The 144,179-nt window shown below is 43.7% G+C and overlaps 2 protein-coding genes and 1 long non-coding RNA gene across 9 annotated transcripts; 1 reads left to right on the forward strand and 2 right to left on the reverse strand.

Moving 5' to 3' along the window:
• Positions 1–4,057: 4,057 nt before the first annotated feature.
• LOC138795555 (uncharacterized) lies at positions 4,058–18,405 on the reverse strand. Of its 4 annotated transcripts, XR_011363626.1 has the most exons (5): positions 18,112–18,164; positions 13,808–13,980; positions 7,793–7,951; positions 7,460–7,685; positions 4,058–4,238 (listed from the first exon to the last, which is right to left on the reverse strand). It is a non-coding gene; the product is annotated as an uncharacterized lncRNA (long non-coding RNA). The 4 variants fall into 4 exon arrangements; XR_011363623.1 differs by lacking the exon at positions 4,058–4,238 and having other exon boundaries at positions 6,875–7,685; XR_011363624.1 differs by lacking the exon at positions 4,058–4,238 and having other exon boundaries at positions 6,875–7,685; positions 18,054–18,125.
• On the forward strand, positions 7,604–109,768 carry ARMC2 (armadillo repeat containing 2). Of its 4 annotated transcripts, none has more exons than XM_069974812.1 (18): positions 7,604–7,713; positions 31,085–31,313; positions 37,273–37,345; positions 41,519–41,687; positions 44,679–44,850; positions 54,721–54,785; positions 59,987–60,088; positions 73,533–73,708; positions 76,238–76,340; positions 87,502–87,725; positions 90,816–90,961; positions 92,286–92,385; positions 100,216–100,534; positions 102,491–102,613; positions 103,667–103,780; positions 106,017–106,149; positions 108,695–108,855; positions 109,061–109,768. In XM_069974812.1, exons 2-18 carry the CDS (start codon positions 31,105–31,107, stop codon positions 109,213–109,215), a joined length of 2,544 nt encoding a protein of 847 aa, XP_069830913.1. In that variant the 5' UTR covers positions 7,604–7,713; positions 31,085–31,104; the 3' UTR covers positions 109,216–109,768. The 4 variants fall into 4 exon arrangements, with proteins under 4 accessions (XP_069830913.1, XP_069830912.1, XP_069830910.1 ...); XM_069974811.1 differs by lacking the exon at positions 7,604–7,713 and adding an exon at positions 13,236–13,258; XM_069974809.1 differs by lacking the exon at positions 7,604–7,713 and adding an exon at positions 18,210–18,287.
• Positions 109,769–116,696: 6,928 nt separating this feature from the next.
• Positions 116,697–124,900, reverse strand: SESN1 (sestrin 1). The gene is made up of 10 exons (XM_069974813.1): positions 124,679–124,900; positions 123,368–123,433; positions 122,496–122,696; positions 122,001–122,183; positions 121,675–121,911; positions 120,063–120,210; positions 119,825–119,937; positions 119,242–119,432; positions 118,979–119,123; positions 116,697–117,726 (listed from the first exon to the last, which is right to left on the reverse strand). Exons 1-10 carry the CDS (start codon positions 124,760–124,762, stop codon positions 117,640–117,642), a joined length of 1,455 nt encoding a protein of 484 aa, XP_069830914.1. The 5' UTR covers positions 124,763–124,900; the 3' UTR covers positions 116,697–117,639.
• Positions 124,901–144,179: the final 19,279 nt, after the last annotated feature.

A 144,179-nucleotide genomic window follows, 5' to 3' on the forward strand; every position in this document is an offset into this window, starting at 1 on the left:
GTCAGCTTATCAGCCAGAAGCCTTTGAACTCTGTGCTGCTCCTCTCCGGGTGCCTAGAAAAGCTGGATTCAGACTTGGGAAACTTCTCCCAGTTGTTCAGGACTGGATCCAGATTTTCAAAGCACCTGGAGAGCAGCAGCACAGTTCAAAAGCTGATTCACTTAGTTATTACTGTAAATTTGCTCATCTCTTGTATGTAGCATCTGTACAGATAGCTGCATTGCATCCCCACTTAGCCCCTAAGGGCCAGACTGATCTCGCATTTCCACCAGAAAGGTAGGGGGGTAAGGGGCTCATACTTGCCATAGAAGTCTTCTTTCTTCACCAGACCTGGCACACTGAGCTTGATTTGTGCCAGACTCTGGCTCCACAAATGTCCGCTCAGCCGTCAGCAGCTGAGATGGGACACGGCTGCAGCCACTTATTGGCTGAGCAGAGATCCCTGCGCTGTCAGCTCAGCCAATCAGTGGCTGCAGCCAGGTCCTGTCTAAGCCACTGATTGGCTGATTCATTAAAAAACCCCAGGACACCAGAAGGCTTAGCACAATATTTATAACCTGCTTTTGCAAAAAAAAAAATTCCACCTGTCCATACATTGTTTTATTTTCACTCAAAAGTACGTCCATATTGTACTTTTATTTTACTGTGTGAATTTACAGTTGCCTAAAGTGCAATTATCTAGGATTCTAAAGCTATATTCTCATGCTGCATAAACTCTCAACTACAGCTATTTTACAGTACAATCCACAAGTATTACAAGTAGTACTCACAGCAGATTTTACCACTAAATATTGAAAGGATAATCTGTACTAAAAACCTTTTGGTAAAAAAAAAAAAATCTACATCATGGTGTTATTTCGTAATCATAAAAATGTATTACAATCTGCAACTGGCACAGATCAGCAAACCCACCTAGTTTACCCAAAAATGTGTGACTTTTTGCCAATCTGCGCTTTGCTTACCCAGTGGGCAGGTCAACTCCCTTACTCCAAATTTGCTACAATTTATCTCTGCCAGCAGGTACAGGCTATGTTCACACATAGCTGTTTTTTGCATAAAACAGCTGCGTTTTTGTGCCAAAATGAGGGCCATGAAAAGAAATTTGCGTATATCTCAGAGGCTGCCTCAGGAGCACTTAGATTTATCAAGTCATGTGCCTCTGATAAGTCTGGCATGACATGGGCAAGGTATTTTTTAAAGACCATTGTATGAAATACCAGTCCTAGAACTAAATTACCCCCCTAAAGTGTATGTCAAGTAATGTTGAAAAAAAAAAAAAAGACAAAAAAAAAGACGAAAGACTCCTTAAGGGCATGGTCACGGGTTGAGACATGTGGTCTGTGCCTTTACCTGTTTGATTTTTTAATTATTATTTATTTACATTGGCAAGTTCAGGATTTCATCCCAGTAAAGGGAAATCTCTCCTGTTGTCCGTGTACTAGGTTCTAATTTAATTTCTGCAAGAGAATATGCACATGAACACAGAACATTATGGGTGCCTTTACAGAGAGATTTATCTGACTGATTTTTGAAGCCAAAGCCAGGAACAGACTATAAACAGAGGACAGGTCATAAAGGAAATTTTGTATAAATACTCATTTCCATCAATACATAAAACCATTGTACAAAATACCTCATTATAAACATTCATCATGGTCGATTCTTAATATTGACAAGTAGGGATGGTCCGAAACTGGCGAGGTTCGGATTCGTATGAACCCGAACGCTCGGCATTCGATTCCCGATGTTTGCCCGCTCCGTGCAGCGGGTGGATACAGCGGGAGGACCGCCTGGAAAACTGGGATACAGCCTATGGCTATGGCTGTATCCGTTTTCCAGGCGGTTCTCCCGCTGTATCCACCCTCTCCACGGAGCGGGCAGACAGCGGGAATCATTGCCGAGAGTTCGGGTTCGTACTCGGTTCGCACCATCCCTATTGACAAGCTATCCCTCCCCCACCCCCCCACCTGCAAACATGGCAGAGAACAAAAAAAAAGCCCAGTTAATCCTCAGAGACTCGCATTTTAGGCCCTAGATCACTTTCCATTTCCCCCAAACTTTCTTATGACGACAAAGAGCTTTTCTTGAAGGGCGAGATGCAATATATTCATAGCGTTTAACTTTTTCCACTAAGTTAATCCATTCTTTCAGCTGAGAGGGATCTTCATTCATCCAATGCCTCACAATCAATACCTTTAACACAGCCAAACACCTTTATCAATAGCGTACCATTCTCACCATCATCCATAATTCCCCCCAAAACCATTTCAACTACCATTCAGACATTGTTCCATATAAGATGCTATTAACCCCCAGAAATCATTTACTCCTGGGCATTCCCAAATTAAATGTGCAAGATTGACCCTTTCCACCCCACATTTCTTACAACATATATTCTTGTCACCCTGAATTCTAGACAGAGATTTAGGTGTATAATAGAGCCAGTAAAGGAGCTTCAAAAAAGATGATCCCATGGGACATACTACTGGAACCTCTGCCCACATTCATAATACAGTTTCCAGGTTTCATCTGTAAATTGTCCAAACGCCTTCTCCCACCAAGCTCTTGCTAAGTAAGGCATTTTTGCCTCCATTATGTTATCTATAGACTTTAGATAGAAGTTTCCTTTTATCCCCACCTTCTAGACACTATCACCTCGTGTGAACTAATCCGAAATTTATATTTATCTTGGGTGCATGTACAACTTGTATATACCAATACTTGTGATTTTCATTTAGTGCATATTGAGCCTTTAAGGCTTCAAAAGAGACCAATTTCCCTTCATTAAATAAATGTCATACTTGGGTGATACCCCTCATTTTTCAAAATCTAGCAATCTCTTCTCTAAAGAATTCTTTAAACTCTATATTCCCCCAGATCGATGTGCAAGACAAACTGCTTTTAATCTCACATAATTTCTTAATCCTATTCCAAATCTTTACATAAAAGTGTGTAAAAGAAAAAATGGCCATTCCGCCCTCTATAACCCTCCCAGATTCAAGTGTTTCAAACACATTGCTACCTTCCCCAACGTGCCGCAATAAAATAGAGCCCGAAGTCGGGCAAGGACATACCCCCCCCCCACCCTCTGTCTTAGTCAGTGCCCGATATTTTATTTCTCCTCTTTTTTAAATCCGTTCCTGGCTTTGGCACAGATAAGTCTCTGTGTGTAAAGGGACCCTAATACAGCCATGTGAAAGAAGCCCTAACTCTCTCTATTGCTATGTTTACACACAGTATTTCCGTTGGTCTTTGGGTCAATGTTTTTTTAACCAAAACCGAGAGTCCATTATAATTGTTTTTAATTGTTTTTGAGTGAACATAGCCTCTATGTGTTTTTTTTATTCAGAGTGACTATTTTACACAGACCTATACATATTTCAGTATGTTTTGCTTACCTCCTGAGCTCCGGCTCTCACCCTCCCACTCCCTGTGAGCAGTAGACGGTCTCTTACTGACCCTAATTCACAGTTGTGCAGCAAGAAGACTATATACAGATATTCTTGTAGCGTGTCCAAGGGGAAGCAGCTCAGATTGTTAACAGCAATTTCTACCACCGAGATCTCAACCTTTCATTAACCCTGACTGTGCTTTCATATCCAGCAGGTACAGAGATTTTCCTTTCTAGTGGGTTGAATGTTATGTTTCTTACTTCTATTATATTTGCTATCAATTTTTATTGCTGTTTGACTATATCTATTGTCTATGTCTGTTTTTTATTTTTTTCACATAAATCACTGCCCTTTATTTGGTTTATCTTTGTGGATTACTGTGAGCTATACCAATGAGTTCAACTCAATTATCAGATCATTAAACCCTAAATTAACAAATTGAATGTTATTCTGATCTATTATTTTTTGCATTAGCTTCAAAAAGCTTCTTTGTATGGATGCCAGGATAATAATATGCGTACAATCATATGATACAATCACATAGAAAAAAAGAGCAATAAAAGACAGCTTGGTGGGCTACAACACTTTTTACTGAACCCAACTTAAAGGCCTCAAGTTGACAGTACATAATAACATTTGCTTATCATAATTGGATTCGTATCTGTGCAAAACATGTTAACCCTGACAAATGCAATGGTAGCTTAACAAATCTGTCTAAATCAAAATGAACCTGTTTCTCAGAGACACGGCTCTAATTTTGAGGTTAAAATACATCCATATTTTCAATATAATAATTCCTGATAATTCCTTAAAGTCAATGGGATATTGTCCAGCAGTGCGCACACCCTAAGGAATAAGGACCAAAACAGATTTAGTATACTTATACTTATTTAGCGTTTACTTTACTGTGTGTGAACTCAGCCTGAATCTAATAATGTGCTATATTAAACTCTTACAATGTATGCAAAGACTGACTTTTTTCGGATTTTTAATGTAGTACATTTTAAATTCAAAATACGACTGCATTTTATGTCTTTTTAACTATTTTGCAGAATATGAGCATAATCAATAGTGCACCTTCTGTGTAATAATGGTATTGGCACAGACTAAGACCATGTTCCCTCAATGGCAATATGTAATAATGGCCATTACTTGGCCCCAGAATGACGGTCATCTTAAAAGATGACCATCATTTGGACAAAATAGAACCGGTGTGTTAACATAGCTTAAGGCTGTATATACACACAATCCTGCAGTGTTTTTTTTTTATTTTTTATTACTGAAACGATGCAGTACCACAACAGTACTGCAAAAAAAACTGCAATGTTTTAACATAGTCTATCTTAAGTTTAAGTTTAAAAGTGTTTGATAAATACCTGGCAATAGTTAAAGGGGTAATCCAAGAGTTAAAATTAGGTGTCGTACATACTGCTATCACGGCTGATGCCAATGATTGGCGGTAGTGCAGAACGTAGTACATGGTTTGCAATTAAGCTGCATTCACTTCAATAGAACTGAGTTCCAAAACTCAACCCAAACTGGAGACAAGAGTGATCCTTTCTTTGGAAAAAAGTGGCCATGTTTTTGTAGCACGGGATAACCCCATTAACACATTTAATGGTGCACCCTAGATGTCTCCATTATAATTTTCTAATTGTGAAGATTCTGCATTACCAAGTGCATAATAATGCATATACCACTGGGTTTCATATCAAACATATGTTGATGGCCTATCTCACTATGTTCAAGACCTTTTACTCTCCATTTCTGCAAATGTTTGCATATATTAGGCACACACTGTATATGAATTAAATAAATACAGTTAAAAATTCAACCCAAAATAAAACTGTATTCAATACTTGTGATCTCTATCACTGTTTGTACATGATAAATTACCCTACATAATGTCATATGAAGATGTAAGGCACTTACTCTTAAGTAAAAGTAGAGGTTTAATGTAGTCAGCACAGTACTGGAGTTCCCAGAATGCGATCTTGCTTTGCAAAATCGCACATTACAAGTGGGATTCAAAAGATAATCTCAGTGTTTACTTAGTATGGATGCTGATAAATCAGTTACACTAATATAGCAATAGCTGCTGCAATTCAAAGTTCTCTCCGTAATTGAACCCTTGGAGTTCAGTGTTTCTTCCATTTAGCTGCATGTGTTCATTTATATTTATCCTGCAATTAAATCTATCACTTACCTCATGTTCCCTAATAGTGAGAAATGGCCACTATGTATAGGCAAACAGTTACCTTTTCATAGAGCCTGCTAATTTCTTTGTGATGTAAAAATGCACAAAATCTACCAGTTTGCTTGATTTTTTTTTCTTCATTTTTTTTCTAGACAAAAAACAGCAAAACTGGATCTTGCTGGATCCACGCAAAATATGAAAATCATTGTATCTGTTGTCCAATCAGTTTGAATCACTTCAAAAGAGTGGGAAAATAATGCTAATGCAAACCAGTCCTTACATATTTCGACATGTTTTGTAATAAATATACTTGCAAGAAAGCAATATAAGGCTATGTTCCCACTATGGGATTTTATCAGATAAAGGGCCATCTATTGATAATGACGTCTGCCAATAATGATCATTATTTGCGCCCGTCATTATACACAGATGGCACCATTTGCCGTTAAATGACGGCATGTTCTCGTAGTGGGAACATACTCCTAGGGTTAAAAATCAAAGTAAAAAAAAAACCAAAACAGAATATATAATGTCTTTTCCGATTTTTTTTAATTAAGTGTCCAATCTTTGGATTTTCTACATTTCCATGCAATTATTTATTGATGGATATGTTTTTGCACGTCATATTTCACAAGGATTACTCCTTCCTATGTAAGGCTAGGTTCACAATGCGTTTTGCCATCCACTTCACTGTTTCCCCTACATTTAATTTTAATGTACAGAAAAACACGCTCAACCACGTTTTGTGTATGTAAAAAAACAAACAAACCTGATCCTTTTCAAACTTTTTCCGATAGGAAAGGATTCTGCAGTATGGCATATAGCGTCATCCATTTTTTCACCTATATCCTTTTCATTTCCCTTTAGGCTATGTTCCTACACTTTATAAACAACGTTTGTTCTCCACGAATTATGATAATTAATTCTGGCCGTAGGTAGCGTCAATCAATGGCCGTTCATGCAGAACGGACATTGTTTATACAGCGTGGGAACATAGACTTAATGTGTAAGTTAAATGGACAGTGGTCTGAACCCAAACTTACAATTGAAGTCTGGTTCAGGTTCTTAATTCTACGTGTATCTGGTGATGAAGATTGTCTGTCTGAATCCCGGACTCCTGTGTACTGCCAATTATTTCTCTTCCTCTTTTTAAATTTTATATCCGAATTTAAAATGTGCAGTGCTGAATAATATGTTGGTGCTGTATAAATAAAAAGATAGAGGAAAAACATCGGCATTTTAATGATCCTTTTTTTGTAATGTATTAATGTACACACTTCCTCGTTCCTGGTTACCCAACTCATATATTTGTTTTCATAGCACTAATCATATACAGTACAGTATATTATCAGAAATAGCAAGGCTTTGACAAGTGCAACTTAAAAGTCCCACCTCTAGTACAGAACAACTGCAGTAACTTTTGTCATGTCTCAACATATGCACAATACTGTGGTATATAATACCTCTTATATGAATTTAAAAAAAAACCCATCATAATGGAAATTAAAGGCCACTTTAATATGTGTGACACTCCAGATGTTAAGGTAGTACGGTGAAATAATTTGTGATAATTTCATTTAATGTAAAGAGATCGGTATCAGAATGGGATAGAACACATGATACAACAGCAGTCTGTGTAATGAGTAGCCTTTTCCACATGCGGTAAGGACACAGTTAAACAAGCATGAAGACGTTTTATTTGAACTGAACTTAAATATAATTTGTTCTGAACGTTTTGTTTTGGATTAATCACGCAGAGATCTGTCTTCTCTACGCATAGCAGAGTTGAAAAACAGATTTTCCTATTCTTCTGTGACATCAGCACAAAAAGCAAATTCACAGCTCTACAATAAAAAGCTCTGACACATACCACAGACCTTCAATAGCTCTCTGTATTTCCCTCCCTTAGTGACAGCAAAGCCATTGGTCTGTGTCTGATTTGAGGCCTCTGCTGTTACTGGCTGGGAAGGAATGGCTTAACTAAGTTGATAGGTAGGGAGCAGCTGACGTGATGACCGATTGGGTGCTGTGTATCCAGGAGAAGCATGTTATGTATAGCTATTTAAATCTCTGCCAAATGATGCAAGCAGTGCTGTCTGTTTCCAAAAAAAAAGTAGAAAAAAGGTTAGTAATAATACAAACAAAGAGTGAAATCTTGTCATACTGAATTATTCAAGTGGTGAACATAAGTAACCAAGCATACCTCTTTTAGTGACCCAGATAATGCAGTACAGCTACAATAATCTTCTCCTACTGAAATTACCCTCACATGACATGACCTCTGTGGTTACAGGACAGCTTCTACATATTCAGGTAGTATGTGTGCCCACCACATCTCCAGATTTTTCACTGGTAGCACACACTGAAGAAAAATGATATACTATAGCTGCAGATTACACATTCCATACAATTACATACTGATTAGCATTTTTTCATCACATTGAGGCAAACAAGATGAGAGGACTAAACTAAGAAGTCAGTATTTATTCTGGACATGATTTATTATTATTGTTACTGTTTTCTTAACTGCTTAATTGCTTAGTATTCTACACCTGAGGCTGTGTTCACATATGCAGTAACGCAATGAAAATGCAATGTGAATGCATCATGTAACTGCAGTAATGGATCCTTTCACTGCATCACTTCATTGCAGTAATTATTCATGTAATTGCCGTCTTTCATTGCGTTAATGCAACGTGTGCAAACATACCCAAACAGACCTATTTAATGCACGTCTAATTAGTGTTAATTAGTGCTATTTTGTCACCAATTCGCAATTTGGCTGGTTAAATAGAAATATTTTTGCCGTGATTTCAATGGAATTGCGGCAAAAATATTGATATTTTATTGAGAATTGCGCACTTTGTGGCTAAATATTGCTAACTAAATGTGCATTAAATGCTATGTGTATATATAGTCTTATTGCATTACTTCGTTGCAATAATTATGTAACTGGCATCCAGCCTTCTTTCACTGAGTTAATGCCATGAAACTCCAATGTGTGTGAACATACCCTTAAGGCATGTTCGTGTAAGTTGGCGTTTCATTGCTTTAACACAAGGAAGGGCGGCTTGACGACAATGAAATGATCAATTACTGCAATTACATGATCAATTACTGCAATTACATGATGCATTCACATTGCAATTTTATTACACTACTGCATGTGTGAACACAGCTTTACTGACAGATAAGGCCAGCATTACATTGAGGCTTTCTGTAGCATCGCTGATTGATTTTAAAGGGAACCTGTCACCCCCGTGCCGGGGTGACAGTCTCCTGACCCCCCACTACAGCCCCCTATACTCACCTGATCCCGCCGGGTCCCGCTTCAGGATCCGGTCGGGTCACGGAGATATCAGCCACTGCAGCCCGGCGCGCACGCTGAGAGATGAGTCCAACGCTCATAGAGATTGATGGAGCGCTGGACTCTCCTGTCATTCTCTATGAGTGTTGGACTCATCTCTCAGCGCGCGCGCCGGGCTGCAGCGGCGGATATCTCCTTGACCCGACCGGATCCAGAGGCGGGACCCGGCGGGATCAGTATAGGGGGCTGTAGCGGGGGGTCGGGAGCCTGTCACCCCGACACGGGGGGTGACAGGTTCCCTTTAACTATTAAGGTACAGCTACAGTCCAAAGTAATACACTAAGTTGTATGCAACCTTGTGGGCAGCAAAAGCCACTCAATAAGCCCATATGGTTGTATTGCAACACTTACGCTAAGGGCCGTATTAGACAACCAAACCCGCGGGGTAAGCATGCTGGCCTAGGCTCAATAATTTTGCAGGCAGGGCTGCACAGACATCGTTAGCAATGTCCATGCAGCCCTTGCCTTAAAAGGGATTGGTATAAAAAAAAATAATAATAATAATGTTGTTATGCCTACCTCTCTAGGCTCCTGCAGTGTCTCTAGGTCCCCCGTTGACCGCAGCCAACACTTTCACAGCCAACACTTCTACAGACTAACCCATCCCGGTAGTGATGGCCCGCTCAGCCAATCACCGACCGAGACGGAACAGTGCCATGGCTAGTGATGGGCTCAGTGGGGTGTCATTGCAAAGACAGGTTCATCTGCGGAAGTGGTAGTGGCAATGGCTGCAGTCAGTGGGGAACCCAGAGACACAGTCATCAAGGGAGTGCGGAGAGGCGGGCATTACATATTTATTATTTTCTACACACTGCCCCAGATTACAAACCTCTTCTCAACCCATGATGTAAGGATACATCATGGTGCCAAACTGGGACCGCGGCTATTAGCCGATGCGGGCCAATCACTATGTCTGCCATGCCATGCCTAATTAACCATTTAAATGCTGCTGTCGAAATGGATTTAAGACCCCTTACCTGGTGGTCTAGTGACCAGATCGCCTACCCCTCCCCCCCCAGTCCGATTGCTTCTGGCTGGGTCTCAGTGATGCTATGACGCAGATCCCAGATTGGCAATCCTTTACTATGGGCACCAGTAGCCCATAGTATTTGAGCACTGATCTCAGGGATCAATGCAGTACACATGTACTGTATTGATCTCTATGTGAAATCAGTGGCAATCCCCCAGGGGAACTTCAAGTTACAGATTTTTTTTTTTATAGGTTTTTCATTAATAAATAAATCCCACTTCATAATAAAAGTTTAAATCACCTTCCTTTTCCTATTTTATAAATAAAAATAAATAAACATATTTTATATGACCACGTGTGGAATTGCACGAACTCTTAAAGGACAACTCCCACGAAATTTTTTTTGGGCTTATTTAACACACATTACAAAGTTATATAACTTTGTAATGTGGTTAAATACCCGGTCTGGCCCCCTTCCCCCACGGAAGTTAAAGAATGTATACATTACCTATTACGGTCTTCACGGTCCTCTTCTCCCAGGCGGCATCTGGTGACGACGACGTCAGAGCCGGGGGTCTTCTTCCTCCTCGGCGTCTTCATTGAAAGTGAATGGGAGAGAAAAGGCTGCTGGGGCACATGCACACCAGCAGCCTTTTCATTGGCTGGAGCGCATCACATGGCTTTCAGCTTGCTCAGCCCTGATTGTCTGAGCTTGCTGGAAGCCATGTGATGCGTTCCAGCCAATGAAAAGGGTGCGGGTGCGCAAGCGCACTGGCAGCCTTTTCTCTCCCATGGACCCGGAAGTAAGAGACATCGCTGGACGGCGGACGCAGGTGATGGTGAGGCGGACAGCGGGCGAATGGAGTGGCGATCGTCACCGGCGGGATGGTGAGTATGGTGTCTGTGTGTGTCTGTGTTTTTTTTTTGGGGGGGGGAGGGTCTGCCGGAGTTGTCCTTAGCATTCCTGATCACTCACAGTATATGGCACATCAAATCAAAAATTGTAATACAACGTCTTCAAAAAGTTGCATATACGCAAGCCAGCTACCGATAGAACAGATAGACACATAAATTTGTGGATTATTTAAGAAGTCGAGTTCAAGGTAGGAAACAAATAGGGGTAATATATCACCAATTAATTCGGGAGAGAGGAGGGCAAAACTTGCACAGAAATGGGAAGATACATGATATGCTATCTAAATTCCATAAAACTACACATAAGACATTACATTCCAATGTGTATATACAATTATACTATTATATACAGATAAACAGCGACCAAGACTTAGGCCCTCATACAGGTAACATATTATCCCGGCAGCTGCTGGGTTAAGTGGGAAGGGGCTGCATTCTTGCAGCGGAATGAAAAATCTGCTGCGAGAATGTAATGCCATAGAAAATGACAGCACCTAGTATCTCAACGGACTTTGCATTGCACTATGGTACGTGTCAAACTGGCCTAAGGATGTTTTCCTATTTTCTTTTGAGAGCTGAAAAGAAAACACATTAGGCTATGTTCACACAACTTCTTTTTTTGCCCATATTGCCATTTTTTATGACACTTTATTCAATTTATTTTCTGAATATATATGCTCAAAAATCACCAATATGCAAAAAAAAATAAAAGAAAAAAGCCTCACTAGCCAGATATTCCTCCGGGAAGGACCCAACCAAGGGTTGGCTCCTGCAGGGAAACCACCAAGACCACCATATTAAGAGGCCCTATAAGTCAATGTAATGACAAGGGAAAAACCCAAGGCAGGTATGCATCCACAGGCAGCTGTTTCGGGGTGTTGCCCCTCATCAGTATGGAGCAGGATTCGGACTAGGTGGGATCAATGCCTAGTAGAGCCATAAAAAAAACAGATCACTGATCTCAGGGAGACCAGCCAAAGATAACACTGCCGGCTGCTGGTTAAAGTGCTCAATGCATTGAAATCCTAGGTGCATTGCTCCCTGGGAAACATGAATATGCAAAAAAGAGCCCGTTTTGCATATTCATGTTTCCTAGGGACCAATGCACGGTGGAACGCACCGGCGCTCCACAGATGTGATGATGAGTGCGATCATGTGACTGGTCATGTGATCGCAGGATACAAAAGGGTGGAGCGCACAGTGGAACGCATCGGCGCTCCACGTGCGTAATTACGCATGCGATCATGTGACGAGTCATGTGGCTGGAACCGGAAACTCAATCAAGGCACCAGCCGGCGGCTGATGATTGGCGAGAGGCATTTAAGGAGCACTGTCCAGGCGGCACACAGGTATTCTCAACACCCCGCGGTATACCACTGCAGCCCCAATGGAGGCCGGACACCAGCTCTAAGGGGAAGGAGTAAGAGGCTCGGTTGAGCCATCTATTGCTTTATCACATTTTTCTCCTTAGTTTATAACTATGAATATCTAATATTTGTTTGCTGATCGGGCAAAATTGAGTATTTAGTGCACCTACGTCATAAAATTTTTTTTTGATGAGACGGGCAGTTATCGTTGCATTTCTTGTCTATGGTATATGATTGTGGGATTTAGTCCAGTCTCTGTTTGCTGATCGGGTAAGCAGAGCACTAAGTGCACCTACGTCACAGTTTTCAGTGAGAACTGTATCCATAGATTTATGCTTTCTCTGATTATGTTATGTGACTGTTAATTTGAGGATCAATGCACTTTAACCCCTGATGATCCGTGGATACACACCACGGTGAAACGCGTTGGGTATGGGTATTTAATATACTTTTTGTGTGTAACGATATTGAAATTGGTCATCTAGTGTCAGTTGGTATCTGACTGCTACTTTCCTTAACATCAATTTGTAAATTATAACTATTTTGTGGGTGTTTGTCGCCTAAAATACATGTGGATCGGATGATCCAGGCGACGGTAATCTAGTAGTCACCGTTAAGGTGCGATTTGGAAGTTAATATGGTTTATGTGGCGTTTTTAGCATTTTAGCCGAATAAATAAATGTGAAGTTTTAGAAGTGTGATACGCCTCTGTGATTTAGTTTTTGAGTTATACGTATCCAAGGCCTGTGGTTGGTGGCAATTCACTAACTTTTTCTGTGATAGGGGTACCTAGGATTTCACTGCAGATCAGTGATCTTATGATTTTGAAATTTGATATTTTTTTTTGTTTACAGAGTAGAATCACTAAAATGTTAAAATCTCAGATCATATAATCAACACAGACAACACTTCTCCTAATTATTTTTATATGTGCAGGCACCAGGAGCGTCTCACAGCCAGAACACAGTAAACAGCAACTGATATTACTGGGAGGGGCTAGAGATGACAAAGCAGGCATGGTGCAGAGTGGCACCAATGATAAAGTTAAAGGTAGGTGGACTGTCCTTAAAAATGATTTCAGGGACTTAGGCAGGAAGCTTAAGACTAGGGCCTCCAAGGTGATATTTTCCGAAATATTACCTGTACCACGAGCCACACCTGAGAGACAGCGGGAGATTAGGGAGGTAAATAAGTGGCTTAAAAGATGATGTATTGCAGGAATTAAGTACTGTATTGGACAGACAAAGGTTGTAATAAAAAAAAAAAATACGATAAATAGATTTTTTTCAAAATAAAAGACCAAATAATTTATTTTTAGTTTTACGGCTTATTTAATGGAATAATTAAGTCTGTCATTGCAAAGTACAAATAGTGTAACAAAAAATAGGGGCTCATGTGGGTCTGTATGTGAAAAATTACAAGTGTTATGGCCTTTTAAACACGAGGAAGAAAAACCTAAAGTGCAAAAATGAAAATTGGCCCAGTTCTTAAGGTGTATTGTCACCCCTTTTTTCACATTAAGAAGACGGCAGGATGAGTTAGGCAGATTGTGGAGAAGAACGACATGTGTGGTGTTTAGCATGCATGCAGTGAACTTACTGAAATCCTCCTTCAGTTCCTTCTGATCAGGCCAGTTCTGATGACAGAGGGGATGGGGCCTAGGCATCCAAGTCGGCCCTTTCTGATATTGTCATGGAGGGGGTGGGGCATGGGTGATTAGGTCATGAAGGGGTGGGCACTGCGATGAAGCCCCACCCAGATGGCACTGTGCACTAACGATAACATGCATTTTAGAGCGGAGAAACTACCAAGAAAGCCTTTATACAGTAAGATATAAAATCCCCAGAATATAAGCTTAAAGGGAAACTATCAGGTTAGACGACTCTAACCTGCTCATAGCCCCCTAGGCGCCGAGGTTAAAGATATGTCTCTTACCTTACCATCCTTGGCAGTGTTCCTGTGCAGTTAGCCGTTTACTCCTCAGTCTAGTAAGACACTGTTATGTTTATTCTTAGAGTGGAGTGCAGAGGCGTGCGTGGCATCGCACTGACACACTGAGGCAGGTGGGATTCCGAGCGGAGTCTGCACGAAATTCCGACACTTTTACTCAATGTGAACGTACCCTTAGAATGGTGCTGAGAACTCCTTATATTGAAAGGGGGGGTTACAATATCACTTTGAAGGAGTAGGTAAGCAAAAAAAAAATTCTTGAAATAAACTGTGCCAGAGATTTGTAATTTACTTCTATTAAAAAAAATCTCTAGTCTTTCAGTACTATTAGCTGCTGCATGTCCCGCAGGAAGTGGTTTTATTTCCAGTCTGGAGAGCAGAAGGGATTTGCTGCTGCTCTGGGTAGTTTCTGTCATGGAAAGGGGTGGCAGCAGAGAGCACTGTTTCAGGTTGGGTTCACATTGAGGAATTCTCGCGGATTTTCAGGCAGATTCCGCGTCAAAATGCGCGCAAAATGAACATGTTCATTCTTTGAGCGGAGAGTGGCGGCAGTGGACGAGTGTCATGCATTTAAAGTGATTATAACTAACTAAAGTGAGTATAACTGATTATAGCTTGTCCAGTCAGCTGTCAGTACTGATACTCCTTCCCCTATAACTGTCAGCCCCTGGTGTCATTCCCTTGCCTGTGATAGCACCTTGTGCCTTGACCTAGCATTTTTCTGACCGTGTGTTAGAGTTATTCTGACCTTTGGATTTTGTGACCCCGACCTTGCTTTTTGGATTTTAATTCTGTACCTCGCTGCCCGATTGTTGCCAACCCAGACTGCTGACCATTCTGTTATTGTGCGAGTTTGTCTTGTCTTTGTTTTGTGTTACACTGACTACAACATAGGGAACGTCGCCCAGTTGTCCGCAGTAAGCTTTAGTACTGTTGTGGCAAGTAGGTAGGGCCAGCTGGGGCAGGTGCCAGTGTTAGGTCTGCACTTGTCTGTTGTCTTCTCAGACCCCTTCCTGACAGGCACCTTCTATATTCACCCCTCCCTGGCCACAGACTAAAAGTACTGCTAGCCCGGAGTACCCCTTTAAACTGTTCAGGGACACCTAAAACTGTAGCTTCCCAGGATACCAGAAAAGCTCAGTCCTACTCTCACAAGTATAAGTGACTCACATGTGATGTCTTCTGTATAGTCATTCCCTACTTGAAGTGAATTTGCCGTCCCCTGACAGCCTACTGAGCTGGCGGAACTGCTGGATAGATATCAATGAAAGCATTCAGAACAGACCTTTGTTGCCTGTCTGTAGTTTTTATTTTAATATAAAAAACAACTTTATTCAGGCCATGAAAAGTGTTAGGGAGGCAGGGCCTATTGTTTCTTGGGCCCTAGTACTCCTTTGGCTCACTCTGCTGTATGCCTGTCCATTTGCACATCAGTAATGCACACTGATCCCAGGAAATGATAGGCCCCACCTCCTTGACCTTTTTCATGGTCCATATAAGGGTGCGGATTCAAAGCAAATCTGCAGCTTCAAAACTATGACATCAAATCTGCTGCAGATCCTAGACGTGTGAATGCACCCTAAAGGTTTTTTAACCCCTTAACGACCCATGATGTTCTGAACCCCCGCGATCCCAGGTGCTATGTGAAGCCCAGGACCGCGGCTATTAGCAGGCACAGCCGATTGCTGCGCCCGCTAATAAGGACATTTTAATGCAGCTGTCAGACATGACAGCTGCATTTAAAAGACATGCAGAGCGCCATCCCTGGTGTCTAGCGGCGGGATCTCCCCTCCGTGATATGATCACGGAGGTGAGATCCCTTCTTCTACTGACGTTGATTCTGGCTCGGCAATCCATGCATCTGATCTGCTGCAGACCAGAGCAATACAGCACCAATCTGATGAATCAGTGCTATATAATGCATACTACACTGATCTCTATGGGAGATCAGTGTAGTTGTATTAAAAGGCTCCCAGGGGGACTTCTTATTAACCTCTTAAGGACATATGACGTACCCGTACGTCATATGTCCTCATTAGCACTTCAAAGCGGGGCCGTACGGCGACCCCGCTTTGAAGCGCCGCGGTCCCGGGTGCCGCGTGTAGCCCGGGACCGCCGCTATAAGCGGGCACGGTCTGATCGCCGTGCCCGCTAATTAGCTAATCGGAGGCAGCTGTCAAAGTTGACAGCTGCCTCCAATTACTGGAGGCAACCTTTCCCTGGGGTCTAGTGGGGGAGATGTGGGTTTCTAGGTGGAAAAATGCAAGTGCTATGGCCTTTTAAACACAAGGGGGAAAAACCGCAAACGCAAAAACGAAAATGGGCCTCGTCCTTATAGGGTTAATGTGTATGTTAAAAAAAAGTTGTTTTATAAATAAAAAATCTGAAAGTCTAAATCACCCCCCTTTCCCCCCCCCAAAAAAAAACATATTTGGCATAGCCGCATGCGTAATTGTCTGAACTATTAAATTATATAAAATTCCTGATCTCGCACAGTAAACGGCATAAGTGCAAAAAAATGCCAAAGTGCAAAATTGCACATTTTTGGTCGCATCAAATGCAGAAAAAATGTAATAAAAAGTGATCAAAAAGTCAAATATATGAAATCAAGGTACTAAGAGAAAGTACACATCATGGCGCAAAAAATTACACCTCACAGAGATTAAAGGATAAAAGCGTTATAATGATGGTAATAGAGCAATTTTAAGGAAGATTTCGTTTTTTTTAAAGATTTTAATTTTTTAAAAGCAGTGAGATACAATATAAGTTATGCAAGTTAAATATTACTGTAATCATCTGGAAAAATCTAGAGGAACATGAACTTACGTGCGATGCTGATCAGCACTCAGCGGCGATAGGGTGAGGAAAATAAAAAAATAAAAAAATGGAAAAAAAAATTGGGGAAAAAAAAAACAAAAAACTTTCTACAGCCCTATAGTTACTGATAAGTGTATTATATACACTTATCAGCCGCTAGCGGGCAGTAGAACGAAAATTCCGAAAAAAGACGAAGTTTGAAGCCGAGGGGAGCCGAAGATCTCCGAAGCGGAACGACGGAAAAAGCCGAAGACGCCGGAGGAAGAGATTACGCCGCGGACCCAGAAGAAGCGATCGGGACGCTGTATCAGGTGAGTATGGGTCAATACCTGCTGGGGACATGTCAGCTACCTAGCTGAGGTGTCCCCAGCAGGTATTTAACCCTTTCTTTGGGCATTTATATCGCCGTGATCGGCCGGTCGGTCCCGGCCGGCTGATCACGGCGATCGGGACGTGGCCGTGGCCACCATTACTTTTAACAGTAATGGCGGTCGGTGCCGTCTCGAAAGCTGAAGATCGCTGCTAATGGCTGATCTGAATTGATCAGCCAATAGCAGCGATCGTCAGCACGGGGGGGGGGGGGGGGGGGGGGGGTTAACCACCCCCTGTGCCGACAAGCTATGATGGCCTGCTATACATTATAGCAGGCCATCTTCCCCGATCGCTGCGTGTGTACACGCAGCGATTGGGGAAACCGTGGGCGTAAACGTACGCCCGTTTGCATTAAGGCACAGGTTTTGGGGGCGTACATTTACGCCCACGGTCGTTAAGGGGTTAAGCGATCTTAAAAACGATCGCAATAACGGTTTTTCGAATAATTTTTCTACGTCTAAACCGATTGTTATAAAAACAAAATCGTTGCCTCAAAATCGTTAAACGATCGATTGGCTGAATTATCGCTCTGTGTATAAAGACCATTAGAGTCGTCTAACCTAATAGTTCCCTTTTAATCTCTAGACAAATTGCTAACACCTGTCTATGTACGCTCTATGGGGGTAGTTCTTTGCCCCCAATGTATATAGGCGCAGTGTGTACTCCTCTACACAACAGAGGGACTTACTAAACGCCTTTCACATACAATTCACGTCATGAGGTAACCCGGCGTCATCTCACACAGAACCTGAGCCGCCTCACACCTGATATCGCCGCCTCACACCTCAGCGAAATGATCTCAACAGGTAACAACAACAGAGCAGACTCCGCCCCCTCCCTCCGGCCAGAGCGCAGGCGCAGTGCTGCCCTGCCCGGTACACACGGCGGCAGCATAACTCACTCTTTCGTTGGCTGTCCTACACGGAGCCGCAGGGACCGGGTGAGTTTTCTCCCTATTGTAATCGTTCGGTTGTATCACCGGTTGCACATGGACAGGGGTTGCTGCTTTTATAACTTGATGACTGGTTGTAGTTATCAGAGTGGATAGTGAGCGGGAGGAAGTGTTCGTTACCATGGTGACCGGTCACGCCGCTCACAGTTGCTAGGCTGAGTGCACGGCGCATTACTCATTGATGTTCGTGCGCGACCGGCGGATTGTGATCGGGAATGTCACTGAAACCGGCGCCCTGCACAAATAGCAGGAGGGTTTTTTTTTATCATTGAATTTTTTTTTATTGGTATTTCAAAAACAGCGTGTGGAGAATGGGTGTGTAGACTGTATAGACAGCATCCATAGGACTTAATGGGAGTTGTTTGCAGGTGAAATTGCTGTGGAATATATGTGGATTTTGTGACCATTCAGCTTCCACGAGGCTGAAGTTGGTTTCTTATTCGGCAGTTTCTTATTCAGAGGATTTTTCTTTTTCCTGTTTTAGCTATTATTCTTACAGAAAATGAATAATATTCATACCCTACCGTAAGTGAGGGGCCCTGAGAGGACTGGTGATAAAAATGGCAAAAAAGATCCCACGGTTGGCATAAAAATGGGCATGAAAGTAAAACCACAAAATTATTATTTAAAAATAAAATTGACTTTGGGCCACGGATCTCACACTGATAATACACAGAGAGGGATGCCCCGCATCATACCCAAGAGAGTCCAGCCTGGCCCAAAGTGGTTCTGGGTATAAAAACTGGCATCAAAGTGGGCACATAGCCATATTTCATGATTTGAATAAGTAACAGCTATTTTCAAAGGGTTAAATGAGTTTGGGCCACTGATCTCACATTGATATTACACAGAGAGGGATGCCCCGCATCACAACCAAGAGAGTCCAGCCTGGCCCAAAGTGGTTCCGGGTATAAAAACTGGCATCAAAGTGGGCACATAGCCATTTTTCATGATTTGAATAAGTAACAGCTATTTTCAAAGGGTTAAATGAGTTTGGGCGACTGATCTCACATTGATATTACACAGAGAGGGATGCCCCGCATCACATCCAAGAGAGTCCAGCCTGGCCCAAAGTGGTTCCGGGTATAAAAACTGGCATCAAAGTGGGCAGATTGGCATTTTTTCCTAATTTGAATAAGTAACAGCTGTTTTCAAAGGGTTAAATGAGTTTGGGCCACTGATCTCACACTGATAATACACAGAGAGGGATGCCCCGCATCATACCCAAGAGAGTCCAGCCTGGCCCAAAGTGGTTCTGGGTATAAAAACTGGCATCAAAGTGGGCACAGAGCCATTTTTCATGATTTGAATAAGTAACAGCTATTTTCAAAGGGTTAAATGAGTTTGGGCCACTGATCTCACACTACGTACACACAGATAGGCATGCCCCGCATTACATCCAAGAGAGTCCAGCCTGGCCCAAAGTGGTTCTGGGTATAAAAACTGGCATCAAAGTGGGCACATAGCCATTTTTCATGATTTGAATAAGTAACAGCTGTTTTCAAAGGGTTAAATGAGTTTGGGCCACTGATCTCACACTGATAATACACAGAGAGGGATGCCCCGCATCACAACCAAGAGAGTCCAGCCTGGCCCAAAGTGGTTCTGGGTATAAAAACTGGCATCAAAGTGGGCACATAGCCATTTTTCATGATTTGAATAAGTAACAGCTATTTTCAAAGGGTTAAATGAGTTTGGGCCACTGATCTTACACTACGTACACACAGATAGGCATGCCCCGCATCACATCCAAGAGAGTCCAGCCTGGCCCAAAGTGGTTCTGGGTATAAAAACTGGCATCAAAGTGGGCAGATTGGAATTTTTTCCTAATTTGAATAAGTAACAGCTGTTTTCAAAGAGTTAAATGAGTTTGGGCCACTGATCTCACACTGATTATACACAGAGAGGGATTCCCCGCATCACATCCAAGAGAGTCCAGCCTGGCCCAAAGTGGTTCTGGGTATAAAAACTGGCATCAAAGTGGGCACATAGCCATTTTTCATGATTTGAATAAGTAACAGCTATTTTCAAAGGGTTAAATGAGTTTGGGCCACTGATCTCACACTGATAATACACAGAGAGGGATGCCCCGCATCACATCCAACAGAGTCCAGCCTGGCCCAAAGTGGTTCTGGGTATTTTGTGAATAAATGTTTAGCGCCGCACTATCCCTTTAAGCAAACAGGGCTAAAGTACTCAGGAGGCATTTGTCAGCATAACAGGATCCCAGAATTAGCTGTCCCATCTCGTCTTATTAAACATTTCTCGGCTAACCCTGAATACATTTCTATAATAACAATACCTGCAGCAATGTTTTCTGCTGACAGGTCTGCTTTAGGGTATGTTAGGCCTCATTCACACATCCATAGTTCAGCCAGTGAATACGGACCTGTAATGGTGGACCGCACTATGAATGTGCAGTAACAGTGCTACGCAGTTTACGGAGCACTATGTAGAAGGCAATGATTCGTGCCGCAAATGCAAGTCCGCACTATAATCTATCCTTTATTTTTTTGTAGCGCCGGACGTGGACCTGAACACTTGTACAGATGTGTGAACAGGGCCATAGAAATATATTTGTCCTATTTGTTGCCTGCAATGTTAGGGTCCCCTTGTAGCCATATAGGACCCCTTTGTAGCCAGTAAGACCGCCCTTGTAGCCAGCAGAACCTGATTACGGGAGCATTGATGTCCCTGTACCCAGTGGGATTAGCAGATGCATGCTGCAATACTAATGATCGCACTGCGCACGTGTAGGAAGGCCATTCTGGGTACGAGAGATGGCTTTGCCCCCAAGTGCTGACGTCACCATACCCAAGAAGATGAAAGGAAGTAGGACATCACTGTAAGAAAGGTTGCATCATGTGACTGGACCAGCAATCTCCGAGTAAAGCCAACAAGGAATATATAAGTTCTTTAGTTAAGGGTTAATTTTCGTTCTTTTTTTTTTTCAATTTTTCCAGGATAACCCTTTAGGCTATGTTTAAACAAAGTAAAAATAAGGGCAAATAATGACCATTATTAAAGGGGAAATGTCAGCCAGTTAGATTAATCTAAACTGCTGATAGCTCCTTATTGCACCAAAGACACCATGGATAAAGGTGTGTTTTACCTTAATCCTCATTACCGTTTCAGTAAAGTTTGGCATTTGCTCCAAAGTCTGGTAAGGACCCACAGGGCATCCCTCTCTGTGTATTATCAGTGTGAGATCAGTGGCCCAAACTCATTTAAGCCTTTGAAAACACCTGTTACTTATTCAAAATAGGACAAAAATGCCAATCTGCCCACTTTGATGCCAGTTTTTATACCCAGAACCACTTTGGGCCAGGCTGGACTCTGTTGGATGTGATGTGGGGCATCCCTCTCTGTGTATTATCAGTGTGAGATCAGTGGCCCAAACTCATTTAACCCTTTGAAAACACCTGTTACTTATTCAAAATAGGACAAAAATGCCAATCTGCCCACTTTGATGCCAGTTTTTATACCCAGAACCACTTTGGGCCAGGCTGGACTCTGTTGGATGTGATGTGGGGCATCCCTCTCTGTGTATTATCAGTGTGAGATCAGTGGCCCAAACTCATTTAACCCTTTGAAAACACCTGTTACTTATTCAAAATAGGACAAAAATGCCCATCTGCCCACTTTGATGCCAGTTTTTATACCCAGAACCACTTTGGGCCAGGCTGGACTCTCTTGGATCTGATGCGGGGCATGCCTATCTGTGTGTACGTAGTGTAAGATCAGTGGCCCAAACTCATTTAACCCTTTGAAAACAGCTGTTACTTATTCAAATCATGAAAAATGCCTATGTGCCCACTTTGATGCCAGTTTTTATACCCAGAACCACTTTGGGCCAGGCTGCACTCTGTTGGATGTGATGCGGGGGATCCCTCTCTGTGTATTATCAGTGTGAGATCAGTGGCCCAAACTCATTTAACCCTTTGAAAACAGCTGTTACTTATTCAAATTAGGAAAAAATGCCAATCTGCCCACTTTGATGCCAGTTTTTATACCCAGAACCACTTTGGGCCAGGCTGGACTCTCTTGGATGTGATGCGGGGGATCCCTCTCTGTGTATTATCAGTGTGAGATCAGTGGCCCAAACTCATTTAACCCTTTGAAAACACCTGTTACTTATTCAAATTAGGAAAAAATGCCCATCTGCCCACTTTGATGCCAGTTTTTATACCCAGAACCACTTTGGGCCAGGCTGGACTCTCTTGGATCTGATGCGGGGCATGCCTATCTGTGTGTACGTAGTGTGAGATCAGTGGCCCAAACTCATTTAACCCTTTGAAAACACCTGTTACTTATTCAAATTAGGAAAAAATGCCAATCTGCCCGCTTTGATGCCAGTTTTTATACCCAGAACCACTTTGGGCCAGGCTGGACTCTCTTGGATGTGATGCGGGGGATCCCTCTCTGTGTATTATCAGTGTGAGATCAGTGGCCCAAACTCATTTAACCCTTTGAAAACACCTGTTACTTATTCAAAATAGGACAAAAATGCCCATCTGCCCACTTTGATGCCAGTTTTTATACCCAGAACCACTTTGGGCCAGGCTGGACTCTCTTGGATCTGATGCGGGGCATGCCTATCTGTGTGTACGTAGTGTGAGATCAGTGGCCCAAACTCATTTAACCCTTTGAAAACACCTGTTACTTATTCAAATTAGGAAAAAATGCCAATCTGCCCGCTTTGATGCCAGTTTTTATACCCAGAACCACTTTGGGCCAGGCTGGACTCTCTTGGATGTAATGCGGGGCATGCCTATCTGTGTGTACCTAGTGTGAGATCAGTGGCCCAAACTCATTTAACCCTTTGAAAATAGCTGTTACTTATTCAAATCATGAAAAATGGCTCTGTGCCCACTTTGATGCCAGTTTTTATACCCAGAACCACTTTGGGCCAGGCTGGACTCTCTTGGGTATGATGCGGGGCATCCCTCTCTGTGTATTATCAGTGTGAGATCAGTGGCCCAAACTCATTTAACCCTTTGAAAACAGCTGTTACTTATTCAAATTAGGAAAAAATGCCAATCTGCCCACTTTGATGCCAGTTTTTATACCAAAAACCACTTTGGACCAGGCTGGACTCTCTTGGATCTGATGCGGGGCATCCCTCTCTGTGCAATATCAATGTGAGATCCGTGGCCCAAACTCATTTAACCCTTTGAAAACAGCTGTTACTTATTCAAATTAGGAAAAAATGCCAATCTGCCCACTTTGATGCCAGTTTTTATACCCAGAACCACTTTGGGCCAGGCTGGAGTCTCTTGGATGTGATGCCGGGCATCCCTCTCTGTGTATTATCAGTGTGAGATCAGTGGCCCAAACTCATTTAACCCTTTGAAAATAGCTGTTACTTATTCAAATCATGAAAAATGGCTATGTGCCCACTTTGATGCCAGTTTTTATACCCAGAACCACTTTGGGCCAGGCTGGACTCTCTTGGTTGTGATGCGGGGCATCCCTCTCTGTGTATTATCAGTGTGAGATCAGTGGCCCAAACTCATTTAACCCTTTGAAAACAGCTGTTACTTATTCAAATTAGGAAAAAATGCCAATCTGCCCACTTTGATGCCAGTTTTTATACCCAGAACCACTTTGGGCCAGGCTGGACTCTCTTGGATGTGATGCGGGGGATCCCTCTCTGTGTATTATCAGTGTGAGATCAGTGGTCCAAACTCATTTAACCCTTTGAAAATAGCTGTTACTTATTCAAATCATGAAAAATGGCTATGTGCCCACTTTGATGCCAGTTTTTATACCCAGAACCACTTTGGGCCAGGCTGGACTCTCTTGGTTGTGATGCGGGGCATCCCTCTCTGTGTATTATCAGTGTGAGATCAGTGGCCCAAACTCATTTAACCCTTTGAAAACAGCTGTTACTTATTCAAATGAGGAAAAAATGCCAATCTGCCCACTTTGATGCCAGTTTTTATACCCAGAACCACTTTGGGCCAGGCTGGACTCTCTTGGGTATGATGCGGGGGATCCCTCTCTGTGTATTATCAGTGTGAGATCCGTGGCCCAAACTCATTTAACCCTTTGAAAACAGCTGTTACTTATTCAAATTAGGAAAAAATGCCAATCTGCCCACTTTGATGCCAGTTTTTATACCCAGAACCACTTTGGGCCAGGCTGGACTCTCTTGGATGTGATGCGGGGGATCCCTCTCTGTGTATTATCAGTGTGAGATCAGTGGCCCAAACTCATTTAACCCTTTGAAAATAGCTGTTACTTATTCAAATCATGAAAAATGGCTATGTGCCCACTTTGATGCCAGTTTTTCTACCCAGAACCACTTTGGGCCAGGCTGGACTCTGTTGGATGTGATGCGGGGCATCCCTCTCTGTGTATTATCAGTGTGAGATCAGTGGCCCAAACTCATTTAACCCTTTGAAAATACCTGTTACTTATTCAAATTGGGAAAAATGCCAATCTGCCCACTTTGATGCCAGTTTTTATACCCAGAACCACTTTGGGCCAGGCTGGACTCTCTTGGATGTGATGCGGGGCATGCCTATCTGTGTGTACGTAGTGTGAGATCAGTGGCCCAAACTCACTGAACCCTTTGAAAATAGCTGTTACTTATTCAAATCATGAAAAATGGCTATGTGCCCACTTTGATGCCAGTTTTTATACCCAGAACCACTTTGGGCCAGGCTGGACTCTCTTGGGTGTGATGCCGGGCATCCCTCTCTGTGTATTATCAGTGTGAGATCAGTGGCCCAAAGTCAATTTTATTTTTAAATAATAATTTTGTGGTTTTACTTTCATGCCCATTTTTATGCCAACCGTGGGGTCTTTTTTGCCATTTTTATCACCAGTCCTCTCAGGGCCCCTCACTTACGGTAGGGTATGAATATTATTCATTTTCTGTAAGAATAATAGCTAAAACAGGAAAAAGAAAAATCCTCTGAATAAGAAACTGCCGAATAAGAAACCAACTTCAGCCCCGAATAAGAAACTGGCCGAATAAGAAACCAACTTCAGCCTCGTTCAGCTTCCAACTCCACAATGTGAACAGGGCCAGAGGCCTCATTCACACGTACTCGGTATATGCGGATCTGCAGATACTGAATGCTTTGTAACCCATTAATTCCTATGGGGCAATTCACACGTCCTCTTATTTTTGTGAATCCGTATTCTGCAATGTGAAAAAACGACTTGTAATGCAGGATGCAATTGCATTTCGGACACTCCACTTAAAGTCTATGGGGGCCTCTGCATTTTGTAGAGACTTCTTTAGCACTCCACAAAACCAGCCGCAATTTCATTCTGGAATTCTGTGACGTCACCATTTAAAGGGAATCTGTCACCCTGGGCAGCCCTCCCGAACCCACCCCACCCCTGGACAGGGTCCCGCATACATACCTGCTCCTGTGTGTCCCGCTACCGCCGCGGAGATCTGGTCGTCGGCTCATCTATGCACTAAATATGTAAATGAGCGGAGATGAGTCCGTGCAAATAGGAAATCACTGCCCCAGTGATTGCTCAGCGTAAAATTTATCCTTGAGAATGTACTGACGTGTGATCGCAGCCTACATAGATCACGAATGCTACGGAACACAAAGCTGCTGGTCGGAATCTGGGATTCCCGGCATCATATATCAACATAACACCAGGAGAGCCAACCCACAGTTCCTGGTGGCAACTCACAGCTTCACCCTTTAAAGTGACTGTACCAACAGGCCCAGGCAGAAGCACTGGAGGCGGGACGACCCACCCTTAGTGGGAAGAAACTCCAGCCCCTCCATGACGTGACTCCATTAGAATCAATGGAATTCTATCATAGAGGGGCTAGGGTTTCCTTCCACTAAGGGTGGGTCGGCCCGCCTCCAGTGCTTCAGCCTGGGCCTGGTGGTACAGTCACTTTAAGCTCCATAGTGGAACCAGGGGCGGTCTTGGTATTTCTGGGGCCCCAAGGGTAGTTATGTCTGAGGGCCCCCCCCCCCTCAACACGCACTCAATAATAGACCGCTGTGTGCTGCCCCCAGTAGTTTATACCCCTTGTGCGCAGCCGCCAGTTGTATATACCCCTTGTGCGCTTCCCCTCAGTAGTATATACCCCTTGTGTGCTTCCCCCAGTAGTGTATAGACGCCTGTGTGTTCCCCTAGTTATATATAGCCCCCCCTGTGTGCTCCCCCAAAAGTTTATAGATGCCCTATGTGCTATCCCAGTTGTATATAAACCCTGTGTGTGCTGCCCCCAGTTACATATACCCCCTGTGTGCTCCCCCACTAGTATATAGACCCCCTGTGTGCTCCCCCACTTGTATATAGCTCCCCTGTGTGCTCCCTCAGTGGTATATAGACCTCCTGTTTGCTCCCCCACTTGGATATAGACCTCCTGTGTGCTCCCCCACTTGGATATAGACCTCCTGTGTGTTCCCCCACTTGGATAAAGACTCCTGTGGTCTCCTCCAGTAGTATATAAACCCCCTGTGTGGTTCTTCCAGTGGTATATAGACCCCCTGTGTGCTCCACCAATATTATATAGATCCCTGTGTGCTCCCCCAGTAGTATATAGACCACTGTGTGCTCCCCCAGTTATATATAGACCCCCTGTGTGCTCCCCGTTATATATAGACCCCCTGTGTGCCGCCCCTAGTAGAATATAGACCCTCTGTGTGCCCACTAGTAGTATATAGACCCTCTGTGTGTTCCCCCAGTAGTATATAGACCCCTGTGTGCCCCACCAGTAGTATATAGACCTCTGTGTGCTCCTCCAGTAGTATATAGACCCCCTGTGTGCTGCCCCAGTAGTATATAGACCCCTGTGTGCCCCCCAGTTATATGTAGACCCCCTGTGTGCTGCCTCAGCAGTATATAGAACCCCTGTGTGCCCCACCAGTAGCATATAGACTCCTGTGTGTTCCCCCAGTAGTATATAGACCCCTTGTGTGCCCCACCAGTAGTATATAGACCCCTGTGTGCCCCACCAGTAGTATATAGACCCCTGTGTGCTACCCCAGTAGTATATAGACCCCCTGTGTGCTACCCCAGTAGTATATAGACCCCCTGTGTGCTCCCCCCACAATAGTATATAGTCCCCCTGTGTGCTCCCCCCACAATAGTATATAGTCCCCCTGTGTGCTCCCCCAGTAGTATATAGACCCCATTCTGCTGCCCAAGTAGTATATAGACCCCCTGTGCGCTGACCCAAGTAGTATATAGACCCCTCTGTGAAGCCCCAGTAGTCTATAGCCCCCCTGTGTACTCCCCCAGTTATATATAGCCCCCTGTGTCTTCCCCGTTATATAGCCCCACTGTGTGCTCCCCCCATTTATATAGACCCCCACTGTGCGCTGCCCCAGTTACACAGGTCCCTGTGTGCTCCCCCTCCCATATGGTATATAACACAATAAAACAAACACTCACCTGGGTCCGGGCGTCTTCTCTTCACTCTTGTGGCCGCAAGGGTTTTCCCTGCGTTCACAAGAGGCCGCACTCCCCTTGTCCTGGCGCCGATGCTCCAGTGATGTCACTGGAGCACCGACACCACAAGGACAGAGCGGCCACTTGTGACCGCAAGGAAAACACTTCCTGTGGCCACAAGATTGACTGACAGGAAGGGAGCCAATGGCTCCCGCCCTGTCAGTGCTGCTGCATGTAACTGTGAGCGCTCATTACGAGTGCTCATAGTTACAGTTAAGATCACAGCAGTGAGCTGGGCAGCGGCCCTGTCTTGCGGTCTTGAGCACAAGAAAAGAGCGGGGCGTGGGGGACCCCTGGATGTTGGGGGCCCCAAGCGATTGCTTGGGGTGCTTTGTGCCAAAGACCGCTACTGAGTGGAACCAAATGCCAAATATGTTAATAACTAGGACAATTTTCAGTTTTTGCAATTTCCCTTTTTTTCCTCCTTGATATAACTTTTATTTTTCTATATATAGAGCTTGTTGCATGACAAAATATACTTTGAAATGACACCCTTTATTTTTATTATAAAATGAACTGCAAGGCTGACCCCTATAACTTTTTCTATTTTTGTGCTGTGATCTGTGATTTTTTTTCTTAAATTCTTTTATTTTGTTGGTCCAATTTTGATCTATAGGCCACTTTTTGCTATTTTTTTTATTAGATTTTATCAGTTCTAGTATTTTTTTTAATCTAGCATCATATTTTAATAGCTCAAAAAACAATTTCCCAAATTTTAACCAATCACAGCTCTTTTTTTCCCCCCTCAAATTGCTCTGGTAACATAAAAGATGATCTGTTATTGGTTGCTATGGAAAAATCAGGGGTGATTGGTATAAGTTCTTTTTTTTGCATAAGGGTGCGTTCACACGTACAGGATCCGCAGCAGATTTGATGCTGCAGATATTAATATAACTAAATAACTAAACTCAGCATCAAACCTGCGCCATCAAATCTGCTGCAGATCCTGTACATGTGAACCCACCCTAAGAGGATTTATGGATTCTTGGAGTCTTCAAGGTTGTCATTCCAATACCCTACACTACTGGAATGGTCTATTATATTTTTATTACTATATCTGTTTTGTTTAAAATATGCTGACTGTGTGGGAATTGCTACTTTATAAGATATAAGTGAGATATAGTTTGGGTTTAGGGTATATTCACACGGACGGGCTCGCAGCGAGATTCTCGCTGCGAGGCCGGCAGGTCCTGGCAGTTCCCATACACTACATACTTGCTGCGGTCTAAACGACCGCAGCAAGTATGTAATTATACCCCTTCTGCTCCCCCGCTGTAAGCATACTTTACCTGTCCTTGTTGCACGGGTCCGGCGTCCTGCTCTCCTGTCCGGCCAATCAGTGTGTTGCCCAGCCGCAGCCACTGATTGGCCGGGCGGGAGAGCAGGACGCCGGACCCGTGCAGCAAGGACAGGTAAAGTATGCTTACAGCGGGGGAGCAGAAGGGGTTAAGGGCGGTATAATTACATACTTGCTGCGGTCGTTTAGACCGCAGCAAGTATGTAGTGTATGGGAACTGCCAGGACCTGCCGGGCTCGCAGCGAGAATCTCGTTGCGAGCCCGTCCGTGTGAATATACCCTTAAGGTGATTTCTCATCTTACAAAGTTATCCCCTACCCCCAGCATGTTGGATAACTTTATAATCTATGGGTTCTCCCATGATCATATACTTATCCCCTGTGCTGTGAAGATGGGAAAACCTCTTTAAAGCGTAACTGTCATGTTTTTTTTTATTGCAGAAATCACTAGTATAAGCGATTTTGAGAAACTCTGTAAAAAAGCCTCCTTTTGTACTCAAGAAGCAATCTCCCAGCCTCCCCCCCTGACTTCTTATCTGTGCATTATCAGGCAAACACGTCTTCATTACAGAGAAACCAGTGAAGACGGACTCTGCTCTCTCCATTGTAAGCCTATGAAGGGGGAGGGGCTGAGGGAGATGAGGGAGCAGGAAGAGGTGACATGAAGGTCAGCTGTCTGTAGACTCTCTGGGCACCTAAAACGCTAAATTCAGGTGTCAGAAAGGTCAGTGCTTATCTATGAACTTACTGAGAGAAGATTGCAGGGTGTTGTGCTGTGCAGGACTGCCCCGTGCTCAGTCACTCCTAACAGCCCCTCCCCTCTCCATAGCCACATAATGGAGACAGAAATCCTGCTTCATTTGATGTGAGGGGGGAGGCTGGGAGATTGCTTTTTCAGTCCAGAAGGAAACTCTTTTAGTACATAAAACCTATTACAGAGTTTCTTAAAATCGCTTGTACTATAGATATTTATTGTTTTCAGAAAAATGACCCTGAAATGACAGTTACGCTTTAAGCAATTATTCAGGGCTGTTCCAGTTTGAAATGCATAGATATCCCTTATGATTTCCATACACACACACAGTGTTTTTGCAAAGTATTTTGGTCAGTATTTTGCAACCAAAACCAGGAGTGGATTGAAAACACAGAAAGGTTATGTTCTCACACTGTTGAAATTTTATGGATGGATTTAACGCCAAACAACAGCCGTTATTTTAAAACAATGAAAGTTGGTTTGTAATAACTTCCAATATTTGTCATTAAATGGCGGCCATCCTCTCAATTTCAACAGTGTGTGAACATAGCCTTTCTATGTTTTCAATCCACTCCTGGTTTTGGTTGCAAAATACTGACCAAAATACTGTGTACTCTGTACCCACAATCAGACCCCCCCCAAAACCGCTTGTACCTTCAGATATCTGCTTTTAATCCAAGATCTGTCCTGGGGTCCGTTCGGCAGGTGATGCAGTTATTGTCCTAACAAAAAACAACTTTTAAACTTACAGCCCCGTGCCAAATTGGCGTGGCCTAGAGTGTGTGTGCCCTAGGCCTGCACTGTCCCTCCTTCCCGCCCTCCTCATTATTAGGAATGCCCTGGGCAGTATTTTTACTATTCATCACTTGTGTGAACACTGCACAGGTGACTTAATGATCCAACATATGTGCAGTGTTCACACAGGTGATGAATAGGAAAAGTCCTGACAGGGGCATTCCTAATGATGAGGAGGGACAGAGAGGCCACGCCAATTTGACACAGGGCTGCAAGTCTAAAAGTTGTTTTTTAGAACAATAACTGCATTACCTGCCGAATGGACCCCAGGACAGATCTTGGATTAAAATCAGCTATCCGAAGGTACAAGCGTTTTGAGGGATCAGATTGAGGGTACAGAGTCACTTTAAGGTGATGGCCAAGGAAAGTACTAATTACTTTATACTTCTTTGGACCTGGGGAACCTGCTTTGGACTGTGTGTACTTTTTGACAATGCCTATAGTTGTGCTTTGGGTATGGTTTCTAATGGCATTATTTTAACTTACTTGATACTAGAATCAAAGAGTTTACAGAAGATGTACTCTTCGCGTGACAAGAAATCAGACCCTTTTTATAAACCTCCTAATTCTACCCAGAAGACAAGTGCTGAAATAATAAATGAAGCCAGAAATTCTCTTCGGACCCTGGAAACAAGAAGACCCTTCACACCTAGAGAAGATCAAAGAAAATTATTTGGACTTTTATCATCAAGGACACCAGATAACAGACCACCTTCTTCATTTAGGTAAGTGACATATCTGCAACTTTTTTTTTTTTTTTTTTTTTTGTGTGTGTGATTATAATATGAACACAATCTTCTATTTTTTTTCTGTAAACACTTGTGTTATTTTCTCTGCAAATAATCAAAATATATTGTTGATAGTTTAACCCCCGTAAGGACACAACCAATTTTTGGTTTTGCACTTTTGATTTTTCCTCCTCATGTTTAAAAGGCAACAGCGTTTGCATTTTTTTTACCTACAGAACCATATGAGCTGTTATTTTTTGCGATGCCTATAATACTTTGCAAAGACAGACTTGTCCATAAAATTGCTGCGAAACCATGAAAAAAAATATATATTTGCACAGTAAAATAAAAAGCATTATTTTATATTTGGGAGTTTTGTGCTTTTACTCCGTTAGCCCTGTGGTAAAACTGACATGTTATCTATGTTTCTCAAGTCAGTGCAATTACAAAAATAGGCAGTTTATATAACTTTTATTTTTATTAGACTACTTAAAAAAAAAAAAAATACATAAAAAAAACCTAAAAACGAAATGTGTTTAAAATTGCTCTATTACCATCCTTATAACACTTTATTTTTTGGTCTGTTTTTTTTTGCGCCATGATGTGAGCTTTTTATTGGTGTTTTGCCTTTTAGATCACTTTTTATTAAAATTTTTCCAGATGTGAAGTAACCAAAAAATAACCTTGCACTTGGCGCAATTTTTTGCGCTTGCGCCAAGGTCTGGAATGTGATAATTTAAGGATACAGAACTGTGGATCATGCCTACAGAGACGCCATTGCAGTGACTGGGCCAGGACTGGTTAGGCCTCTGGGACTGTCCAAATGTTCGCCCGCGTTTACATACAGTGCAGTGCGCTAGTTGATAAAAGTAAGTTTGCTGGGCAGGGCAGGGACACAGGTGGTTTCCTTTAAACATTGTCCTTAGATATAAATAATACATAAATTAAGCTGAGACTTCCTGTTCTGTCTGTAGTGATGGGAGGTTTTTAAATCCTAGATATTTCCTTTAACCACTTAGGTACTGAGCGAATTTTAATTTTTGCAGTTTTTTTTTCTGCACATGTTTAAAGGTCATAGTACATTTATTTTTAACCTACAGTCCCAGAGGTCTTTTCTTTTCTTTGCAACACCAATGCCACACTTAATTTTTCCTTAAAATAGGATTTTTTTTTTTTTTTGCTTGGTGATAAAATAAAAAAAAAATAATATATATATATATATATATATATATATATATATATATATATATATATATATATATATCGAAAATGGGGAGGGGTTGCTGAGTTATGTGCTTAAATTTGCTCTTTTCTGACTCTTATAACATTTTTATTTTTTTGTCTGTGTGAGGGCTCATTTTTTATGCCATGATCTGTAGTTTTTATTGTTCCTCATGCATATGACTTTTTTATCGCTTTGTACTCTATTATTTTTTTGATAATAATTTATTCCTTCAGGCGATTCCGCAGTATAGGCAGCCCGGGAGGCTGAGTACAGGCCTCAGGCAGCCTGTAGAATGGATTGGCTCCATGCACCACCAGTGATGTGCAGCCCGGCCATTGAAGTGCTGCTGTCGGTTTTGACAGCAACATTTTAAATGGTTTAATAGCCAACACAGTCATTAGTATATAGAGAGAGCTCACGCTATGAGTCCTCTTTATAACCCCTTAATCGCACCATGATGTATGAGGTACGTTGTGTGCTCTAGGGAGGTAATCTGTTGACTACATGGGATAGGCCTACTCATTTTGGTGATGTCAGTAGTATATGGAACTCAGAACTCGAGCCAGCTCTATATGCACTGGCACATGGCTGCTTTCAAAAGCAAGACTGCAAAAGTTGAACAGTATGGCAGTTTCATTGGTTGTTCATAGGTCAAAACATTTTTTTTTTTTAATTTTTACAAAAAAAACTCTAATTTTTTTCTGCTTTCCAGTATATTTTAGTCATTACAAAGTACAACTGGTCATGCAAAAAAAAAAAAAAAGCCCTCACATGGCTCTGTAGTTGAACAAATAACAGAATTAAGGCAAGGAGTAAAAAATGAAAACACAATAAGAAGTCATTAAGAAGTTAAATAAAAGCCTTTAAAAAAAATAAAATAAAAGGATAAAAGATAATAATAAAGAGTGCACAGCTTTTCAGTGTCATCCATGAAGCACAAACAACCTGTGATTGTGCCAACTGCAGAACAAAATCATCTTAGAGATCTGTTATTGTTTTACTAAAGCATATGGTTTCAGTTTAGTAATTTCTGCTATTACTTGAATTCACACATGCTCTTTTTTTCTGTGTGAGATAGTCATCATGTTTTGTTTCAGAATCAATTTAAAAAATAAATAAATGCACCAATGCCTGTTTTCGAGAGCAGTCAATTGCATATACAGTGGTACTTGGTTTAAGAGTAACTTTGATTGAGAGCGTTTTGCAAGAACTCACAGTTTTTCAAAATTGTAACTTGGTGTAAGAGCATTGTTTTGGTTTAGTAGCTTCCTGTACTGGGTGGGAGGAGGAGTGGGGGAGGGACATGGTCTACGGCACAGTACACTGACCCAGGAAGTCTCCCTCACCTTCCAAATCATAGCAGATCCACTTCAGGATGGGGCATGCATTAGGGGACAGGACTGTGGAGGTAATCTCATGCTGCTATACTATGCCCACATATGCCCTGCTCATTCCTTCATGCTGCCTGCAGTCTCTATCAGCCCTTATGTTCCCCATCCTCTCCATTCCTGGTATAATGTGCCTGCACTTACACTCAGCTATACACACTGGTGCTATATTGTGCCTGCATGTATGCTCAGCTATACACAGCTGCTATAATGTGCCTTCACTCAGGGTCCTATTCCATGGGCCGAGCAGGGCCCGATCAACGATGTTAACTAGCGCCGATCTGCTAGATCGGCGCTCTTTTACTGGGCCTATTCCACGGCCCGACCAATGTCCTTGCAGCCCTTGTTTCATACATTACCTGTCCAGGCGCAGATCTTCTCCTTCTCCAGGTCCCACGCCACAGCAGCTTCGGAGTGGCCTGTCTGAACTGACAGACCGCTCAGCCAATCACTGGCTGCGGCGGTCCTGGCCAGTGACTGGCTGAGCGATCTGTCAGCTCAGACAGACCGCTCTAAAGCTGCTGCAGCTCTGCACAAGGAGAAGGAGAAGACCTGCGCCTGAACAGGTAATATATGATGTTTTGAAATCGTCGGTCGCCAGCCGCGCACTACTATTCCACACAGCGATGCGCGAGTGGCGACCGATGATTTTAGGTCTGAACTTAAATGAACAATCAGCCGATGACCCGATCATCGGCTGATCGCTCTTTCTATTCCACGGAGCGATAATCGGCCGTATCGGGACGATTACACAGGTCAAAAATAAATAAATAAATTTACTGGTGTCCAAAATATTTTAATGATTTTGGGGTATTTTTGGGGTGCTGATTCTGAATATGCTATCAGTTTTGCCAGATTGGCTCAAGTTTTTTTCATGTCTTGTTCATTTTTGAAGATTACTTTCTAAAACTAGTTAAAATAAACTAAAATCAACATTTACTTTGTAAAATTTATTGTATTCATGACAATAGCAATAAAGTTAATGCGCGTGTAGCAAATTACGTCTTTTTTTTTTTTTTACACATTTCATGAAAATTCTCAAAAACTTGAGCCAATCTGGCAAAACTGATGACATATTCAGAATCAGCACCCCAAAGTTACCCTAAATTCATTGAAATATCTTTGGCCCCAAAAATGCTGTTGACCTGTGTTATCGCTCCGTGGAATAGGCCCCTTACACTCAGCTATACACACTGCTGCTATAATCTGCCTGCACTTACACTTACCCATTCACACCGCTGTATGGAAAAGTTACTGTCACTGTCCTCATGCACAGCTCTGTGATTCTCACTTCCTGATTGGTCCATGCTGAACACACACCCCTTCACCATTGCTGTCATGTGACCACACAGCCCTCTGACAGCAGCCCTGCTTCTCTATTCTAGCCTGTTGTACTACGCTACTGCATTATGGGGATCTGCAGCTCCATCCTGTATCTACAAACTGCAGCTGCTGTTTTTCAGGTGTATGCACTTACTATACATTATACTCCACAGGCTGATTGCTATACTCTACAATAACTTATAATATGACATATCCAGCTGTTTCTAGATGTTTGTTTCATTTGTTTTACATGTTATTCAGAGTAAAAAAAAATCATTATTTTGGGGGGGGGTGGATCCAATTTTCTGCTTTTCAGTGATTTCTTATTGAAAAATTTGCTTTGGTTTAAGAGTAATTTAGATTACAAGCACGGTCCCGGTACGAATTATGTTTGTAATCCAAGGTACCACTGCATTCAAGAACACAATGACTCTGAAATCTATAGTTTTTTTTTTTTTTTTAATAGCATGTTCTGAATATACCTTACAGGTGTATGAAGTGGTTTTTTCCCCACATTTTGCTCGATTTTGCAAAGTGTCTCAAAACACGTAAATTGGGTGTCTTTTGCTTTTTCAGGTGAACAGACATATTTAGGGCCTGTTTCCACTTTCCAATTTCTGGCGGAATACGTGTCTAATTTTTCTTGATATTCTGCCCGTAAAATTTGAACAGAGCAATGTCCCATTGTGTTCAATGGGATTTCTGCTCTGCTGTTCACACAGCAGAATTTGTGCACGGAATGATCCGTTGCGGATCCGCTTTCCGCCCAAAGAATTTTCATGTCAATTCTTTGGGCGGATTCTGCTAGATAAGTGCTGTAGAAGTCAGGGGGGGCTTGAATTCTGCTCAAATTCTGCCCCTATTCTGCCAGAGCTGAATAGGCGAGGAATCTCATGCAGAAATCTTTCCTTTTCAGCTTCTTGCCTATTGCTCTGTGTAAATGGGCCCTATATAAGGATTTACCTACAGTTTTTTGTGCATCTACTTTGCACTTAGCTGGTCAACTTTAAAGTGGTTGGTTTTCACATTAGTGATGTAATTATTGCAGTTCGCTGCACAATGGCAAACTGAATTACACAAAAAAAAAAACTACACTTAGACACATAATACATCCAGTGGGATGAGATACTAAAACCCTAATGTGTATGGATTTGGAAAACCTGACAGTTCTAGTAAAAATCTTTTTTTTTTTTTTGTGCATGTCTTGAACATTACACTAATAAACATATGAGTTTACATGTGTCCAGACTGTTTCTCCTAATATATTATATATATATATATATATATATATATATATATATATATATATATATATATTGCTTTTTTCATTTCTAATTTTAGATACATTAAAGCGATAAAAGAAATTGAATTGAGCGACACTAAATACAGAATATTAAAGACCAATTTTTTCCCCTTCATATGAACTGGTGCCAGAGATTTGTAATTTACTTCTATAAAAAAAAATTCCAGTACTTTGCTGTTGTATGTCCTGCAGGAAGGGGTGTATCCTCTCCAGTCTGACGCCGTTTTCTCTGCTGCCTCCTCTGTCGAAGTGGCATACGTCACTTCCTGCAGGACAGCTGATAAGTACTGCCCGTGGGGGATTATGGGGGATGGTGCTTTACATATATGCAGCGGAATGAAAATTCCACTGTGCGTATGTTAACCTTTTCAAACTGGACAGTACCGTGAATCACAGCGGATTTTGCTGCTCAGCTCGCTGCGTGAAATCCGCTCGGATTCTGGTACATGTGAACCCACCCTTAAACTTATTCCATTTAGAAGAGTAAAATGTTGCACTGTTTTATTTGTAATGCTACTTTATATATGTGTAATGAGCTTATGCATGTAATGTAGTGTGCTGATTTATCATAAAATGGAAGAGCTGTATATCCAATATGTTAAAGCATTTCTACCCACATCCTTTTGAGACTGACATCTGTGTGCATGTGTGCTTTTACTGTCAATAATTCTGATTATGACATGTGCAATCACGTCTTTTTTTTCTTCTTTTTTTCAGCCTGCACTCCTGTAGCTTTGAATCTCCTGATTCAAGGCCGGTGTCAGGAACACGCTTAAGTCCTTTGCCACATGTGAGTATCTTACTACATCAAATTTTTATACAACCATAATTAAAATTTAAGAAAGTATTACTACAGATCAGGATGGTTTCTAATGGCCGTATTACACGGGACGATTATCGTTCGAAAAATCGTTAGATCAGTTGGATTTAAAGGGGTACTCCAGCAGGGGGGCTATTTTGGGATCTGACCGGGGAGGAGGTGGCTGAGAGAAAAGATGTCCACTCACCTCCCCGGATCCAGCGGCGGGTCCCATATCGCGGCGCTCCGGTTCCCGGCCGCTTCCTGGTGTTTGACGCGGGCTCGAGATGTGACGTCTCAAGTCCGCTCAGCCAGTTAGTGACAGAGGCAGGATCTGAGCGGACTTGAAACGGATCCAGCCTCTGTCACTGACTGGCTGAGCAGGCTTGAGACGGCACGTCTTGAGCCCGCGTCAGACACCAGGAAGCGGCCGGGGACCGGAGCGCCGCAATACAGGACCCGCCGCTGGATCCGGGGAGGACGTCTTTTCTCTCAGCCACCTCCTCCCCGGTCAGATCCCAAAATAGCCCCTCCCCCGCTGGAGTACCCCTTTAACGTTGGATTGTTTTGCGTAATAAGCAACGACTAAACGACTGAGAAATCTTTGATCATTAGAATCTGGACCTATTTTTATTGTTGATCGTTCACAAACCGTTCGGTGTAATAACACGTTGTTCGGTCGTTCCCTGGTCTATCAGCCAGGAAAGGACGAACGACCATAAGTAACGATCATAGTCCTGTGTAATAGGGTGAACGATTTAAGTTAGTTTGTCATAGCGGTCATTTGAGATTGTTAATTGCTGGAAAATTGCCCCATGTAATACCACCCTAAGTGATTTGGCTTATAGGGCGATTCTCAAAACAATACCCACCCCTTCCTTACCCCCGTTCAAATAATGCTAACAACAATAATCTTACATAATTAGATCAATGTGGATCAATTATTTCTACCCAAAATAACGCCATCACTTTGCCAAATCAGGTTTACACACTGTAGAATTTTTACCTTGTAAAACTAGAGCTCCCAGAGGCCCAACCAGGGCCCCCAGATATTCGTTATAATACACACTATACCCCCTGAAATTTATTACAATACACACTGCACACCCTGAAATTCATTACAATACACATTATACCACTTAAAATTTGTTATAATTTACACTGTGTTTTCTGCAATTCATTCTAATATACATTGTGCTCCCTGACACCTTATATTATACACTGAGCCCTGTGCCCCATCGGCTGATCATTGACTTGCGATATGTTAAAAAAAAATCATTGTTCACCTGCTGCTTAGGGTATGTTCACACTACGGAACAAGTGCAGAAATTTCAAGGTGAGGCCGCATGGCCCATTGACTCATTGGTATTCTTAAGCTTAGTCTGCCATCCGCCCAAAGAATTAGCATGTCAATTCTTTGGGTGGATGGCAGACTGAGCTTGAGAATATGGGGGGACAATGGGTCTGGCGGAACTTCAAACGGAGTCCGCTGTGTGACCTCTGCCTATAATTTCTATGCGTGTTCCATAGTGTTAACATACTCTTACCCAGCATATCGGGATGTGTAACACGGCCCTAAGGCTTTTTCACAATCCTTAGGAAAGGCCAGGCGATGCAATTTTTAAAGCTTTATAGATACCCAGACTTTTCTAACCTTGTCCCATAAAACAGCAGCCATGGGTTCTTCTAAGCAGCTGCCTCTGAAAATGAAAATGGTTAGGGCCCACAAATAAGGAGAAAGCTATGCGAAGATCGCAAAGCTTTTTCAGGTTGCCATTGCCTTACTTTGAAACGTAATGAATAAATTTAAAAGGAACAGTGAAGTTTTTTACTTCGAGATCTTCCCTTGACCTGCTGATAGGGCTGCTACAGATCAAAACACAATGTGAGCCCTCTACATACCCAGTGGCTCTTGGCCGCCATGAGCAGCGGCTGGCCACCGCCAGTAGTTGGCAAAGGTGATTGTCCGTGCTGGCTATTTACCCCAAACTATTAAGTGATTACATTACTGATCTCACAGGTAAAGGCCACCAAAGTGCAGAATTTCAGATTTGTGGTCACATCACATCCCATAAAAATAGAATTAAAAAAAGATCAAAAAGTCACATATATACAAGTGTGGTACTGATAAAAAGTACAGATTATGATGCAAAAAGTTACCTCTCCCACAGCCTCACAGACTAAACAATTAAAAGGTTATAGGAGTAAGAATACAGCAATTTTAAGCACTTTTTTACATAAATTTTTTTTTTTAAGTGGTAAAATAAAATAAAATTTGTATTATTTGGCTATCATTGTAAGGCTACAAACCCACTTGGCGGGTCTGCAGCGGGTCTGCAGCGAGGCGGGGCTGCGGGGGGCGATCGTGCGGCCGGGGGGCGATCATGCGGCCGGGGGCTGTGGGGCGCGATCGGGGCTGCGGGGGGCGATCGTGTGGCCGGGGGCTGCGGGGGGCGATCGGGGCTGCAGGGGGGTGCGGGGGGCGATCATGCGATCGGGGCTGCAGGGGGGGCGGGCAGGATATACATTACCAGGTCCCCGCTCCTGCTTGCTTCGGTGGCTCCTGGCACGTTCCGCCCGGCCAATCAGTGCGCTGCCCCGCCGCAGCGCACTGATTGGCCGGGCAGGCCGTGAAGACACCGGGAGCCCCGAAGCAAGCAGGAACGGGGACCCGGTAATGTATAATGTCCGGCGGCTAAGGGGGTTAATGGGGAGGGCTGCAGACAAAAACGCAGCAGGGATGTACATCCCTGCTGCGAATTTCTCTGCTAATGAAAGTATAGGGCTGGGATCTGCAGCGAGTCGCGCTGCAAAAACGCAGCAAGGAGACTCGCTGCAGACCCGCCAAGTGGGTTTGAACCCTATTTGTACTGACCGGAAGGATATAATTAACTTTTCAATAAACTAGCATTGCATTAAAGGAGTACTCCTGCGAAAATCTTTTTCTTTTAAATCAACTGGTTTCAGAGTGTTTACAGTGTATACGGACTTCAATTAGTTAAACCGTCTAGATAGTAAAAAGTAAATAATTGCACATTGACCCAATGTAAACTGACTATGTTCCCTCTTTGGGAACATAGCGGGTAAAGGCCACTATCTCGTAATATTGACGGCCGCTAATAGTGTTCATGATCATTATTAGCAGCCGTCAATATTATGTGACTGGCTACTTTCCCTACTATGTTCCCAGAGTGGGAACATAGCCTAAAAGTGCTTAGTGCATAATGCTAAAGTATACAACCTAGTCAAAGGCAATAGGCAAAAACCCCACAGGGTAGCAAGAGAGTGAAGCCATTTGAATGCAAGTCACTACAGAGAAATATTATCGCTCCATGTAATAAATACAACGATCAGCCGATGACAACGATCATCGGCTGATCGTTGATATCGGTTCTGACCGATTTTTGTCGGGCGCCGACCGCGCACTGCTACATGTAATAGCTGTGCGCGGCTGGCGACTGACGATATACATTACCTATCCACGTTCCAGGGCTGCTCCTGAGATCTTTTCCCCGGGCCCCGCTCGCTCTGGCTTCAGAGCGGCCTGTCGGCTGACAGGCCACTCTGAAGCTAGAACGCGTGGGACCTGTGGAGAAGCGGAACGCAGAAGCAGCCATGGAGCGTGGATAGGTAATGTATGTAGTTTAAACGAGGGCTGCAAGGATATCGTTAACGATGTCCTTGCAGCCCTTGTTAAACGATTATCGGGCCGTGTAATCGGCCCAGTAAACGAGCGACGATCTAGCAGATCGCTGCTCGTTTACAGGTATTATGGGGCCCCCATCGCCCCGTGTAATACCACCCTTACTGAGTCACCCTGTTTAAGCGAGTATGCCCTGTCTGTTTCCTTCCTAATTTTGTGTTTAAAAAAACCCCAAACATTTCTTTCTAAAAATCAATAAAAAAAAGTGGATTTAAAAAAGAAATTCCATAGTTCTGCATCTGAAAACCTTTTTCATATGGTTCAGACATGCAAAATTAAAGTGCTGATTATTTAGAAAACATTCAAACTATCCCTGACTTTGAAGGGTTTTCACTTTCAGGTTCTTTACCTTGCATTGGCAGGTTAGGTTATGTATCCTACTCAGACGCTAATTCTTTTCGGTAAATTGTATCAAGGTATATTCAGGTATGTTTAAACTTTTCTTTAATTTTATTTTATAGAAGCCTAAACTTCCGTCTCCCGAAACAGTCAAGGAACTTGCACCAGAAGCCCCTCAGCCACCTTTACATGCAGCGCCACCAACAAGGCCCTGTAGAACTCGGACACGCTTGATGATAGCTGCATCTCATGGAAGTGTTTTGGCTGATTCTGACATTCACCAAGTAGACGGTATACATTATAATATTAACAGCAATAATAATTACAATAAATCTGTGTATAGCAGGAAACTGTTATGACATTATAAGTTGACACTATTTCATTTTAAGGGTCCTTTTACTCAGGCCGACTATACATAATGAGCATTTCACGCATACAGGAGCCCCAGATTTTCCTCTGTGTATGGGATCTGGAATGCAGCTCCATTTTAAAGTGTAACCGTCATCTCTTGCTGGCGCAGAATATGCCTTTAACCCTTAGAGGACCGGGCCAATTTCAATTTTTGCATTTTCCTTTTTTCCTCCTTGTGCTTAAAAGGCCATAGCACTTGCATTTTTTCACCTAGAAACCCACATGAGCCCTTATTTTTTGCGTCACTAATTGTACTTTGCAATGACAGGCTGAATTTTTGCATAAAGTACACTGCGAAACCAGAAAAAAATTCAATGTGTGGTGAAATTGAAAAAAAAACCAAAACATTTATTTTATTTATTTATTTTTTTACGCCGTTCGCCATGGGGTAAAACTGTCTTTTTATATATGTTCCTCAAGTCGTTACGATTACGATATGTAACATGTATAACTTTCATTGTATCTGATGGCTTGTAAAAAATTCAAACCATTTTTTTTTTTTTTTTTTAAATTCTTTATTTTGAAGTCACAGAAAAGGAGGGACAGACAACACCCATCCGCTCCACACCATAAGCTCATGATGTAGGGTAATAAACAGTGACTGGAACAATTTCCAGTATCAACAAATGGTAGGTCCTTGACCAATAGGAAAAGAGAAACAACAACGCACTGGAAACATGCAATGAAACACCACCCAAGATAGTCATTTATAAAAGAGCCGAGAGTGGCGGCCGCGCCCCCTCCGCAACTTCAGTAGAAAGTTTTTTTGTGTTATCGAGGGCTCCCTACCAGGGGGGGAGTCACCTCCGCCTTAAGAAAAGACGGAGGAAAGGTAAAGCAAGGCAGAATTCTTAGAGAAGAGAGAAAGGTAAGCAAGTAAAGAAAGAGTGGGGAAGAGGGGGGGGGGGGGGAGGACAAGAGAAGGGAAGAAGGGGAGAGGAAGGGGGGGGAAGGGGCATGGACGAATCCTGCCAGCGTCGCGATCATCGTCCTCTGAGGCCCGGGCAGACCACTCCATCCCGCCCCTATATCAGCTCTGGGGTAGGGGGTCGGTATGCTGGATTTAAGCTAAACCGAGTCCACTCACCAAGGCGAGGTATTCCGGAGTGCCTTTGAATTCCATCCAAGGATACCATGTGGAGGTGAACTTTGCGTCAGACTCATGAAGAGAGGAAGTCAAGTCTTCCATATGTAGTAGGTCATTGACCTTAGAGATCCAGAGCGAAATCGGTGGAGGGGAGTCCTTATTCCAATATAGGGGAATACAGACTCTCGCTGCCATCACCAAAATTTTCAACAACGACTTCTTGTAGGACTTTGTCGGGAGTGAACAGTGGTGCAACAAGAACAGTGCGGGAGTTAAGTCAAATGTCACACTCATGACTTTCACAATGATCCTCCGCACCTCGTCCCAAAAGGGTGTTAGCACGGGGCATGACCAAAAAATGTGCAGGTGTGTACCTTCAGAAGTTCCGCACCGCCAACACACCGGATCCACATCCGGCCAAATAGAGTGAAGCTTGACGGGCACTCGATACCATCTGGTAAGTATCTTATACCCCGCTTCCTGATAGCCTGTACACATGGACGACTTGTGGACCAAAGATAGAATACGGTTTCTTTGGGCTGCGGTCAGTGTCACCTCCAGGTCTTCTTCCCACCTCAGAAGGAACTCGGGGGGGGTGGTAAGTCAGGGGGGGCAATCAACAGAGCATATGTGCTCGAGAGCGTATGTCTCAGGGTCCCCTTTTCCAGGCACAGATCTTCGAAGGCCGTGGGGGTGGAGGCATACGAAGTCACCATTGGCAGCATGGTCAGAAAATGTCTGATCTGGGTAATTCTCCATGGGCCCAAAGGGACAGGCTCCAAGATGTCCCCGAGACGCAAAGCCGACATCCACCCCGAACCCTCCCGGAAAGAAGAGAGTCTGAACCTGTCCGCCTTCGTCCAAGCCTTGAACGCCGGGTCAGTAAGGCTTGAAGGAAAGGAGGGGTTCCCCAGGACCGGAAAGCACGGAGATCTATGGGGGAGCATGTGGGAACGACTGACTTTCGCCAAACAGGCCAGAATGGTCGGCCCGATAGTGGGGTGGGACCGCAGGGGAGGAGTATCGGATGGATGCAGCCATGGAAGACAGAACAGGGGTACGTTCGTGCATGACTGTTCCACTTCGACCCACGGCTTTGTGTCTCCGTGTCTGCACCAGTCCACCACCCTCGTCAAAAGCGACGCCTGGTGATATAGTCGCAAGTCTGGCAAACCCACTCCGCCTTGGGATTTTGGGCGACATAGCATGGTGCGTCTAAGACGGGCCGGTTTGTTGTTCCAGACAAACTTGATCTGCATAGACGTCACTGCTTTGAAAAAGGAGACTGGGACTCTAGTGGGGATGCACTGGAAGAGATACAAAAATTTGGGTAAGATGGTCATCTTCAGGATTGCGCACCTTCCAAACCAAGAGAAATAGCCCCTCAAACCATTTTTAACACATATATGTTCCTTAAAATCGCTCTATTCCCAGGCTTATAGCACTTTTATCCTTTGGTCTATGGGGCTGTGTGAGGTGTCATTTTTTGCGCCATGATGTGTACTTTCTATCGGTACCTTGATTGTACATATGCAACTTTTTATTACAATTTTTGAATGTGAATGTGAATTGGGATTTCAATAGAAATGAAGATCATCCGGCCAGTACTGTCTAGGGCTGCCTCATACTTTTTCAGCCCCCAGATAGCTTTGGTGGCTCTGATAGATGAAGGTCAGCATAAATAGTTTTAGTGTTGTTCTTTGCTACTTTCAGATGAGCTTAGTTTAATGTTTTTGATTTAGTATGCAATTATTGTAAGAAATGTTACTGTTTTACTCATACAGGAAAGAGCTCGAACAACTTGAAACAAATACAAATTGTAAAGGAGGATACTTCTACACAAGACATAACTTCCTTTAATGACACTGCAAACCATCTGGGATCAAGTGTTTATTGTAACCCAGAAGAACAAGGAAGAGCCGAAGAGACCTCAAACCCCAAAAATAGGAAGCAACGGTTTGTGTTCTCTGATTACTTAATAATGTTTTACTGTTCTTAAAGGCATTGGTCACTTAATAGTAAAAGTGTTCAGTACATAGTATTAGGCGGGGTCCACACTGTTTTTGCAGTCCATTAACGTTTTAAAATGGTTACGTTTAACGTACACGAAAACGTGGTCAACCATGCTAAATAATAGAAAAAAAGCAATCAGACTCACCTTCTCCAGGCTGTGCTGTCCTGATCTGTGGTAATTCTGTCCATAAGATGGTCGACATGGAGGAGCATGGGGGAGACATGGTCACATGCTCCTCCATGCTCGGCCATCTCATGGACAGAATCACCACAGAACAGAATAGCACAGCCTGGAGGAGGGACATCTTATTTTAGCTCTATGGGACACATAAGGAGCTGCTTTAGTAAATTTAGCGAGTACCCTGACTAAGGCGCCATGCATATGTTCCAATTCAAATCTTCATATTACTGTAGTGACATAGCCACGCGTTCCAATGTAGCTGGAGTGTGGCGTGTGGTATCTGAAATTCCCTGAATTTTTGCAGTATCATATGTGTTAAACTACTTGCACTGGGAATACCTACAAGCATTTAAACATGTTCCTTTTTTCCTTACGCTGTAATTGTATGTCTTGTAAATGATGGCCCAATGATTTTATATTTAAAGGGAATCTGTCAGCTCCTGGGCCCTACCTAAGGTGCTGACAGTGTGCTGTAGCTGGCAGCCCCCAGTCAGCATGGTGCCTTTTTGGTAATTTTCCGTGCAGCGGATTATGTACAATCTTATGTCACAGAGCAGTTGTTCGTGCCACACTTGACATGCATCCTCCTCCCTCTTCATGAATTATCAATGCTGCCCGGCCTCCTGCTTGCTCAGTCCTCTGTAGGCAGTTTATGTCTGAAAGAAACACTCAGGTATAATTGAATCTCTTCTCCCTATTTTGTTGAAGACCTGCCAGCAGTTCATTCGCTGGTTCAAATCCCCTGATGGAAATTAAATATATGTCCGTTTTTTTCTCATTATTGTATGATTTTTAAGGTTATGTTCACACACAGTATTTTTGCTCAGTATTTTGGTCAGTATTTTGCAACCAAAACCAGAAGTGGATTGAAAACACAGAAAGGCTATGTTCACACACTGTTGAAATTGAGTGGAGGGCTGCCATTTAATAGCAAATAATTACTGTTATTTTAAAACAACGTCCAATATTAGCCATTTGTTTTCAGTCCACTCCTGGTTTTGGTTGCAAAATACTGACCAAAATACTCAGCAAAAATACTGTGTGTGAACATAGCCTTAACCCCTTAACGACATCGGGCGTAAACTTACGCCCTCGCGCCCTGGTACTTGGCGCATCAGGGCGTAAATTTACGCCCGATGTTTCCCCGATCGCTGCGTGTTCACACACAGCGGTCGGGGAAGATGGCCTGCTATAAATCATAGCAGGCCATCTTAGCTTCACGGCACGGGGGGTGGTTAACACCCCCCGTGCTTACGATCGCCGCTATAGGCTGATCAATTCAGATCAGCCAATAGCGGTGATCGGAACCTTTCCGGGTCATCGGCGACCCGATGACCCGGAAAAAAATGGCGGTCGGTGCTGTCCGAGGACGGCACCGACCGCCATTACTGTAAAAAGTAATGGTGATCGCCGTGCCACCGGCCCGATCGCCGTGAACGGCCGGCCGGCCGTTCACGGCGATCGGGCCGGTGGCACGGCGATCAGAGTCCCACAGAATAGTAAATACCTGCCCTGGACCCCTCAGCTAGGTAGCCGAGGGGTCCAGAGCAGGTATTTGTACATTACTCACCTGTCCCGGGCTCCTGATCGGCGTCTTCCGGGTTCGCGGCATCCTCGTCTTCGTTCGGGTCTTCGGCTTCTTCCGTGACGTCACGTTCGGCTTCTCTCGGCTATTTTCGGCTCCAGCGTCGGCTCTTTCCGTATTTTGCGCTCTGCTGCCCTCTAGCGGCTGATATGTGTAATACACTTATCAGCAGCTACAGGGATGTTCAGAATGTAGAAATTTTTTTTTTTTTTTTTTCAAATTTTTTTTTTTCTATTTTCCGCACCCTATCGCCGCTGAGTGTTGATCAGCATCGCACGAAAGTGCGCTGCTAATCAGCAACTCCTCCTTTTTGGCGTAGGGTGTTTTTTTTCTATATCCTACTGCCACGGTCTGCTGATAAGTGCCGCACATAAGTGCGGCATTTATCAGCAACTCCTTTGTTGGCGTAGGTTTTTTTTTTTATACTTACTGTAAAAAAACACGTAAAAAACACTACATTACACCACACTACATTGAATAAAGTTTGACACTACACCACTACATACCCCATATACTAGTCCCCGTATACAAATGGCCCCCAGGGTGATTTCGGCGTCAGAGGGATACGTTATTATTACCTCCGACACCGAAACAGCCAGTGAGGATGAATGGGGGGATCCTTCTTTCCTCCATTCATCCTCATCATCCTCATCATCCAGTGACGTATCTGGGGGTAGCGTAGCGTACGCTGCCCCCCAGACACGTCTTTTCCGCCAGTACCGTCCCAATAAGAGATGACGGTATGGAGTTAAATTCTACAAACTCTGTGAGAGTACCTCAGGGTACACTTACAGATTTCGGGTACGTGCACACTGCGGAATGGCGAAGGATAACCCTTTGTGCATTCCGCAGCTGGCACCCACCGGCGGACTGATGGAGGCGCGTGTCTCCACCCGTGTCATAGACTCCATTCTATGCACGGGCGGATTCCATCGTCCATCCAAAGAATGAACACGTTGGACAGAGAGCGGAATCCGCCCGTGCATAGAATGGAGTCTATGACACGTGTGGAGACGTGCGCCTGCATCAGTCCGCCGGAGGGTGCCAACTGCGGAATGCATGAAGGGTTATCTGTCGCGATTCCGCAGTGTGCACGTACCCTTAGAGTGTATGTAGGAAGGGACACCCGAATGCAGCCCCCAGATGCCCCCTCCCCCCCCATCCTCGGAGTTAGTGGGGAGATCGTTTGGGAACTGATCTTCCCACTGCTGGATAAAGGTCACCACCTGTACGGGGATAACTTTTATACCAGCACCCCCTCTTCTGGTCCCTCGCTGCCCGAGCTACTGTAGCTTGCGGCACGATCCGAACATATCAGAAGCAGTAATAGAGCCCTAATATTTAGCAGCCATGGAGCGGACCCAGCGCTTCTGGATGTGAGGGACCCCGTATCGCACCAGGACAACATTTTCCAGGTGACGTCCCCCACACTGGAGAACGGGAGACCCCAGAAGAAGTGCAGAGTGTGGCGTAACAGGGGGATCAGGAAGGACACCATTTTCCAGTGTGCCACCTGTCCTGATCCCCCCGGCCTCTGCATACTGGATCGCTCCAAGGCGCACCACACATCATTGGGGTTCTACATTATCTAAATTCTGTCCCTTATTCCTATTTCAGGGGTCACGTTGATCCAGGGATTATTCTGATCGCCATTATGGAGTCGGGAAGGAATTTTTCCCCTGTGATGAGGCTTCTGTCGTCTGCCTTACGAGGGTTTTTTTTTGCCTTCCTCTGGATCAACACAGGTTGAGTTTGATGGACACCTGTCATTTCCAACCTTATAAACTAATAATTGGCCTAATACCCCCAAATTAGAATTGTCCCTTTTCCCCAGCTAAGTAGGTATGGCCGCCATTCCCATTAGAGGATGCCATGATGCAATTACAAAGCCTCTGTGCGGCCAGGACAGTAGAAACCCCCCACAAGTGACCCCATTCTGGAAACTACACCCCAAAAGGAATCTAAGAAGGGGGCAGCGGGGATATGGCCCCCTGGTGACGGCCACATTTGGGACGTGAAAATGAAAAAAATAGTATTTTTTATTTTCTCGGCACATGTTCTACGTAAGTGCCCGTCACCAGTGGGGTCCATATGCTCACTGCACCCCTTGTTAGATTCCTTATGGGGTGTAGTTTCCAGAATGGGGTCACTTGTCGGGGGTTTCTACTGTCCTGGCAGCACAGGAGCTTTGTAATTGCGACATGGCCTCCATCCTCCATTCCAGCCTCTAAATGGCGCTCTGTCCCTTTGGTGACTTGCCCTGTGCCCATATGGCACATTATGCCCACATGTGGGGTATTTTCGTACTCAGGGGACACTACCCTACACGTTTTGTGTTCATTTTCTTTTTTAACCCCTTGTGGAAATGGAAAAAAATCAAGGCTAGACCAACATTTAGTGTAATTTTTGTAAAATTTTTACTCTAAATCATTAATCTTGTCATGTTTTTTCATTTTCACAAGGGATTAAAAGATAAAAAAAACATTTAATGTGTAGAGCAATTTCCCCTGAGTACGGAAATACCCCACATGTGGACATAAAGCGCCATGCGGGTGCAGGGTAAGCCTCCGAAGGGAAGGAGCACCATTTCGTTTTTGAAGGCTGGATTTGGATGGAATGGATTTTGAGGGGCCATGTTGCATTCAAAAGGCCTCTGTGTTGCCAAGACAGTTGAAACCCCCCACAAGTGACCCCATTATGGAAACTACACCCCTCAAGGAATGTAACAAGGGGTGTAGTGAGCATATGGACCCCACTGGTGACGGGCACAAATGTGGAACAATGTGGCGTGAAAATGAAATATTACATTTTTTACACTATAATGTTGGTTTAGCCTTGAATTTATCATTTTCACAAGGTGTTAAAAGAGAAAAAAAACACACAATATGTGTAGAGCAATTTCCCCCGAGTCCGAAAATACCCCACATGTGGACATAAAGCGCCATGTGGGCGCAGGGCAAGCCTCCGAAGGGAAGGAGCGCCATTTGGATTTTGGAGGTTGGATTTGGCTAGAATGGATGATGAACGCCATGTCGCATTTACAGAGCCCTCGTGCTGCAAAAACACTGGAAACCCCCCACAAGTGACCCCATTCTGGAAACTGCACCCCTCAGGGAATCTAAAAAGGGGTGCAGTGAGGATATGGACCCCTTGATGACGGGCACATTTGTGCCATGAAAGTGAAAAAATGAAATTTTTCCCTTTCACGTCACATTGTTCCACATTTGTGCCCGTCACCAGTGGGGTCCATATGCTCACTGCACCCCTTGTTAGATTCCTTGAGGGGTGTAGTTTCCAGAATGGAATCACTTGTGGGGGGTTTCCAGTGTCTTGGCAGCACGAGGGCTCTGTAAATGCGACATGGCCCTTGAAATCCTTTTCAGTGAAATTCAGCTTCCAAAAGCCAATTGGCGCTACTTCCATTTGGAGGCTCGTCCTGCGCCCCCTTGGCACTCTATCGCCACATGTGGGGTATTTCTGTACTCGGGAGAAACTGCGCTACACATTTTTTGTCTTTTTTTGCCTCTTATCCCTTTAAGAAAATGAAAAATTGAAGGCTAGAACAACGTTTTAGTGTAAAAAATAAATTTTTCTTTTTTCACGCCATATTGTTCGGAAAATCTGTGAAGCACCTGTGGGGTCCAGATGCTCACTGCACCCCTTGTTACATTCCTTGAGGGGTGTAGTTTTCTAAATGGTGTCCCTTTAGGGGTGTTTTTTAGGTTTTGACACCCCAGAGCCTCTGCCAACCTGAAGTGGTACAGTCAAAAATGACCAAATATAACGGAGGCGTTGAAATTCACTAGGCGCTCCCTTATATCTGAGGCTTGTGGTTGCGTCAAATAGCGCAATAGGGCCACATATGGGGTATTTCTATAAACTGCAGAAACGGGGCAATAATTATTGGGGTGCATTTCTCTGGTAATAGGTTTATAATTATGAAAAATATTGGATTACAATAAAATCTCTGCACAGAAAATTAAAATTTTCAAATTCCTTACACACTTAGCTTTTATTTCTGTGACTCCCCTAAAGGGTTAAAACACTTTCTGGATGTGCTTTTGCAGAGTTTGGGGGGTGCAGTTTCTGAAATGGGGTGCTTTGTGGGGCTTTCTAACATACAGGCCCCTCAAATACACTTTAAATCTGAACAGGTCCCTAAAAATATCTGATTTTGAAATTTTACTGAAAATTTGGAAATTTGCTGCTAATGTTTTAAGCTTCCTATCGTCTAAAAAAAATGAAAGATAGTTTAATAAATGCCGCCAACATAAAGTAGACATGTTGCTAATGCTATTTATTATATAATTTATGTGGTATAACCACTTTCTGTATACGCAAAGAAGTTTCAAAGTTGGAAAAATGCATTTTTTCACATTTTTTCACATTATTTGGGTTTTTTTCATAAAGATTTGTTATGAGTATCGACTCCAATTTACCAGAAATGTAAAGTACAATATGTCACGAGAAAACAATCTCAGAATCAGCCGGATAGGTAAAAGCATCCCGAAGTTATTAATGACTAAAGTGACACTGGTCATATTCATAAAATTTGTCTCTGTCATTAAGGCCATTTCAGGCTCTGTCCTTAAGGGGTTAAAAATGATACAATAATAAGAAAAAAAAGACCTCTATTTAATTTCCATCAGGGGATTCGAACCAGAGAATGAACTGCTGGCAGGTCTCTAGAAAGGTGAGTTACCCCTAGACCACAGCTCCAACACATTCGGGAGAAGAAATTCAATTCTACCTGAGTGTTTCTTTCAGACATAAACTGCCTACAGAGGACTGATCAAGCAGGAGGCCGGGCAGCATTGATAATTCATGAAGAGGGAGGAGGATGCATGACAAGTGTGGCACGAACAACTGCTCTGTGACATAAGATTGTACATAATCCGCTGCACGGAAAATTACCAAAAAGGCACCGTGCTGACTGGGGGCTGTCAGCTACAGCACACTGTCAGCACCTTAGGTAGGGCCCAGGAGCTGACAGATTCCCTTTAAGAGTGTAGATTGTTTAAAATAATTTAAATCTCAACTATGTTAAAATTTTCTCTGCAGTTAACAAATGTAAAAATTTCCACATAGCTTCTTTGGTCACTTAATTTATAAGCCATTTTAGCAGTTCTGTCTCTGGTTTTTGTTCTCCATAGACTCTTTACTTAAAACTCTTAGTTGACAAGTCAGACCTCTAGTGGTAAAGTTATAGATCTCTCTATAACTCTCTTAAGTAAGTGTTTCATCAGAACATGCTGTATTTTCTCAATTGCATATAAAACAAACATTGTAAACAAATATTTAAAAAAATGTTTAATGTTAAATTTATCATATAAATTCTAATGTATTCCAAGTTTTTACACTATTGGAGAAAACACAATAAGACAACACACTCTGTCTTCTGAAGCTCCCTTTGTCAGTTTTTCCTTATAGATCAGGACAGGGCCAGCTAAGTTATTATCATTGGCGGGCAGGGCACACCATAGACTGCGGCACTATTCAGAAGGAAGCTACGGGAGTCCTATTTTTGTCATTGCAGGAGGGTGTCAGCAATCAGATCGTCTGTGATAATAAAGTTGACCTCTATCCTGAATTTGGAATTTGCAACAACGGCCGTGATTTATACAACACATACGTTGTATGTGCATGAATGGAAACCCGGCCTGAGTGTATACACATAGTATATGCTCCGGCCTGGATTCTAACTGGCGGCACAAAAAACTGATGTGAGTTTTGTGTGGCCACTATTAATTAAATAACGGCTGCACAGAACATGTCAGTTCTGTGACCCATTGTGTGCAGCGGTGAATTGGGATGCGGGCGCACACGGATGCTCCCGCATTCCCAGTTCATCAGAAATGGAAGATCATCCGGCTGGTACTGCAGTACCTGCCGGTATGATCTTCAGTAACACTGGCTGTTCTGTGACCCGGCCGGTGTTATACGTAGTGTGAACCCGGCCTAAGGCTGCATTCACACGTTCCTTAGATTTTGCGGACCTACGGACAGTGAATGCATGCAATGGATTGTTTCCATGCCGGCAGCAGGGAAACTCTTTGAATGGCCGTGGTGCTGTAGTGACAGAGCTGCTGCGCATAACAGCTTTCCCGCTGTACTGGCATGATATTGATACATCATGACGAGCGGGGAAGCAGTCCATTGCATGCATTCACTGTCTGTAGGTCTGCAAAATCTACGGACGTGTGAATGGAGCCTAATCATGTTAGCCCATATGGTGTTGGGCTCTACATCTTTAAAGGGGTTGTCCAGGAAAAATTCATAGTTAGCTATCTTGCTGAGGCTGCGGGGGACATGTCAGTAACATTCTCAGGCTGCCCCAATTGCACCACTGTCAATGTTTTCATAACATCCAATGATGTCCTGTTCCCATAGAAAATGACAGGTCAGCATAGATTCTATGCTGAACGGCCATTTCCAGTGGGAGCGGTACATTATCGGATGTATTCAAAACGCTCACAGCGGCGCAGATTGGGCAGATCAGGAATGGCGCTGTGTAGGATTGTGGAGAGAAATCTGTCTATATACCTGTTGCTACCTTTTCAGATAAGGTGGTTCTGTTTCTTAAATATTGTATTTATGTATTTAGAAGAAGGGCAGAGGTAGGGTGGTGAGTGAGTGAGCCGGTAGCTCCAGGTGACGGGCAGTATTAAAATAATTGGTTTGGCAATTTGCAGCAATGTCCAAATATAATGTGATTTATCCCACAAGGTAAACAATAAAATTGCCAAAATTAAGAAGAAGTATATTGAAATTTTATTTTTAGGCTATTCCCTAAGACCTACCAAGGTCAAAATGCACTTTAACCTTAACCATTAACCTTGCTACGATTAATAGTAACCTAACAGAGGGCACCCACTGCCACTCCATCGGTACCCTGTGATCACAGGGCATCAATGGGCCCCTTTTCAGAGCCTGTCAGTATGATGCTGACAGGCAGTAATGCACTACAGAAAAAGATCACTGTCTTGTGGTATGACAGAAATTTTTTTTTTTTTAAAAAGAACAAAGCAATAAATTAATTTTCCCATTTGAAATTCTCTATAAACTGCCAATATGCCCGCAGCTCTTGATATCAGCGGCACGCAGCGGTGAGTTAAGCCGCTGAGCCACGACTCCTCTTTGACTCTTCTTTACTAGAAGAAAATAAAGATTGTACTGAAAGAGACTCTGTACCCACAATCTGACCCCCCCCAAACCACTTGTACCTTCGGATAGCTGCTTTTAATCCAAGATCTGTCCTGCGGTCCATTTGGCAGGTTATGCAGTTATTGTGCTAAAAATTTACTTTTAAACTGGCAGCCCCGTGCCCTACTGGAGTGGCCTGGATTGTGTATGCATTAGGCTGGCACACCCTCTCTGTCCCTCCTCCCCACCCTCCTCATCATTAGGAATGCTCCAGGCAGATTGCCTACTATCGTTAAGGACCTGTGCAATGTTCATGGAGAGAATGTTCCAGTGGCATTCCTAATGATGAAGAGGGTGAGGAGGAGGGACGGAGGGGTGGTGCAAAGTTAGGGCACAGATACTCCTGTAGGGCACGGGGCTGCAAGTTTAAAAGTTGTTTTTTGGTCAATAACTGCATCACCTGATGAACGGACCCCAGGACAGATCTTGGATTAAAAGCAGCTATCCGAAGGTACAAGTGGTTTGGGGCGGACAGATTGTGGGTACAGAGTCGCTTGAATCTCCTCCTTGGACAGATATACTGTACAAAAGGTACTATGTCTACTAGGGCATTGACATATGTATCACTGTCAGCACCTCGGGTCGGGTCTGAGTGCTGACAGTGATCACAATAAAGGGAGCTTCCCCTTGTGATACATAATGATGAGCTATAACAGAATAAACTTTAGAATGCAATTTAAGGAAGTACGATTGAAATTAACTTATGTATAAAACTAGTGCAAAGGTCATTGTCAGAAGTAACCACTGAATGGTTGTGAAGCGACATAAATGTACAGTTTTTGTTTGGCTGAGTTGTTTTTTAGGCATTAATCCTAACATTGTTTGTCTGTTGTTGACTATTCAGGGACATTAATGAAAACCGAAGCAAAGCTCCATCTCCAAATGAATCCAAGAAGGCCGTACAGAGAGGTAAAATAGCTAGTATGTGTTTTTGTGTTTGATCTATTGGTTGTTGTACCATATCTATTACTGCAACTGACTTACAGTATGTGTCAATGGAAAGTCAAGTAAAAGTTCTATCTGCTTTACCTACGCCTACCACTCATACCAACAGAGAGAAACCTGTCAATGCTTTTTTTTTGGGTTTTTTTTGTGGCCTGATGCAGGATGCAGATAGCAAAATGTTCTAGCTCAGTCCTTGCAATCTAACAAACTGTAGAAAACATCTAGCTGGTTTTATTTCAGGTGCACAGATTGCACATACAGAATGTGTCTCCCATTCTGATGTATTGCGTCTGTCCCATAAGTAGGAAGAAAGGCTATGCAAAGCAAATCTTACACCATCTTTTCAAGGTGTGACAATAACCCTGAAACGGCTGTCTTACCTGTCTGGCCTGGTATACATTCCTAGCCATGTTTTAAAATTTCCAGTCAGAGTAAAGGTCGTTTCGGGCAATAATCGGTTGGTGTAACAGGATGTGCTTAAAGGCCACGATCAGGCGACAGGCTGCAATACTTAATTGCTCTAAGAACTTGTCTAAGCTTGTTATGAAGCACTCCACTGTTTTTTGCTGTGACCAGATCCTGTGGTAGACTGTTCCACAGATTTACTGTTCTCATGGTAAAGAAGGCTTGACGCAGTTTTTGAGCCAAAGCCAGAAGTGGATCCTGCAGTGGGTAGAAGTCTAAATCCTCCTTTATATTTCCCACTCTATTTGAATCCACTTCTGGGTTTGGCTCAAAAACTGCTGTGTGTGATTCCAGCATAAGTAAGTTTTTTCTTAGTCAATTGGAACAGAAAACGTAAAGGATTCTTATTATCCCCCCCCCCCTGAACTTAATAGCAGGAAAAAAGCTGAACTAGATTTTAATTTTGATGTACTGAGTATAATGGGGTATAAGGCTAATGATGATCAGTCTATGTGCTACCTATAAATTGACAGCACTGTGAACATAATAATTAATTTCTCACAATATACATATTCAATACATACATTTGGAAAAAGTGTCATTCCAAAGTACAATTGATCATAAAAAAACAAAACAAAACATTCATCCTCCTTACCCCCCCCCCCCCCCATTACTTTTATTGTAATGTTTTTAGCTGTGTAACCTTAGAGGAAAACCTTGACACTCCCCCTATAAATTCTTCCACACCACTCTTGATTATGCTTTGGTTAATTGCATCCTCTGTGTTGTGTGCACAATGGAGACATAACATCAGGCTAGAGTTTTAAGCTAACCTAAACTTAAGGCGAATGTACCAATAGTACATCGCTTTGTGGTTTTTAGATGAACAGACCAGCGCCGGGAACAGCGCCAATTCCCAAGCATCGGCCCGACATAAAGGGCTGGGGGCTGGTCCGCTGGCCCCCCAGTGTGACAATTTCCCCTCTGTGACGTGGCTCCATTGATTCCAATGGAGCCGGGTCACAGAGGGGAGGGGGTTTTGGTTCAAAACAACTGCTTTTTGTTTTAAAATAACAGCAATATTTGCCATTAAATAACGACCATCAACTCAATTTCAACAGTGTGTGAACATAGCCTTTCTGTGTTTTTAATCCACTCCTGGTTTTGGTTGCAAAATACTGTATGGGAACAGTGGAAACATAGCCTGAAGGTCAGGGCTGTATTTATCACTAGGCACCTGTGGTCCGGTGCCTTGGGCGGTCCCAGGGGGAAGAAAACAACTTTTTTTTTTTTTTGTCTCCCACCTTCCGTTCAGACTTGCTAGTAAATCTGGTGTTTTTTCAAAAGGGGGGGTGGGTGTTTTGGGGTAGTGGTCAGGTCTGGTGTGGCGGTGTTAAATATGACGCCTGGAGCTATCACCTACCAATCTACCAATCCTGTGGTGAAATTTGTTGATGTTTCAAGCAGTTAAAAACCATGAAAACGTGATTCAGACAATAATTCTACATGTAGAGAAATGCATATGGCTGAAACCATGTTCCCATTTCTTCATGATGCTAACTGGTGCGTGAAGATGGGGTGCTTCAGGTTTAGTGCCTAGGGCAGCAGCTATTAATACGGCCCTGCTGAAGGTGTATTCCGATGTCAACTAATATGGTTTATCTCATAGGGCTTGTCAAGTTATTCATTTTTGCAAATACAATCATTTAGCAAACTTGCCTCCTCTGGATATGCTGCATATATATAATGTATATACACATTATTATGCATTATAGCTGTATATACATCAGTCAGACCACTGTAGAGTGGTAATTTGTAATCTAGACAATGAACTGTCTATGGGAGGTTAGAATGGTCACATCAGGAGGAGACAAGTTTGCTGAATAAATGTATTTACAAAAATATTTAACTCAACAAGCCCTACAACTATAACTACATTAGTTGGGATGGGAATACCCTTTTAAAGGAGAAGTCCTGCACAAGGAAAAAAATAATTTTGGGCAGGGGGGAACATAATAAAGGATGTATATTTACCCGTCCAGGTGCCCGCGCAGTGCCATGACCTGCTGTCGGAGAAGTCCCTGCACCGGACGTCTCCAGCTTTTTTTCTACAAACCATTGACTGCACTGTTACATGTTAATATTTTTGCCATAGTTATACTAGAATTACATCTCAGCAGGCTTTTAGATTCGTTTGTCAAATTATTTCTTTATGTTGTGGTGAACACTTTGAGGAGACAGTCAAGAACAATGTATGACTTAAGTATATGAGGGAGAGGCTTTAAACTGCTAGCAGTGTTGCTAAGGCTTCTGAAATCCTGTGCTAAAAACAGTAGCCAATCGCAGAAGACTGGGTAGGGTTTTCGTGACCAGGAGAGTTATGTGTGTTGTGAGTACACCACTGAGACCGCAATAACTCGGCAGTCTTCAGTACTCATATGTATAAATATATATATATTTTTTTCAAATTTCCTGTTCATTATCTGAACCCCAAGGTGGTAGATGCAAAACCACTTCTGAAGGCTAATGACATAGATTGAAACAGAAAAAAAAAAGTAAAGACTTAGTTTGGGGGAAAAAAATACATAGAACTGCACTTAACTTTAAAGGTAATATGTCAGCCTGTTTATGCTGCCTTCTATGATTAATAGACACACTTACGTCTTTGGTGTGTGTTTAAGGTGTGAATATGTTTTAAGTTTTGTATAATCACTGTTATGCTATGTAAGTACTTTGAGGCAGGAGTCTGATTTATTCAGAAGCTGTACACTCTCACTGTTTTTTGATGGATTTCCAGCTGTCCACAGTATAGGGGAGAAAGCGGTCGGCAGCGGGAAGGTTGGGGCCCATATCTCATTAATACATCGGACTCCTACTTCACAGCACTGATTCTGCCCTGCAGTGATTAAACTGTGAAGTCTCTAAAACTTAAGTATGTATTCATAAGTGAGAGACCACTGTGATCAGGCCGACAGGTTTCCTTAAAAATTGGTGTGCACCTAATGCAAAATTGGGATTGGCTTAAAACTTAACTTTCACCTTAAAGGAGTAGTCAGGCGAAATTAAAGTATTGTATAGCCACCCAAAAGTTATACTAATCACCAATATACGCTTATTACGGGAAATGCAGATAAAGTGCTTTTTTCCTGCATTTACTACTGCATCAAGGCTTCACTTCCTGGATAAAATTGTGATGGCACTTCCTGGATAAAATGGTGATGTCATGACCTGGATAACATGGTGATGTCACTTCCTGGAAAAAATGGTGATGTCACAACCCAACTCCCAGAGCTGTGCAGGCTGTGGCTGCTGGAGAGGATGATGGCAGAGGGACACTGAGGGACACAGGGCACTGGAGGGACACTGAGCGTCCCCCTGCCATCATCCTCTCCAGCCAAAGCCCGCACAGCTCTGGGAGTCGGGTCGTGACATCACCATTTTATCCAGGAAGTGAAGCCTTGATGCAGTAGTAAGTGCAGGAAAAAAGCACTTTATCTGCATTTCCCAAAATAAGTGTATATTTGTGATTTGTATAACTTTTGGGGGGCTATACAATAATTTAATAAAAAATTTTTTGCCAGACTTCTCCTTTAAGATACTCCAATGTTAGTCCCCAGACCTTGGTGGTTAAAACAACCAGTTGTAGTTATATATCTGGTGTATGCCACAAATAAACACACTTATATTCATATACACATAGTGGATCCCACATGTAGTGAGTTCAGTTACAGTATATATTGCATGCTGTATGTTACAATCCTTATAGCCAGCCTCCCAACATGTTTCTGTCACAATGCAGTGACATCATCAGGGGCGATACAAAATTGCGATAGGTCCAACACAGTATATGCTCGGCAACTATGTGCATTATATTTATGTTGGGTCTATAATCTTGCAAAACGACCAATATTACAACGTGCAATTGGCTGTACAAGTGGTGGACATATCTTGGTTCATGTAGTTTGCCGGCAGGTGACTACTCCCTTCACTTATAGGTATAATGTCATGGGGTTGAGCAATGTTGCTCTTGCAGTAATTTTGGTAAGTATAATAGTGGGCTAAAGGTGCTCAATAATAGACTAATGGTCAAGTTATATAACCCCTGGCAAAGTATCCTTCAATGTTATCTGCAGTGGCAAAACACTGGGTACTTGCAGCCACATCTATCTTGAACATTAAACTGGTAGAATGATGTAATATGGGTCATTTCACAAGATTATAGACCCAACATAAATGTAATGCACACAGTTGCTGAGCATATACTGTGTTGGACCTATTACAGTTTTTGTATCTTCCCTGATGATGTCACTGCATTGTGACAGAAACATGTTGGAAGATCAGCTACAAGCATTGTAACATACAGCATGCAATATTTACTGTCGCTGGAATCACTACATCTGGGATCCACTTTGTGTATACGAATAAACGTGCATTTATTTGCAGCTTATGGCGATGTATAAATACGACTGGTTTCTTTGGACAAATAAAAAAAAATGTACCTGCCTTATAAGGCCTAATCTACACTTTTATGTATTTTGGGATTAACTTTATTTTATAGCCCAAAAGCCTAAACTGGAAACTTTCAATTATTATTCACTTTATTATCTCTACTCCTGCCTCTGCCACAGAAGAAAGTTGCAGTGTGTGAAATGAAAAGTTTAGTATGTACATGTGTATAAATAAAATAACTGTTGTTCGATCTGACTTTTCATTATGTCTTTTTCTTAACCTGTCATTCAATTTATTTTAATTTAATTCAGAAGCTGAATTAACAGTGGATGAATCAGAAACTGAATGGGAGAGGAGTTACTGGTATGAAAACATTTCACCAATTCTGCAGGCCCTGGAGGCAGCACAGCAAGGTAAGATAGATTTTTTTTTTTTTTTTTTACGAACTTTAAAAACCTCATCAGAGACAGCCCCTTTCAAAATGACTCTGTAGGCCACTAACCACCAAGTCATATCCCCTGTACTGCCCACTTGGAAAATGTAGTATTACATGGTAACCATTCAGAAGGATGTCCATCCTTGTAATACTAGAACAGTTTGATTTGGCCAGAAAGAGAGCCTCTGGTATACAACTGCTCCTCATTGTGGGTCATATTGAGGGGGCTTTCTAGTTTAACCAACAGAATAACTGTTACTTATGACCTCATATAGTAATTAGGTCCCTCTGTCTCCCCATATAGTATTTAGACAAACTCCTCCATTCCAACAACAGTATGCCGGGTGCAGGAACAGGTAGCCAGGAATAGATAGCCAAATGTTCTATTGTAAGAATATACAACGGGTGACAAAGAGCACCCCTGTCTCATGCCATTTTTTATTTGAAAGATCTCCAACAGGATTCCGTTAGCTCTAACTCTAGTCGATGGAGATGAATAGAGAGCCATAACTCTTGTGATAAACTCTGATCCCAGTCCGGATCCCAGTTAGGGATGCTACCAAGAACTTCCAACAAAACCTTGTCGAAGGCCTTTTCTGCGTCTACGGACAAAAGGCAACACTTAGTTGCCGTGGTGCCTGCATGGGCTACCAATATACTGCTTAGGGTATTATCCCTGGCCTCCCTTCCAGGGACAAATCCAACTTGGTCTAGATGTATAGAAGGATAACCATATGTAGCCTAGTGGCTAAGACTTTGGAATATAGCTTGATGTTGCAGTTTATCAGTGATATGGGCCTATAGCTACTGCACTGAGAAAGATCTTTCCCTGGCTTAGGCAGAACTACAACGTGGGCCTCTAGGGATTGTTTTGGGAACCCATTAACTGCCGATATTGAGTTAAAAACCTTGGTCAGGAAAGGGAGTAGACAGTCCTTAAAGACCTTGAAAAACATGGCCAGGAACCCGCCCGGGCCAGGGCTTTACCCGTTCCTCAATGAGGATATTGCCATTCCTAGTTCTCCTTCAGTGAATGGCGCATCTGAACTCTCCTTGGCTTCCTGATCTACAGTGGACAATGCCGTGGCCTCCACATACTCTTGTATGTTCTCCAGTGACTGAGGAGGAAGATCAACATATTGGCCCATTAGAGAATATAGGGAACTGTAATCGTTTTTGAACTCTGATGCAATCTGTCAGGGATCGTGGACTTGATTACCCATCTGATCTCTAATGAATGGAATATACGTTGGACACGTGGGCGGATGAAGGTACATGACAAGAGCTCTGCCACATTTATAAGCGTTCGCATAGAGATAGCTTTTATAGCGAGTTTTCTGATTGTTATCAATATCGCAAATGCGCTATTTAAGTCGTGTCCGGATGTCTGCCAGTTTCTGCAGGAGTATAGGGTCAGACGTGTGTTTGTTTTCTGGTCAGGTCTTCGAGATCAAGGAGCAACGCTTTAATTTTGGCACCACGTTCCCTCTTTAAGCAGGGGCCCTGCTGGATACAAATGCCCCTCACCATAGACTTTAATGCCTCCCACTACAGAGGAAGGGAAGTAGAATCATGCTTATGAACACTAAGAAACTCAGTGATGGCTTTCTCTGCCTTACAGACCAGATCTTTCAGGAGCGACTCGTTAAGTCCATTCTGTAGGGACCCCTTCTGGGATGGCAATAGAGAGATACACTGGACAGTGATCAGACCATAATGTCGTGCCTATGGTCGAAGATAGGGTATGAACCAGTGCATTGTGAGATAAGAACATCATGTCTATTCAACTATATAAATTGTGCCCTGGTTTGCGTTAGGAAGATAAACAGACCCTATTGTGTAGATAGTAGAGGCTATGTGTAATTTTATGAAAATGTACCGACTATTGTGATCCACCAGAGTATCCTGAAGGTCATGCTCAAGTGATCTATGCAAGGCTATGGACACCCCCTTAGACTTTGCATCAGGATTGATGCTGTGGAGCCAATAGGTGAAATAGGTGTCTGGAGCGAATTACATGGTTCATTCGAAAATGGTTCTCCTGCAATAAAAGGACATGAACATGTTGTTAATGCATAGCATATGTTATGTGAGACCGCTTTGTTGGCTCATTGAAGCCACGTACATTCAAGGTCGCCACTTTAAGTGACTCCGGTGCCATAATGGTGGTAGGTACAATAAACAAAGGGAAGCACGGACACAAGAGGTTTAGTGGAGAAACACACAGACACAGGAAAACACTAAGAAACAAACACAAAAAAACACCATAGAAACAAGGGCTTACAGATGAGGCCCTGTAACTGTAGAGACCTAAACTCCACAGAAAAAGAAATCTGCTCCAACCAGCGCTCAAGGCGCCAACCTATTCGTAGAACCTGACTAGCAGAAGCGTCTCCCACCACAAGGTAAACATTAATGAGCAAACTGGACACCGTATACATCCCTTTTAAGATAAAAAGAACAACTACATGTAAGACCCACAAAAAAAGTGCTGTGGGTAATTCCCAGCATTACTAAACTAAACATGGCAGAAGTGCACCGTATTCATGAAAAGAGAGAAATTATAACAATAATAAGGGAATTTAAGGCTAGGTTAGGGAGGGGATGAGAAATCACAGTTGTACCCGAGTCACAGGTACAATGATCAACCATTGAAAATGAGAGTTGGCAATATCACATAATATGAAAAATCTCTGTACATAAAATTTAACATGGCAGACCATCAGAGGAAGGATAGTGGAGGTGAAATTCCCTCCGCCCTCATTTCCTAGATTATCAGGAGCTGGTTTGTTAGCGTAAACCACATTGGGTAGCGCAGGGGTCAGCGATCACCCTGGCAGGCGAACTTCAGGCAGTCCAAGGGCTTGAAGGAAAAGTGGTGATTCCGCTGGATCCTTGAGGGTATGGCGCTTGCCTCCATGTCTAACCACCAGCTGGAATGGGAATCTCCCGGTCACAGAGCATTTCCAACCCAGGGCGTGAGCTGCACTGGGATAGTGTGCGCCTCAAGAGATCTTGCAGCAAAGTTAGTGAGGCACCATCAAAGTCAATAGTCTCTTCTCCCTGGCTTTCCTCATGATCTCCTCTTTAATGAAATAGTAATGCAGTCGACATATGACATCACAAGGTCTGTTCGGGTCAGAACTGACAGTACCCAGGGCTCTTTGAGCTCTATCAATTTCCAGCTCCTTGGACACAGGGCGTTTCAAGATAGAACTAAACACTCCCTGCAGAGTGGGAATTAAGTCAACCGTCTTAGTTCCTTCCAGCAGGCCGCGTACCCTTATGTTGTTGCGCCTGCTCCTATTTTCGTTGTCATCGTGCAAGCAGTACAGTTGTGTAATATGGTAATCATGCGCATCCACCCTGTGCACTGTTTCCTCTACTTGCACTAAATTGGTAGCATGATAAGCTGCTATCTCCTCCGCTTTATTTTCTGTTGTTTGGATAGCTGCCTTATTGGATGTGAGCTCCTGCTTGTAGGAATTTTCTAAACGCTGCACAAAATGTTCCATTTCCTGCCAAGTTGGCAGTAGTTTCATATGCTTTTGCAGATCCCAGGATTGGGCAGCTGAGGAGGAGGAGGATTTCATCTGTGCATGAGCCCAGAGGCTGTGAGGGGGGCTGTGTGGAGATTGTGAGGGGAAAGCCATGTGCTTGGGGGAAAATGGCGGCGCTTCTTCACACAGAGTGCTGCTGCTAACTGTCCCTATCACAGGAGAGGCTGTGCTGGGCCGTTCCCTGTCTCTTGTCAGGATGGTCTCTGAGACCGCTGCTATCTCTGCACTGCTTAAAGTGACACTGTCACCCCCTTTGTGCATTCTGACGTTTCTACACAGGTGTAAAGGGTAAATTTAGCGTTTTTCATACCTTATTTCATATCATACGTCATGGTGTTTGTTAAAGTAAAAAGTGTCCTTTTATCAACTGCAGATTTAATTAAGTGGGCGTGGCTTCACAGCATTAGCGCCACTTAGCCTCGCCCACAACGGCACCGTTGGCCCCGCCCCATTGACACCCATTGGTTGACCAATGTAAAGGGGTGGGGTCTAGACCTTTCGGCCAGCCTGCTCCAATGGCCGGCGAGGGGGCGGGGCTAAGTGCTAATGCCATGTGGCCCCTCCCACTTAACACAATCTGCAGTTGATAAAAGATGAATTTTTACTTGAACAAGCAGCAGTACGTATGATATAAAATAAGGTATGAAAACCGCTAAATTTACCCTTTACATCTAAGTAGAGATGTCAGAATGCAAAAAGGAGATGACAGTGTCACTTTAAGACTGACCTCAAACTGTAGAGCTGCGTCCTTACTCTGCCATTGCTAGGCCACGCCACCATTTATCCTCTATTTAATAAGTTTGTAAATGCAGATTGACCCTCCGACTTTTATGTTACCCTCTGTTGTTACCTTACCCCACTTGCCTTATCAACCTCTCACTTGTATGGTTGTCACATGTATATCACTACTAGAGATGAGCGAACCTCGAGCATGCTCGAACCGAACCCCGAACGTTCAGCATTTGATTAGCTGGGGCTGCTGATGTTGGATAAAGCCCTAAGGCTATGTGGAAAACATGGATATAGTCATTGGCTGTATCCATGTTTTCCAGACAACCTTAGAGCTTTATCCAAGTTCAGCAGCCCCCGCTAATCAAATGCCGAACGTTCGGGTTCGGATGGATTCGAACCCGAACCTGGTTCGCTCATCTCTAATCACTACCTATAGTCAATATAGTATGTTTTGACTCTAACGGGTCAAGCATACTGTTCATTGCTCGCCTTTAGTTGGGAATGCCATTAAGATTTTAAAGAGACACTGTCAGTAGGTTTATGCTGTCCTATCTCAGGGTAGCATAAACTAGTAATAGAAAAGCTGAACTGAATGATATATCACTGACAAAGTTCTATGCAGCTGATTTGGAGATATTGCCCATGTTATCCAAGAGGATAAGGAGTCCTCTCCATTATGAGGGTGATCCCAGTAGTCCTTATCGCCATTTATTTATCCATGCTGCGTATAGGCAGCCAACTGTCAATCAGCCGCTAAAAGGCGGGGGATATCAGGAATCCTATTCTCCTGCATATTAGCAGAACGGCTGAACAAAATGATGTAAGTAATGCACAGATCTGCTCAGCATTTCTGTCACTATTCATTTCTGTTCACTTGTTGCCCTCATTTAAGGCAGCATAAGCCTAGTGACAGAGATTCTCTTTAAGATTATTCACTACCTTGGATGCTGCTGGACTTGATACTGTTGATGTATGTTTGACTGACATGTCTAAGGTGGCAAAGTGTTTTTTTTTTTTATTTCTTTGTTTTTTTAATGTCAGCAACACTTAATTATTTTCTTTGAGCGCTTGAAAGGATAACTCTTTTCATGAGTATATAATAGGCTCATCCAGTTATAAATATCTAAGACAGGGATTCAGAAGTGAAACATGTGAAGCAGGGTTTCCTGAGCTAAAAAGTACAAGTATAGACATGTATAAGTTTTGACCACCACCACCAATTTTACATAGAAAACTGAGAAGTTCAAGGGGGAAGCTGCCACAAACCTATGAGGAAGTGCATGCTAATAATCTTTTTGTTTGGATAAATTTTTTGTTAATCTTTCAGTACAACGTAACAATTTATCTCTGCAATAAATGTGGTTTCCATTAATGTAAATGGGTCTTAACCAGGGGTGGGAGGTTAGACATTTATAACAAGCGGGCCTGATAGTGTAACACACTTTGCGGACATTTAAGCACACTGGTTATTAAGTTGCCACTGCAACGTCCAGCTGCAACGTCACGTCCCCGGTTCAGTGATTGCCTGCCCAGCCAATTAGTAACTGGACACTGCTCTAGTCAATGACTGACTGGCTGAGCAGGCAATCGATCAGCCAGGCCCTGACTTTGCAGCAGTTTTCAGCTAAAAATGACATCCAGCGGCAGTCAGAGGGACTGTGGAGCTGCACTACGGAGGCACGGTGACAGGTGAGTTTACTTGTTTGGTATTTTCCCACATCCCACTGCGGGCCTGCCTTGCTGGAAGCAGGGATTGGGTTTGTAAGGAGACCACCAGAAAAAAACAAATTATTAGATATATTCCCTCTTTACCCCACCAGCTCTGAACAATGTGACGCATATGCTGGTTGATAGAGAACCTGTATACATTGGCACTCCTGTGTAAAAGAATTTACGATATTCTAAAAAGTAGGTTAGTGGGTACAGCATTCATTAATATAAATCCAGCTTAATTTGTTTTAACCAGAAATGAAACATTATCAGATCTAGCAAATGTGAATGTTCCTTAGACTTTATTACCATCTGTTAATGTTCTGCTAATGTTCTCAGCTGATTTGGGCACTATTGTTGTAGTTCTTGGAATTTACTATATGGGAATTGGCGTAAAGCCTATATATCAAGAATAAGTAACTTGTGGCCCTACAGTTTCCGCAAAAATACAATTCCCATCATGCATGGGCTAGGTTCACACACCATCTATTATTGGCCGTTTGATGGTAGCCTCTTTGGATGTCCTTCAATTTGAGGGCAAATAACAGCAGTTATTTTGCAAGTAAGTCCGCGATTTCAAAACATCGGACGCTATTTGGCCTCAAAGTAACAGACATACAAAGAGAGACTCCAGGAAAAGTAAAAATCTAGGAAGAATTGCTCATCTAGATTAGCAGACTATATTATTCTATAGATGGTGAAGTAAACATGGAAGTAGTTTGGTGTTGTAAACCCAAGTAGAGAACAGTGTTAGAGGTAAATCATACCAGGAGCCCCAAATTTTATGAAAATTCTTTAGAGAGCACCTATGTTTGTACACAGTCTTTTTATACAGAGACTTAGGTATGAAATACCTTAGTACCTAGGTAGCTATAGCACATTCACTGTATGTATAAAAGCCTTAAGTTACAAAGTGGTGGGTGGATATAGATATATAGTTCTTCCTTACCAATATTGTACTTGTATACATTGAGCTCTACTGTCCATTCACCGGAAACATAATGTTGGGTTTTTGTCATGCGATACTAAAGGGGTGATGATTCTCATTGAGGAGTACACCTCTCAACAAAGGCCTGTATGCTAGCCAGCCAGCACCCTGTTTGGTACTGATGAGGGGCAACAATTCTGAGACTGCTGTCTACAGATGGGTAACTTTTCCTTTTGGGAGAGATTCTAGCTTGGCTTCTTAAAGGGAACCAGTCACCTTGAAAATGCTACCTAAGCCATCGGCATCATGTTATAGAACAGAAGGTGCTGAGCGTATTGATATATCTTTTTTATGGTAAGCGATTCAGCATAGCTTGTAATTTATTGATTGAAATCTCTGATGTTTCCATACTAAAGAGTCCAGTCCATTGAGTGACACCGCCCACTGGACTCCTTAACACAGAATGAGCAGGGGCTTTAATCAACATGTTACAAGTTATACTGAATCTTTTCCCACAAAGTTATATATCAATCTGTTCAGCTCTCCCTGCTCTATAACATGATTGTGATAGATTAGATAGCATTGTATTGGTGACAGTTTCCCTTTAACCTCTTAAGGACCCATGACGTACCGGCACGTCATGGATCACTGTCACTTAAGGACCCATGACGTACCGGTACGTCCGCCCTTTAAACGGGCGCCGCGGCCGGCCGGGTCCCGATCGGGGGAGATAGCCTGCTATAATACATAGCAGGCCATCTCTCCCTGTCGGCATGGAGGGTTGTTAACCCCCCCCCATGCCGACGATCGCCGCTATTGGCTGATAAGCCCATAGCGGCGATCGGAACCTTTCCGGGCCATCGGTGGCCCGATGACCCGGAAAAAAATGGCGGTCGGTGCTGTCCGAGGACGGCACCGACCGCCATTACTGTAAAAAGTAATGGTGGTCACTGTACCACCGTCCCGATCGCCGTGAACAGCCGGCCGGCCGTTCACGGCGATCAAAGTCCCCACAAGTAATAAATACCTGCTCCGGACCCCTCAGCTAGGTAGCTGAGGGGTCCAGAGCAGGTATTTGTACATTACTCACCTGTCCCGGGGTCCTGATCGGTGTCTTCCGGGTTCCCGGCGTCCTCTTCATCTTGTCGGGACTTCGGCTTCTTCCGTGAGTCCCGATCGGCTTTTTCCGGCTCCAGCGTCGTCTTTTTTCGTATTTTTCCGGCTCCAGCGTCGTCTATTTTCGGATCTTGCGCTCTGCTGCCCCCTAGCGGCTGATAAGTGTAATACACGTATCAGCCACTACAGGGATGTTCAGAATGTAGTAAAAAAAATTATTTTTTTCCCAATTTTTTTTTCTTTCTATTTTCCGCACCCTATCGCCGCTGAGTGTTGATCAGCATCGCACGAAAGTGCGCTGCTAATCAGCAACTCCTCCTTTTTGGCGTAGGGTGTTTTTTTTTCTATATTCTACTGCCACGGTCTGCTGATAAGTGCCGAACATAAGTGCGGCATTTATCAGCAACACCATTTTTGGCGTAGGTTTTTTTTGTATACTTACTGTAAAAAACACGTAAAAAAACACTACATTACACCACACTACATTGAATAAAGTTTTACACTACACCACTACATACCCTATATACCAATCCCCATATAAAGATGGCCCCCAGGGTGTTTTCGGTATCGGACGCATACGTTATTATTGCCTCCGACACCGAAACAGCCAGTGAGGATGAATGGGGGGTCCTTTGTTCCTCCATTCATCCTCATCCTCCTCATCATCCAGTGACGTGTCTGGGAGTAGCGTAGCGTACGCTTCCCCCCAGACACGTCTTTTCTGCCAGTACCGTCCCAATAAGAGATGACGGTATGGTGTGAAATTCTACAAACTCTGTGAGAGTACCTCAGGGTACACTTACAGATTTAGGGTACGTGCACACTGCGGAATGGCGAAGGATAACCCTTCGTGCATTCCGCAGCTGGCACCCGCCGGCGGACTGATGCAGGGGCGCGTCTACGCCCGTGTCATAGACTCTATCCTATGCACGGGCGGATTCCATCATCCGTCATTCCATCAACACGTTGGACGCAGAGCGGAATCCGCCCGTGCATAGAATGGAGTCTACGACACGGACGGAGACGTGCGCCTGCATCAGTCTGCCGGCGGGTGCCAACTGCGGAATGCACAAAGGGTTATCCTTCGCGATTCCGCAGTGTGCACGTACCCTTAGAGTGTATGAAGGAAGGGACACTCGACTCCCCCCCCCCCATCCTCGAAGTTAGTGGGGACATCGTCCGGGAACTGATCTTCCCACTGCTGGATAAAGGTCACCAACTGTACGGGGATAACTTTTATACCAGCACCCCCTCTTCCGCTCCCTCGCTGCCTGAGCTACTGTAGCTTGCGGCACGATCCAAACATATCAGAAGTAGTAATAGAGCCCTAATATTTAGCAGCCATGGAGCGGACCCAGCGCTTCTGGATATGAAGGACCCCGTATCGCACCAGGACAACATTTTCCAGGTGACGTCCCCCACACTGGAGAAAGGGAGACCCCAGAAGAAGTGCAGAGTGTGGGGTAACAGGGGGATCAGGAAGGACAACATTTTCCAGTGTGACACCTGTCCTGATCCCCCGGCCTCTGCATACTGGATCGCTCCAAGGCGCACCACACGTCACTGGGGTTCTACATTATCTAAATTCTGTCCCTTATTCCTATTTCAGGGGTCACGTTGATCCAGGGATTATTCTGATCGCCATTATGGAGTCGGGAAGGAATTTTTCCCCTGTGATGAGGCTACTGTCGTCTGCCTCACGAGGGTTTTTTTGCCTTCCTCTGGATCAACACAGGTTGAATTTGATGGACACCTGTCATTTTCAACCTTATAAACTAATAATTGGCCTAATACCCCCAAATAAATTAGAATTGTCCCTTTTCCCCAGCTAAGCAGGTATGGCCGCCATTCCCATTAGAGGATGCCATGATGCAATTACAAAGCCTCTGTGCGGCCAGGACAGTAGAAAACCCCCACAAGTGACCCCATTCAGGAAACTACACCCCATAAGGAATCTAACAAGTGGGGCAGCGGGTATATGGCCCCCTGGTGACGGCCACATTTGGGACGTGAAAATGAAAAAAATGGTATTTTTTATTTTCACGGCACATGTTCTACACATGTGCCCATCGCTAGTGGGGTCCATATGCTCACTGCACCCCTTGTTAGATTCCTTATGGGGTGTAGTTTCCAGAATTGGGTCACTTGTGGGGGGTTTCTACTGTTCTGGCAGCACAGGAGCTTTGTAATTGCGACATGGCCTCCATCCCCCATTCCAGCCTCTAAATGGCGCTCTGTCCTTTTGGTGACTTGCCCTGTGCCCATATGGCAAATTATGTCCACATGTGGGGTATTTTCGTAGTCAGGGGAAACTACCCTACACGTTTTGTGTTCATTTTCTTTTTTAACCCCTTGTGGAAATGGAAAAAAATTAAGGCTAGACCAACATTTAGTGTAATTTTTTTTAAATTTTTACTCTAAATCATTGATCTTGTCTTGATTTTTTCATTTTCACAAGGGGTTAAAAGATAAAAAAAAACATAATGTGTAGAGCAATTTTCCCTGAGTACGGAAATACCCCACATGTGGACATAAAGCGCCATGCGGGTGCAGGGTAAGCCTCCAAAGGGAAGGTGCGCCATTTGGTTTTTGAAGGCTGGATTTGGATGGAATGGATTTCGAGGGGCCATGTTGCATTCAAAAGGCCCCTGTGTTGCCAAGACAGTTAAACCCCCCACAAGTGACCCTATTATGGAAACTACACCCCTCAAGGAATGTAACAAGGGGTGTAGTCAGCATATGGACCCCACTGGTGACGGGCACAAATGTGGAACAATGTGGCGTGAAAATGAAATATTAAATTTTTTACACTATAATGTTGGTCTAGCCTTGAATTTATCATTTTCACAAGGGGTTAAAAGAGAAAAAAAAACACAAAATGTGTAGAGCAATTTCCCCCGAGTCCGTAAATACCCCACATGTGGACATAAAGCGCCATGTGGGTGCAGGGCAAGCCTCTGAAGGGAAGGAGCGCCATTTGGATTTTAGAGGTTGGATTTGGCTAGAATGGATGATGAACGCCATGTCGCATTTACAGAGCCCTTGTGCTGCCAAAACACTGTAAACCCCCCACAAGTGACCCCATTCTGGAAACTACACCCCTCAAGGAATCTAACAAGGGGTGCAGTGAGGATATGGACCCCTGGATGACGGGCACATTTGTGCCATGAAAGTGAAAAAATGAAAATTTTCACTTTCACGTCACATTTTTCCACATTTGTGCCCATCACCAGTGGGGTCCATATGCTCACTGCACCCCTTGTTAGATTCCTTGAGGGGTGTAGTTTCCAGAATGGGGTCACTTGTGGGGGGTTTCCAGTGTCTTGGCAGCACGAGGGCTCTGTAAATGCGACATGGCCCTTGAAATCCATTCCAGTGAAATCCAGCTTCCAAAAGCCAATTGGCGCTCCTTCCCTTTGGAGGCTCGTCCTGCGCCCGCTTGGCACTTTATGTCCACATGTGGGGTATTTCCGTACTCGGGAGAAACTGCGCTACATGTTTTGTGTTTTTTTTTTCCTTTTATCCCTTTGTGAAAATGAAAAATTGAAGGCTAGAACAACATTTTAGTGTAAAAAATACTTTAGTCTTTTTTCAAGCCATATTGTTTGGAAAATCTGTGAAGCACCTGTGGGGTCCAGATGCTCACCGCACCCCTTGTTACATTCCTTGAGGGGTGTAGTTTTCTAAATGGTGTCCCTTTAGGGGTGTTTTTTAGGTTTTGGCACCCCCAGAGCCTCTGCCAACCTGAAGTGGTACAGTCAAAAATGACCAAAAATAACGGAGCCATTGAAATTCACTAGGCGCTCCCTTATATCTGAGGCTTGTGGTTGCGTCAAATAGCGCAATAGGGCCACATATGGGGTATTTCTATAAACTGCAGAAACGGGGCAATCAATATTGGGGTGCATTTCTCTGGTAATAGGTTTATAATTATGAAAAATATTGGATTACAATAAAATCTCTGCACAGAAAATTAAAATTTTCAAATTTCTTACACACTTAGCTTTTATTTCTGTGACTCCCCTAAAGGGTTAAAAAACTTTCTGGATGTGCTTTTGCAGAGTTTAGGGGGTGCAGTTTCTGAAATGGGGTACTTCGTGGGGCTTTCTAACACACAGTCCCCTCAAATACATTTTAAACCTTAACAGTTCCCTAAAAATATCTGATTTTGAAATTTTACAGAAAATTTGGAAATTTGCTGCTAATGTTTTAAGCGTCCTATTGTCTAAAAAAAATGAAATATAGTTTAATAAATGCCGCCAACATAAAGTAGACATGTTGCTAATGCTATTTAATATATAATTTATGTGGTATAACCACTTTCTGTATAAGCAGAAAAGTTTTAAAGTTGGAAAAATGCATTTTTTCACAATTTTTCACGCTATTTTGGGTTTTTTCATAAAGATTCGTTATAAGTATCGACTCCAATTTACAAGAAATGTGAAGTACAATATGTCACGAGAAAACATTCTCAGAATCAGCCGGATAGGTAAAAGCATCCCGAAGTTATTAATGAATAAAGTGACACTGGTCAAATTCATAAAATTTGCTCCGGTCCTTAAGGCCATTTCAGGCCCGGTCCTTAAGGGGTTAAGGTGGTCAGGTACAGTGAAACCTTGGATTACAAGAAACTTAGTTTGAGAGTGTTTTGCAAGACTAGCTGACTATTTAAAAAAAAAATGTAACTCCTGTAAATGAACAAGATTTCTCAAGACAAGGACCCCTGTGCCCCCATCCCGATACTGTACTGGGTAGGAAGCCCTCTCATTTTAACCCACTGCTACCTGATCAACTCTGCCAGTGATCGGACATCTTCCGTCTCTCTTCTGGTGCCCGTCCATGTCACTGCTGCTTCCCTCTGACCCTTTAACCCCTTCTTTACTAATAGTGTTCTTTATTGGTACAGAACACCATACCTAACGTTTTTGGGTTCTGCGTTTGTTATTTCTTATGGGAAAATTTGATAGGATATAAGAGTGAATTAGGTTACGAGCATGTTCTCAGAACAAACTGTGCTCTTAATCCAAGGTGTTACTGTATGAATTTGCAGGGAATTCTTCAAGTGACACATGAGTGCAAGCTCTTTTCTCTTATGGGAAAAAAATCATGTGACAGCCACAAGATGATTATTACTGAACAAACCAAGTTTCAATATTCCTTCTTGCGTGCACCTGAATGGCAAACTGTCTTTTTTCACATATTTTACATGAAAGTTGTTAGCTTGGGTTCACCGTTTTTTTTTCATCCCTTTTTTTTTTGCATAAAACTGATGATAAAAAAGGACTGTGAAAACATAGTGTGAACCCACCCTTAAAGTTACATTTTCCCTTTCCTAACAACAGTTACTCACTCTGCTTCTCATTTATCTCTGGTAGATGGAAACCTTGAAGAACTGTGCAGCTTGTGTGTTAAGTTGTGGAAGACTTTGGATGATGGCAGCATGTTAGGAAAGAGATGCAAAAGGCGACCTCACATCTTGAAGACTTTGTTCAAGTTGGTTGATGTTCGTTCAGATAGGCTTGGTCTTTGCCTGGCTAAGTTAATTTTAGAGGTAAGCATACAAACTTTTTGGATATGCTACAAAGTTAGAAATAACTGTATATTGTGCTACAGTATACTGTACAGTACATATATGTTAATATGTTGGAACCTAGTTGTGCCTAGCAGTCGCAATACTTAGGAGTTTGTTCTAATAAATCTAAACAACGCTCTAAACAACAAAACAGCAAAAACCCAGAAAGTATATTAGATATGCCAGTTAATGCCATGTGTATTGTGTGAACAAGGCCTTCATTTGAAAAAATTCTGACGCAAATAAAAGGCTAAAAAGACTTTTACTTATTTATTTTACATAAAAACACCCTCACACCCCTTGTTGACATTGTTATTAAAAAAAATAAATAATCCACCAGTCATCAACATAGTCTGCTGAATCCAAAGTTCTGGGGAAAAAAAGAGAAAAAAATATTATTAAATGAAGGGTGCTTTTTCCTGCTGCACTAGTAGCTGCGACTAGTGTATGTGGTTGTGAACTGCAGACAGGACCTTCACTTGCAAGTCCACACCCTTCCTACCGTTCACAAGTTCATTGTTAAGGCACAGCAGCTAGTGCTGAGGGGAAGAGCACCCCAAAAGTGCTGAAAGGCTGTGTTCCCATATTGCATTTCGTATTTTCCCTTTCAGCGATGAGCACACCTCTAGTCTGATCATTGGGCATTTTAATACCAATGGCTGAAGAAGTTGGATGCAGCCCTAGCGAGTCCTGGAAAACACGAACATAGCCTATGGTCTATGGCTGTATCCATGCTTTCCAGGACTTCCTAGGACTGCATCCAACTGCTTCAGCCACCGAAATTCAAAAGCCGAATGATCGGATTTGAGTAGAGGGAAGGCAGCGTCTGGTGGCAGGAGGATGCTGCCTTACTTCTACCTCACTACCAGAGCTATGCAGACTTGATTAAAGGTCAAGGTTCAACCAAAACGTCTCCATCCGTAGCGACTGCTTGTATTCTTAAAGGGGTTGGCAACTTTATAGTAAAATAGTTCAGTGTACAGTATTAGTAAGTGTACTCACTGCACTTCCTGACAGTAGCTCCCTGTGTACCTCATAGAGCTAAAATCAGACTCCCCTCCAACAGACTGTGCTGTCCTGCTCTGTGGTGAATCTGTCCATAAGATGGTTGACATGGAGGAGCATGTGCCTGGCCCCGCACCCAATTGTCCAACACTGAGCCTGTATATGCCTATGGTGGACACTGGGGGGGGGGGTAGCAGGGCATGGTCACGGTCACATGCTCCTCCTTGTCGGCCATCTTATGAACAGACACACCACAGAGCAGGGCAGCCCAGCCTAGAGGAGAGGAGTGGGATCTTAGCTCTATGAGGTACACAGGGAGCTACTGTCAGTATATACAGTTAGTACACTTACTAATTCTGTACACTGAACTATTTTCCCATAAAGTGACCATCCCCTTTAATGACCTTCTCATAATCATTTTCCGTGTCTGGTTGGAGTATATCAAGTCACTTGCTGGAGTAAAATCCTCTTTATTTGCACCTATGTCGTCTTTTGAGTGTCTTTTGGGTGCGCAGTACAGTATGAACTATACTCCTGTGGTGTGTGTAAAGGACTAGAGGGTGTGTATATCATATATAACACAGAGTAAGTGGCCTGTATATTTGCTGAATAAAAGTAACTTTTATTCTTATACTCTGTCAGCCTTCTGACTGGACCCGAGGTGCTTACAGTGTAGTGTAGGTGTCTGGCCCCATGTGTGCATGGTACCTACCTTTAAATGCGTCCGTGCAGTAGATTTTATACAGTCTTGCAAAATCCACTGTAAGGGTAGCTTCACGCGTACCGAATCCTGATACAGTGAAGTTGAATGGGGTTACATACCCATAGCGGAATTTTCATTCCGATGTCCGGTGTGTGATCCGCCCCCTTTAACCGACCGCAGCCTGAGCCCTGAGCATCCATTAACTGCTTGGCGCTGCGGCTGCATGTGAGGCTCCAGGCTCCCATCAGTCCCCATCAGCCAATCAGCGCTGCCTGTGCAATGATTGGCTGATGGGGACTGACAGGAGCCTCACATGCAGCTGCGACACCAAGCAGGTGATGGATGCTCCAGGTGCGGGCTGCGGGGGGTTAAAGGGGCTGGGTCACATACTGATAGCTAAATAAAAATTCCGCTGCAGGTATCTGACCCATTCAACTTCACTGTACCAGGATTGGTAGCTGATTTCCGTTTGCGCAATAATGGATGCACGAACTGCCATGATAACCACTGAATTATGTAAATAACGCCGTTATTCTAAAATCAAATGGCGGCCGTGTTTTTACAGTATGTGAACATGGCCTTTGAATGTTTTTGCCGTGCCAATGATCAATCTAAAATGTAATAATATTATATTACTCATTGTAAAGTTGTGCTCACTATACAGCGAAGGGTCAGCTAGCCAATGAATACTCGGTTGCCGTTGCAATAATAGTATGATTTTTATATGTACTTTTTTCTGTGTTTTAATTTTTTTCTGATCATACTCTTTCTAACTTATGTTTTTTCCTTTTTTGGCCCAGTTGCGAGTAAGTGGCAAGAACCTCTTAAACATCTGCAAGCTTGTATTTAAAATAAGCAGAAGTGAAAACAATGATTGTCTCTTCCAAAATGATAACATGATGGGTGAGATCATTTATTCCTATTTTATTCTTCTCTGCTAGCGGAAATGCTAGCATGGCATTTTTTTCTAACGTAGTATGATGTATATTTTTGTCACATATGATGTGTTACAATACTGCTTATTACAGCACCAGGCTTGGTTCACACTACGTATATTTCAGTCAGTATTGTGGTCCTCATATTGCAACCAAAACCAGGAGTGGATTCAAAACACATAAAGGATATGTTCACACAATGTTGAAACTGAGTGGATGGCCGCCATATAACAGTAAATAACGGCCATTATTTCAATATAACAGCCGTTGTTCTAAAATAACAGAAAATATTTGCCATTAAATGGCGGCCATCCACTCAATTTCTACATTGTGTGAACAGATCCTTTCTGTGTTTTTAACCCCTTAACGACATCGGGCGTAAACTTACGCCCTCGCGCCCTGGTACTTGGCGCATCAGGGCGTAAATTTACGCCCGATGTTTCCCCGATCGCTGCGTGTTCGCACACAGCGATCGGGGAAGATGGCCTGCTATAAATCATAGCAGGCCATCTTAGCTTCACGGCACGGGGGGTGGTTAACACCCCCCGTGCTTACGATCGCCGCTATAGGCTGATCAATTCAGATCAGCCAATAGCGGCGATCGGAACCTTTCCGGGTCATCGGCGACCCGATGACCCGGAAAAAAATGGCGGTCGGTGCTGTCCGAGGACGGCACCGACCGCCATTACTGTAAAAAGTAATGGTGATCGCCGGGCCTGTGGCACGGCGATCAGAGTCCCACGATATAGTAAATACCTGCCCTGGACCCCTCAGCTAGGTAGCCGAGGGGTCCAGAGCAGGTATTTGTACATTACTCACCTGTCCCGGGCTCCTGATCGGCGTCTTCCGGGTTCGCGGCATCCTCGTCTTCGTTCGGGTCTTCGGCTTCTTCCGTGACGTCACGGTCGGCTTCTCTCGGCTATTTTCGGCTCCAGCGTCGGCTCTTTCCGTATTTTGCGCTCTGCTGCCCTCTAGCGGCTGATATGTGTAATACACTTATCAGCAGCTACAGGGATGTTCAGAATGTAGAAATTTTTTTTTTATTTTTTTTTTCAAATTTTTTTTTTTCTATTTTCCGCACCCTATCGCCGCTGAGTGTTGATCAGCATCGCACGAAAGTGCGCTGCTAATCAGCAACTCCTCCTTTTTGGCGTAGGGTGTTTTTTTTCTATATTCTACTGCCACGGTCTGCTGATAAGTGCCGCACATAAGTGCGGCATTTATCAGCAACTCCTTTGTTGGCGTAGGTTTTTTTTTTATACTTACTGTAAAAAACACATAAAAAACACTACATTACACCACACTACATTGAATAAAGTTTGACACTACACCACTACATACCCCATATACCAATCCCCGTATACAAATGGCCCCCAGGGTGTTTTCGGCGTCAGAGGGATACGTTATTATTACCTCCTTCCCAATAAGAGATGACGGTATGGTGTGAAATTCTACACACTCTGTGACAGTACCTCAGGGTACACTTACAGATCCAGGGTACGTGCACACTGCGGAATGGCGAAGGATAACCCTTTGTGCATTCCGCAGCTGGCACCCGCCGGCGGACTGATGCGGGCGCGTGTCTCCACCCGTGTCATAGACTCCATGTTATGCATGGGCGGATTCCGTCGTCCATTCAAAGAATGAATACGTTGGACAGAGAGCGGAATCCGCCCGTGCGTAGAATGGAGTCTATGACACGGACGGAGACGTGCGCCTGCATCACTCCGCCGGTGGGTGCCAGCTGTGGAATGCACGAAGGGTTATCTGTCGCGATTCCGCAGTGTGCACGTGCACTTAGAGTGTATGTAGGAAGGGACACCCGAATGCAGCCCCCAGATGCCCCCATCCTCGGAGTTAGTGGGGAGATCGTTTGGGAACTGATCTTCCCACTGCTGGATAAAGGTTACCACCTGTACGGGATAACATTTATACCAGCACCCCCTCTTCTGGTCCCTCGCTGCCCGAGCTACTGTAGCTTGCGGCACGATCCGAAAATATCAGAAGCCGTAATAGCGCCCTAATATTTAGCAGCCATGGAGCGGACCCAGCGCTTCTGGATATGAAGGACCCCGGATCGCACCAGGGTAACATTTTCCAGGTGACGTCCCCCACACTGGAAAACAGGAGACCCCAGAAGAAGTGCAGAGTGTGGGGTAACAGGGGGATCAGGAAGGACACAATTTTCCAGTGTGACTCCTGTCCTGATCACCCCGGCCTCTGCATACTGGATCGCTCCAAGGCGTACCACACGTCACTGGGGTTCTACATTATCTAAATTCTGTCCCTTATTCCTATTTCAGGGGTCACGTTGATCCAGGGATTATTCTGATCGCCATTATGGAGTCGGGAAGGAATTTTCCCCTGTGATGAGGCTACTGTCGTCTGCCTCACGAGGGGTTTTTGCCTTCCTCTGGATCAACACAGGTTGAATTTGATGGACATCTGTCATTTTCAACCTTATAAACTAATAATTGGCCTAATACCCCCAAATAAATTAGAATTGTCCCTTTTCCCCAGCGAAGTAGGTATGGCCGCCATTCCCATTAGAGGATGCCATGATGCAATTACAAAGCCTCTGTGCGGCCAGGACAGTAGAAACCCCCCACAAGTGACCCCATTCTGGAAACTACACCCCATAAGGAATCTAAGAAGGGGGGCAGCGGGGATATGGCCCCCTGGTGACGGCCACATTTGGGACGTGAAAATGAAAAAAATTGTATTTTTTATTTTCTCGGCACATGTTCTACGTAAGTGCCCGTCACCAGTGGGGTCCATATGCTCACTGCACCCCTTGTTAGATTCCTTATGGGGTGTAGTTTCCAGAATGGGGTCACTTGTCGGGGGTTTCTACTGTCCTGGCAGCACAGGAGCTTTGTAATTGCGACATGGCCTCCATCCTCCATTCCAGCCTCTAAATGGCGCTCTGTCCCTTTGGTGACTTGCCCTGTGCCCATATGGCACATTATGCCCACATGTGGGGTATTTTCGTACTCAGGGGACACTACCCTACACGTTTTGTGTTCATTTTCTTTTTTAACCCCTTGTGGAAATGGAAAAAAATCAAGGCTAGACCAACATTTAGTGTAATTTTTGTTAAATTTTTACTCTAAATCATTAATCTTGTCATGTTTTTTCATTTTCACAAGGGGTTAAAAGATAAAAAAAACATTTAATGTGTAGAGCAATTTCCCCTGAGTACGGAAATACCCCACATGTGGACATAAAGCGCCATGCGGGTGCAGGGAAAGCCTCCGAAGGGAAGAAGCGCCATTTGGTTTTTGAAGGCTGGATTTGGATGGAATGGATTTCGAGGGGCCATGTTGCATTCAAAAGGCCCCTGTGTTGCCAAGACAGTTGAAACCCCCCACAAGTGACCCCATTATGGAAACTGCACCCCTCAAGGAATGTAACAAGGGGTGTAGTGAGCATATGGACCCCACTGGTGACGGACACAAATGTGGAACAATGTGGCGTGAAAATGAAATATTACATTTTTTACACTATAATGTTGGTTTAGCCTTGAATATATCATTTTCACAAGGGGTTAAAAGAGGAGAAAAAAAAAATAATGTGTAGCGCAATTTCCCCCGAGTCCGTAAATACCCCACATGTGGACATAAAGCGCCATGTGGGCGCAGGGCAAGCCTCCGAAGGGAAGGAGCGCCATTTCGTTTTTGAAGGCTGGATTTGGATGGAATGGATTTTGAGGGGCCATGTTGCATTCAAAAGGCCTCTGTGTTGCCAAGACAGTTGAAACCCCCCACAAGTGACCCCATTATGGAAACTACACCCCTCAGGGAATGTAACAAGGGGTGTAGTGAGCATATGGACCCCACTGGTGACGGGCACAAATGTGGAACAATGTGGCGTGAAAATTAAATATTACATTTTTTACACTATAATGTTGGTTTAGCCTTGAATTTATCATTTTCACAAGGGGTTAAAAGAGAAAAAAACACACAATATGTGTAGAGCAATTTCCCCCGAGTCCGTAAATACCCCACATGTGGACATAAAGCGCCATGTGGGCGCAGGGCAAGCCTCCGAAGGGAAGGAGCGCCATTTGGATTTTGGAGGTTGGATTTGGCTAGAATGGATGATGAACGCCATGTCGCATTTACAGAGCCCTCGTGCTGCCAAAACACTGGAAACCCCCCACAAGTGACCCCATTCTGGAAACTGCACCCCTCAGGGAATCTAACAAGGGGTGCAGTGAGGATATGGACCCCTTGATGACGGGCACATTTGTGCCATGAAAGTGAAAAAATGAAATTTTTCCCTTTCACGTCACATTGTTCCACATTTGTGCCCGTCACCAGTGGGGTCCATATGCTCACTGCACCCCTTGTTAGATTCCTTGAGGGGTGTAGTTTCCAGAATGGAATCACTTGTGGGGGGTTTCCAGTGTCTTGGCAGCACGAGGGCTCTGTAAATGCGATATGGCCCTTGAAATCCTTTTCAGTGAAATTCAGCTTCCAAAAGCCAATTGGCGCTCCTTCCCTTTGGAGGCTCGTCCTGCGCCCCCTTGGCACTCTATCGCCACATGTGGGGTATTTCTGTACTCGGGAGAAACTGCGCTACACATTTTTTGTCTTTTTTTGCCTCTTATCCCTTTAAGAAAATGAAAAATTGAAGGCTAGAACAACGTTTTAGTGTAAAAAATAAATTTTTCTTTTTTCACGCCATATTGTTCGGAAAATCTGTGAAGCACCTGTGGGGTCCAGATGCTCACCGCACCCCTTGTTACATTCCTTGAGGGGTGTAGTTTTCTAAATGGTGTCCCTTTAGGGGTGTTTTTTAGGTTTTGACACCCCAGAGCCTCTGCCAACCTGAAGTGGTACAGTCAAAAATGACCAAATATAACGGAGGCGTTGAAATTCACTAGGCGCTCCCTTATATCTGAGGCTTGTGGTTGCGTCAAATAGCGCAATAGGGCCACATATGGGGTATTTCTATAAACTGCAGAAACGGGGCAATAATTATTTGGGTGCATTTCTCTGGTAATAGGTTTATAATTATGAAAAATATTGGATTACAATAAAATCTCTGCACAGAAAATTAAAATTTTCAAATTCCTTACACACTTAGCTTTTATTTCTATGACTCCCCTAAAGGGTTAAAACACTTTCTGGATGTGCTTTTGCAGAGTTTGGGGGGTGCAGTTTCTGAAATGGGGTGCTTTGTGGGGCTTTCTAACATACAGGCCCCTCAAATACACTTTAAATCTGAACAGGTCCCTAAAAATATCTGATTTTGAAATTTTACTGAAAATTTGGAAATTTGCTGCTAATGTTTTAAGCTTCCTATCGTCTAAAAAAAATGAAAGATAGTTTAATAAATGCCGCCAACATAAAGTAGACATGTTGCTAATGCTATTTAATATATAATTTGTGTGGTATAACCACTTTCTGTATACGCAAAGAAGTTTCAAAGTTGGAAAAATGCATTTTTTCACATTTTTTCACATTATTTGGGTTTTTTTCATAAAGATTTGTTATGAGTATCGACTCCAATTTACCAGAAATGTAAAGTACAATATGTCACGAGAAAACAATCTCAGAATCAGCCGGATAGGTAAAAGCATCCCGAAGTTATTAATGACTAAAGTGACACTGGTCATATTCATAAAATTTGTCTCTGTCATTAAGGCCATTTCAGGCTCTGTCCTTAAGGGGTTAATCCACTCCTGGTTTTGGTTGCAATATGAGGACCACAATACTGACTGATATATACGTAGTGTGAACCCAGCCATAAGATGCAAACTTTGGCCTAATTAACAACAAGCAAATATAACGTTTGGAAACAAGATTAAAGAAAGCTATGCACAGCCACTGTTCTGCCTTCGCCATTCTAAATCTAGACAACAGAATTTAAAGGGGTAATCCCCCCAAGAGCTAAAAAAATGAAATGCTCCCATACCTAGCTGGCCTTACTCACCAAGTCCCCCTGAGTATTTTGAGCCGTCTCCCATCTTTCTAGCTGCTGCCGTTACCGAGTTACAAGTTTTTCTAAATCATGGTCTATAGCCAAGATATGAAACTACATTTCCCATCATGCAATGCTTCTGCCTGATGATGGTGAAGTAGCAGAGCTGAGACAATGAAGGAGATGATGCCGGTGTAGCAGAGCTGAGATGGCTGTGCCGGTGTAGCAGAGCTGAGTTGGCGGGGACGCCGGTGTAGCAGAGCTGAGTTGGCGGGGACGCCGGTGTAGCAGAGCTGAGTTGGCGGGGTCGCCGGTGTAGCAGAGCTGAGTTGGCGGGGACGCCGGTGTAGCAGAGCTGAGTTGGCGGGGACGCCGGTGTAGCAGACCTGAGTTGGCGGTGATGTGGGCGATTGCGGAGCTTGCCGCAGGTGATCGCAGGGGGCGGAGTTTGCCGCGGGTGATCGCGGGGGGGGGCGGAGCTTGCCACGGGAGATCGCGGGGGCGGAGCTTGCCGCGGGTGATTGCGATGGGGCGTAGCTAGTCACGAGCGACTGCGAGGGGGCGTAGCTAGTCACGGGCAATTGCGGTGGGGCAGAGCTAGTAGCGGGCGATCGCGGGGGCGGAGCTTGCCGCGGGGTAAGGAGGCCGCGGGTGAGTGCGGAGGCTATGCTGCGGGTAAGTGAGGGATGCCACGGGTGATTGGGGGGGGGGGGGGGTCGGTTGTGGGGCGGGGGGCTGTGTGCTGCGGGTGAGTGCTGGACGGTGCGGCGGGAGGCTCTGGACACAGGGGGTGAGCTCTGGGCTGGGGGTGGCTGCTGTTAGAGAGGGATGCAGTCACAGCTGCGCTGATCACGGTCTCCCTCTGTAACAGCAGCCACCCCATCAGTGTTCTCAGTCACTTCACTGTGCTGGGACTGAGGACACGTGATGCCGACACGGAGGGTGGGTGCCAGGAGCAGGGAGCGTGTCGGTGTGGACTGAGGTCTGATGATTCTCTGCAATCCGTGGGGGTGAATGCAGCTGGATAACAGCAAAACTGTGCAGAATCCATAATAACTTTATATTGGAAAGATGGAAAGCTACGGGTGGGCAGCGTATTAATGCAAAAATAATTTTGGGGGGGAATACCCCTTTAACATGAATAGTAATACTAATTGTATGATAAAAATGCAGCTCTTGGCAAAAATTTTGTAATCGCCACTTTTGTAGGATGAACACCCAGCAACAACAAATTACAGATATGACTCATAACATAAAAGATGACCATTCTGGCTTCATAAAACATACTTCAAGACTTTCAAGATTGGGCTGCTTGTGGCTTAGTTGGCATAAGGCAATTTTACAACTCTTACATTGGCCCAGATTTATTTAATCTTAGACTGCAAAAACAAATGTGTAAACTCAGCCTGTTTTAATGTATCCATTTTGAAATGGTTATTTTTACTTCACGCAAAAATGTGGTCAACCTAAAAAAAGCATCCATTTTGATCCTTTTTTTTTTTTTTTTTTTATGAGTCAATGGACAAACAGATCCAAATGGATTGCACCAAATTGCATCTCCCCCCCCCCCCCACACACAAACTGTATATGTTAAACGCATGACCTCAAAATGATTGTTAATTTTTGCAAATCTTACAGTGTAAACACACTTTGTTTGGAGTCATCAGTATAAATTACAGTCACAGGTACAGTTGTATTTGCGGTTGTAAATACAATAGTTTTAACAACTTTTTTTTTGTGCTGGTTCATCTTTTAGTCTACTGGTTTATCCTCAATCTACCGATTTTTATCTTTTTGTCTAAATCTTTGCTTGTTGTTTGCTGACTTTATGTACTTCATTATTAATTTACACTTACAGTATGTGTCATTACTATTTTAGGATGTTTAAAAACATATAAGTTTAGCAGCAAGTTTTCAAAGTTTCTAGAAAACTTCAAAAACTTTTTTTTCTTTTTAAGAACACGTTCAATTCGGAAGTGGACTTCAGGGGCCTGTATGTAAGAACTCCCCATAGATTTTTCCCATTTTCCTACCAGGAAAGCATGGATACAGCCTATGACTTTATCCATGTTTTCCAGGACTCCATAGGGTGGCTTTCAACTTCTGCAGCCGCGGGGAATCACACCGAGCATTTGGGTTCGGATAACATTGTGGATCTTGAACATAAAAAAAGATCCGCTCAACACTGATTATTAAGTTTTATTCTGCAGGACAGCAGTCAGTGTACAGGTGCACATAGAAATTCCGGACACTTCTCATTCAATTGATAGAAAATAGGTTTGATGAAGACTAATTGATTTTTTTAGGGTAATAATACATCTTAAAGTGACATTGTCACCTCCTTTTTGCATTCTGACATCTCTACATAGGTGTAATGGGTAAATTTAGCGGTTTTCATACCTTATTTTATATCATACGTCATGGTGCTTGTTCAAGTAAAAAGTCATCTTTTGTCAACTGCAGATTGTGTTAAGTGGGCATGGCCTCGCGGCATTAGCGCCACTTAGCCCCGCCCACAATGTCACAGTTGGCCCCGCCCCCTCTCCGGCCATTGGAACAGGCTGGCCGAAAGGTCTAGACCCCACCCCACCAATGGGCGTCGAGGGGGCGGGCCCAAGGGTACTGTTGTGGGCGGGGCTAAGTGGCGCTAATGCAGCGAGGCCACGTCTACTTAATACAATCTGCAGTTGATAAAAGGACACTTTTTACTTGAACAAGCACCATGACGTATGATATGAAATAAGGTATGAAAAACGCTAAATTTACCCTTTACACCTGTGTAGAGATGTCAGAATGCACAAAGGGGGTGACAGTGTCACTTTAAGTATTAAAGTATTTTAACGTTTTTTCCTTCAGAAAATTGATATCTATTCAATAACATGTTAAGCAGATGGGGATGCGGCCGAGGATGGGCTAATGCGGCGGCGGGTCTGCGGACAGCGAGGGGTTAAAGCACATATTCACAGCAGGATGTTAATCCCGATGCGAATATGTGCTATCATAGGGGTGAATGGCACCGGATCCGCAGCGGTTCTCGCTTCGAATCCGCAGAAGTGAGATCCGCTGTGGATCCGGTAGGTGTGAAGGCACCCTAAAGGAGATTTATCAAACATCAAAGAGTCTGTGAGGAATGAAAGATGGAATCTGATTGGTTGCTAGGGGCAACTGGGCTAGTTTTACTTTACACCATGGTTGATAAATCTCCCCCATTGAATTTTAACTGCAGTTTTTGTATCTTGCTCTATAACAGGGGTCCTCAACTGGCGGACCGCGGTCCGAACCCGGACCGCGGAGGCCAGCTGTCCGGACCCCTGGTCAGACCTCCTAACCGCCCCGGATCTGGTCCGTCCCGCTCCCCACCGCACTGCCTACCGCCCCATAGGCGTACTGTCCTTAGATGTCAGTACGCCTGTGGGGCTGGGGGCAGTGTTGGTCCGGCCCCCGGCTGATACGCGCTCTCTGGGGATGTCCCGGGGATTCCCCAGCAGAGCGCGCACCACAGACCTCAGTGTACGCTGCCGGCCTGTCCTTCCCAGAAGTGCAGGCCGGCGGCGTACGCTGAGGTCACTGATGCGCGCTCTGCTGGGGAATCCCCAGGACATCCCTACAGAGCGCGTATCAGCCGGGGGCCGGACTGACGGGAAGAGAAGAAGACAGCCGCAGCGGGGAACGAGGTGCTAGGTGAGTTGTTTTTGTTATTTTTTTTTTTCTGTTTGGGGGGCATCTACAAGGGGAGAGCGCACAGGTGGACTATATACTACAGGGGGGACCTCACAGGGGGCTATATACTACTGAGGGGGCTATATACTACTGGGGGGAGCGCACAGGGGGCTATATACTACAGGGGGGACCTCACAGGGGGCTATATACTACTGAGGGGGCTATATACTACTGGGGGGAGCGCACAGGGGGTTATATACTACAGGGGGGACCTCACAGGGGCTATATACTACAGGGGGAAAGCACAAGGGGGGCTATATACTACTGGGGGGAGAGCACAGGGGCGATATATACTACTGGGGGGAGCTCACAGGGGGCTATATACTACAGGGGGACAGCGCATGGGGGGGCTATATACTACAGGGGGAGCTCACAGGGGGCTATATACTACAGGGGGGAGCTCACAGGGGGGCTATATACTACTTGGGGGGAGATCACGGGGGCTATATACTACTGGGGGGAGCTCACAGGGGGCTATATACTACAGGGGGAGAGCACAGGGGGGCTATATACTACTGGGGGGAGCTCACAGGGGGCTATATACTACTGGGGGGAGCTCACAGGGGGCTATATTCTACAGGGGGAGAGCGCACAGGGGGGCTATATACTACAGGGGGGACCTCACAGGGGCTATATACTACAGGGGGAAAGCACAAGGGGGGCTATATACTACTGGGGGGAGAGCACAGGGGCGCTATATACTACTGGGGGGAGCTCACAGGGGGCTATATACTACAGGGGGACAGCGCATGGGGGGGCTAGATACTACAGTGGGAGCTCACAGGGGGCTATATACTACAGGGGCGAGCTCACAGGGGGGCTATATACTACTTGGGGGGAGCTCACGGGGGCTATATACTACTGGGGGGAGCTCACAGGGGGCTATATACTACAGGGGGAGAGCACAGGGGGGCTATATACTACTGGGGGGAGCTCACAGGGGGCTATATACTACAGGGGGAGAGCGCACAGGGGGGCTATATACTACTGGGGGGAGCTGACAGGGGGCTATATTCTACAGGGGAGAGCGCACGGGGAGGCTATATACTACTGGGGGGAGCTCACAGGGGGCTATATACTACAGGGGGAGAGCGCACAGGGGGGCTATATACTACTGGGGGAGCAACAGGGGGCTATATACTACTGAAGGAGAGCGCACAGGGGGGGCTATACACTACTGGGGGAGCAACAGGGGGGCTATATACTACCAGGGCAGTCACCCCCTTTGTACCTAATATCAAAGGCCTGGTGAGAGAGAAAAAAATGCCAATTTTCCCGCTAATAAGCAGCAATTCTGTATATAAATAGTTGAACGTTTGTGACAAAGTAACAAAACACGTTTCCTACTGATGTTCAGCTCGGACCTTCACCTGACAATAGACCCCGGTAAGTGGACCTTCACTAAAAGTTGTTGAGTACCCCTGCTCTATAACTTTCCTAGCACCTTTGCTGTGATACTAAACTGCCGGTGTTCCCTTTAGGTGTGCTGCTAGACGTCCTGCAGAATGAAGATGCACAAGCAAACAGCGAAGCTTTCTTGTACTGTCTGGGGACTATCAAATTCCTTTCTGGAAATACCATGCTGCTTAATGAATTACTCAAAAAACAAGCAGTGGAAATACTGGTGGAATTAATGAAGCAGATTATCCGATTAAACACCATTCCAGAAAATACATCTTTGAATATGAGTCATCTGCTAGTTCAGGTCTGTTAGCAAATATTTGTGTATTAGTATTATTAATATTTTATATAATTCTAGTTTTCTGCCCCCATCTGGGTTAAAAACTAAAATGGTGCATCCCTGTCACCCTGAAAATCACAGATAAGAAAGTTTTGTAGGCAGGAAATCTGACTGTATACCTCTGTATAATAGCCATACAGTTTCCAATTAATACCCCTATAGAAGGAACAAATATTATCACCATATGATGACAACATATTACCACTCCATAATGACTAAATCTTATCACCAATGCTGCAATTTTTTGAAGCAAATCTTTTACTAACCTTCAAGGTTGTTCAAGGTCAGTGTTATGTCTCATTGGCCCTGCCGTGCTGGATCCAACAGTGCCCTCCTTTTTCAAATATACCATACCGTTCCAGAGATTTGTTGTTTTTATATTTGTGCAAATTAGCAAGTCTGGTGAACTGGAGGAAAAAATAGACCCAATAAATACAAAAGCATGGTCTAGGTATTTTCAATTTAAATACTGAAAAATTGCTTGATTTAAAGTGATTCTGTCAGGTGGAATGATCATATAAAACTCACACCACCTAATGAGCAATGAAACCAGCTTCCCCACAGTGTATTTAATGTTTACATCCAAGTCCGTAAAACTGCAAATGTGCCCCTCATGTAAATAAGCTGTATGTATGGATTGGGGTGGGGAGCAGAGCGCAACTGGTCTTGGCACTTTAATCACTCTCAGCAGGTGGGATTGACGTGCAGAGAGGCTTATACTTAAAGGGGTTATCCAGTGCTACAAAAACATGGCCACTTTCTTTCAGAGACAACACGACTCTTGTCTCCAGTTCAGCTGCGGTTTGCAATTAAGCTCCATTCAGTTCAATGGAACTGAGCAGCAAAACCCCGCCCAAGCTGGAGACAAAAGAGGGGCTGTCTCTGAAAGAAAGTGGCCATGTTTTTGTAGCGCTGGATAACCCCTTTAACAAGCTGCCAGGACATAGAAACCTCTATGCCTGTCAATCATGGCTACTGAGCACAATTACAGGCTGAGCACCGTGACTAGTTGCGCTCAGCTGTCTGCCTGCATACAGCCCATTTGCATGCAGTGCATGGCTGCAGTAAACCGTAAAATTAGTATTACAGTCCTCAATGTAAATGATGAATATGCCATCAAGAAGCATAGATTTAGGTATATCTTGACCTAATTCAATATACATATGAGACAGTTTGGCACACTGAGGGCAAGACTATCACCGATCCGACCCACCCCTTCTCTCGAATATTCTTCTGGTGCTCTGCAGTGATGAACAACAGGGTGTTATCACTCTAGAGCGCTACCTCTATATTTATGATGAGGGGTGGGGGATCAGAGGGCAGTAGTCCTGCCCCTAGTGTGTCAAACTGCCTAATTTGCATATAGAAGATTTACCAAAATGGCTCTTCTCTTTAAAGGGAACCAATCACCTTAAAAATGCATATATAGCTTTTTAAATGTGCTGTTAGATCACACAGCACACTTTCCATACATGTTTCTATATACTCCCTGCCTTCCCCGTGTAATCAATAAAGTAACTTTATAAAACTGGCGCCCGGTATGCAAATTATATCAGGTAGTCACCTGGGCGGTGTTTGGCTAGATGGTAGTCACAGTCAGTCCGGGTCCCCTGGGCGTCCTCCGGCGGTAAGGGGCGTGATTCAAATCACCCAGTAGCTCTGACATCACTCGGGAGCGCGCCGTGCACGACGTCGGCGCGCCTACGTCTTACACCGCTCCCATTCTGGCTGTACTGCGCCTGTGCAGAATAGCCTCAAACTCCGGCTCACACTGAGTTTGAAGCTATTCTGCACAGGCACAGTACAGCCAGAATGGAAGCGGCTGTACTGCGCATGCGCGGTGGCGTAAAAACGTAGGTGCGCAGACGTCGTGCATGGCGCGCTCCCGAGTGACGTCGGAGCTACTGTGTGATTTGAATCACGCCCAGAGGGGCGTTATTACCGCCAGAGGACGCCCAGGGGACCCGGACTGACTGTGACTACCATCTAGCCGAACACCGCCCAGGTGACTACCTGATGTAATTTGCATACCGGGCGCCAGTTTTATAAAGTTACTTTATGGATTACACGGGGGAGGCAGGGAGTATATAGAAACATGTATGGAAAGTGTGCTGTGTGCTCTAACAGCACATTTAAAAAGCTATATATGCATTTTTGAGGTGATTGGTTCCCTTTAAGTCCATTAACACTGCATGATGAAAAACATAAACAGCTTAGAAACATGACCAAGTGATCCAAGCAAAGGGGAGCCCTGTTATAAAGGTAACCCCAGTAACCAAAGCCTGGAAAAATATACCAGCTTCATAATATCATATAAAGCAAAAAAACAGCCAAATGCATAACCCAAACAGAGCAAACCAGTTTGGTCCCATGAACCCCACACGTATTCTTGTGCTAAACACAACTTACACAAAAGTTTGCTATCTATTTCGGTTTTATATATGTTTTATGTGCTTTATTTTTGTAGTGTGCTTAATTTGGGTTCAATTCATGTTGTATTTGCCTTCATTTCAAGTGGTTGATGTTTTATTCCCCCCCTCACCCCAATAGCATATATTTTTATGGGGCCACTTCAGCGCATGTATGTACTCTCCCAGAGGGTTGACTTGTATAGCGTTGGTATGTCTACATGGATTGGGTTGTATTGTATAGAGTTTTTTGCTTTATATAATATTGTGGAGCCATTCATTTAGGTTTTGGTCCCTTAGTACAGGGCTTCCCTTTGCTTGGCTCACTTGCTGATGTTTTTTATGTATGTTTTGTTGTGTCTTATTGTTAGACATAAAGATTATACATTTCTTACAAATAGCGGTATGCACCAAATTATTCTCTTGTGGTCTTTTTCTCTTGCAACTTTATATTATCCCTTGAATGTATGCATATGTATAAAATGTGTATACGCAAAATTCTGTGTATATATAAGCCAGTACGTTTCATGATCTTTCTTTACTGTAGCTTTTACCTGCGGCACATTTAGTATCATATCTGACCAAATTACATTAAAAGTAAATTTTACTGTTTTTATAAAGAACATTGTGTGTTCCCTTCCCTCAGCTCACTGCGACGTTAAGGAACCTTGCTGATCTTTCCCAGTCACGTCCAAAGTTTCTTGCAACTAACGCTTTAATGGAATTGTGCGTTCTCTTGGAGCATTATATACAAGATAAAGATATATGCATCAATATTTCTCGAATACTAAGGTATTTATCTTCTTCTTTTCATAATTATGATAAGGATTGTTCATACCAGTCATTGGAGTCTCTAAAAGTAGATTACTCAACAAGGTTCTTTTGTCTCTAGTTCGAAGGTGCTTCATAATAAGTTTTGTATGGGATCTGTCCTATAGAGAGTGATAATGCACATGACTGTGGGTAACTTGCGGCTTAGGTTGTGGTCACACTTTCAGGTTTTAAATGCAGTTATTAAATACAACTCCAGGAACAGATCATTGATGAAGAACCCGTATAAAGGAAAGACTGGGACGTCTCTTCTTTTCAAATACTTTTTGTTTTGTATTCAGTAATTGCAGTTAGTGTACCTGTCACAGTGGAGACTTTCAAACTTCTGTGTGCTGACACCGGTAGTTCAGGTTGCTGTGGAAACATTGTGCGCCTCAGTAAGTTCGGTGCATGAGCCCTATTAGGTTGGAATAGGGCTCATTCACAGAAGTTGCTGATGCGTGGCCTGTTTCCATGGCAACCCAAAATTCTTACAGGAATTTCAAAGTTTTCACTGTGTACGCTTTAAAAACCTACTGTACTTACCTGAATATCCCAAACTTTGTCAGTAGTGTATTTGGCTTGCGGATGAAAATTATGGAAACGTAAAAAGTTCATGCTACAGAAATATTATATTATGAGAGTAGGGTATTATTATAAGCAGCAATGGCGATTTCCTTATCTTAAGGGTATCTTCACACGTACCGGATTCTCAGTGGATTTGACGCTGCGAGTTTGCAGCTAAATCCGCTGCGAATTCATGTAGTGTGAAGGTCTATAGGGTTACATATCCGCATTGTGAATATGTAACCCAGCCCCTTTAACCCCCCACTGCCCGCAGCCCCCAGGCCAGAGCATACATTACTTGCTCGGCACCGCGGCTGCATGTGAGGCACCAGTCTCCCGTCAGTCTCCATGAGCCAATCGTTTCTGCCGTGCACTGATTGGCTGATGGGGATCGACGGGAGCCTGGAGCCTCACTACAGCCGCGGAGCAGGTAATGTATGCTCTGAGCCGGGGGCTGCGGGCGGTGGGGGGTTAAAGGGGTTGGGTTACATATTCACAGTAGAATGAGAGTTCCGTTGCAGATATGCAACCCCATAGACCTTCACACTACATGGATTCGCAGCGGATTTTGCTGCAAACTCGCTGTGTGAAATCTGCTGCAAATCCGGTACATGTGAAGCTACCCTAAACAATTTATTAAAACAAAAGCCAACAACACTGTGTTGTATACCACAACAATAAAATGTCAATGCCTAAATAACTTATAATATATAATGTATACATTTTTTCTCTTTTTAAGCAAACTTTCACTGTACCATGACTGTTGCCTGGCTTTGGCAGATTGCTCCAACTGTTATGCCACCTTCTTGTCCGTACTAAACAGACATCCAAATAAACAGGTTGGTTTGTTTGCTTTAATTTTTGAATATATATTGTATGTTGATGTCATATTATGATGCTCATTAGAGAAAGGGAGTGAAATTGGGGGATATTACATGTAGTCGTCTTTCTCTACCCAGAATTATGAACATACTATTGTAACACTAAACATTGTCAGCGGTGTGTTTGTAGACTGTCTATACAGAATGTCTTGTCTATCAGTGTCACCTCAACATTTGAATGATGTATTAGCACATTTACATATAAAACAGTTTAAAAATATAATGATGAATATTTATATTCTTGGTAAACCTATACTAGGAATGCCCATTTCTTCTTCTGCTGTCCTCAATGTTCTTGCTCAATTGTCAATAACATAACATGTGTCAGCAATCTGCTTTGTTTCTGTAAGAAAAGTTCACTTCCCCCAGTAAAACAAACCAAGCAGTCACCAGATTTACATTCATACAGATGTTAGCTATAACCTATACTTGGCTAGATAGGCTTATGTCTAGAATCATGTGGGCTTATACATAATTGTTACATTCCCTTTTAAAGGGAATCTAACCTGCTGTTGTGTTCCTGTAGGGCAGGGAATGGTGAGCACTACAGTAGCGGGTCCAAGGTAATAAAGCTACTTTAGTACTCAGTGTCCCCTGCTGTATAGGAACAAAACAGCAGATTAGTTTCTTCCAACCTATTGTTAATTTCCTTTTTAAATTAGTTTGAATAAAAATTAGTTTTATGCTCAACCAAAGGGGAATTGCATATATAGTTCTAAAAATATTGGCCCAGGTTAACAGTAATTGTCTAATTCTTAGTCACCGACATTCTTCAAATTAGTACAACTCAGGCTGGGTTCACACTAAGTTTTTGCAATCCGTTTTTTTTTTTTTTTTCCCAAAAAAGGATGCATGTGTGTGCATCTGTTTTGATCTGTTTTTCTATTGAATTCCATTATAAAAAAAAAAAGATCAAAATGCATCCGTTTTTTTATTTAACGGACACAAGAATGAGGTTGACTAAGTTTTTTTGTATGTTAAAAAAACGAATCCGTTTTGATCCCTTCCTTTATTTAATGGAATTCAGTGGAAGAACAGATTAAAATGGATGCACACACATGCAAAAAACGGATGAAAAAAAAAACGGATGAAAAAAACCTAGTGTGAACCCAGCCTTACAAGTATACAAACTAAAGGGCCTCAGGGTCAGCCGCACTACAAGTTATAATTGCTATATGTAACAATCTTTAATCTAGGTTAATAAACATGAAAAAGAACATTGAGGTTTGAATAGGTGTACACCAATGTTAGAACAATAAGATTAATAAAATATTCCGTCAGTCAGCGTGTTAAAGGCCCATCCGCCAGTGATCAGTCAATTGCACATGCATCGTAAGGCCGGGTTCACACACTGTAAGGCACCGGCCGTTTTGTGACCCAGCTATGTCACAGAACTGCCGCTGTCTGTGAAGATCATTAGAAAGTGTGTCGAAGTGATGCATACAGTTGTTTTGGTGCAGTCATGGCACATTTTCATGAGTAAATCTGGGCCATTCTATTTATAAGGCCCTTGTGCACATAGCTGTGTTACAACCCTTGGCGTCCCATTGGACGAAGCAATTTTTGATAATTAAAGACTAACTATAAACAATCGCAAATGAGATTGCTTATCGTTAACCTAAATACGTTCACCATATTACACAGAACAATAGTTGTTAGTTACGATTGTTACTACGACTGTTTATTTCATTTGATCCCAGCAAAAGAAGGAACAATGTGCATTACACTGAACGTATGTGGAATTACAGCGAACGATCAATTACACTGTAAAATGACTGTTTAAATTCAAACAATATAATAATTTTTCACTGAATAATCGTTCCGTGTTATAGGGCCCTTGCACAAACCTGTAATGTCTCTCCCATTCTAGTGCAAATCCAACAGACAAATGATTTAATAAAACCTAGAAGCATTGAGTTTTGGGGACAGTAGCCCTGAACCTGATGGAACATAAATGGTAACATTTGGAGGCTCCTGTATTTGGTTTTTTTTTTTTTACCTTTCTAAGGGGTGGTATTACACGGAACGATTATTGTTCGAAAAATCGTTAAATTGTTCTGATTTGACAGATAATTGCTCAGTGTAATAGCAGACAATTAAACGACCAGAAATCGTTGGTCGTTTAATAGAATTTGGACCTGAGTTTTATATAGCTTATGTTATGAAGATTTGTATCATATTTTCTTACACTTATGTCACTTTGTTTTAATGAAAACCCTTTAAAGTAAATCATAAAATCTGTTTACAGCTACAATAAAGGCTAATTTTAGTTAGTTTTAATTCTCACTAGGATTCCACACCCAACCACTGAACGTCCCAACGAAAACAACGTTAGGAAAGCATGGAAAATGTGTGTCTGCCAGTATTTAATGCAGACAAGATGGAGTATTCCTCTGGGAAAAGCCATTTTTCTTTAGCCGAGGAGACAGACACAAACAGTTCCTAGAAATCTGAGCATATCTGGCAGTGTGGAGTGCCGTTCAGGCAGGGCCAACATACTTTGGTTGTCATACCAATCATGGTCGTATTGGCCACTTTTTTGTGGCCATTGGTAACTTCTTCTGGCAAGTTTGTATTTCTCACATAACAGAATATAGCAAGATCTCTGCTACGAAGAGACATGTGTAACTATTATAATAAATATTCATGCCATTCCTATTGCAGTAAAGCATTGAGTCATTGCAGACTCTTTAGAATGTCACTGGTGAGGAGATACACAGGCAGCTGTTGACATTTAGTCAGCCAGTGGGTGTTTATAGATTTCAGTAGATTTGGAGGTGTTGTGTTTTTTTTTTTTTTGCTTTTTGTGCATACTTCCTGTAGACCAGTAAGGCGTATTTCACATAGCAGCAGACACCCAGCTGAATAGTGAGCAATGTATTCACATACACTGCTCTTTCCTATCCATTGCTCTTTTAGTCTTTCTTCTTTTTTTTTTTGTAATATTTCTCTTATAATTGAACATAAAACCTTACATTACTTAGCCTGTACTGATTTTGGGTGAGCATTTACATCTGCTCTGCTACTTCCATTTTTTGTTCCATCATAATAACAATATACCAAAAAGTTATTCTGGATCCCATCCATGCCAGATGCCAGAGATTAATAGATCTAATTGACTAATAGGGTCCATTGGGTTTCCATCATGGTGACTGGCATTTTACCATACAGAATTCATGCTATGCTGTTTTATCTGTGATTGCTAATGGAATCCACATTAGAGGCTTTATCCTGCAGATATGGACCTAGCCTCACACATTGTTTATTTCTATATATGTCTATATATGTCTAAATCAGGTTGGTTATGAGAGTGCAGGGCTTCATGAAGATTGGAAGCTAAAAGTTAGGTTGCTAAGTAACATTTAATTTAATGGGGAAGCAGATACAAAATCACTATTTGATTTAAAGGACTAACAGAATGCCAAGAGTGGTTTATATGTTAGTGGAAACCAGCTGTCAGGATTGTGCAACTGGTGTGAACTGGGCCTGTTTTTACTTTTATGTGCCAGACCCGCTCGCTTCTCAGCTTCCTGGCAATGTTAAACTGATCACTTGATTATGTAGATCTTTAGACTGACTGGTTTCTCTGCTTATCTGGAACCTGGAAGATCAGGTCCAATGGGGATCTGGACCGGGCTCTTGGTCAGCATAAAAGAAAGCTAAGGCAGTCTCCCAGCACTGGCTATTAGGTTTCATACCCTGGTCTCAGCTCCCCCTATCTATTCCTGCGATCCCCAGCAGCAGTAGCATCCAGGAGACTTTAACCTGCTGTTATGTTCCCAAAATGCACGAAACGCTTAGAAGGAAAGTCATTTTCTTACCTTCATCCTCAGCACCGTTTTTGCGTTGACATTAATAATATGTAAATAAGGCAGTTTTGTGCACTGGGGGCAAAATGACAGCCCTCATTGCCCCGATCCAACCTATCTCTTCTCATGAATATTTATCCAGTGCCCTGCAGTCATTAGCGTCATAGTGATGTCATTGGGCTGCCTCAAGGCTCATTAGGAGGGACGGGGCGGATCGGTGCACTGGGGACGGTAGTCCCACCCCCAAGTGCACAGGAAACATCTCATTAACATAAACTGGTGCTGAGGATGAAGGTGAGACAATTACCTTTAACCTCCGCATTCCATGCGCTATGGGAACATAACCTGCTGTTAGTTTCCCTTTTAATTATAATCTTTTCAAATTATAACGTACATTCATATCTATGTGACTGTTTATTACTTAAAAGTGCCCTAATGCGACCAAAAGCTTAAAAAAACAAACAATCCCAAAAAGATTATGTCGCATCATTAAATAAAATCAAAATTTTAAGCATGTTGAGGATATATCATCATCATCACCTTCCTTCCTCCCCTCCCTCGAAAAAAAAGAAAAGACAGACTAAGAGAGAGGAAAAGCGGATGCTACCCTATGGGGCTTACAATCTACAAGGAGACTTGGAAGGAGACAGTAGGTGAAGAAAGCAGCTGTTCATATAATGCTGTAATAAAAACTTATAATTCTGGCACCAGTTTCCAGGTTTTAGTTCACTAGACCAGAATAATTCTTAGTTATGTTACAGAACATGGACGTAGCACACAATGGTAAGCCCACTGGGATAATTAACTCAATGATTTGACAGTACAGTTATATTAGATATTGGAATGTTACACTAGAATAATAATAAACAGCGGTATCTGCACAGACATAGAAAAAATTGTCACATAACAGGGTTAAAGACTAAAATAAAGTAACCGCACAGGTATAATTATCACAATTATAAGGGCCCTATTACACAGAGGGATTATTGTGCAAAAACCCGCCAAAGCGGTCGATCGCTAATGATAACTGGCAATATAGTAGCGAATCATTGTAACGTTATCAAATTAATCTATTTCTGTTATGAACAATCATTTTTGTGGCCGTTATAGGGTCGCTAATTATTTGTGCGAGAGAAAAATGGAGGTTTTCCCCCAAGTGACTGAAAGATTTCTTATTACACAAATGATTTTTTGACATGCTAAGGAATCACGATCAGCAACCATCTAATGATTTTGTGTTCGTCCTGCACTCGCTTAACGCTATTACACCTAATGATGATCGCTAACGAACACTTTGGTGGGTTTTTGCACGATAATCGATTCGTGTAATAGGGCCTTAAGTCAAAGTGCAGGGCTGTTGGCCACAATCGTGTCACAGTACAGGGCAAATAAACACTGTAAAATCATAGGAGTCATGTCAAAGATAGTACTCATTGTCACAGTGTGTTATAATACAGGCATAATGAATGAAGTGATATCACAAAACAGGAATAAAAAGCTGTGATGTCACCGTAAATTACTCCAAAAAACATAACATGACATAACAGGAAACAGCGATGCCAGAGAACAGAAAGGTGTCAGTGACAGTTGCTGTTGACTACAGTGAGTGAAGTCAGTGTGCATGCTAAGGCCCTGTTCACACGTAGCAAAACTAGCGGAATTGTCCGCCGCAGAATGCCGTTAGCCTCCCTCTCATAATGGGAGTCTATGGGAGGCGCACGCTGCTGTTCTCACAGCGTCTCTCCGCGTGGTGAGAGCAGCAGCTCGCACCTCCCATAGACTCCCATTATGAGAGGGAGGCTAATAGCATTGTCCGCCGTGGAATTCCGCTAGTTTTGCTACGTGTGAACATAGCTTATGGGTGTGTTAACAATGAGTAAATCAGGCAGAATCCCGCCTGCCTTAGTGTGCCATAGGCTGTCTATGGGAGAGCTTGTGCGCCACCGTTCTCCGTTCAAAGAATTGCCTCTTAAGAACACATTTACACAGGACATATGCACAAAGTAATGTAGGGCAAAAGCAATCCATATATATGGCATTTAAAGGGGTATTTCACCCAAGAGTGAAAAAAATGAAATCCTCCCAAACCTAGCTGATCTTACTGATCAAGTCCCCCTGAGTATTTTAAGCCATCTCCTGTCTTTCTAGCTGCCGCAGTTTCAGATTTATTAATTGTATATCTGTATAATCTAGAAAAGTGCAAAGTGCTACACAGAATCACACAAGATGTAAAGAAACATGAAAGTTTATAGGGGTATGTTTATACTACGGAATCAGCGTGGAATTTGCGCCGCGGACTCAGCTTGAAGTTCCGCCTGTCCTATTGACGCAATCCACCATCTGCCAAAAGAATTGACATGTCCACGCTGATTCCATAGTGTGAACAGACCCTTAAGGCCCTATTACACCAACAGATCTGACGACAGATTATCTGCTAAAGATTTAAAGCCAAACCCAGGAACAGACTATAATCAGAGAACAGGTCATAAAGGAAAGACTGGATTTCGCCTCTTTTTTAAATCCATTTCTGAGTTTGGCTTCAAATCTTTGACAGATAATCTGTCGGCAGATCTGTTGGTGTAATAGGGCCTTTAGAGTGATAGTTGTTTTGCCATGGCTGTTCAACGACAGGTGGTAATTGATGTACAAAGAGAAGACAGAGGGGAGCTTTACAAAGAGATTTACAAACATTTGAGAGTCAGACAAACCATGCGTAATCCCTGCCTGAAAACAAAAATAAACTCTAAAAATACTTTCATGGGTTAAAGAAACATTGAAGACTTATTTTTAAATCTTATTTGTTAGTGCAACATTTTCCTGGAGGCGATGACACTTGTGGTTGGAGAGCATGTGTTATTCATTTGTAGCCCAGGAGTCCAACAATGTGTGCACTTTGTTACTGGAGGAGTGTATAAGGAGACTATAATGCTTTGCATTTTAGTGTCTTTTTAATTTTTCTTAAAAAATTAGATAAGTAATAAGCAACATTAAAGGAGAAGTCTGGACAAAATAAAAAATATGCTGAAGGCAGGGAGGTGCGGGAACATAATAAAAAATGTATACTTACCCATCCCTGTTTCCCGCTCCTGCCACGTCACGACCCAGGCTTAGGAGTGCCCACTCAGTCAGTCAGTGATTGAGATGGGACACTGCTGCAGTCATTGATTGGCTGAACGGGTACTTTCCCCCGGACCAAGATGTACCAAAAAGTCTGGAGAAACTGCAGCAGCGGTCAGGAAGCTGGTGGCGCAGTGCTGTGGGGTCACGGGGATGGGTAAGGATACATTCGTTATTATGTTCCTTTAACCTGAAAATATTGCATACATACACCAATTTCCATAAATCAGCTAGGTATTTCACCACTGAAATGTAGTATTACATGATGGCTACTAATCTGAATGGCTGTCCTTGTACTTTAAAGTCCATGTATCGCCTAGATTTTCTTTTACTGATTAGAGACAGATACGTGTTCTTTTTTTTCTAATTTGTTTCTATTTTTTTAACATTTTTTTTTTATTTCATTTTTTTTGTCTATTTTTATGGTTGTTATGTTATTTAGTGATATTTACAGCAAGCCCCATGGACATAGATGACAACAGACAGATAGGCAGATTTGATGCTGCAGATATCATTGTGACTTAATGACTGAACACAGCATAAAATCTGCACCATCAAATCTGCTGCAGATCCTGTACATCTGAATAGACCCTTTAAAGAGAATCTCTGACCTACAAAATGGCTATGAAACCTTCAGTGCCCCACTGGGCCTCTTTGATTCATCACTAGGGGGATTAAAAGCATATTTCCTCTAGATGTACAGGTACTGAGACTCTCTGTGAACTGATCGCTATGGAACAGTGACAGAGTCCCTTTAATGTTTGCAGTATAGCTGTATACATATGGTTTGTTTTGTTGGATTTTGTCCATGCATAAAGCTTTATTAACAAATAACTTATTTTGCAATCTGCATTATCTTTAGGATCTTCTGGTCCGCATAGTTTTCACACTTGGGAATCTAACAGCTAAGAGCGATACAGCTCGTAAACAATTTTATGAACTGGAAGGAAGCATTAAAACTCTTTTACGTTTATTGCACACTTACTGCGACCTTGATAAAAAGGCACAGAGTGCTCTGTCATCAGCAAAGGAAAAACCGAAGGGCCAAAACCAGCCCACAGAAGTAGAAGATATCTTAATTAAAATAGTATGTCTCTTGGCTAACCTGTCCGTCCATCCAAAAGTTGGAGAAGAACTTGCTGCTGACCAGAACTGCGTGCTACTGTTAATGCAGATTCTTGGTAAGTTACACTTTATACATATAACAAGATAACCTGAAAAGTAGGGGCTTATTCAGCTACTTATTCAGCATACTGTTTGGAGCAGTTTTCTAATTAACTGTTAGGGGTATTGTTTTTTTCTTCACATTTTTATATTGAGTGTCAGCAGTAAGGGGCAACATGGCCACATGGTCCCCAATGGCTGCATGAGCCCTGTCTTGACATAGTTACATGTTGCTAGTAGAGATGAACCTGCCAAAAGTTTGGGTTCGCATGAACCAGAACGATCAGCATTTGAATCCCACTGCCTGGAGAAGGAGGATGCAGCCCAAGGACTTTTTGGAAAACATGAATACAGCCATACACCATAGGCTGTTTTCCAGGTAGTCCTCAGGCTACTTCCTCCTTCTCCAGGCAGTGGGATTCAAATATCTATCGTTCAGGTTTGTGCAAACCCAAACTTTTGGCAGGTCGTCTCCTCTCTAGTTGCTAGCAATATAGCAATACTGAGCCTCCCCGATGCCTGTCTTAATAAATGTTAGCATTAGAATAGACCTTAGACTTGGGGAAGCAGCCTGTGTCACAAATTATGCATCCATAAATGAATAGATGCTATAGCCACAATATTATGCTTACAAGACTGTATGACCATTAGGAATGAATTGGAGACCACTGTGGACAGTATATTCACCATTTTCATCATGGCCACAAGTCCGCTGTTTGGCTTCCAGTTTGGGAGACTGTGCCTTAAATTTTACATAGATTTATCTTATTTTTTTCCACCTATTTTCAAATTTGATCACCTCGTATAGATGCATATGGAGGATGGTAAACACATAAAGCTGTTATCTCTATGGGCTATCTTCGCACCTGAATTTATGTTTGTGTATATAATGACAACCTTTTCACAGTACACAATCTTGAAATCCTAGTTAGGGTAGCATGTTCCATTATGTTCTGTTATTGTTCATGAGGACTGATATGTCCTTATTGCACATAGTGTGCTGATGATGATGAAGAGAAGCATCTTACCTTCATCCTCGGTGCTGTTTCTGTGCTATTAGGTGTTTAATGTTTATGTAATTAGGCCCTAGTGCACCAATCTGGCCTGCCCTGCTGATAGTCATTAGAAGGGGCGGGCCATCCGAGAACAGATGGGCAGTCCCGCTCCCATAGCACTAAAATACCAAATTAGGCTATGTTCACACTACGTAAAAGTACAGCCGTTGTTGCCATCGGCAACAACATCCGTACTTTGTACGGTGTAGAACACTGCCTTATCTGCTATGGGATCCCAGCCGGTCGCTTGCTTCATTGTGTGCTAAGAGAGTTCTGAAAACTGCGGCCGGAAAGATCATCCAGCCGGTACTGCAGAGACCTGTCCGGGTTACGGAACGGCCTGTCCAATACGTAGTGTGAACATAGCCTTAGCATGGAAACAGCTCTTGCCTCCATCCTCAGCACCCCGTGCGCAATAGAAACATGTCAACAGGTTAGATTCTTATTTAAATTTCCTTTAAATGCCTATATTGGTATATAGGTGTTGTAGTCTAATCTATAGGTGTCAAACTCAGGCCCTCCAGCTGTTACAAAACAACAATTCCCATTATACCTAGACAACCAAAACTAAAGCTTTTTCTGTCCAGGCATGATGGGAAGTGTAGTTTTGCAACAGTTGGAGAGCCTGACTTTGACCGCTATGGTCTAATCTATTATTACTGTGGACCTCATGATAGATTCTTTATTTTAATAATACCATCTAATCTTTGGCCACCCTACTTTTTTTCTGCACACTATAAGAACAAATAGCCTGAATGAGGCTGATGTATGAAGTCTGCCTATCAAATCCCAGACACCACTGAATACAATTCTATGGTGATTACTCTAAAGATTTTTTTGTAAATATGCATAAAAGTTGATATTTTGTTTCCCCTTTTGACTAAACTCCACAATATTGTAATTATTTCATCATTTCAGGATACAAGTCAATTGATGAATGTGAAGAACTGGTGATCAATACCCTGGCAGCATTCAGCAATTTGTCTTACTATCAAAATGACAGCTCTGTAATTACCAGCAGAAGGATAGAGATTTCTAATTGTAAGTTTTTCTGTCCTTTTATTAAGATTGAAATGTAACAGTTTAACCCTTTTCGTGTTAAACTAAAGGGAAACATACAAACCTACTAATAGGTACCTGTGGCTGCAGAGTTCCTGATATAGGCATCGCTCTTCTTCTTATACTTATGCATATTAATATAGTCGTAAGTAGCGGATGGGCAGGCTGTTGAATTTATGTGCTTGTTGTTGCTGTTATATGTCTGGCCAAAGTTGGCTTTTAGGGCCTGTAATTATACCACCATTGCTAAACATTAGGGTCCATTTACACAGAAAGATTATCTGACAGATTATCTGCCAAAGATTTGAAGCCAAAGCCAGAAACAGAGATCAGGTCATACAGGAAAGCCTGAGATTTCTCCTCTTTTCAAATCCATTCCTGGCTTTGGCTTCAAATCTTTGGCAGATAATCTGTCAGATAATCTTTCTGTGTAAATGGACCCTTATGGTGCGTTTACACAGACAGATTTATCTGACAGATCTTTGAAGCCAAAACCAGGAACAGACTATAAACAGGGATCAAGTAATAAAGGAAAGACTGGGATCTATCCTCTTTTCAAATCCATTCCTGGCTTTGGCTTCCAAAATCTGTCAGATAAATCTTTCTGTGTAAACGCACCCTTAGTCGACCTCATTTTTGTGTCCGTTAAAAAAAAAACCAGATCCATTTTGATCAGGTTTTTTTTATAATGAAAGTCAATGGAAAAAAAGAACAAAATGGATGCGCACAAATGCAAAAAAAACTTGAGCACTAGCCTAATGTTACAGCTTATTGCTCTCGTATCCCATTGCTCCATTTTGTAACATAACCACAATGGAACAGAGCAACTAGAAGGATTGGCATGGTGCTAAGAGAATGCCCAGGATAAACACGTTATATGGGTCTTAGCTGGTAATCCACACCACTGTTGGTGAATTCAGGAACCTTGAGTGGATTGCTGCTACTGTAGTTGTGCTTCTACACCACACTGCGACATAACATAAGGGATCTGGTTCAGCAAAAGGAAATGTATTAAAATATCTGTCATTTTAACAGTGCTGTTACCATTAATGCTGTCTACCAACATGGAGGGCATGCTGGAAGCTACTCGAGTATATGGAAATCTGTCTCAGTACCAGGATGTACAGGATTTCATTTTGAAACAAAATGGTGAGCTGCGGTGTCATTTCTGCCAAAAAAAAAGCAAAGGATTACATAGTTTTAACAGTATTACTGGATGTGTTTTTATCCTTTAGACTATATCCCATTTGTGTACACCCACATAAATTATCTTATAGGAGAAAACTTCCCCCACACAGTAACCAATGGAGCATGATAGAGCAGCACACAGAGTACCTTCATATCCATAGTACCGAGCGGGAGTCATCTCGCTGCCAGTATGTAAGTGCTGCCCCCATTTACACCCTGCCGCTGGGAAGGTACTTTACCAACTTCATGATCCGGCCGCATCTGAGGCTCCTGGAGGTCCTGCACAGCCGATCAAGGACTGCGGCGGGGCTGATTGGCTGCGCGGGACCTCCGGGAGCCGGAAGCCTCAGATGCAGCCGGATTGTAGAGCAGGTAAAGTATCTTCCCGGCGGTGGGGGGTTAATGGGGGCGGCACTTACATACTGGCAGCGTATTTTGCTGCGAACTTGCCACGTGAAATCCGATGCGGATACGTTACATGTGAAACTATCCTTAATGTATTTTGGGGATTCTGAGATTATTTATTTCATGACATATTATACTTTGTTAGTGGCAAAATTTAGTCTTAAGGGAAATAAGAGAGACTCTGGGTCCTATTACACGACTAACGATAAACGATTGTAAATGAGATTGTTTATTGTTAACCTGAAATCGTTCACCATATTACACAGAATGACAATCGTTAGATACAATCCTTATTACGATCATTATTGCGATCATTAATATGATCGTTTATTCCATCTGATCCCAGCAAAACAATGAACAATGTGCAATTACACTGAATGATTAGTGAAAAAATGCGGAACTTGAGCGAATGAATGTGGAATTACAGCGAACAATAAGCAATAATTTTAGGCTTAGATCTAAATCAACGACATACAGTACGAACGATTTTTCGATCATTGCCTGCAATTACACTGAATGATTATCATTTAAATTCGAACAATATAACGATTTTTCGCATGATAATCGTCCACTGTACTAGGGCCCTAAGGCTGGACCTGTGTTGTTTTTTTGCTTTTATATCACAAAAATGTGGGAAGATTTACAAACACAAAACCCCTATAACCCCCCTGCCCCAAAACTATTTACAAAGCGGAATACATATATGCATTGTCACATAAAATGTACATCAGAACAACAAATGTAAAATTCATCAAGCAGTAAATCTGTTACAGCACTTGTGAGCAAATAGAAAGAAAACATGGAAACAGATCTCTTAAATACTGGACCCTCCCTTGTAATGAGGTTATTGCATTAAAGGCTGCAGTGCGCTTACCTGAGTACTCATTTTTGCTCCAAAGAGTATTTTAGTTAAAGGGTACCTGTCACCCCCCGTGCCGGGGTGAAGGCCGCCCGACCCCCTGCTAGAGCCCCGGATACTTGCCCCATCTCGCCAAGTCCCGCTCCTGGAGCCGGTCCCGGGACAGAGATATCCTTGTCAGAAGCCCGGCGTGCGCTGCAGAGATGAGTCCGACGCCCATAGCGAATGACTGCTCCATTCATTCTCTATGGGCATCAGACTCATCTATGCAGCGCACGCCGGGCTTCTGACAAAGATATCTCCGTCCCGGGACCGGCTCCAGGAGCGGGACTTGGCGAGATGGGGTAAGTATCCGGGGCTCTAGCAGGGGGTCGGGCGGCCTTCACCCCGGTACGGGGGGTGACTGGTTCCCATTAAATGACTGCTAAAATTTACTTTAAAGGGATTTATCAGCTGATAACCTGCTAATAGCTGATAACCTGCTAATAGCTGATAACCTGCTGATACTTTAAAGGGATTTATCAGTTGATAACCTGCTGATAGCCTCTTACTGCCCACAGGGCACTGAGGAGGAAGGTATATCTCTTACCTTCCTCCTCAGCGCAGTTCTTGTGGTTTTAGCAGTTTAATCCTCGCAACGGAGCACCTTTAGAAGCACTGCCCCGCCCCCATCAATCCAATCCGGCCCGTCCACTCCATTGATTATCATTAGATAACCGTCTCGGCACTATGGGGGCAGGGCAGTGCTCCTAATGGTGCTCCTGACCTAAAATTACACTGTTAACAGCAGGAGAAGGGTAAGAAACATGCCTTCCTCCTCAGCACCCCATGCACAATAAGGGGCTATCAGCAGGTTAGATTAGTCTAGTGTGCCAAGATGTCAACGGAAAAAAAATATTCTTTATCTCTTTCTGTTGTTGCTTTACCACCTAGTTTATAAATTCATTGTTACCTTACTGGATTCTGGACAGCAAGATGTCTGCTTTTCTGCCTGTGGGGTACTGATTAATCTGGCTACAGACACTAATAGGAAAACTTTGCTGAAAAAAGAAGGGGCCATGGAAAAGTAAGTAAGAGTTTCTTTCAAATTAGCTTTGAATTATATAATGTTCTTTCTGAAAACATATAAGCTTTATTATTATTCTTATAGCAATTATAATTATGTTTTCACACCGTAAAATTATCCCACGATTGGCCAACAATCCACACACAGTATAGAATAACAGCCATGGTTGATCATGATCATGCTCATTATTTATGACCGCCTTTTGCATAAAAAAAAATGCTCTCTGCTGTCACCTCTGTCTGTGACTAAAACTGTCCAGAGCAGTAACATATTCCCATAGAAAGCCTCTCCTGCGCTGGACAGTTCCCGACATGGACTGAGGAGGCAGCAGAGAACACTGTGTCAGACTGGAAAGAATACACCACTTCCTGCAGGACATACAGCAGCTGATTTTTAATTAGAAGTAAAATTACAAATCTATATAAATGTCAATCCCGCTGCGAGTATGTGTTCTCATAGGAATGAATGGCACTGGATCCGCAGCGGATTCCGCTGCAGATCCGGTACATGTGAAGACACCCTTAAAGGGAAAGACTATTACCTGTGTATAGTGAGACTAATTGGTGTTTTGGATATAGTGACATATCCATAATCCCAAAATATCCGGGCCCATAATGCTTGATAAGCATAGGTGGTGGCAGGGTATAGCTTTATGAGATATTGGGATGCGGGGAACCTATGTAAGGCTGGGTTCACACTGCTTTTGTAGTCCTTTTCATGCAAAGAAAAAACAGATGAAGAATGCATGTATTTGTGTGCATGCTTTTTGATCTGTCTTTCCATTGACTTCCATTAATAAGAATCGGATCAAAACGCATCAATTTTTTTTAACATGCAAAAAAAACTTGTGACTTGTTACTCTGTACCCACAATCTGCCCCCCCCCCCCCCCCCCAAACCACTAGTACCTTGGGATAGAGGTTTTTAATCCAAGATCTGTCCTGGGGTCCGTTCGGCAGGTGATGCAGTTATTGTCCTAAAAAGCAACTTTTAAACTTGAAAGTCCATTTAAAATCTGAAAATAATGCTAGGGCTGCCTTTCACCTGGCTCCCAAGCTCTATATACTAATAATGCAAGTACAAAATAAATTAATAATGTTGCTAAAATAGATATCTTTGCAAACAGCAAAAGGACTATGCAGATCATAGTTACTTTTTTAAAAACTATCTCTCCAGCTGGGCCTCACCAACAACTAGGAGGCGCCTCACTGGTGAGGCCCGCCTCACAGTTTGAGAAGCACTGCTTTACAGGGTAAAATAAAGAAGACCGGACGACTTCAGAAAGAAGATTATTACTTTTTATATAACAAGAGTCAACAAGGAATCTCTCAGGTGTTTAATTTCAATTAAGACCTTTTTAAAGTTGTTGTTTTTTTTTTCTTACTTATCTTTGGCTTAGTAGTGGAAGCCATCTAATAGATAGCGTCCATTACTAAGCCAGGGCTTAGCGTTAGCCCACAGAACAACTAATACTAACCTCCCACTTATTACCCTGGAACCCATCGTCACCAGGGGTACCGGGAAGAGCCAAATATCGTCAGGCCTAGGTGGCAGCAGACTGGAAACGGCCGTTGCCAGCCTAATAATACCAGCCTACTGTTGCCCAGTCCCGGATCGTCATTTTTTGAGGGTCCAGGCCTGACGGTATCTGGCTCTTCCTGGTACCCCTAGTGCCGGTGGGTATCTGGGTAGTAAGTGGGGGGTTAGAATTAGCCGTTCTACTGGCCAATGCTAAGCCCTGGCTTAGTAATGGATGCCATCTATTAGACGGCTTCCACTACTAAGCCAAAAATATGAAAGAAACAAGAAAAAAAGAACACAACAACTTTAACAACCCAGAGTCCTCATTAAAACTTTTATTAAATAAAAAAGCAATAATCTTCTTTCTGAAGTAGTCCGGTCTTCTTCAACCTGTAAAGTAAAAAAAAAAAAAAAATCCAGTTTCACTTACTGTCACTATTAAGAGATCTCAGTTGAGGCTCTTGCATTCCCCAGCCTGTACTGAGACCCCCTAATAATAATAGCAGAAAATTCCATCCCCCAGACACCCCACCTATAAAAACTTACCACTCGGCCGAGGGAGCCCTGTCCTGCTTGCTGCAGGCTGGAGTTGGGACAACTGTGCACCACTGCAGCCGGACGAAGCAAGTGACGAAGCGCAGCGCGGCTTTCACTTACAAGACCAGCCTATGCTGAGAGTCCTGGGGGGAGGATGTGGTGAGCTTGAGCTGTCGCTAGCACTACGCACTTGCTAGCGATGCCGAGCCTGATTGCGGGAGAGAGGTGTGCCCCGTGGGGTGGGGGTAACGATCTGTGGCAACCAGGCATTCCTCAGTGCCGGGTGCCAGAACGCAGGACCTTCAATCCGTACAGGGGGCGGGCAAGTGCCGAGGGGGCCCCCAGAGGTGCTGTGGGCCCCGGCACTTGCCTGAGTATGCCGGCTGCTGACACCGGCCCTGCTGTTGCTACTGTGTCTAATTCAGATACTGAAAAAGAGCCCTTGTTTTTCATATATAAAATTGATCATGAAAGCTTTTATAACACAGGTTGGTTGAGTGTCTGCAGGACTTTGGATGTTTAGACTGGCATCTGGCTGGATTAGTGTGCAAAGCTTTTTGGAATTTCATGGACAGTGCCACAGATGCAGGACTATATCTTGGATTAGAAGAGACCAACAAACTTTTGAACCTCTTGTCCACCTTCCTTGGTAAGACATTGGGGAGGGAATACATTGGGTGTACTTCTGATATAAAATTTGTATACATATAACATATATCAGTGTCAAAGAATCAAGTCCCTTGTCATATCCTGACTATGAGGTTTCTTAACCAAAAGTCATCTTGTTAATTGCAAATAATAATAGCTGCTGTTATGTTTGCATAAAGATAAATCCTATTTTTCTTCTGTTAAAGATGGACAGATTGCACTTGATTGCCACTGGAATGTAGATTTGATGGACTATCAAAGAGAATGCTGGGAAGTAGAATTTAAACCTGTCGCTTCACTGCTGTTGGACAAAATTCGCAGCCATCACTCATACCTGGAACCATTGCCAGGTTCAGTGTAGTCTCATTGAAAGAATATGAACATTCCTAGTTAAGAGAAGACCTGGGCAGACCTCTTTTTTTTTTTCTTTTTTTTTTCCCCCACAAGTGCCGTAGAGGGGGGAGTATAAAAGAAATAACATGCTCTCACCTCCCTGGCTCTAGCGCTGGTGGCGCATACCGACGATGCGGGACCACACTACAACTTCTCCTTTAACCTTCACAAAGTGTGCCTTCTATCTTATTGTGAGATTTTATAATGTATAGTAATTTATTTAATGCAGAGCAACAAGCTGTTGTGTAGATCATACATTTTTCACTGATTTCCTAAAACTCTTGGTTGTGATTGTCTATGGAGATTATGAGATTATGTATAGGAGATGTACATTTATTAGCTGGAAAAGCTAACTCTTAAAAATAGTTTTTATGTATTTATAACAATAAATAAGAAAATAAAACTAACTTAAAAGTTAATTTGTGTTGTCACTTCTGACAGTTGAGGAAGGCTTGATGCCGACACGTCCCGTCATATGTATTTTGATGAATTTTCTACAATAAATTAACTTTGAAGCATGATATGGTGGGTGCCGAGAATGGTCTTTTGAAATGCTGTAAGGATTTTTTCTTGCTGTGAGCACCACCCTCGACACAGATGTGCTGCCTAAAAAAACCTGTTTTTATACTTCTGGTTCCGGCGCCGCACTTCACCTTCGCTCCGGCGTGTGATGCTTCTATACCTAGCCCAAACACTTGCAAATTTTATTGGAGTCCATGAGTGGGTTCCCCACCACCCAGTCTCAGTTATGGACCAATTCGTGCAAAAGAACAGCTTGTAAGCTAAGCCTTGAAGGATGTTCCGGAGGCTGGAGAGCAGGGATGCCAACATGGTGGCTTCCCCTTCTTCCTCTAGGGCTCCGTTGCCAGAGCGATCAAGAGGGCCTTCTCAGGGGGAGAGGAAGATGGAGATACTATCAGCATAGATTACGCTTGAGGTGGTGCTGAAGGTATGTTGAGGTGGTGAAGAGAATAACCCCTGGACTACAGAATCTATTATTGCAGTGGTTACCAGTACGCTTACACAGGTACATGCAGAGGTGGCGGTACTTGGTGGAAGGCTCACAGCTGCTGAAAATTGCCTGCAGCGATTAGAGGAGGAGATGTCATCCTGGCTAATTTCTCAGAAAAATAAATTATGGGACAAGCTCTGAATTGTAGGCCTTCTCGAATCAGTCCGCCAGAGGGACTTAATACATGTTTTTGAGAGAATCACAAATTGCTGAAGGTCTCTTAGCATTGCAAGGTGGAAAGGGCCCATAGGCTTGGTTTGGACCCGCCTCAAATTTCTGATTCTGGAGTATCACCGGGCTTAAACCAGACAAGTCATTGTAAAGTGCTTAGGGGGAGATTTATCAAACTGGTGTAGAGTAGAACTGTTTTGGTTGTTAGGGGCAACTTAGGCCCCGTTCCCACTGAGGAAAGGTAGCGGAATTCCGCGACTGAATTGTCCGCCGCGGAATGCCGTTAGCCTTCCGCTCATAATGGGAGTCTATGGGAGGCGCGCGCTCCTTCTCTGTATGCACTGAAGAATGAACATGTTCATTCTGATTTAAGGGTCACCTAGGTCCTCCACAGGATCCCCAAGTGCTAACCAATTCCCAATGCAGGGCACAAAGCTCCCCCTCACCATCTTCTCCAAGCTTTTTGTTGTGGGTGGATGTGTGAAAGGACAAACGAAACAGATGTACTTTCGATCCAGAGGGAAGTGACTGAGGAATAGCAGGTTCAAGGTCCTTGACCCTGGGCAGGGGTTGTCTTCTGGTAGCTGTGCACGGCGGCAAGATTTACCGCATTGTGGTGCCAGTGGCCCTCATATATAGTAAAAGACATCTCTCCACATCTCTGACCACAACCTCCTAACTTTCTCGTTGCTCCTCTCTTCATCTGCCCCCCCAGTCCAGAAACTTGCCCACCCTCGCAGGAACCTCAGAAACCTCAACACTCAAACACTCTCTGACTCCCTTCTGCCTCTCTCCACCATACACTCTCTGAACGACGTTGACACAGCCGCAACCTTCTACAACTCCACAATAACCTCAGCCCTCGACTCTGTTGCCCCTCTCACGAAAAAGAGAACACGAAGCACGAACAGACAGCCTTGGCACACCGACCTAACCAAACAACTAAGGAGAGTATTCAGAGCTGCTGAGTGGCGCTGGAAGAAGACCGACTCTGAGGAACACTTCCAAACATACAGGAGAGCACTCTTGAGTTCAAATCTGCCCTCACCTCTGCTAAACAGGACTACTTTTCTTCCCTCATATCTTCCTTATCTCACAACCCTAGGCAACTGTTTAACACCTTCAACTCTCTTCTCCGCCCCCCACTGCCACCCCCCACAATCCTCATCTCTTCTGAGGACTTCGCCACATTCTTCAAGCAGAAAATCGATGACATCAGGGTAAGCTTCACCTCACAGTCCTCTCAGCCCCCCCTCATGCCTGTCTACTGCCCGTCCCCACTAACTCACCTTTCCACCATCACAGAAGAACATCTCTCCAAACTACTCTCCACATCACATCTCACCACCTGCGCACTTGACCCAATTCCATCCCACCTTATCCCCAACCTCTCCTCAGCACTTGTCCCAGCACTAACCCATCTCTTCAATCTATAACTAACTTCTGGCGTCTTCCCATCTCTATACAAACATGCAACCATCACACCCATCCTCAAAAAGCCATCCCTTGATCCTACCTCCTTATCCAGCTACTGCCCCATCTCTCTTCTCCCCTTTGCCTCAAAACTCCTGGAACAACATGTCTACCACGAACTTTCCTCCCATTTTTCATCCAACTCGCTTTTTGACTCCCTGCAATCTGGCTTCCGCCCCCACCACTCCACAGAAACCGCCCTCACCAAAGTGGCTAATGACCTGCTGACTGCCAAAACCTCGCGCCAATATTCTGTGCTCCTTCTCCTTGACCTATCTTCTGCCTTCGACACAGTTGACCATTTTCTCCTCTTACAAATCCTCTCATCCCTTGGTGTCAGTAGCCTAGCCCTCTCCTGGATCTCCTCTTACCACTCCAACCGCACTTTTAGTGTCTCCCATTCTCACACCACCTCCTCTCCTCGTCCCCTTACTGTTGTTGTTCCCCAAGGCTCTGTACTTGGGCCTCTTCTCCATCTACACCTCTGGCCTGTGACATATCATAGAGTCCCACGGCTTCAGCTACCACCTCTACGCCGATGACACTCAAATCTACCTCTCTGGTCCGGATGTCACCTCTTTGCTATCCAGGATTCCAGAGTGTCTATCGGCCATATCCTCCTTCTTCTCCTTCCGCTTTCTAAAACTCAACATGGACAAAACAGAACTTATCATCTTTCCCCCATCTCGCTCCACCCCGCCTTCTAATCTGTCAATTATTATCAATGGCTGCACTCTGTCCCCTGTCCCCCATGTCCGCTGCCTTGGGGTCACCTTTGACTCTGCCCTGTCCTTTAAACCACATATTCAGGCCCTGACCACCTCCTGCTGCCTGCACCTCAAAAACATTTCCAGAATCCGCTCTTTCCTCACCCCTGACTCCACCAAACTGCTGGTCCATGCTCTCATCTCCCGCTTGGACTACTGTAACATCCTCCTCTCTGGCCTTCCAGCTAACTCCCTTGATCCCCTCCAGTCTATCCTTAACACTGCTGCCCGACTAATCCACCTTTCCCCTCGCTTTGCCTCAGCCTCTCCCCTCTGCCAATCCCTCCACTGGCTCCCCATTGCCCAACGTATTCACTTTAAACTGTTGACCATGACATACAAGGCCATCCACAACCTGTCCCCTCCGTACATCTCTGACCTGATATCCCGCTACCGTCCCTCACGCAACCTTCGATCCTCCAGTGACCTCTGTCTGCGCTCCCCCCTTGTTCGTACCTCGCACAACAGCCTCCAAGACTTTGCCCGAGCCTCCCCCATACTCTGAAACTCGGTACCCCGACACATCCGTCTCTCATCCACCATCAGGTCCTTCAAAAGTAACCGGAAAACCCATCTCTTCAAACTAGGCTACAACATACAATAACTCTGCATCACACTTGACTGGCTGCACTTTACCTCCTGTTTCTCTCCCTATACCCTATAGATTGTAAGCCCTCGCGGGCAGGGTCCTCTTCCCCCATGTACCAGTCTGTCTTTTGCCGTCACATAATGTTTTCTGATCTTGTATTGTCCCTGCCTGTTGCCTTTCTATTGTATAGCACTCTGGAATTAAGGGCGCTTTATAAATAAATAATAATAATAATAAAAAGACTATGTTGGCCTCAATTGCCATCATCTGCTTCTTACTAACCCTATAGTAAACTGTATCTCCTTTTCTGGGCCTCTTAACTGTCTCTCCCCCCCCCCCCCCCATTTTTTCTTCTTTCTCCTCTTAAAACTCTTAACCCTTTGATAGTGTCTGTGGAATGACAAAGTGCTTTTTGCATGTATAGATATGGAGCAGGTGCTTTACCTCATGGAAAAAATTGAGGTCGCAGGCCAAAAGTGTTCCAGGTTGCACCTTACGGCCAACTGCCAAGTATATGCCTCATCTTGTAGTATCTTCCCATCGCTGGCTCAATCTGCTTATACTTAAAGGGGTTGTCCGGCGATAAAAAATTATTCACAGAATAACACACATTACAAAGTTATACAACTTTGTAATGTATGTTATGTCTGTGAATGGCCCCCTTCCCCGTGTTTCCCCCCACCCACGCTAGACCCGGAAGTGTGGTGCATTATACTCACCGCATCTCGTGTCGTCCACGGTCTCCGATCCTCAGCAGTGACGTCTTCTTCGGGAGACCGGCGGATCTTCCAGAGTGCCGGCCTCCCTCTGCAGCGTCATCCGAAGCTCAGCCGCGTTTGGCTGAGCATAACTGTGCTCAGCCAATCGCGGCTGAGCAGCTGATGACGTGGCCGCGTCATCAGCCGCTCAGCCGCGATTGGCTGAGCACAGTTATGCTCAGCCAATCGCGGCTGAGCTTCGGATGACGCTGCAGAGGGCGGCCGGCACTCGGGAAGATCCGCCGGCCTCCCGAAGAAGACGTCACTGCTGAGGATCGGAGACCGTGGTCGGCACGTGACAGGTAATGTATAGCGCACCACACTTCCGGGTACACGGGTGGGGGTGGTGGGACACGGGGAAGGGGGCCATTCACAGACATAACATACATTACAAAGTTGTATAACTTTGTAATGTGTGTTATTCTGTGAATAATTTTTTATCGCCGGACAACCCCTTTAAGGCTAGGTTCACACTGCATTCTTGTAATCCGTTTTTTGGAAAAAAAAACCTGATGCATTTGTGTGCATCCGTTTTGAACCGTTTTTCCATTGACTTCCATTATTAAAAAGAAAAACAAGGATGAAAACATCCGTTTTTTGTGTCAGTTAAAAAAAAAAAAAAAAAACATCCAATTTGATTTTTTTTTTTTTTACAATGGAAGTCAATAGAAAAACGGATGCACACAAATGCATCAGTTTTTCATAAAAAACGGATTGCAAAAACGCAGTGTGAACCTAGCCTTACCCTGTAAACAAAATATCTCCTATCTATGCATTTACAGAAGTGTTTCCTTTTCCCTATAATGCTCAGAAGGCTGTCACTGTTTAGTTTGGAAAACATTTTGACATGTCTGCTCAATACTACTGATACACTCTGGATAGCAGAAATGTAACATCCAACCCAAATATATTTAAAAGAGTTATCCAGCGCTATAAAAACATGGCCACTTGCTTTCAGTGACAACTTGACTCATGTCTCCAGGGCAAGTGCGGTTTGCAATTAAGCTCCATTCACTTTAAAGGGAACCAATCACTGCGAAAATCCACCTAAAGATAAGGAAACGTGCTGGCACATCACCCAGCATGTTTCCCAAACATCCCCCTGTACCCTCCGTGCCCCCCATCAGCCAGTAATCTTACTTAGAAATCCCGCGCTGTATGTAAATTTCTGCCAAGTAGTCACGATGGGCAGAATCAGTAACCGGTCCTGGGCATCTCGAATCGCTGTACGCCCAGAGGGGCGTGATTGAAAGGTCTGCGTTCCATTCACGTCGGCGGCACGCAAACGTCATCCGGAGTCCGCACATGCACAGTACGGCAGGAGACGACGCAGACGCTGCGTGCGGATAACGTCGGCGTGGGACGCAAGCACCGCGTGGATAGAAAGCAGACTTTTCAATCACACCCCTCTGGGTGTGATTACAGCGATTCCAGATGCCAAGTACCGGTGACTGATTCCGCCCACCGTGACTACTTGGCGGAAATTTACATACAGCTCGGGAGTTCTCCTAAGTAAGATTACTGACTGATTGAGGAGGGGTACAAGGGGATGTTTGGGAAACGTGCCGGGTGATGTGCCAGCATGTTTCCTTATCTTTAGGTGGATTTTCGCAGTGATTGGTTCCCTTTAATGGAACTAAGAGGCAAACCCCACCCAAACTGGAGACAAGAGTGGGGCTGTCTCTGGAAGAAAGTGGCCATGTTTTTGTAGTGCTGGATAACCCCCTTTAGGTGTCTACAGCATAGAAGTAATAACTGAAGCAATACAATTTCCCATGATCTGCCCCAGGCCAAATTTATATGCAGGCAAGTAAAGGCCCTAGGATGGGGCCTTGGGGAGAATAATACAACAGTGAGGGGCAAGGAGATTGTGTGAGAGGGAAACACTGAATGTGTGGTAAATAATCTAAGACCAAGCCTGTGACACCAGAGATGTAAGTTTGTAAGAGGAGAGAATAGATGACTGCTCTTTCTCAAAGGGGTTATCCAGTGCTACAAAAACATGGCCATTTTCTTTTAGAAACACAATTCTTGTCTCGAGTTCAGGTGCGATATGCAATTAAGCTCCATTCACTTCAATGGAACTGAGCAGCAAAACCCACCCAAGCTAGAGACAAGAGTGGGGCTGTCTCTGGAAGAAAGTGGCCATGCTTTTGTAGCACTGGATAACCCCTTAAACAGTGACACACAGGCTTGGCCTGAGGCTTTAGAGTCATGTGAAGGGTATATAACACTATGAATCCATACACCACCTGATTTACTTAGTTAAAAAAGACAGACTGGTGCAGCACTCAAGTCTTTCTACCCCTTTATTATAGCGATCAGCAAAGTCTTAGCATCCAGACGCTACCGCTAAAATTTTTTGGGTGTGTTCTTACATTTTAGAAGTTTAATAGGTATCCGTTAAAAAATTTGGCACCTGTGATAATTCCAAGTAGTAAGGGCGATCTCCTGACACCGTGGACCCATTGCAAACCGTTGTAATATGCAGTGGTTTCCCAGCAGCACTACAAGAGAAGCAATACCTACTGAAATCAAAGATCTGTCTGTACAAGACAGACATGCAGAGATGCTCAAGCCAATTGGCATGCCTATGCACTATAGTGTATGTAACAGTGGTTTTCCTCCGAATATAGACATTCATTTATACTTAGATAATTGTAAAGGAAGACAAGACAATATTTATTATTTTTCTTTATTTAGAAAATATCAATACTGAAAAAGCATCAAAAAGATATTACCAGTTTATACTTCCAGAATACAAACACTTCCATACATCTTTCTCAATCTCAACTTTTTTTTTTCCCCATTTAACATTCACATCTTAAATCAAGTTTGAAACTGTAAACTGCGGGTGGTTTTCAGCAGTAACCGCAAATGACTAGTGAATCACCAGGTCAAGCCAACTGCATCCCTCTACCCAGATTGCTGCCAAAGAATACGGCAGCGTGATATCCCAAAGTGTGCATCCCACAACCAAGAGGTAATCCACATTCCCTGTAGTCATAGAATATTGAAGAGATCTTTTAAAAGCACGAAGAGAACTATGGATATATACACACATTTTAAGGAAGACAATTCAAATGTTATATCTCACAGCTTTTTGTACAGCAATATGCACAGCCAATGATCTAGCTGTAAATCTGTAAAGTGGGTTGGAGACTTTATAATTGCTGTATATAGTAAAACATGCACAAGTATATGGGAATGCACACTCTGATGTTATAACAAGGCTCAGGTTGTAGCAGTATCCATTCGTGTTTGTTTAGCTTAATAGAAACGCCTGCTTCTTGTCAACAGACAGCAGCACCACTATAGTCCCAGTGGGAAAACGGAGCACACGTTTTCAGGTCCATCCTCAATACTCCTATAGAGTCCATCACTGCAAAGAGAAGCAACATTGCTGGATTCCAAAGACCAGACTTGTATGTGTTCATGAGTTGCAGGATTGCAAGGCGGCATATCTTTCAACAGTCAGCCAAGTAGAAACCAACCAGCCGATAGGATGGGGAATTATGGCACAATGGACTTCTGAAAAAAAGGTAGCTACCAAAAAGGCAAGTCCAGAGAGCAGATTTCCCTGTGGAACATTCATTGTGGGATGTCATTGAAGACTGGGTGTTCAGGTCATATACCAAGTGATTGCTCTCAGAGCATAAAGAAGTTCAGCTTGCATCCTCGCTTCCATAAGAAGCAAATTAACATGGACCTATAAAAAAAACCAAAAAAAAAAACCTAGTGGTGTTAGATTTACAGCACTAACAAAATATACACTACATATTAGAAGTATAAAATTAGTATACACTCACAAATACTGTTTTTCATTGCATAAAAAAAAAAAAAAAAAAAAAAAAAATTGTCCGTGCCAATGGAACTAAACCAAAGGCCTTATTACATGAAGCCATTTACCAAATCAGGCAAATCTCCATGTCAGACAGTGTTTAGAAGACGAGCAAGTAGTGTAATATGCCAAGTGACCACCTATAGCAGATCTGCCGTAGTTTACAGCACAGATCAGGGCGTGTAATACAGCCTTAAAAAGGAGTTATCCAGCGAAAATCTTTCTATCAAATCAACTGGTATCAGAAAGTTATACAGATTTGTAATTTACTTCTATTAAAAAAAATCTCAAAAACTTATTAGCTACTAAATGTCATGCAGGAAATTTTTTTTTTCCAGTCTGACAGTGCTCCCTGACATCTCTGGCCAAGACAGGAAATGTCCAGAGCAGGAGAGGTTTCCTATGGGGATTTAGAAGTAAATTACAAATCTATAAAAAAAACTTGATAGTTGATTTGAAAGGGAAAAAATGATTTTTGCTGGAAAACCCCCTTGAGTTTAACTGGTAGACTCTGTAGTATTCAACTGTAAAACCAGAAAGTAAACCCAATGAACATAGTTGTCGATAAGGTTAGTTCAAATCAGTGTAATCCTCTATAAAAAAAAAAAATTATACTTATTTTACGCAAATCCGAAAACAGACTACAATATTGTTTGTCACATTTTAAAATCCTGGTGTATATGATGTCCATTCGCTTATATCCTGTGTGGCTGTACTGTGGCATATGTTTCACAGGAGATCTTAATTGTGAAACACAATGTAAATGTCTGATGAAAAGCTCACATAGCTTTATAAGCAAGTCTGGTTGCTGGAGGAGGCCCACAATGTTATACCATATCTCCTAGAAGTCGGGTAAAATACATATCAGAATCCATAGCCTAGATGCAGGCAGACTTGTATTTTTGGGGGCAGGGTCAGTGGACAAAAACTTTAGACATGTCAAAAGTTTTATCAGTCAGTGTTCAGGCCCCCCTCAATCGCTAGAGCCAGACAAGAGAAGAAGTACTTGTGTGAGTGCTTCTCTCCCCGGCTTGCTGCAGGAAACAGATTTTACAGAGTGTGTATATATAACATGTCAAAATTAAAATGACACTATAAAAAATACTGAACCATGGCTTACCTTCTCAGAATGCCTAAACTGCCTCCAGAAGCTGTCATACATTCTTTTGGTTGTCTTTTCTGGACTGCACACCACATTTTTTATGTAAACTTTAAAGCTGCGGTCCAGTAACTGATTTATTTCTCCATAGTCATAATCATCATACCTATCAATGAAAAAAAAAAAGTTTAATATGAAAAAGATGACAAGCAGGACTGTCAAGCTGTATCATGATAATCACAACTGCTATGAACCAGGTCAATAACTTCACCGAAAAATCTCACCTTATTCCAAACATACAATGCACATAGTTCCATATGGCCCGCCGCAGTGTTGAGGTATCTACATCACTGTGCATTGCCATGGTGTTATAAGTAAGGTTATATGCAATGTGAAACTTTTCATCTAGTAGCTGCCCAACGTCTGGATAAAGACGATTAACTAAGGAGTAGCCATGGTCTTCCCAGCTGAAATCCTAAAAAGAAAAAACAATCAGGGTTTAGTTGCAGCTGCACACAGTGTCATGAGATTATGGTTAACCTATGCCATTAAATTTTATACATCTTTGTGGGTTTAAGATCCATTCTTGGAGATCAAGTGCACATTCATGAGTGGTAGGGGATAAAATCCTGGCCAGCCACCACTAGGGGGAGTGTGTTTACTAAAGAGTTTTAAATCTTACTTTGAAAAAAATAAATGAATAAACCTAATCTGAATTTGACACCCAAGCTCCTTCTAGTGGCAGGTGTAGGCAGACATTGTTTAACATGGCCGTTCATATAGTTTTTACCGGATGCAAAAGCCTGTCAGATGTAAACTGAATCTAAATAAAGAAACATCCCTCTTAAATTGATCAGAAAGACTTACCTGTACTCGGAAAGTGGGAACGTGCATTCTGCGTCGAGAGAAGTCTTTGTAGCCATAACTTGTGTCTTCAAAATGTTTTGAGACCTCTCTGGCTGGAGGGGGGTCTTCATCTTCTATAAAGGACAAAACAGTTCTAACATTATAATGTTGTATAACTTACTATTCTGTGTTTTACTGCATCATCAGAACATTGCCATGTGACCTACCACTTTGGACCAATCATCAAGCATTTTCGTACCTGTAGCAAAAGCGAGCATGCTCTCAGTCTTCTCCCTTTCAAAGCGAGTAGCCATTTCCTCTTGACTTGCTTCTTCTTCATCTCTACATTCTTGGAGTTGTTTCATTTTTTCCATAAGAACTTCAACTTCACAAGAGGAATCGGAGCTCTAGAGAAGACAAAGCAAACCAATTGGCCACAGTGAGATAAAAGCCATCTGTGTATTCTACAAGGATCTTCAATCCTTCCCCAGCCGTTACAATATATAGAGAACACAGTCTCAATTATATTAATGTTTTGCTCTCAAACATTTTTAGCCAATAGGATTTTTTTTATTTTTCTCAAGTCAACTGATGTCAGAAAGTTATATGGATTTGTAATTAACAGTCACCCCCCGTGCCGGGGAAGACCCATATACTTACCGCTTCCACGAAGTCCCGGAGGCCTGTCCAGCTGCAGAGAAATCCCCGTCCGAGGCCGCGTGTGCTCAGAGACAAGTCAAACGCCCATAGAGAATGACGGCTCCAGTCATTCTCTATGGACGGACTTATCTCTGGTGAGCGCAGGCGCGGCTTCGGACTGTGATTTCTCTGCAGCGGGACAGGCTCAGGGACTGGGAATTTGTGGAAGCGGTAAGTATATGGGTCTGCACCGGGGGTCGGCCGGGCTCTGCCCTGGCACAGGGGGTGAAAGGTTTTCTCTACTGCTTGCCCTGCAGAAAGTTGTGTATTCTTTCCAGTCTGACAGTGCTCCCTGCTGCCACCTCTGTCCATGACAGGAACTTACCACAGCAAGAAAACCTTTCCTGCATTGTGTCAGGCTGGAAAAAATACACAATTTCCATTACTTATCTGCTGCTGTATGACCTGCAGAAAGACTTGAGATTTGTAAATAGAAGTTAATTACAAATCTATGATTTTTTTTTACATTAAAAATATTTAAAAACCTTTTCTTCTCTGGGGTACCCCTTTTAAAGAGCACTTGTCAGCAGCTTACAGTGGTGTAAATGAGCCCCTGGCTAGATAGGGCTAATCAGGATTCTGGGCATACTTTGTCAGTCCTTTCCAGCACTGGGACGTAAGCCTTTTTGTTAATATGTAAATTAGGTGCATTTACCAGTAGAGCCCAGGATAGGGTCCATTTACACAGAAAGATTATCTGCAAAAGATTTGAAGCCAAAGCCAGAAAGACAACAGATCATGTCATAAAGGAAAGCCTGAGATTTCTCTTCTTTTCAAATCCATTCCTGGCTTTGGCTTCAAATCTTTGGCAGATAATCTTTGTGTAAATGGACCCTTAGTCAGCCTCTCTCCTCTTATTCCCCTCCTTCTTGCCTAGTGGCCATCAAACAATAGTTGGCATGGGCTGCTATAACCCTGTGCTATTGCCATGGTGGGAAAACACCCCACTTAACACTTATTCACATACAAGGAGGAAGGCTATAGAAATAAGGAATGCCCAAATCTTAATGAGAAGTCCTATGTAGCTATAGGCTTATTTTTACCCCTGTTTAGCTGCTGACAGGTCCAGTGCTGTTACTCTCAAATATACATTTGTCTAGAATGGAGAGACCTGAAAAACTGGAGAGACCTGAAAAACAATTCAACCTAAGATTGTCTACAAGCTAACTTACCAGGTTCCTTGCTATCTGGCGGCTCTCATGCACTCCATGGTTGCCATTCGTTATGTCACAAATGCAGTAGTTACTAACAGATGGGGGGCGGAACGTGTGGCCACCATCACTGTGGATTTCGGGACTTATTCCACAGCCAAACGTGAAGGAAGCCAATGAATGATAGTGGGCGAGAAGAACGACCGCATGGATCAGCTCTGCCAAAGACCAACTGTGCTCTCCAGTTTTTAGCAATTGCTGGAGAACAAAAACAGAGGAAGGTCAGTCTACACCAATAGATGTCCCAGTGCTGCCCATCCCATATAAAGACGACTATGAGCATTTACCTCAATGTGTTCTTTTGTGATCAGCCAAGGTCTATGCGCCAGCAGCTTGTTCAGCTCTCCCAGATTACGGAGCTTTAGTGGAGCATTTTCTAGCCCATTTAACCACTTCTGGTCGCCTCCACTCTGAATAAAGTCATTGACATGGAGGTTAACCAGATAGGAGCATTGATGTCTGGCTGCAGCCTGAAAGACAAAGCAGATAGAAACACTGTCAGGGCATGACTGACACCCAATTTATCATGGTAAATCATGGCAGAAATCTAAACCCGCTCCTGCAGGAGGTCACGCTGGATTTACCAAGAGGTGTGCGCCTCCAAGTAAATTCAGCAGGGTAAATGGGGACACAAGTATACCGGACTTAAATCTCGCTCATGGTGTTAAGTGCCCGTGTTCCTAGACTACAGAATTTATGCTTCCCTTATTTCATAGGTTCTCACTATACATATAAGTATATCTGATGAGAAGCCATTCTCTCCTACCACAGTCCCTACTTACCATAATCCCTATGTAGTGCTGATAACAGGCAGGTAAGGGGCCGTCCATCTGTAACAAGTAATGCTGCGTCTTCAGAAAGCTTTCCAAATACTGTGGGTGAAAAACCATCACCAGGGTGATATTATCCAGGCGACCCATATCTGCAAAAGCATCGGCAAACACCGTGTGCATATTTGCATCCTCTGTTCCAACTTGGAGAATCTGTAGATAGTTCACAAAAAGGTAGAAGGTTGAGCTGGGACTCTTATTAGTAAAGACCTGAATATACAACTGTTGTGAGTGCTACAGGTCTGGCACTGCTATATACACACACAGGTCTGGCACTGCTATATACACACACAGGTCTGGCACTGCTATATACACACACAGGTCTGGCACTGCTATATACACACACAGGTCTGGCACTGCTATATACACACACAGGTCTGGCACTGCTATATACACACACAGGTCTGGCACTGCTATATACACACACAGGTCTGGCACTGCTATATACACACACACACAGGTCTGGCACTGCTATATACACACACACACAGGTCTGGCACTGCTATATACACACACACACAGGTCTGGCACTGCTATATACACACACACACAGGTCTGGCACTGCTATATACACACACACACAGGTCTGGCACTGCTATATACACACACACACAGGTCTGGCACTGCTATATACACACACACACAGGTCTCGCACTGCTATATACACACACACAGGTCTCGCACTGCTATATACACACACACAGGTCTCGCACTGCTATATACACACACACAGGTCTCGCACTGCTATATACACACACAGGTCTCGCACTGCTTGATTGGTATAACAATTACTGTCACAATAAAAACAGAGGCTAAGCACCCACCTCCTCTTCTGGGATGAATCTGCTAGGTCCTTGACCTACAGGGCGAGGGATTCGGATACCCAAATCCTGGAAGAGAGAACAATCAGAGTATTATTGCCTTGCCGAGATGATAAGGTTCCATTCATTTCTGCGATGCTACCAAACTGCTAACTCACCAAGCAGACAATCGTAGCCCGAGGGAAACGCTGCGCTCACACTCTTTACTTGGCTATTGTTATAGCATATTATTCCTTATGATAAGCCAGAGGAAGAGGAATACACTTCACTATAAAACAATAGGGGATGGAATCTATTCTACACAAAACATGAGGTCCGTGGAGGATCTATCAACACATTATATATATATATATATATATATATATATATATATATATATATATATATATATATATATATATATATATATATATATATATATATATATATTTTTTTTTTTTTTTTTTTTTTTTATTATGAAGGATTAGCACAAAGAGACCAAACTGTTCAGCAACGTTCTCCAGCCCAGAACGCTTTGATTAGCGGTGGCTGAAGGAGTTGGAGGCAGCCCTCCTGCCTGGAAATCAGATACAGCTATAAGCTGTATAGGAACAATTCATCTGATGCCAGGTCACCACTTATATCCTAACCCTGAAAGGACCAGAAATTGCAATTTTATGACTGAATAACTATTTTTTAGACAGTAACAATACCCAATGTAAGTGGCGAGTAGGTGGGCTCCATCATTGTACTGTATGCAGCCCATACCACATCCATCTGCACAATGACAGCTTCCTATTCTGTAGACACATGGATGAGGTGTGAAGGTTCCAGGTCTCCTTTGTTTCCTACCAGGTATCCCGAGCTGCCTGCAGAGCATCACTCCTCATACCATCACTACCTGCATCTCAGGGCTCTGATCACACTTGCCCTTTTGTACCTCTTCTCTCCTATCCAGATGTAGCTGATGGCAGTGTTTTCCATAGGACTGCAGCTCTGCTATAGTAGCATACAGGTGAGCAGAGCCGTGTCCGGGGTACCCTGCACGTGCACCGCTCACCAGACTTGCCCCTACACGTTTATGACACAGTAACGGCCCCGCAGATATATATATATATATATATATATATATATATATACACACATCCAGCTCCGGCTTTGTGCTCGGTTGATGCAACACTGCGCCATGGCTCGGTACAGGCGGCTGTGATGAATGACAGGCGGAGAGCGGGCAGCGGATTCCTAGAGAGCGGCAGGCAGCAGCAGCCTCCTGCCTATGGTCGGTACCGGAGTATATAGCGGTGTATATAGCCCGTGTGCAGCCTCTGCCCTCACCTTGACTTTGTTGTTGCACACTCCGCTGCAGCGGCTGCAGATGATATCAGGTACCGGCACAGCCGCGCGTGGAGCCAGCCTCATGGTTGCAGTAGTCACGGTTATCCGGTGACAGGACGGAGCGGGTCGGGTTTATAGTCCACAGTCGTGTATTGTTCCCACTTGTAGAGCGGAGCGGCACCTCCTGCGTCCTATCCGCAGCGCACAGACGCGATCACTGCCCAGCACTCAGCTTCATAAACAAGTGCTGGCGCAGCCCAGGACACGCCCCCCCCGTGGGAGGCTTGACCAATCCCGACGCACTTAGAGTTAAAGGTCCAACCAATGTAGAGAGCTCGCTGACTCCGATAACAAGGGGCGTGGCTATTGGTAGCCTGATGTAATGTGGGCGGGGCTCCAGGCTGTGAAAAACAAGATGCTCTGAAAAACACCAGGCTCTGCAAACAGGGAGGTTTTTTTTTTTTCTCTCTCTTTTTTGTCTTAACTCCTTATAGGCCGGAGCCGTGTCCACACAAGCCTGGGCCTGTCCACAGGGACTACAATGTGCTTCAGAAAGGGAGAAACTCAAAAATGTCCCCCCCCCCTCCTCCCCACACACACACACGCCCCACACAAGCCCCAGCTTCATGAAAACAACAGAAAAGACAAGGCTTCCAGTGTTCCCCCCTAATCCTGAGGCCTGGACAGAACAAAGTGGTTGTGGGCCAGAACCCGGTGGGCCATGTGGTCGGTGGGCCATGGTTAGTGGTGCCACATGTCATCCCATTCATTCCTCTTCTTACAATCTCCTCAGACTTTTCTGTACTGTATGGTAAACTGGAATGGGACCACACAGGGGGTACAGGGGTACGGAGGATCGCTGTGGGTTACAAAGGGTCAGAGGTGGAGCGATAGGACGTCACGCTGTCCGTTGTCCATCACAGTCGTATGACGCAATGTTATCAGATAGTATAAGTACATATACTGCAGTGTACAAAAACAGCGAGGGAAAGAAAGTGTGTGAATGAGACCTTAACCTCATGTTAGGGATAGTGACAACCTGGCCTCAGGGTCTGTTCAGGAAATGAATGATGCCAGGTAAGCAGTTGTTGACAATGGCGTCACCACAAAGCTCAGCAGTGTCCCACGTCAGTCAGTCCTGAGTCACTTTCCACTGTGCAAACATCTTGTGTGCTGCAGGTTACATCACCTGTACAATAGGAGAAGCAAATAATGAGGCCACCAGAGGCGCTCTCCATTGGTCAGACCGCACCACCCCAGCACAGCTCCTGTCATCATAAAGGAAAGATGCTAAACAATAAAAGGAAACTCTAAAGAACAATCTATTCCTCAGGATATTTCTCCAAAGTCCTAGAATATAGAGGTAAACCTGAGTAGTAACACCCACCTTCCATAGAGCTCCCTCTAGTGCATTACAATATACCCATTATCAGGGCTCCCAGCCGTATTATGGCCGCATCTCTTCAGTGCCCTAAAAGCTTAGCTTATCCATAGACAGAACTACCATACAGATTCCATATATATGGAGATAGTGTCTCTTGAAGGAGCTGCTTCTAAGCAGAGTATACACAGTGGTATCTTGGTTTAAGAGTAAGTTGGATTAAAGGGAACCTGTCACCCCCCGTGCCGGGGTGACAGGCTCCCGACCCCCCGTTAGAACCCCCTATACTTACCTCATCCCGCCGGGTCCCGCTTCTGGATTCGGTCGGGTCCCGGAGATCTCAGCCGCTGCAGCCCGGCGCGCGCGCTGACAGATGAGTCCAACGCTCATAGAGAATGACGGAGCGCTGGACTCTCCTGTCATTCTCTATGGGTGTTGGACTCATCTCTCAGCGCGCGCGCCGGGCTGCAGCGGCTGAGATCTCCGGGACCCGACCGAATCCAGAAGCGGGACCCGGCGGGATGAGGTAAGTATAGGGGTCTCTAACGGGGGGTCGGGAGCCTGTCACCCCGGTACGGGGGGTGACAGGTTCCCTTTAAGAGCATTTTACAAGAAGAGCTCACAGTTTTCAAAATTGTGACTTGGTTTAAGAGCATTGCTTTTGTTTAAGAGCTCCCTGTACTGGGTGGGAGGGGGAGTGGGGGAGGGGCATGGTCTGCATAGCGGGGTCTACAGCTCTGTACTCTGACCCAGGAAGTCTCCCTCACCTTCCAAATCATAGCAGATCCACTTCAGGCTGGGGCTTACATCAGGGGACAAGACTGTGAGGGTAATCTCTCCATAGCTGTAACTCCTCTCTCCCCGGACAGATAGTGCTGCATTTATGTTCCCACAGTGAAGCGAGCGGCACTGTGTGAACTGACAGGTATTTCTGCAGCCAGAATTCACTGAATTCCGGCCGCAGAAAACTGACCTGTCGGTTATTTGCGGGGCCGCACAGATCCCGGCCGGAGCGTATACGATGTGTGTACGCTCCGGCCGGGATCCCATTGCTTAATAGGCTGTGTTTTGCTGCGCAAAAACTACGGCCGTTGTTGCCATTGGCAAAGCCTCAAGGTAGATGGTGCTCTGTGCGAAACTTTTTTTTGCAGGGGGCCCTATTACACCAACAGATTATCTGACAGATTTTTTTTGAGCCAAAGACAGGAATAGACTATAAACAGAAAACATTCCTGGCTTTGGCTTACAAAAATTTGTCAGATAATCTGTTGGTGTAATAGGGCCCTAAATCCTACAGCGTCCCACCCCTCCAGACGACATTCACCACCTACCACCCGACCCCACATCAGAAAAGATTTTCACCGGTGTACCCCTTTAAATGTTTCAAATGCTTTTTAAAATCTTTTTAAAGTATTCAAATGCTTGAAAATTAACTTTTTAAAATATTATTGTGACTACTTAGTTTCCAATCTAACACATGGTATTACTGTTGTGTTTCTAGATTGCTGCTGGGGTTAGATATCCTGACTAGACCAAAGGTGCTTCCCTTTCATTCTGCTCTCATGCTGAAGCTGTGCAGAAGGTCAATTCCTTGAGCAGCAGAGGAAGGGTGTGCAGCGTGTCCTTTCCTTGCCAAATATCACTTGTGCTTGCAGGGAACCAGACTTCTCATCAGTCGTGTATTTCACTTTTTCCTGACTTCAGATAAGCGTGCAGATGTAAAACACTACTTTCTTGTAGTAATACTGAGCATAGGGATGACCAATACAGTAAAAAGAATGAGCGAGTAACACTAATGCAATGTGACATAAGTCTGGTAAACATACATATATTAAGGAATCCCTCAGTCACACAACCGATTTTTGCATTAGAAAAAAACTATTGTGGAATCCATGCATTCACTATTTATTTATTTTGCAACAGAGATTTAAAAGCCACACTGGAAATTTCTGTGCTGCAGTTCACTGTGTGCACTATAATGCCTTAAAGGGGTTATCCAACTAAGAGCGAAAAGATTAAGTCCCCCTGAGTATGTTGAGCCGTCTCCTGTCTTTCTAGCTGCTGCCATTCCTGAGTTACAAGTTTTTCTAAAAGCCGATCTATAACTAAGATAGGAAACTACATTTCCCATCATGCATTTCCCTGATTGGTCTGTTTGCATACTCGCCCCCTTAGCTTTCTTTCCTGCCCACTGCTGTCATTACTACTGCAAAGTAAACACATGACTGTTTTTTTCCCATTGATTTTGCATCACATCACCCCAGTATATATTCCATACTAGCTGGTGATGTAGGAGAGCTGACACGCACATGGCGTAGCTATGTGCTGCATAACGGGCAGCTGTTTACCAGGGGTGGGGGGTGTAGTGTAGGTTTAGATCTTTGCTTGCTGACTGTGGATAAAAACATTCTAGTTCCCTCCAGACTCTAAGAACATCCATAATACTTACAATATACAGATCTGTGATACAAAGACTGGTACATATGCTAGCATTCACTGACAGCAAGCTGAGAAAAACTGTACTTTTTCATATTACAGAAACCTAGGCTCAGGGACACATGTAAATCTATGGAAGCAGCACAGGTGCATGGAGATGATGCAGATAATGTCTCCTTGGGGTCAGGTTACCAAGTCAATAGACAGCTAACCCGGTCCCCCCAGAGGAGATCACATGTCCTGTGATTACAAAGGGAGAGGGGGAAAAAGAGCTAGGTGTGGTCAGAGTGGACCCAGTGTAGAGGATTTCAGACATCCAGAACGGATAATAATGAGAAAAATAACAGGGAAGGGTGCAAGATAGGTTATACATGTATGAAACTATGAAACTAACAAATGACAGGCAGGTGGAACATAATAAAGTATCCATACCCTTGCAGCACTGCATTAGGCCCCATTCACATGGGTAAAGAGTAAAGTACGGGTCTAGGTTGTAGGACTGCTCTGCCTCACAATGAGGAATATTCACAGCCTAAATAAATTTTTTTTTTTTATAGAAATAAAGTTCAGAATGTTACTAATGATATGTAGTAGAGAAAAAACCCTTCAGGTCAGCCATCTGGCTATATCAGTCAGTTGATGTAAAGGGGGTGTGATATAAGTCACTGGGATCGCCTTTGCTGGGGTCAAAGGACACGTATCTGGTTCATCCAAATCAAGCCAACAGCATACATAGGTGCAATCTGACACGTAGTCAGGTTTATTTAAAAGGTTGCAAGCAGAAAATAAAACAAAACAGCAACGAAAGAAAATCCTTGCCTGTCCGGCACTTACTATACATTCAGGTATCCTGACTATCAGCTGGAGAGCTGCTCCCTGCCAGCTTACCAAACACTTAAGCAACCTTTACTACTCACACCAATCTCTCACACAGACAGGCTTTCTGTGTCCCCAGCCAGAGAGAGCTATCTGCCCTCCTGGCTTCTCTTATATACCCGCCCTCTGAGCAGCTTCATTAATTACCCTGCAGGTGAGAGGCCTGGGCTGTTAGCTGACATAGGAGAGGAACCTAGGAGAAATATACCTCCCTTCCACAACCATTCCTGCATAAGTGTCACATATCCCCCCCCTCTGCTCAGGCCAGTGGGACTGGGCAACAGTAACCACTAGACAGTGCACACGAGACAATGCATCTGCATTGCCCTGTAGGCTTCCCGGCCTATGCTCTACTGTAAATTTGTATGCCTGAAGAGCTAGGAACCATCTAGTTACTTTGCTATTCCTTTCTTTATTCAGGTTCATCCACTTTAAGGGGGCATGGTCTGTGACTAACCTGAATTTTCTTCCCAGCAGATAATATTTGAGGGATTCTAGAGCCCATTTGATGGCCAAGCATTCTTTTTCAACAATTGCATAGTTTCTCTCATGTTTATTTAACTTTCTGCTTAAATAAAGCACTGGATGTTCCTCTCCATCCCTGACCTGAGACAAGACAGCCCCTATTCCCGCCTCTGAAGCGTCTGTTTGTACCACAAATTCCTTTTTGAAGTCCGGAGTGACCAACACTGGCTGTGAACAAAGAGACGCTTTCAGTGTTCGGAAGGCTCTTTCTGCTTCAGGGTTCCACTTTATCATCACTGACTCTTTTCCCCTGGTGAGATCAGTCAGGGGACCTGCTATGGCTGCAAAATTGGGTATGAAGCGTCTATAATACCCAGTAATTCCCAGAAATGCCCTCACCTGTTTTTTATTAATCGGTTGGGGCCATTTCTGAATCGCTTCAATCTTGTCAACTTGAGGCCTGACTATACCTCTTCCAATTATGTACCCCAAATATCTGGCTTCCTCTAGCCCAATGTGACATTTCTTAGGGTTCGCAGTCAGTCCTGCCTCCTTCAAACTATCAATGACGGCCTGAACTTTTGAAAGGTGTGTTTGCCAGTCAGGGCTATGCACCACTATGTCGTCAAGATAGGCTGAAGCATATTGCCTATGTGGCTTCAGCACTCTATCCATTAACCTCTGAAAGGTCGCTGGAGCACCATGTAGACCAAAAGGCATAGTTACATATTGAAATAGACCATCAGGTGTGGAAAATGCTGTCTTTTCCTTGGCAGACTTCGTCAAAGGAATCTGCCAATACCCTTTTGTCAGATCTAAAGTTGTTATGTACCTAGCTTTGCCAAGTTGGTCTATGAGCTCATCCACTCGTGGCATTGGATAAGCATCAAACTTGGATACGGAGTTTAGCTTTCTAAAGTCATTACAAAATCTTATGGTACCATCTGGTTTTGGTATTAGCACGATAGGGCTGGACCATTCGCTATGAGATTCCTCAATCACTCCCAACTCCAGCATCTCTTTCACTTCCTTTGAGACTGCCTCCCGCCTGGCCTCAGGAATTCTATAGGGCTTTACCTGTACCCTTACTCCAGGTTCAGTTATGATGTCATGTTTTATAAGTGGAGTCTGCCCTGGTTTGTCAGAAAAAAAATCTGTGTTATGAAGGACCAACTGTCTAGCCTCTTTCTTTTGCCCATCAGATAGGGACTCTGCTATCTTCACCTCAGGTATTACTGACTCATTACGGACCGGTGAGTTAAGCTCTGCAGCCAGGGCCTGACGCTCTTTCCAAGGTTTTATCAGATTCACATGGTAAATCTGTTCTGTTTTTCTTTTCCCTGGCTGGTACACTTTATAATTAACGTCCCCTACCTTTTCAATGATCTCAAATGGACCCTGCCATTTGGCCAGGAATCTGCTCTCCACTGTAGGGACAAGAATGAGTACTCTATCTCCTGGAGAAAACGTACGGACCTTAGCACCCCTGTCATAAACCATCTTCTGGGCTCCTTGAGCCCGTTCCATGTGTTCTTTTACAATTGGCATGACTGCTGAAATCCTATCCTGCATCTGTGAAATATGTTCTATCACGCTTCTGTAGGGGGTGACCTGCCCTTCCCAGGTTTCTCTAGCCACATCCAATAAGCCTCTAGGATGTCTACCATACACCAGCTCAAAAGGTGAGAACCCTGTTGATGACTGTGGTACTTCTCTTACAGCAAACAACAGATATGGAAGCAAAAAATCCCAGTTTTTGCCATCCTTGTCCACTACCTTCTTCAACATCTGTTTTAGAGTCTTATTAAATCTCTCAACTAAACCATCTGTCTGGGGATGATAGACTGAGGTACGTAACTGTGACACCTTAAACAGCCTGCAAAGTTCCTTCATTACTTTAGACATAAATGGTGTCCCTTGGTCTGTCAGTATTTCCTTTGGAATGCCCACTCTACTGAATACCTGGACTAACTCCTTTGCAATGGTTTTAGATGCTGTATTGCGTAAAGGAATGGCCTCAGGATAACGTGTAGCATAATCCATTATGACTAGGATGTGCTGGTGACCCCGTGCAGACCTTATTAAGGGACCTACCAAATCCATCCCAATCCTTTCAAAAGGTATTTCAATGATTGGTAAGGGTACTAAGGGGCTACGAAAATGAGGCATAGGCGCAGATACCTGACACTCAGGACATGACTCACAATAACCTTTTATGTCACCATGCATGCCAGGCCAGAAAAACCTCAGCAATATTCTCTCTGTCGTTTTCTGGATCCCCAAGTGGCCACCAACAATGTGTCCATGTGCCAGATCCAGAACTGTCCTCCTGTAGGCCTTAGGAACAACTAATTGCTGTATGGTTTCCTCACCCTTTTTGTCAATTTGATACAGCAATTCATTTTCCAGGACCATGTATGGGAAAGCTAGCCTAGCCCCAGGCTCCACAGCTACCCCGTTCACTACTTTTACATTTTCCCTAGCTCGAGCAAGTGTAGGGTCCGTCAACTGTTCAGTCTGGAAGTCGTCTTTTCTGAACTCTAAGTCAGGCATAGTCTGTTGTGTGGCCCCTTCATTTTCAGTCTCTGAGGATGGCTCCTCTAAGTCCCCTGCCATAACAGAAAATGGGAAGGGAGTGGGCCTTTCTGACGAAACCCCAACTACAGCCTCTTGTGGGGGAACCTCAAATGGTTCTGGGCTTATGGAAGGTGTACTCTCTGTAGTCACCAACTTGCTTTCCCATAATTTCCAAAAATATGGAAAATCCCTTCCCAGAATAACATCATGCATTAAAGTTGGGACTAGCCCAACCTTATGGTACACTGACCCATAGGGAGTTGTAACACAAGCAATTGTAGTTTGGTATTCACATGTATCCCCATGCACACAAGTTACTGTGAAAGTGTCTGACTGACTGACTGGAGGACTGATAAGCTTGGCCTTTACCAGAGTTACCACACTCCCCGAGTCCAGCAATGCAATCACATTTTTACCATCCACTGTCAATTCACACAGATGTTTTTTAGAGTCATCTGAGCATGCAGCAGTACACACCAACTGAGCAAACATTGACATACGTTTTTTCAAAAAGGCAACATCACATTGCATAGGTTCAGTAGTTAAAGGACAGTTCATCGCAATATGACCCAACTCGTGGCAACGGAAACACCTTATAGGACCTTTGCTTAGTCCATAATTAGGCATTTTAGGCTTTGCGGAGCCCACAGTCTCATCATCATCCACACTCAAAGTCTTTACATTCTTCCCAGCGCCCTTAAACCCCGGAACAGTCTTACCAGGAACACCTGGAAATTTCGTCATCCGAGTTGATGAAGGTTGATGCTGGGTATCGCTCAGCAGTTCTGCTGACGCCGAATAACGTTCGACAAGGTCCACCAGCTCATCGGCTGTTTTAGGGTCACCATGGCTTACCCACTTCCTCAGTGCTGGGGGTAGTGCCCGTAGATACCGGTCCATGACGATCCGTTGAACCACCTCAGGTGCTGATAACACCTCTGGTTGTAGCCACTTCCTGCTCAGGTGGATGAGGTCAAACATCTGCGAACGTGGAGGTTTGTCCACTCTGTAAGTCCACTGGTGTACTCTCTGGGCTCTGACAGCTAGGGTTACACCCAATCTAGCCAGGATCTCGGCTTTAAGCTTATCAAAGTCCTGGGCTGCCTCTGGTTCCAGATCAAAGTAGGCCTTTTGCGCCTCTCCTGCCAGAAACGGGGCAAGCAGACCAGCCCAGCGTGCTCGGGGCCAGGCTTCTCGCAATGCAGTCCTTTCAAAGGTAGTAATAAAAGCCTCCACGTCATCCTCCGGTGTCATCTTTTGCAAATATTGGCTCACATGAATTGGTCTTTGCTGTGCCTCTGGCGATACCACAGGCAGGCTTGCCACCCGCTGTACCACCTCCTGCAGTGTCTGGCGGTCTTTACTTGTGGTCTCTATTAATGTTCTCAGCTGTTCAGACAGCAAGCGGTTTGCTTCTTGCTGGTTAGCGTTTGTACGCTGTTGTTCTCTGGTTGCCTCCTGCTGGGCTGCAGTAGAACGTAACAAGGCGTTCACCACGTCCTCCATTTTCTCAGATACTTTAACGTGCTGCCCGCATCCTCCACCAATTGTGATATAAGTCACTGGGATCGCCTTTGCTGGGGTCAAAGGACACGTATCTGGTTCATCCAAATCAAGCCAACAGCATACATAGGTGCAATCTGACACGTAGTCAGGTTTATTTAAAAGGTTGCAAGCAGAAAATAAAACCAAACAGCAACGAAAGAAAATCCTTGCCTGTCCGGCACTTACTATACATTCAGGTATCCTGACTATCAGCTGGAGAGCTGCTCCCTGCCAGCTTACCAAACACTTAAGCAACCTTTACTACTCACACCAATCTCTCACACAGACAGGCTTTCTGTGTCCCCAGCCAGAGAGAGCTATCTGCCCTCCTGGCTTCTCTTATATACCCGCCCTCTGAGCAGCTTCATTAATTACCCTGCAGGTGAGAGGCCTGGGCTGTTAGCTGACATAGGAGAGGAACCTAGGAGAAATATACCTCCCTTCCACAACCATTCCTGCATAAGTGTCACAGGGGTTAATAAAGGAAGGTTTAGAAGCTGAGCCCGCTCCATACACAGCAGGGGTATATAAGGGACTGAACCCTTCAACTTCGCTATGGAACACTACGCTATAGAACGGACACAGCCTTGTCACTTCAGCAGAGTACAGCCATACTATTCCGGAGCTGACTGTCTCCTAATAAATTATGATGCAGAGACTCCTGTTAGAGGTGAAGGTTTCAGTCCGTTATATACAGCCAGCTTATACACTGTATATGTATCAGACGTGTGAATCTGGCCTAAGTTTTAGATTGTTAGAAGAACTGAGAGACCGTCTTGTAGACTGAGATGAGGAGAGAGATGTAGGGAGGCGCAGGAACTAAAAATCATTATTGGCATGAACTGAAAGACTGAAAAAAAACCACAATACAAGTGCAACAAAATAAAAGAGACCAAATATACCTGTAAAAATGCTTCGGAAAGCTGCTACTGCAGTGTATGTGCCAAAGCCAGAAATAATTTCAAATGGGATGAAAAATATAAAAGGAAGACTTGTATTTCTCTTTCCTGTTGGATCAACTTCTGGTTTCCAAAAAACTGCTGTGTGTGATTCCAGCATAAAGGGAACCTGTCACCAAGACAATGCTATCTAATCTATGGCCATCATGTTATAGAGCAGGAGGAGCTTAGTAGATTGATGTATAACTTTATGGGAAAAGGCCTTATTCCCTCTGTAATCTACGGAAGCTACGGAGTGTGAAGCTGCACAGTGGAGTTGTAAACCTCTCTGCATCATGTATCATTATGGCAGCAGCCGCAGTGCTGAAAATGTTAAAACTTTGCAGGACTGTACTGACACAGCTGCGCCCCTTTCAGTACAGTCAGCAAAGTTTCAAACACTTTCAGCACTCCCGCCATCATAATGGTACACTATGCCGAGGCGTAACTTGTTGACTGAAATACCCGGTTTATTCTGTGTTAAAGAGGAATGGTCACCCACCCCGTGCCGGGGCAGACCCTGGCTGATCCCCGGCTAGAAACCCTTATACTTACCCCGTGCACGAAGTCCCGTTCTGGACCCGTTGCCGAGATATCACCGTCTGAAGCCCGGTGCGCCGCATCAGAGATGAGTCCGACGCTCATAGAGAATGAATGGAGCCGTCATTCTCTATGAGCATCGGACTCATCTCTGATGCACGCACGCCAGGCTTTTGACGGTGATATCTTTGCAACGGGAGCGGGTCCGGGAGCGGTACTGATGGCGATAGCTTAAGTAGCATTTTCATGGTGACGGGTTCCCTTTAAAAGTTGTGGTAGTTTCAGAACTGGGCAGACAAGTAAGCATCTGAGTCTGCATCATTTTTCATCTGATGTTGGAGTACCCCTTTAAACCCCAATGAGAGGTTGCTGCTATTAGCTGTGAGAACTCGGCCCTTGCTCTGCAATGCAGCTTACAGAAACAATAGCTGAATTAGTTGGCCATTTATAATCCATTAGTAATTAAGTAGATCCTGAACTTGGCCGGGGAAGTGAAGCACGAGTAAGAGACTTGCAGGAGGCTTGAACTTGTCACAATAAGCTGGCATACAATTACGTCACTAAACAAACATCATGTGCTGTATGGGGCATGAAAACACAACACCTGTTCCCTAACCAGAGCCATGCAATACAGATTACAGAGCAAATGGGAGATTCTGAAATCTGCAGTCAACAAAGCGCCCTGCAAATCCTTTTATCCTTCCTGAATAACAAGCAACCTTCTTTTCTACACGATAATATCACGATTATTGGTTTTGGCAACAGTGAAACGTATGACCATTCACAGTTGGATGTTAGTTACTGAAATACTGATGGTTTCTTTAACAGATCAGCTTTCCCATACATAGGTGGGAGCACTGGATCTGGACCAGGGGTGTCAAACATGCAGCCCGCTAGCTGTTGCAAAACTACAATTCCCATCATGCCCAGACCGCCAAAGTTTGACGCCAATGATCTAGACCATGGGTCTCCAAACTTCAGCCCTTCAGATGTTGCAAAACCACAATTCCCATTATGCCTGGACAACTAAAGCATGATGGGAAATGAAGTATTGCAACAGCTAGAGGGATGCAGTTTGCAGACCTATGGTCTAGACACGAGGGACAAGAATATTTCCGAACATTTCCTTCAGGTATATTTTTCCACTCCCATATGTTAATATCCAATATGCCTTTTTAATAAAAGTAGGCCTATAGAAAAGAAGATTTCTCTGAACACTCAGCATTTAATACCCTGTGGCTGAAGAAGTTGGGTGCCGCCCTAGGGAGTCCATGGTTGGCCTAAAGCCTATAGCTGTATCCATGTTTTCCTGGACTCCCTAGGGTTGCACCCAACTTTGCAGCCACAGGGTATTAAATGCTGAGCGTTCCTGTTCGGAGCACGTTGCCAAAGTTTGACAGATCCACTCAACACTAGTGGTAACTACAAAAACATAGTGGGGGAGATTTATCAAACATGAAGTATAGTGAAACTGGCTCAGTTGCCCCTAGCAACCAATCAGATTCTACTTTTCATTCCTCACACTCTTTGGAAAATGAAAGGTGAAATCTGATTGGTTGCTAGGGGTAACTGAGCCAGTTTCACTTTACACCATGTTTGATAAATCTCCCCCCAGTAAGACTAGACTTGGTTTATGTAGAATGATCTGCCCCAGATACACTTTATGGCTTTATTCCCACAATGTCTTTTTTTAGGCAAAATAATGGGTGTTGATTGATAATGACGGCCGTTAATAATAATAATGTTGTTGGAACATAGCCTATCACTGTAGGCCTACAAATATCTATGTAGTGTACAGGGTTTTTTTCTTCATATAGTTAGATTGCTAAGAGTGGGCAACCAATCTAGTTGAGGCAGTGGTAATACATATTGCGTCTATACAGTTTAAAGTCTGGGTTCACACTACATATATTTCAGTCAGTATTGTGGTCCTCATATTGCAACCAAAACCAGGAGTGGATTATAAACACAGAAAGGCTCTGTTCACACAATGTTGAAATTGAGTGGATGGCCACCATATAACGGTAAATAACGGACATTATTTCAATATAACAGCCGTTGTTCTAAAATAACAGCAAATATTTGCCATTAAATGGCGGCCATCCACTCAATTACAACATTGTGTGGACAGAGCCTTTCTGTGTTTTCAATCCACTCCTGGTTTTGGTTGCAATATGAGGACCACAATACTGACTGAAATATACGTAGTGTGAACCCAGCTCTAGGTGAATGTTTGGCTTACGTGGCCTATCTTCTGACTGTACGAACATGGGGTGGTAATAGTAATGGTAGACTGGTTTCAGACAGGCACAATACAGGTACATTTATCTCTCTATCTTATGACAAGCAACTCCCAGCAAAACTGTAGTGACCTGATCTGGCAGAATCATAGATCAATATGATGTCATTAGACCAAAGGTCAGGCCAGGGCTTGAAGCTGTAATACTGATGCAAAATGCACCCATATTACACTATCTGAAACTGGCACAAAACTGGAAACACACACGGCAGTTTTTTAGAAAGCTGACACTAAAAGAGGATCCAACAGGAAAGAGAAGTCCTCCCTTTATATTTTCCATCTCATTTGAATCCACCTCTGTTTTTTTTTACAAAAACTGCAGTGGCAGTGAGATGGATTCGTACTGGCAGTGACAGCCTGCTCTGCCAATCACTGGCCACACCACTGTCCTGTCTCAGTCAGTGATTGGCTGAGCAGGCTGTCACTGCCAAGACAAGTCTGTCTCGAAAGTGGAGGCAGGATTTAGATTGGCTGAGCAACTAAGAGAAAGGAAGTAAGGGCCTTATTCCACAGGCTGATCAATAATGTAAACGAGCGCCGATCTGCTAGATCTGCGCTCGTTTACTGGACCTATTCCACGGCCCGATGATCGTTTAGCGAGGGCTGCAGGAACATGTCCTTGCAGCCCTTGCAGCATACATTACCTAGCAGGGCTTCTCCTACGCTGCGTCTTCCTCCCCGGGTCCCGCGGCACAGCATCAGCTTCGGTCCAGCCTTACTGAGCTGTCAGACCGCTCAGCCAATCACTGGCCGCGGCGGTCCCAGCCATTGATTGGCTGAGCGGTCTGACAGCTCAGTCAGGCCTCACCGAAGCTGATGCTGCGCCGTGGGACCCGGGGAGGAAGACTGAGCGTAGGAGAAGCCCTGCTAGGTAATGTATGGAACTTCTCAAATTGTCGGTCGCCCGACGCTCATCGCTATTCTACGAAAGGATGCGCGGTGGGTGACCGATGATTTGGGCCTAAATAAACGATCATCCAATGACACGACTATTGGCTGATCGTTTTCTCTATTCCACCAAGCGATAATCGCCCGAATCGGGCCGATTCGGCTGATTATCGCTCCGTGAAATAGGCCCCTAACTGTGTGTGCACAGAGATATTAGCAGAGAGCACTGTGTCAAACTGGAAAGAAAATGCCACTTCATGCAGGGCATACAACAGCTAATAAGTACTGGAAGACTTGATATTTTTTAAAAAGAAGTCAATTACAAATCTATATAACTTTCTGAAACCAGTTGATTAAAAAAAAAAAAAAAAAAAGATTTCTTTTGCCAGAGTTCCCCTTTAACCCCTTTGCGACCCATGACGTACCTGGTACGTCATGGTGTCGCGGGGGGTGTTCAGAGCGTCGGGACAGCCGGACAGTGCCTCTATTAGCCGGCGCGGGTCCCGTTGCCGCGCCGGCTAATTAAGCACTTCAATGCAGCTGTCAAGTCTGACAGCTACATTGAAGTGCTTTATGCACAACATCCCTGGTGTCTAGTGGCACGGATCTCCCCCCCCCGCGATGCGATCGCGGGAGGGAGATCCGTTCTTCTGCCCGTGCCGGGCCTCAACGTCGGAATGACGCTGATCCTGGCTCGGCAATAGATTGCTATGGCCTGCAGCAGGCCATAGCAATCTATGACCGATCTGATGGATCTTTGCTGTGAGAGATCAGTGCTGTGTATATACAAGTCCCCCAGGGGGGCTTCTAGTTTATGTAAAAAAAAAAGTGAAAAAAAATCCCCTCCCCTAATAAAAGTCCAAATCACCCCCCTTTTCCCATTTTATAAATATAAATTATGAAATAAACAAATAAATAAACATATTTGGTATCGCCGCGCACGTAATCGCCCGAACTATGAATTAATCACATTCCGGATCTCGTACGGTAAACAGCGTGAGCACAAAAAAATTCCAAAGTGCAAAATTGCGCATTTTTGGTCGCATCAAATCCAGAAAAAATGTAATAAAAAGTGATCAAAAAGTCGTATATGCGCAATCAAGGTACCGATAGAAAGAACGTATCATGGCGCAAAAAATGACACCTCACACAGCCCCATAGACCAAAGAATAAAAACGCTATAAGCCTGGGGATGGAGCGATTTTAAGGAACATATATTTGTTAACAATGGTTTGAATTTTTTAAAAGCCATCAGATAAAAGAAAAGTTATACATGTTACATATCATTATAATCGTAACAACTTGAGGAACATGCATAACAAATCAGTTTTACCATAGGGCGAACGGCGTAAATGCAAAACTCCCCGAAATCAAAACAAATTCGTTTTTTTTTTTTTCAATTTGACAGCGCAAATGATTTTTTTCCGGTTTTGCAGCTAATTTTATGGAAAAATAATGCCTGTCATTGCAAAGTACAATTGGTTTCGCAAAAATTAAGCGCTCAAATAAGTCTCTAGGTGAAAAAATGCAAGCGCTATGGACTTTTAAACATAAAATGGAAAAAGCAAAAGCGCAAAAACTAAAATTGGCTTTGACCTTAAGGGGTTAAGGCTATGTTCACACAACGTAAGTTTTGTATAAATCACGGCCTTTGTTGCCAATTTGCAGTACTGCAGTCAATGGAATGAGAATCCCCTATTCATTGAATAGCGGCCGCACATCCCTGACAGGACACACAGTGGAGAGTGCAGCTCTGGCGGATGGACACGGATGCGCCCGCATTCCAAATCAATAGAATTGAAGCTTACCGAAGTTTAACTTCACTGACACCAGCCATTCTGTGACATGGCCGGGTCACACAACGGCCGGTGTCTTACATAGTGTGAACCCGGCCTTAACCCGGCCGTAATTCATAACAACGGCCGTATTTGCACAAACAACGCCCGTTGTTATGAATTACGGCCGTGTTTTTTATGTAGTGTGAACATAGCCTAAGAATGCAAAGATATTTATTTCAGACCATGTAAGCCAGGATTACATCTAAAACATAGCCACACTTAGATATCAGATCCTAACTGAAAACTAGCGTCATCCCTTGGTGATATACTATACAATAAAACACCAGTCTGTGAAACTGATTGGTCCACAAATCTAAAAAAGAAAGATGAAGGCGGACAATATAAAAATCCCTTGTGGCAGCAGAGCACGGGGATCCCAGTACAACTCTTTGCAGTTAGATGCCGCTTTGGGCCAGCTAAGGATATTGTAAGTATAACCAAAAGGGGAATTTGTATTCTTTTCCCTGGAGTTACACTGTATTCGGTGACCTTTGGAACCATTATAAGCAGGAAGTGTTTTTGTACTTATGTATACAGGTGCAGGTACACTCCAGGTGGTATTTCACTTGATAAACTCAAGTCTCCAATAAAGTTCCTGGTAAAATCTTTGAGAATGAATGCCACTTATCTTTCAATGGGGACAGTAATGCAGCTAAGAGTATGTTCTGTTTAAGCCTATTCCTTACCCAAATCTTCTCTGTTCATCTGGTCTACTTTTTCATCCTTGGTAATGAATGAATATTCAAGTGCTGAAGAAGTATGAAAGTATCCAAACATATTCTGGTAATACGAGGGGCTGCTGATAAGTCTTTGGCTTTGTGTTCTTTGTTTGTTTCTATGGTAACAAATGTTACATGTAGAGATGAGCAAACTTCGAGCATGCTCGAGTCCATCCGAACCTGATCGTTCAGCATTTGATTAGCGGTGGCTGCTGAACTTGGATAAAGCCCTAAGGCTATGTGGAAATTATGGATATAGTCATTGGCTGTATCCATGTTTTCCAGACAACCTTAGAGCTTTATCCAACTTCAGCAGCCCCAGCTAATCAAATACAGAACGTTCGGGTTCGGATGGATTAGAACCCGAACCCGGTTCACATCACATGAAAGCCTTATGTGTCTAATTTATGTTTTCCAAATTGTGTGTATGTAGCTTATGGCAACAGTGATCTAGGCACGCAGGAAAACAAAATGGCAGAGTCTAAGGCGATATTCATGGCAAATGAGAGCAGAGGAGTGATAAAATTCTTGTTTCTGCAAGGAAAGTCCGCAAAGGATATTCATGGTGATATGTCGCAGACATTGGGGGATCAATGCCCATCATATTCTACAGTTTTGAGCTGGGTTGTCAAATTTAAAATGGGCCGCTTCAGCACCAATCATGAGGAACGTCCTGGACGACTGAGAACGGCTGTTGTTCCAGAGAGATGCTGTGCACAACCTCATACTGGAGAATCAGCGAATTTCAGCTAAAGGAATAGCAGACATTATGGGCATTTCTTGTAAACGTGTTTGTGTGATTATCCATGAACATTTTAACATGAAGAAGCTATGTGCAAAGTGGGTCCCCAAATGTTTGACAATAGATCAGAAAAGCATGAGGTGAAACTCCCCAGTCCATTTGTCAGCGTTTCCGGACTCCTGGATCGACTGGTCACTATGGATGAGACCTGGATTTATTTGTATGACCCTGAAACCAAGGAGCAGTCAAAAGAATGGAGGCTCAGTGGTTCTCCTGGTCCAAAGAAGTTCAGGGTGCAAAATCAGCCACTAAAGTGATGGAGCCTGTGTTCTGGGATAAGGAGGGTGTGCTGCTAGTACCTTCAAAATGGTTCCACTATCAATGCAAGGTATCACATTGAACTTTTGGACCAATTGAAGGCAGCTCTGAAGGCCAAAAAGTCAGGCAAGCTGTCCAAAGGAACCTTGCTCCTGTAAGACAATGCTTCCACTCACACTGTTAAACCGTCCACTTGTGAAGTTAGGCTTCCAGCTGGTTGACCACCCACCTTATTAACCAGATCTAGCTCCCTCCGACTATCATCTGTTTCCAAACATAAAGAAACACCTCAAGGGAAACAAATTTCACACCATTTCTGATGCCATGGCTGCTACGAATGACTGGTTTGGGGCACAACCGTAATCCTTCTTTTTGCAAGGTTTACAGAACTTGGAATACCGATGTAAGAAGTGTGCTAACATCAGTGAAGAGAATGTAGAATACATGTAAAGTTTCATCTTCCGATGTAGTTCCTTACTGGGTAAAACCAAAGACGTATCAGCAGCCCCTCATACAAAGCCAGCTGCTATGGAGCACAGTACATCCAGTGACCATGAAGCATTGGTTTGGGTATTAGATTTGGCACTTCTTTGTTCTTGTACATAAGTCTTTATCTGCTTTGCCTTGCAGTATTCAGCTCTGGTCTGGCTGGTTACTATTTTGTTACTGATCACTGACTTATCTGACTTCCTATTATAAGGAAATGATTCAAGGTTGTTTTTTTTCTAAAAGCTGTTTATTCCCATGTCTTGTTCAGCTACACACATTATAATATGCCTATATAGCATTGAAGTTACATGAATCTCTAAAGGAGGGGTCCGGCTGATTTTAAAATCTGGCAGTCGGTAGGGGGGAATTTGATCAAGTACAAACTTACCCCTACCTGTGCCTGCGGTGAGCGGCAGGACCAGCGTCAGGCTCTGGGATCTCCAGCGCTGACAAATCACAATCCAGATGATGGACTGGCCACTCAGCCAGTCAGTGACTAAGGCGGAATGCCGCTCCAGTCACTGATTGGCTAAGCGGCCAGTCCATAAGCCGGGAAAGGCATTTTCCGGGGTGTCATCAAAACTTAAGGGAAAATGCCTTCCAGTGGGTTTCCCGAGGCAGTTCCCGCTTCTCATCGCGGTCATGGGGAGTTCATACTCCTGATCAAATTTTCACCTGCTGGCGGCCAGATTTTAAAATTGGCCGGACTTTGTAATACTGAAGCAAAATGTAATTTTCCACCTTAGGTTATGTTCACACAGTGTATTCGTAGTTGTATTCTGGAGCACAAACCGCTCATATTACACATCAAAATACAAATTTTATGGCTATGTTCCCACTTGGCAGCATTTATTTTGGGACAGTAGTTATTTTTGCAGCAAATAATGGCCATTCTTTTGATGGTGTGTGAGCATAGCCTTTATGTCTGTAATATGTTTCCTATTGAAGTCAGTTGGAAAACTGCACAGTTCTCATGTTGTTTTGTTCACATGTCTAAAAGGTAAAAAAATATGTTCACCAATAGCAGCGCAATGTTGATTGAGTGGAGTAAGATAGACAGACAGATGGACCATGGAAACTAGTGGCCATTTGGATACCATATCCAGATAGCAGGAAAGGTCCAACCATTACTTCTCTCCAGTGCTCCACTTTCTCTGTCTTCCCCTCCATGCTGATACTTCCGCAGATGAAAGGGGAAGTATCACGTTGCGGTCACTGTGTGCAGGCAAAACCACATCTGCACCCAATGACTAATAGCTGCCCGATGTTGCTGCAACATTGGTAACATTGGGCAGCTATCGATTATTGCCTGCAACATTCTCCCCCCTCTCATCTGCAGAAAAATCAGCACAGATGAGCAGACGGAGGAAGTGGAGTGCTAAAGAGCAGAAAAGGTAGGACCTTTCCTTCTCTCCGGATATCCACTTTAATAATTTTATTTTATAAATTT

The sequence above is a fragment of the Dendropsophus ebraccatus genome, chromosome 6 (genome assembly GCF_027789765.1).
Source record: "Dendropsophus ebraccatus isolate aDenEbr1 chromosome 6, aDenEbr1.pat, whole genome shotgun sequence".
Lineage (NCBI taxonomy): Eukaryota > Metazoa > Chordata > Amphibia > Anura > Hylidae > Dendropsophus > Dendropsophus ebraccatus.

Bases quoted from the DNA above. Each gene is read 5' to 3' on its own strand.
- ARMC2 (XM_069974812.1), top strand. From the start codon at position 31,105: ATGTACTCTTCGCGTGACAAGAAATCAGACCCTTTTTATAAACCTCCT. The intron at 76,341-87,501 runs GTGAGATCATTT...TGTTCCCTTTAG, and splicing joins CCAAAATGATAACATGATGG to GTGTGCTGCTAGACGTCCTG. The intron at 100,535-102,490 runs GTAAGTTACACT...TCATCATTTCAG, and splicing joins ACTGTTAATGCAGATTCTTG to GATACAAGTCAATTGATGAA.
- SESN1 (XM_069974813.1), bottom strand. From the start codon at position 124,762: ATGAGGCTGGCTCCACGCGCGGCTGTGCCGGTACCTGATATCATCTGC. The intron at 121,912-122,000 runs GTAAATGCTCAT...TTTGTTCTCCAG, and splicing joins TCACAAAAGAACACATTGAG to CAATTGCTAAAAACTGGAGA. The intron at 119,938-120,062 runs GTACGAAAATGC...TGTCCTTTATAG, and splicing joins CATGCTCGCTTTTGCTACAG to AAGATGAAGACCCCCCTCCA.